This window comes from Melozone crissalis, unplaced genomic scaffold, assembly GCF_028551555.1.
Source record: "Melozone crissalis strain CALT ecotype California unplaced genomic scaffold, PUWL_Pcris_2 ptg000008l_1, whole genome shotgun sequence".
NCBI lineage: Eukaryota > Metazoa > Chordata > Aves > Passeriformes > Passerellidae > Melozone > Melozone crissalis.
This window is the reverse complement of record NW_026535786.1, coordinates 20,767,389-20,905,292: the sequence shown is the minus strand read 5'-3', so window position 1 is coordinate 20,905,292 and position 137,904 is coordinate 20,767,389.

The window sequence follows — 137,904 nt, the reverse complement described above, 5'->3', positions numbered from 1 at the left end:
GAAAGTTGTCCAAAACAGCTTGCAATCGAATGTTCATGTGAATAGAAAAGGCAGGAGAGTGGTCAGGTACTGTTTTCTCTCAGTTGGCAAGCTGCGCACACAATCGCAGTGTTGTACAGCTTGTTTCATCACCTTTGCGAAGTTGCCGCTCTCTCCAGCTCCCGGAGACGAAGAAGCTGCTTCTTCGCGCAAAGACGATTCTGCCGCTCACACTGCTCTGCAGTGTGTGTCTTCTGCCGAAAGAGGCCCGGGAGCTGTGCTTAGCTCTGCAGAGCACCGTACCTTCGTCTTTAGCCTCTCTTCTCGTCTACATCTTAGCAAAAAGCTTTTCCACTCTGTCTGGCAAGGAGAAACTGTGCCAGCACAGAAAACATCTCCCATCGTGTTCTAGAGGCTGCACGGATGTCTGCCGAGATTTTTGCAAGAAGAGAAAGAAAGTTGTCCAAAACAGCTTGCAATCGAATGTTCATGTGAATAGAAAAGGCAGGAGAGTGGTCAGGTACTGTTTTCTCTCAGTTGGCAAGCTGCGCACACAATCGCAGTGTTGTACAGCTTGTTTCATCACCTTTGCCAAGTTGCCGCTCTCTCCGGCTCCCGGAGACGAAGAAGCTGCTTCTTCGCGCAAAGACGATTCTGCTGCTCATAGTGCTCTGCAGTGTGTGTCTTCTGCCGAAAGAGGCCCGGGAGCTGTGCTTAGCTCTGCAGAGCACCGTACCTTCGTCTTTAGCCTCTCTTCTCGTCTACATCTTAGCAAAAAGCTTTTCCACTCTGTCTGGCAAGGAGAAACTGTGCCAGCACAAAAAAAATCTCCCATCGTGTTCTAGAGGCTGCACGGAGGTCTGCCGAGTGTTTTGCAAGAAGAGAAAGAAAGTTGTCCAAAACAGCTTGCAATCGAATGTTCATGTGAATAGAAAAGGCAGGAGAGTGGTCAGGTACTGTTTTCTCTCAGTTGGCAAGCTGCGCACACAATCGCAGTGTTGTACAGCTTGTTTCATCACCTTTGCGAAGTTGCCGCTCTCTCCGGCTCCCGGAGACGAAGAATCTGCTTCTTCGCGCAAAGAGGATTCTGCTGCTCATAGTGCTCTGCAGTGTGTGTCTTCTGCCGAAAGAGGCCCGGGAGCTGTGCTTAGGCTCTGCAGAGCACCGTAACTTCGTCTTTAGCCTCTCTTCTCGTCTACATCTTAGCAAAAAGCTTTTCCACTCTGTCTGGCAAGGAGAAACTGTGCCAGCACAAAAAAAATGTCCCATCGTGTTCTAGAGGCTGCACGGAGGTCTGCCGAGTGTTTTGCAAGAAGAGAAAGAAAGTTGTCCAAAACAGCTTGCAATCGAATGTTCATGTGAATAGAAAAGGCAGGAGAGTGGTCAGGTACTGTTTTCTCTCAGTTGGAAAGCTGCGCACACAATCGCAGTGTTGTACAGCTTGTTTCATCACCTTTGCGAAGTTGCCGCTCTCTCCGGCTCCCGGAGACGAAGAAGCTGCTTCTTCTCTGCGCAAAGACGATTCTGCCGCTCACAGTGCTCTGCGGTGTGCGGCTTCTGCCGAAAGAGGCCCGGGAGCTGTGCTTAGCTCTGCAGAGCACCGTACCTTCGTCTTTAGCCTCTCTTCTCGTCTACATCTTAGCAAAAAGCTTTTCCACTCTGTCTGGCAAGGAGAAACTGTGCCAGCACAAAAAACATCTCCCATCGTGTTCTAGAGGCTGCACGGAGGTCTGCCGAGTGTTTTGCAAGAAGAGAAAGAAAGTTGTCCAAAACAGCTTGCAATCGAATGTTCATGTGAATAGAAAAGGCAGGAGAGTGGTCAGGTACTGTTTTCTCTCAGTTGGCAAGCTGTGCAAACAATCGCAGTGTTGTACAGCTTGTTTCATCACCTTTGCCAAGCTGCCGCTCTCTCCGGCTCCCGGAGACGAAGAAGCTGCTTCTTCGCGCAAAGACGATTCTGCCGCTCACAGTGCTCTGCAGTGTGTGTCTTCTGCCGAAAGAGGCCCGGGAGCTGTGCTTAGCTCTGCAGAGCACCGTACCTTCGTCTTTAGCCTCTCTTCTGGTCTACATCTTAGCAAAAAGCTTTTCCACTCTTTCTGGCAAGGAGAAACTGTGCCAGCACAAAAAACATCTCCCATCGTGTTCTAGAGGCTGCACGGAGGTCTGCCGAGTGTTTTGCAAGAAGAGAAAGAAAGTTGTCCAAAACAGCTTGCAATCGAATATTCATGTGATTAGAAAAGGCAGGAGAGTGGTCAGGTACTGTTTTTTCTCAGTTGGCAAGCTGCGCACACAATCGCAGTGTTGTACAGCTTGTTTCATCACCTTTGCGAAGTTGCCGCTCTCTCCGGCTCCCGGAGACGAAGAAGCTGCTTCTTCTTTGCGCAAAGGCGATTCTGCCGCTCACAGTGCTCTGCAGTGTGTGTCTTCTGCCGAAAGAGGCTCGGGAGCTGTGCTTAGCTCTGCAGAGCACCGTACCTTCGTCTTTAGCCTCTCTTCTGGTCTACATCTTAGCAAAAAGCTTTTCCACTCTGTCTGGCAAGGAGAAACTGTGCCAGCACAAAAAACATCTCCCATCGTGTTCCAGAGGCTGCACGGAGGTCAGCCGAGTGTTTTGCAACAAGAGAAATAAAGTTGTCCAAAACAGCTTGCAATCGAATGTTCATGTGATTAGAAAAGGCAGGAGAGTGCTCAGGTACTGTTTTCTCTCAGTTGGCAAGCTGCGCACACAATCGCAGTGTTGTACAGCTTGTTTCATCACCTTTGCGAAGTTGCCGCTCTCTCCGGCTCCCGGAGACGAAGAAGCTGCTTCTTCTTTGCGCAAAGACGATTCTGCCGCTCACACTGCTCTGCAGTGTGTGTCTTCTGCCGAAAGAGCCCCGGGAGCGGTGCTTAGCTCTGCAGAGCACCGTACCTTCGTCTTTAGCCTCTCTTCTGGTCTACATCTTAGCAAAAAGCTTTTCCACTCTGTCTGGCAAGGAGAAACTTTGCCAGCACAAAAAACATCTCCCATCGTGTTCTAGAGGCTGCACGGAGGTCTGCCGAGTGTTTTGCAAGAAGAGAAAGAAAGTTGTCCAAAACAGCTTGCAATCGAATGTTCATGTGAATAGAAAAGGCAGGAGAGTGCTCAGGTACTGTTTTCTCTCAGTTGGCAAGCTGCGCACACAATCGCAGTGTTGTACAGCTTGTTTCATCACCTTTGCCAAGTTGCCGCTCTCTCCGGCTCCCGGAGACGAAGAAGCTGCTTCTTCTTTGCGCAAAGACGATTCTGCCGCTCACAGTGCTCTGCAGTGTGTGTCTTCTGCCGAAAGAGGCCCGGGAGCTGTGCTTAGCTCTGCAGAGCACCGTACCTTCGTCTTTAGCCTCTCTTCTCGTCTACATCTTAGCAAAAAGCTTTTCCACTCTGTCTGGCAAGGAGAAACTGTGCCAGCACAAAAAACATCTCCCATCGTGTTCTAGAGGCTGCACGGAAGTCCTCCGAGTGTTTTGCAAGAAGAGAAAGAAAGTTGTCCAAAACAGCTTGCAATCGAATGTTCATGTGAATAGAAAAGGCAGGAGAGTGGTCAGGTACTGTTTTCTCTCAGTTGGCAAGCTGCGCACACAATCGCAGTGTTGTACAGCTTGTTTCATCACCTTTGCGAAGTTGCCGCTCTCTCCGGCTCCCGGAGACGAAGAAGCTGCTTCTTCGCGCAAAGACGATTCTGCCTCTCACAGTGCTCTGCGGTGTGCGGCTTCTGCCGAAAGAGGCCCGGGAGCTGTGCTTAGCTCTGCAGAGCACCGTACCTTCGTCTTTAGCCTCTCTTCTCGTCTACATCTTAGCAAAAAGCTTTTCCACTCTGTCTGGCAAGGAGAAACTTTGCCAGCACAAAAAACATCTCCCATCGTGTTCTAGAAGCTGCACGGAGGTCTGCCGAGTGTTTTGCAAGAAGAGAAAGAAAGTTGTCCAAAACAGCTTGCAATCGAATGTTCATGTGAATAGAAAAGGCAGGAGAGTGGTCAGGTACTGTTTTCTCTCAGTTGGCAAGCTGCGCACACAATCGCAGTGTTGTACAGCTTGTTTCATCACCTTTGCGAAGTTGCCGCTCTCTCCAGCTCCCGGAGACGAAGAAGCTGCTTCTTATTTGCGCAAAGACGATTCTGCCGCTCACAGTGCTCTGCAGTGTGTGTCTTCTGCCGAAAGAGGCCCGGGAGCTGTGCTTAGCTCTGCAGAGCACCGTACCTTCGTCTTTAGCCTCTCTTCTCGTCTACATCTTAGCAAAAAGCTTTTCCACTCTGTCTGGCAAGGAGAAACTGTGCCAGCATAAAAAACATCTCCCATCGTGTTCTAGAGGCTGCACGGAGGTCTGCCGAGTGTTTTGCAAGAAGAGAAAGAAAGTTGTCCAAAACAGCTTGCAATCGAATGTTCATGTGAATAGAAAAGGCAGGAGAGTGCTCAGGTACTGTTTTCTCTCAGTTGGCAAGCTGTGCACACAATCGCAGTGTTGTACAGCTTGTTTCATCACCTTTGCGAAGTTGCCGCTCTCTCCAGCTCCCGGAGACGAAGAAGCTGCTTCTTCCCGCAAAGACGATTCTGCCGCTCACACTGCTCTGCAGTGTGTGTCTTCTGCCGAAAGAGGCCCGGGAGCTGTGCTTAGCTCTGCAGAGCACCGTACCTTCGTCTTTAGCCTCTCTTCTCGTCTACATCTTAGCAAAAAGCTTTTCCACTCTGTCTGGCAAGGAGAAACTGTGCCAGCACAAAAAACATCTCCCATCGTGTTCTAGAGGCTGCACGGAGGTCTGCCGAGTGTTTTGCAAGAAGAGAAAGAAAGTTGTCCAAAACAGCTTGCAATCGAATGTTCATGTGAATAGAAAAGGCAGGAGAGTGGTCAGGTACTGTTTTCTCTCAGTTGGCAAGCTGCGCAAACAATCGCAGTGTTGTACAGCTTGTTTCATCACCTTTGCCAAGCTGCCGCTCTCTCCGGCTCCCGGAGACGAAGAAGCTGCTTCGTCTTTGCGCAAAGACGATTCTGCCCCTCACAGTGCTCTGCAGTGTGTGTCTTCTGCCGAAAGAGGCCCGGGAGCTGTGCTTAGCTCTGCAGAGCACCGTACCTTCGTCTTTAGCCTCTCTTCTCGTCTACATCTTAGCAAAAAGCTTTTCCACTCTGTCTGGGAAGGAGAAACTGTGCCAGCACAAAAAACATCTCCCATCGTGTTCTAGAGGCTGCACGGAGGTCTGCCGAGTGTTTTGCAAGAAGAGAAAGAAAGTTGTCCAAAACAGCTTGCAATCGAATGTTCATGTGAATAGAAAAGGCAGGAGAGTGGTCAGGTACTGTTTTCTCTCAGTTGGCAAGCTGCGCACACAATCGCAGTGTTGTACAGATTGTTTCATCACCTTTGCGAAGTTGCCGCTCTCTCCGGCTCCCGGAGGCGAAGAAGCTGCTTCTTCTTTGCGCAAAGACGATTCTGCCGCTCACAGTGCTCTGCAGTGTGTGTCTTCTGCCGAAAGAGGCCCGGGAGCTGTGCTTAGCTCTGCAGAGCACCGTACCTTCGTCTTTAGCCTCTCTTCTGGTCTACATCTTAGCAAAAAGCTTTTCCACTCTGTCTGGCAAGGAGAAACTGTGCCAGCACAGAAAACATCTCCCATCGTGTTCTAGAGGCTGCACGGAGGTCTGCCGAGTGTTTTGCAAGAAGAGAAAGAAAGTTGTCCTAAAGAGCTTGCAATCGAATGTTCATGTGAATAGAAAAGGCAGGAGAGTGGTCAGGTACTGTTTTCTCTCAGTTGGCAAGCTGCGCACACAATCGCAGTGTTGTACAGCTTGTTTCATCACCTTTGCCAAGCTGCCGCTCTCTCCGGCTCCCGGAGACGAAGAAGCTGCTTCTTCGCGTAAAGACGATTCTGCCGCTCACAGTGCTCTGCAGTGTGTGTCTTCTGCCGAAAGAGGCCCGGGAGCAGTGCTTAGCTCTGCAGAGCACCGTACCTTCGTCTTTAGCCTCTCTTCTCGTCTACATCTTAGCAAAAAGCTTTTCCACTCTGTCTGGCAAGGAGAAACTGTGCCAGCACAGAATACATCTCCCATCGTGTTCTAGAGGCTGCACGGAGGTCTGCCGAGTGTTTTGCAAGAAGAGAAAGAAAGTTGTCCAAAACAGCTTGCAATCGAATGTTCATGTGAATAGAAAAGGCAGGAGAGTGCTCAGGTACTGTTTTCTCTCAGTTGGCAAGCTGCGCACACAATCGCAGTGTTGTACAGCTTGTTTCATCACCTTTGCGAAGTTGCCGCTCTCTCCGGCTCCCGGAGACGAAGAAACTGCTTCTTCGCGCAAAGAGGATTCTGCTGCTCACAGTGCTCTGCAGTGTGTGTCTTCTGCCGAAAGAGGCCCGGGAGCTGTGCTTAGCTCTGCAGAGCACCGTACCTTCGTCTTTAGCCTCTGTTCTCGTCTACATCTTAGCAAAAAGCTTTTCCACTCTGTCTGGCAAGGAGAAACTGTGCCAGCACAAAAAAAATCTCCCATCGTGTTCCAGAGCCTGCACGGAGGTCTGCCGAGTGTTTTGCAAGAAGAGAAAGAAAGTTGTCCAAAACAGCTTGCAATCGAATGTTCATGTGAATAGAAAAGGCAGGAGAGTGGTCAGGTACTGTTTTCTCTCAGTTGGCAAGCTGCGCACACAATCGCAGTGTTGTACAGCTTGTTTCATCACCTTTGCGAAGTTGCCGCTCTCTCCGGCTCCCGGAGACGAAGAAGCTGCTTCTTCGCGCAAAGAGGATTCTGCTGCTCATAGTGCTCTGCAGTGTGTGTCTTCTGCCGAAAGAGGCCCGGGAGCTGTGCTTAGCTCTGCAGAGCACCGTAACTTCGTCTTTAGCCTCTCTTCTCGTCTACATCTTAGCAAAAAGCTTTTCCACTCTGTCTGGCAAGGAGAAACTGTGCCAGCACAAAAAACATCTCCCATCGTGTTCTAGAGGCTGCACGGAGGTCTGCCGAGTGTTTTGCAAGAAGAGAAAGAAAGTTGTCCAAAACAGCTTGCAATCGAATGTTCATGTGAATAGAAAAGGCAGGAGAGTGGTCAGGTACTGTTTTCTCTCAGTTGGCAAGCTGCGCACACAATCGCAGTGTTGTACAGCTTGTTTCATCACCTTTGCGAAGTTGCCGCTCTCTCCGGCTCCCGGAGACGAAGAAGCTGCTTCTTCGCGCAAAGACGATTCTGCCGCTCACAGTGCTCTGCAGTGTGTGTCTTCTGCCGAAAGAGCCCCGGGAGCTGTGCTTAGCTCTGCAGAGCACCGTACCTTCGTCTTTAGCCTCTCTTCTCGTCTACATCTTAGCAAAAAGCTTTTCCACTCTGTCTGGCAAGGAGAAACTGTGCCAGCACAGAAAACATCTCCCATCGTGTTCTAGATGCTGCACGGAGGTCTGCCGAGTGTTTTGCAAGAAGAGAAAGAAAGTTGTCCAAAACAGCTTGCAATCGAATCTTCATGTGATTAGAAAAGGCAGGAGAGTGGTCAGGTACTGTTTTCTCTCAGTTGGCAAGCTGCGCACACAATCGCAGTGTTGTACAGCTTGTTTCATCACCTTTGCGAAGTTGTCGCTCTTTCCAGCTCCCGGAGACGAAGAAGCTGCTTCTTCTTTGCGCAAAGACGATTCTGCCGCTCACAGTGCTCTGCAGTGTGTGTCTTCTGCCGAAAGAGGCCCGGGAGCTGTGCTTAGCTCTGCAGAGCACCGTACCTTCGTCTTTAGCCTCTCTTCTCGTCTACATCTTAGCAAAAATCTTTTCTATTCTGTCTGGCAAGGAGAAACTGTGCCAGCACAGAAAACATCTCCCATCGTGTTCTAGAGGCTGCACGGAGGTCTGCCGAGTGTTTTGCAAGAAGAGAAAGAAAGTTGTCCAAAACAGCTTGCCATCGAATGTTCATGTGAATAGAAAAAGCAGGAGAGTGGTCAGGTACTGTTTTCTCTCAGTTGGCAAGCTGCGCACACAATCGCAGTGTTGTACAGCTTGTTTCATCACCTTTGCGAAGTTGCTGCTCTCTCCGGCTCCCGGAGACGAAGAAGCTGCTTCTTCGCGCAAAGACGATTCTGCCACTCACAGTGCTCTGCAGTGTGTGTCTTCTGCCGAAAGAGTCCCGGGAGCTGTGCTTAGATCTGCAGAGCACCGTACCTTCGTCTTTAGCCTCTCTTCTCGTCTACATCTAAGCAAAAAGCTTTTCCACTCTGTCTGGCAAGGAGAAACTGTGCCAGCACAGAAAACATCTCCCATCGTGTTCTAGAGGCTGCACGGAGGTCTGCCGAGTGTTTTGCAAGAAGAGAAAGAAAGTTGTCCAAAACAGCTTGCAATCGAATCTTCATGTGATTAGAAAAGGCAGGAGAGTGGTCAGGTACTGTTTTCTCTCAGTTGGCAAGCTGCGCACACAATCGCAGTGTTGTACAGCTTGTTTCATCACCTTTGCGAAGTTGTCGCTCTCTCCAGCTCCCGGAGACGAAGAAGCTGCTTCTTCTCTGCGCAAAGACGATTCTGCCGCTCACAGTGCTCTGCAGTGTGTGTCTTCTGCCGAAAGAGGCCCGGGAGCTGTGCTTAGCTCTGCAGAGCACCGTACCTTCGTCTTTAGCCTCTCTTCTCGTCTACATCTTAGCAAAAATCTTTTCTATTCTGTCTGGCAAGGAGAAAATGTGCCAGCACAGAAAACATCTCCCATCGTGTTCTAGAGGCTGCACGGAGGTCTGCCGAGTGTTTTGCAAGAAGAGAAAGAAAGTTGTCCAAAACAGCTTGCAATCGAATGTTCATGTGGATAGAAAAGGCAGGAGAGTGGTCAGGTACTGTTTTCTCTCAGTTGGCAAGCTGCGCACACAATCGCAGTGTTGTACAGCTTGTTTCATCACCTTTGCGAAGTTGCCGCTGTCTCCGGCTCCCGGAGACGAAGAAGCTGCTTCTTCGCGCAAAGAGGATTCTGCCGCTCACAGTGCTCTGCAGTGTGCGTCTTCTGCCGAAAGAGGCCTGGGAGCTGTGCTTAGCTCTGCAGAGCACCGTACCTTCGTCTTTAGCCTCTCTTCTCGTCTACATCTTAGCAAAAAGCTTTTCCACTCTGTCTGGCAAGGAGAAACTGTGCCAGCACAGAAAACATCTCCCATCGTGTTCTAGAGGCTGCACGGAGGTCTGCCGAGTGTTTTGCAAGAAGAGAAAGAAAGTTGTCCAAAACAGCTTGCCATCGAATGTTCATGTGAATAGAAAAAGCAGGAGAGTGGTCAGGTACTGTTTTCTCTCAGTTGGCAAGCTGCGCACACAATCGCAGTGTTGTACAGCTTGTTTCATCACCTTTGCCAAGTTGCCGCTCTCTCCGGCTCCCGGAGACGAAGAAGCTGCTTCTTCGCGCAAAGACGATTTCACGGCTCACAGTGCTCTGCAGTGTGTGTCTTCTGCCGAAAGAGGCCCGGGAGCTGTGCTTAGCTCTGCAGAGCACCGTACCTTCGTCTTTAGCCTCTCTTCTCGTCTACATCTTAGCAAAAAGCTTTTCCACTCTGTCTGGCAAGGAGAAACTGTGCCAGCACAGACAACATCTCCCATCGTGTTCTAGAGGCTGCACGGAGGTCTGCCGAGTGTTTTGCAAGAAGAGAAAGAAAGTTGTCCAAAACAGCTTGCAATCGAATCTTCATGTGATTAGAAAAGGCAGGAGAGTGGTCAGGTACTGTTTTCTCTCAGTTGGCAAGCTGCGCACACAATCGCAGTGTTGTACAGCTTGTTTCATCACCTTTGCGAAGTTGTCGCTCTCTCCAGCTCCCGGAGACGAAGAAGCTGCTTCTTCTTTGCGCAAAGACGATTCTGCCGCTCACAGTGCTCTGCAGTGTGTGTCTTCTGCCGAAAGAGGCCCGGGAGCTGTGCTTAGCTCTGCAGAGCACCGTACCTTCGTCTTTAGCCTCTCTTCTCGTCTACATCTTAGCAAAAATCTTTTCTATTCTGTCTGGCAAGGAGAAACTGTGCCAGCACAGAAAATATCTCCCATCGTGTTCTAGAGGCTGCACGGAGGTCTGCCGAGTGTTTTGCAAGAAGAGAAAGAAAGTTGTCCAAAACAGCTTGCAATCGAATGTTCATGTGAATAGAAAAGGCAGCAGAGTGGTCAGGTACTGTTTTCTCTCAGTTGGCAAGCTGCGCACACAATCGCAGTGTTGTACAGCTTGTTTCATCACCTTTGCGAAGTTGCCGCTCTCTCCGGCTCCCGGAGACGAAGAAGCTGCTTCTTCTTTGCGCAAAGACGATTCTGCCGCTCACAGTGCTCTGCAGTGTGTGTCTTCTGCTGAAAGAGGCCCGGGAGCTGTGCTTAGCTCTGCAGAGCACCGTACCTTCGTCTTTAGCCTCTCTTCTCGTCTACATCTTAGCAAAAAGCTTTTCCACTCTGTCTGGCAAGGAGAAACTGTGCCAGCACAGAAAACATCTCCCATCGTGTTCTAGAGGCTGCACGGAGGTCTGCCGAGTGTTTTGCAAGAAGAGAAAGAAAGTTGTCCAAAACAGCTTGCCATCGAATGTTCATGTGAATAGAAAAAGCAGGAGAGTGGTCAGGTACTGTTTTCTGTCAGTTGGCAAGCTGCGCACACAATCGCAGTGTTGTACAGCTTGTTTCATCACCTTTGCGAAGTTGCCGCTCTCTCCGGCTCCCGGAGACGAAGAAGCTGCTTCTTCGCGCAAAGACAATTTCACCGCTCACAGTGCTCTGCAGTGTGTGTCTTCTGCCGAAAGAGGCCCGGGAGCTGTGCTTAGCTCTGCAGAGCACCGTACCTTCGTCTTTAGCCTCTCTTCTCGTCTACATCTTAGCAAAAATCTTTTCCACTCTGTCTGGCAAGGAGAAACTGTGCCAGCACAGAAAACATCTCCCATCGTGTTCTAGAGGCTGCACGGAGGTCTGCCGAGTGTTTTGCAAGAAGAGAAAGAAAGTTGTCCAAAACAGCTTGCAATCGAATGTTCATGTGAATAGAAAAGGCAGGAGAGTGGTCAGGTACTGTTTTTTCTCAGTTGGCAAGCTGCGCACACAATCGCAGTGTTGTACAGCTTGTTTCATCACCTTTGCGAAGTTGCCGCTCTCTCCGGCTCCCGGAGACGAAGAAGCTGCTTCTTCTTCACGCAAAGACGATTCTGCCGCTCACAGTGCTCTGCAGTGTGTGTCTTCTGCCGAAAGAGGCCCGGGAGCTGTGCTTAGATCTGCAGAGCACCGTACCTTCGTCTTTAGCCTCTCTTCTCGTCTACATCTAAGCAAAAACTCTTCCACTCTGTCTGGCAAGGAGAAAATGTGCCAGCACAGAAAACATCTCCCATCGTGTTCTAGAGGCTGCACGGAGGTCTGCCGAGTGTTTTGCAAGAAGAGAAAGAAAGTTGTCCAAAACAGCTTGCAATCGAATGTTCATGTGAATAGAAAAGGCAGCAGAGTGGTCAGGTACTGTTTTCTCTCAGTTGGCAAGCTGCGCACACAATCGCAGTGTTGTACAGCTTGTTTCATCACCTTTGCCAAGTTGCCGCTCTCTCCGGCTCCCGGAGACGAAGAAGCTGCTTCTTCGCGCAAAGACGATTTCACGGCTCACAGTGCTCTGCAGTGTGTGTCTTCTGCCGAAAAAGGCTCGGGAGCTGTGCTTAGCTCTGCAGAGCACCGTACCTTCGTCTTTAGCCTCTCTTCTGGTCTACATCTTAGCAAAAACTTTTCCACCCTGTCTGGCAATGAGAAACTGTGCCAGCACAGAAAACATCTCCCATCGTGTTCTAGAGGCTGCACGGAGGTCTGCCGAGTGTTTTGCAAGAAGAGAAAGAAAGTTGTCCAAAACAGCTTGCAATCGAATGTTCATGTGGATAGAAAAGGCAGGAGAGTGGTCAGGTACTGTTTTCTCTCAGTTGGCAAGCTGCGCACACAATCGCAGTGTTGTACAGCTTGTTTCATCACCTTTGCGAAGTTGCCGCTCTCTCCGGCTCCCGGAGATTAAGAAGCTGCTTCTTCTTTGCGCAAAGGCGATTCTGCCGCTCACAGTGCTCTGCAGTGTGTGTCTTCTGCCGAAAGAGGCCCGGGAGCTGTGCTTAGCTCTGCAGAGCACCGTACCTTCGTCTTTAGCCTCTATTCTCGTCTACATCTTAGCAAAAAGCTTTTCCACTCTGTCTGGCAAGAAGAAACTGTGCCAGCACAAAAAACATCTCCCATCGTGTTCTAGAGGCTGCACGGAGGTCTGCCGAGTGTTTTGCAAGAAGAGAAAGAAAGTTGTCCAAAACAGCTTCCAATCGAATGTTCATGTCAATAAAAAAGGCAGGAGAGTGGTCAGGCACTGTTTTCTCTCCGTTGGCAAGCTGCGCACACAATCGCAGTGTTGTACAGCTTGTTTCATCACCTTTGCGAAGTTGCCGCTCTCTCCGGCTCCCGGAGACGAAGAAGCTGCTTCTTCTTTGCGCAAAAACGATTCTGCCGCTCACAGTGCTCTGCAGTGTGTGTCTTCTGCCGAAAGAGGCCCGGGAGCTGTGCTTAGCTCTGCAGAGCACCGTAACTTCGTCTTTAGCCTCTCTTCTCGTCTACATCTTAGCAAAAAGCTTTTCCACTCTGTCTGGCAAGGAGAAACTGTGCCAGCACAAAAAACATCTCCCATCGTGTTCTAGAGGCTGCACGGATGTCTGCCGAGTGTTTTGCAAGAAGAGAAAGAAAGTTGTCCAAAACAGCTTGCAATCGAATGTTCATGTGAATAGAAAAGACAGCAGAGTGGTCAGGTACTGTTTTCTCTCAGTTGGCAAGCTGCGCACACAATCGCAGTGTTGTACAGCTTGTTTCATCACCTTTGCGAAGTTGCCGCTCTCTCCGGCTCCCGGAGACGAAGAAGCTGCTTCTTCTTTGCGCAAAGGCGATTCTGCCGCTCACAGTGCTCTGCAGTGTGTGTCTTCTGCCGAAAGAGGCCCGGGAGCTGTGCTTAGCTCTGCAGAGCACCGTACCTTCGTCTTTAGCCTCTCTTCTCGTCTACATCTTAGCAAAAAGCTTTTCCACTCTGTCTGGCAAGGAGAAACTGTGCCAGCACAGACAACATCTCCCATCGTGTTCTAGAGGCTGCACGGAGGTCTGCCGAGTGTTTTGCAAGAAGAGAAAGAAAGTTGTCCAAAACAGCTTGCCATCGAATGTTCATGTGAATAGAAAAGGCAGGAGAGTGGTCAGGTACTGTTTTCTCTCAGTTGGCAAGCTGCGCACACAATCGCAGTGTTGTACAGCTTGTTTCATCACCTTTGCGAAGTTGCCGCTCTCTCCGGCTCCCGGAGACGAAGAAGCTGCTTCTTCGCGCAAAGACGATTTCACAACTCACAGTGCTCTGCAGTGTGTGTCTTCTGCCGAAAAAGGCTCGGGAGCTGTGCTTAGCTCTGCAGAGCACCGTACCTTCGTCTTTAGCCTCTCTTCTCGTCTACATCTTAGCAAAAAGCTTTTCCACTCTGTCTGGCAAGGAGAAACTGTGCCAGCACAGAAAACATCTCCCATCGTGTTCTAGAGGCTGCACGGAGGTCTGCCGAGTGTTTTGCAAGAAGAGAAAGAAAGTTGTCCAAAACAGCTTGCAATCGAATGTTCATGTCAATAGAAAAGGCAGGAGAGTGGTCAGGTACTGTTTTCTCACAGTTGGCAAGCTGCGCACACAATCGCAGTGTTGTACAGCTTGTTTCATCACCTTTGCGAAGTTGCCGCTCTCTCCGGCTCCCGGAGACGAAGAAGCTGCTTCTTCTTCGCGCAAAGAAAATTCTGCCGCTCACAGTGCTCTGCGGTGTGTGTCTTCTGCCGAAAGAGGCCCGGGAGCTGTGCTTAGCTCTGCAGAGCACCGTACCTTCGTCTTTAGCCTCTCTTCTCGTCTACATCTTAGCAAAAAGCTTTTCCACTCTGTCGGGCAAGGAGAAACTGTGCCAGCACAAAAAACATCTCCCATCGTGTTCTGGAGGCTGCACGGAGGTCTGCCGAGTGTTTTGCAAGAAGAGAAAGAAAGTTGTCCAAAACAGCTTGCAATCGAATGTTCATGTGAATAGAAAAGGCAGGAGAGTGGTCAGGTACTGTTTTCTCACAGTTGGCAACCTGCGCACACAATCGCAGTGTTGTACAGCTTGTTTCATCACCTTTGCGAAGTTGCCGCTGTCTCCGGCTCCCGGAGACGAAGAAGCTGCTTCTTCTTTGCGCAAAGACGATTCTGCCGCTCACAGTGCTCTGCAGTGTGTGTCTTCTGCCGAAAGAGGCCCGGGAGCTGTGCTTAGCTCTGCAGAGCACCGTACCTTCGTCTTTAGCCTCTCTTCTGGTCTACATCTTAGCAAAAAGCTTTTCCACTCTGTCTGGCAAGGAGAAAGTGTGCCAGCACAAAAAACATCTCCCACCGTGTTCTAGAGGCTGCACGGAGGTCTGCCGAGTGTTTTGCAAGAAGAGAAAGAAAGTTGTCCAAAAGAGCTTGCAATCGAATGTTCATGTGAATAGAAAAGGCAGGAGAGTGGTCAGGTACTGTTTTCTCTCAGTTGGCAAGCTGCGCACACAATCGCAGTGTTGTACAGCTTGTTTCATCACCTTTGCCAAGTTGCCGATCTCTCCGGCTCCCGGAGACGAAGAAGCTGCTTCTTCGCGCAAAGACGATTCTGCCGCTCACAGTGCTCTGCGGTGTGTGTCTTCTGCCGAAAGAGGCCCGGGAGCTGTGCTTAGCTCTGCAGAGCACCGTACCTTCGTCTTTAGCCTCTCTTCTCGTCTACATCTTAGCAAAAAGCTTTTCCACTCTGTCTGGCAAGGAGAAACTGTGCCAGCACAAAAAACATCTCCCATCGTGTTCTAGAGGCTGCACGGAGGTCTGCCGAGTGTTTTGCAAGAAGAGAAAGAAAGTTGTCCAAAACAGCTTGCAATCGAATGTTCATGTGAATAGAAAAGGCAGGAGAGTGGTCAGGTACTGTTTTCTGTCAGTTGGCAAGCTGCGCACACAATCGCAGTGTTGTACAGCTTGTTTCATCACCTTTGCGAAGTTGCCGCTCTCTCCGGCTCCCGGAGACGAAGAAGCTGCTTCTTCTTTGCGCAAAGACGATTCTGCCGCTCACAGTGCTCTGCAGAGTGTGTCTTCTGCCGAAAGAGGCCCGGGAGCTGTGCTTAGATCTGCAGAGCACCGTACCTTCGTCTTTAGCCTCTCTTCTCGTCTACATCTAAGCAAAAACTTTTCCACTCTGTCTGGCAAGGAGAAAATGTGCCAGCACAGAAAACATCTCCCATCGTGTTCTAGAGGCTGCACGGAGGTCTGCCGAGTGTTTTGCAAGAAGAGAAAGAAAGTTGTCCAAAACAGCTTGCAATCGAATGTTCATGTGAATAGAAAAGGCAGCAGAGTGGTCAGGTACTGTTTTCTCTCAGTTGGCAAGCTGCGCACACAATCGCAGTGTTGTACAGCTTGTTTCATCACCTTTGCCAAGTTGCCGCTCTCTCCGGCTCCCGGAGACGAAGAAGCTGCTTCTTCGCGCAAAGACGATTTCACGGCTCACAGTGCTCTGCAGTGTGTGTCTTCTGCCGAAAAAGGCTCGGGAGCTGTGCTTAGCTCTGCAGAGCACCGTACCTTCGTCTTTAGCCTCTCTTCTGGTCTACATCTTAGCAAAAACTTTTCCACCCTGTCTGGCAATGAGAAACTGTGCCAGCACAGAAAACATCTCCCATCGTGTTCTAGAGGCTGCACGGAGGTCTGCCGAGTGTTTTGCAAGAAGAGAAAGAAAGTTGTCCAAAACAGCTTGCAATCGAATGTTCATGTGGATAGAAAAGGCAGGAGAGTGGTCAGGTACTGTTTTCTCTCAGTTGGCAAGCTGCGCACACAATCGCAGTGTTGTACAGCTTGTTTCATCACCTTTGCGAAGTTGCCGCTCTCTCCGGCTCCCGGAGATTAAGAAGCTGCTTCTTCTTTGCGCAAAGGCGATTCTGCCGCTCACAGTGCTCTGCAGTGTGTGTCTTCTGCCGAAAGAGGCCCGGGAGCTGTGCTTAGCTCTGCAGAGCACCGTACCTTCGTCTTTAGCCTCTATTCTCGTCTACATCTTAGCAAAAAGCTTTTCCACTCTGTCTGGCAAGAAGAAACTGTGCCAGCACAAAAAACATCTCCCATCGTGTTCTAGAGGCTGCACGGAGGTCTGCCGAGTGTTTTGCAAGAAGAGAAAGAAAGTTGTCCAAAACAGCTTCCAATCGAATGTTCATGTCAATAAAAAAGGCAGGAGAGTGGTCAGGTACTGTTTTCTCTCAGGTGGCAAGCTGCGCACACAATCGCAGTGTTGTACAGCTTGTTTCATCACCTTTGCGAAGTTGCCGCTCTCTCCGGCTCCCGGAGACGAAGAAGCTGCTTCTTCTTTGCGCAAAAACGATTCTGCCGCTCACAGTGCTCTGCAGTGTGTGTCTTCTGCCGAAAGAGGCCCGGGAGCTGTGCTTAGCTCTGCAGAGCACCGTAACTTCGTCTTTAGCCTCTCTTCTCGTCTACATCTTAGCAAAAAGCTTTTCCACTCTGTCTGGCAAGGAGAAACTGTGCCAGCACAAAAAACATCTCCCATCGTGTTCTAGAGGCTGCACGGATGTCTGCCGAGTGTTTTGCAAGAAGAGAAAGAAAGTTGTCCAAAACAGCTTGCAATCGAATGTTCATGTGAATAGAAAAGACAGCAGAGTGGTCAGGTACTGTTTTCTCTCAGTTGGCAAGCTGCGCACACAATCGCAGTGTTGTACAGCTTGTTTCATCACCTTTGCGAAGTTGCCGCTCTCTCCGGCTCCCGGAGACGAAGAAGCTGCTTCTTCTTTGCGCAAAGGCGATTCTGCCGCTCACAGTGCTCTGCAGTGTGTGTCTTCTGCCGAAAGAGGCCCGGGAGCTGTGCTTAGCTCTGCAGAGCACCGTACCTTCGTCTTTAGCCTCTCTTCTCGTCTACATCTTAGCAAAAAGCTTTTCCACTCTGTCTGGCAAGGAGAAACTGTGCCAGCACAGACAACATCTCCCATCGTGTTCTAGAGGCTGCACGGAGGTCTGCCGAGTGTTTTGCAAGAAGAGAAAGAAAGTTGTCCAAAACAGCTTGCCATCGAATGTTCATGTGAATAGAAAAGGCAGGAGAGTGGTCAGGTACTGTTTTCTCTCAGTTGGCAAGCTGCGCACACAATCGCAGTGTTGTACAGCTTGTTTCATCACCTTTGCGAAGTTGCCGCTCTCTCCGGCTCCCGGAGACGAAGAAGCTGCTTCTTCGCGCAAAGACGATTTCACAACTCACAGTGCTCTGCAGTGTGTGTCTTCTGCCGAAAAAGGCTCGGGAGCTGTGCTTAGCTCTGCAGAGCACCGTACCTTCGTCTTTAGCCTCTCTTCTCGTCTACATCTTAGCAAAAAGCTTTTCCACTCTGTCTGGCAAGGAGAAACTGTGCCAGCACAGAAAACATCTCCCATCGTGTTCTAGAGGCTGCACGGAGGTCTGCCGAGTGTTTTGCAAGAAGAGAAAGAAAGTTGTCCAAAACAGCTTGCAATCGAATGTTCATGTCAATAGAAAAGGCAGGAGAGTGGTCAGGTACTGTTTTCTCACAGTTGGCAAGCTGCGCACACAATCGCAGTGTTGTACAGCTTGTTTCATCACCTTTGCGAAGTTGCCGCTCTCTCCGGCTCCCGGAGACGAAGAAGCTGCTTCTTCTTCGCGCAAAGAAAATTCTGCCGCTCACAGTGCTCTGCGGTGTGTGTCTTCTGCCGAAAGAGGCCCGGGAGCTGTGCTTAGCTCTGCAGAGCACCGTACCTTCGTCTTTAGCCTCTCTTCTCGTCTACATCTTAGCAAAAAGCTTTTCCACTCTGTCGGGCAAGGAGAAACTGTGCCAGCACAAAAAACATCTCCCATCGTGTTCTGGAGGCTGCACGGAGGTCTGCCGAGTGTTTTGCAAGAAGAGAAAGAAAGTTGTCCAAAACAGCTTGCAATCGAATGTTCATGTGAATAGAAAAGGCAGGAGAGTGGTCAGGTACTGTTTTCTCACAGTTGGCAACCTGCGCACACAATCGCAGTGTTGTACAGCTTGTTTCATCACCTTTGCGAAGTTGCCGCTGTCTCCGGCTCCCGGAGACGAAGAAGCTGCTTCTTCTTTGCGCAAAGACGATTCTGCCGCTCACAGTGCTCTGCAGTGTGTGTCTTCTGCCGAAAGAGGCCCGGGAGCTGTGCTTAGCTCTGCAGAGCACCGTACCTTCGTCTTTAGCCTCTCTTCTGGTCTACATCTTAGCAAAAAGCTTTTCCACTCTGTCTGGCAAGGAGAAAGTGTGCCAGCACAAAAAACATCTCCCACCGTGTTCTAGAGGCTGCACGGAGGTCTGCCGAGTGTTTTGCAAGAAGAGAAAGAAAGTTGTCCAAAAGAGCTTGCAATCGAATGTTCATGTGAATAGAAAAGGCAGGAGAGTGGTCAGGTACTGTTTTCTCTCAGTTGGCAAGCTGCGCACACAATCGCAGTGTTGTACAGCTTGTTTCATCACCTTTGCCAAGTTGCCGATCTCTCCGGCTCCCGGAGACGAAGAAGCTGCTTCTTCGCGCAAAGACGATTCTGCCGCTCACAGTGCTCTGTGGTGTGTGTCTTCTGCCGAAAGAGGCCCGGGAGCTGTGCTTAGCTCTGCAGAGCACCGTACCTTCGTCTTTAGCCTCTCTTCTCGTCTACATCTTAGCAAAAAGCTTTTCCACTCTGTCTGGCAAGGAGAAACTGTGCCAGCACAAAAAACATCTCCCATCGTGTTCTAGAGGCTGCACGGAGGTCTGCCGAGTGTTTTGCAAGAAGAGAAAGAAAGTTGTCCAAAACAGCTTGCAATCGAATGTTCATGTGAATAGAAAAGGCAGGAGAGTGGTCAGGTACTGTTTTCTGTCAGTTGGCAAGCTGCGCACACAATCGCAGTGTTGTACAGCTTGTTTCATCACCTTTGCGAAGTTGCCGCTCTCTCCGGCTCCCGGAGACGAAGAAGCTGCTTCTTCTTTGCGCAAAGACGATTCTGCCGCTCACAGTGCTCTGCAGAGTGTGTCTTCTGCCGAAAGAGGCCCGGGAGCTGTGCCTAGCTCTGCAGAGCACCGTACCTTCGTCTTTAGCCTCTCTTCTCGTCTACATCTTAGCAAAAAGCTTTTCCACTCTGTCTGGCAAGGAGAAACTGTGCCAGCACAGAAAACATCTCCCATCGTGTTCTAGAGGCTGCACGGAGGTCTGCCGAGTGTTTTGCAAGAAGAGAAAGAAAGTTGTCCAAAACAGCTTGCAATCGAATGTTCATGTGAATAGAAAAGGCAGGAGAGTGGTCAGGTACTGTTTTCTCTCAGTTGGCAAGCTGCGCACACAATCGCAGTGTTGTACAGCTTGTTTCATCACCTTTGCGAAGTTGCCACTCTCTCCGGCTCCCGGAGACGAAGAAGCTGCTTCTTCGCGCAAAGACGATTCTGCCGCTCACAGTGCTCTGCAGTGTGTGTCTTCTGCCGAAAGAGGCCCGGGAGCTGTGCTTAGCTCTGCAGAGCACCGTACCTTCGTCTTTAGCCTCTCTTCTCGTCTACATCTTAGCAAAAAGCTTTTCCACTCTGGCAAGGATAAACTTTGCCAGCACAAAAACATCTCCCATCGAGTTCTAGAGGCTGCACGGAGGTCTGCCGAGTGTTTTGCAAGAAGAGAAAGAAAGTTGTCCAAAACAGCTTGCAATCGAATGTTCATGTGAATAGAAAAGGCAGGAGAGTGGTCAGGTACTGTTTTCTCTCAGTTGGCAAGCTGCGCACACAATCGCAGTGTTGTACAGCTTGTTTCATCACCTTTGCGAAGTTGCCACTCTCTCCGGCTCCCGGAGACGAAGAAGCTGCTTCTTCGCGCAAAGACGATTCTGCCGCTCACAGTGCTCTGCGGTGTGTGTCTTCTGCCGAAAGAGGCCCGGGAGCGGTGCTTAGCTCTGCAGAGCACCGTACCTTCGTCTTTAGCCTCTCTTCTCGTCTACATCTTAGCAAAAAGCTTTTCCACTCTGTCTGGCAAGGAGAAACTGTGCCAGCACAGAAAACATCTCCCATCGTGTTCTAGAGGCTGCACGGAGGTCTGCCGAGTGTTTTGCAAGAAGAGAAAGAAAGTTGTCCAAAACAGCTTGCAATCGAATGTTCATGTGATTAGAAAAGGCAGGAGAGTGGTCAGGTACTGTTTTCTCTCAGTTGGCAAGCTGCGCACACAATCGCATTGTTGTACAGATTGTTTCATCACCTTTGCGAAGTTGCCGCTCTCTCCGGCTCCCGGAGACGAAGAAGCTGCTTCTTCTTCGCGCAAAGGCGATTCTGCCGCTCACAGTGCTCTGCGGTGTATGTCTTCTGCCGAAAGAGGCCCGGGAGCTGTGCTTAGCTCTGCAGAGCACCGTACCTTCGTCTTTAGCCTCTATTCTCGTCTACATCTTAGCAAAAAGCTTTTCCACTCTGTCTGGCAAGGAGAAACTGTGCCAGCACAAAAAACATCTCCCATCGTGTTCTAGAGGCTGCACGGAGGTCTGCCGAGTGTTTTGCAAGAAGAGAAAGAAAGTTGTCCAAAAGAGCTTGCAATCGAATGTTCATGTGAATAGAAAAGGCAGGAGAGTGGTCAGGTACTGTTTTTTCTCAGTTGGCAAGCTGCGCACACAATCGCAGTGTTGTACAGCTTGTTTCATCACCTTTGCGAAGTTGCCGCTCTCTCCGGCTCCCGGAGACGAAGAAGCTGCTTCTTCGCGCAAAGACGATTCTGCCGCTCACAGTGCTCTGCGGTGTGTGTCTTCTGCCGAAAGAGGCCCGGGAGCTGTGCTTAGCTCTGCAGAGCACCGTACCTTCGTCTTTAGCCTCTCTTCTCGTCTACATCTTAGCAAAAAGCTTTTCCACTCTGTCTGGCAAGGAGAAACTGTGCCAGAACAGAAAACATCTCCCATCGTGTTCTAGAGGCTGCACGCAGGTCTGCCGAGTGTTTTGCAAGAAGAGAAAGAAAGTTGTCCAAAACAGCTTGCAATCGAATGTTCATGTGATTAGAAAAGGCAGGAGAGTGGTCAGGTACTGTTTTCTCTCAGTTGGCAAGCTGCGCACACAATCGCAGTGTTGTACAGATTGTTTCATCACCTTTGCGAAGTTGCCGCTCTCTCCGGCTCCCGGAGACGAAGAAGCTGCTTCTTCTTTGCGCAAAGACAATTCTGCCGCTCACAGTGCTCTGCGGTGTGTGTCTTCTGCCGAAAGAGGCCCGGGAGCTGTGCTTAGCTCTGCAGAGCACCGTACCTTCGTCTTTAGCCTCTATTCTCGTCTACATCTTAGCAAAAAGCTTTTCCACTCCTTCTGGGAAGGAGAAACTGTGCCAGCACAAAAAACATCTCCCATCGCGTTCTAGAGGCTGCACGGAGGTCTGCCGAGTGTTTTGCAAGAAGAGAAAGAAAGTTGTCCAAAACAGCTTGCCATCGAATGTTCATGTGAATAGAAAAGGCAGCAGAGTGGTCAGGTACTGTTTTCTCTCAGTTGGCAAGCTGCGCACACAATCGCAGTGTTGTACAGCTTGTTTCATCACCTTTGCGAAGTTGCCGCTCTCTCCGGCTCCCGGAGACGAAGAAGCTGCTTCTTCGCGCAAAGACGATTTCACCGCTCACAGTGCTCTGCAGTGTGTGTCTTCTGCCGAAAAAGGCTCGGGAGCTGTGCTTAGCTCTGCAGAGCACCGTACCTTCGTCTTTAGCCTCTCTTCTCGTCTACATCTTAGCAAAAAGCTTTTCCACTCTGTCTGGCAAGGAGAAACTGTGCCAGCACAGACAACATCTCCCATCGTGTTCTAGAGGCTGCACGGAGGTCTGCCGAGTGTTTTGCAAGAAGAGAAAGAAAGTTGTCCAAAACAGCTTGCAATCGAATGTTCATGTGAATAGAAAAGGCAGGAGAGTGGTCAGGTACTGTTTTCTCTCAGTTGGCAAGCTGCGCACACAATCGCAGTGTTGTACAGCTTGTTTCATCACCTTTGCCAAGTTGCTGCTCTCTCCGGCTCCCGGAGACGAAGAATCTGCTTCTTCTTTGCGCAAAGACGATTCTGCCGCTCACAGTGCTCTGCAGTGTGTGTCTTCTGCCGAAAGAGGCCCGGGAGCTGTGCTTAGCTCTGCAGAGCACCGTACCTTCGTCTTTAGCCTCTCTTCTCGTCTACATCTTAGCAAAAAGCTTTTCCACTCTGTCTGGCAAGGAGAAACTGTGCCAGCACAAAAAACATCTCCCATCGTGTTCTAGAGGCTGCACGGAGGTCTGTCGAGTGTTTTGCAAGAAGAGAAAGAAAGTTGTCCAAAACAGCTTGCAATCGGATCTTCATGTGAATAGAAAAGGCAGGAGAGTGGTCAGGTACTGTTTTCTCTCAGTTGGCAAGCTGCGCACACAATCGCAGTGTTGTACAGCTTGTTTCATCACCTTTGCAAAGTTGCCGCTCTCTCCGGCTCCCGGAGACGAAGAAGCTGCTTCTTCGCGCAAAGACGATTCTGCCGCTCACAGTGCTCTGCGGTGTGTGTCTTCTGCCGAAAGAGGCCCGGGAGCTGTGCTTAGCTCTGCAGAGCACCGTACCTTCGTCTTTAGCCTCTATTCTCGTCTACATCTTAGCAAAAAGCTTTTCCACTCTGTCTGGCAAGAAGAAATTGTGCCAGCACAGAAAACATCTCCCATCGTGTTCTAGAGGCTGCACGGAGGTCTGCCGAGTGTTTTGCAAGAAGAGAAAGAAAGTTGTCCAAAACAGCTTGCAATCGAATGTTCATGTGAATAGAAAAGGCAGGAGAGTGGTCAGGTACTGTTTTCTCTCAGTTGGCAAGCTGCGCACACAATCGCAGTGTTGTACAGCTTGTTTCATCACCTTTGCGAAGCTGCCGCTCTCTCCGGCTCCCGGAGACGAAGAAGCTGCTTCTTCTTTGCGCAAAGACGATTCTGCCACTCACAGTGCTCTGCAGTGTGTGTCTTCTGCCGAAAGAGGCCCGGGAGCTGTGCTTAGCTCTGCAGAGCACCGTACCTTCGTCTTTAGCCTCTCTTCTGGTCTACATCTTAGCAAAATCTTTTCCACTCTGTCTGGCAAGGAGAAACTGTGCCAGCACAGAAAACATCTCCCATCGTGTTCTAGAGGCTGCACGGAGGTCTGCCGAGTGTTTTGCAAGAAGAGAAAGAAAGTTGTCCAAAACAGCTTGCAATCGAATGTTCATGTGATTAGAAAAGGCAGGAGAGTGGTCAGGTACTGTTTTCTCTCAGTTGGCAAGCTGCGCACACAATCGCAGTGTTGTACAGCTTGTTTCATCACCTTTGCGAAGTTGCCGCTCTCTCCGGCTCCCGGAGACGAAGAAGCTGCTTCTTCTTCACGCATAGACGATTCTGCCGCTCACAGTGCTCTGCAGTGTGTGTCTTCTGCCGAAAGAGGCCCGGGAGCTGTGCTTAGCTCTGCAGAGCACCGTACCTTCGTCTTTAGCCTCTCTTCTCGTCTACATCTTAGCAAAAAGCTTTTCCACTCTGGCAAGGATAAACTTTGCCAGCACAAAAAACATCTCCCATCGTGTTCTAGAGGCTGCACGGAGGTCTGCCGAGTGTTTTGCAAGAAGTGAAAGAAAGTTGTCCAAAACAGCTTGCAATCGAATGTTCATGTGAATAGAAAAGGCAGGAGAGTGGTCAGGTACTGTTTTCTCTCAGTTGGCAAGCTGCGCACACAATCGCAGTGTTGTACAGCTTGTTTCATCACCTTTGCCAAGTTGCCGCTCTCTCCGGCTCCCGGAGACGAAGAAGCTGCTTCTTCTTTGCGCAAAGGCGATTCTGCCGCTCACAGTGCTCTGCGGTGTGTTTCTTCTGCCGAAAGAGGCCCGGGAGCTGTGCTTAGCTCTGCAGAGCACCGTACCTTCGTCTTTAGCCTCTCTTCTCGTCTACATCTTAGCAAAAAGCTTTTCCACTCTGTCTGGCAAGGAGAAACTGTGCCAGCACAAAAAACATCTCCCATCGTGTTCTAGAGGCTGCACGGAGGTCTGCCGAGTGTTTTGCAAGAAGAGAAAGAAAGTTGTCCAAAACAGCTTGCAATCGAATTTTCATGTGAATAGAAAAGGCAGGAGAGTGGTCAGGTACTGTTTTCTCTCAGTTGGCAAGCTGCGCACACAATCGCAGTGTTGTACAGCTTGTTTCATCACCTTTGCGAAGTTGCCGCTCTCTCCGGCTCCCGGAGACGAAGAAGCTGCTTCTTCCTTGCGCAAAGACGATTCTGCCGCTCACAGTGCTCTGCAGTGTGTGTCTTCTGCCGAAAGAGGCCCGGGAGCTCTGCTTAGACAGCACAAAAAACATCTCCCATCGTGTTCTAGAGGCTGCACGGAGGTCTGCCTAGTGTTTTGCAAGAAGAGAAAGAAAGTTGTCCAAAACAGCTTGCAATCGAATGTTCATGTGAATAGAAAACGCAGGAGAGTGGTCAGGTACTGTTTTCTCTCAGTTGGCAAGCTGCGCACACAATCGCAGTGTTGTACAGCTTGTTTCATCACCTTTGCGAAGCTGCCGCTCTCTCCGGCTCCCGGAGACGAAGAAGCTGCTTCTTCACGCAAAGACGATTCTGCCGCTCACAGTGCTCTGCAGTGTGTGTCTTCTGCCGAAAGAGGCCCGGGAGCTGTGCTTAGCTCTGCAGAGCACCGTACCTTCGTCTTTAACCTCTCTTCTCGTCCACATCTTTGCAAAAATCTTTTCCACTCTGTCTGGCAAGAAGAAACTGTGCCAGAACAGAAAACATCTCCCATCGTGTTCTAGAGGCTGCACGGAGGTCTGCCGAGTGTTTTGCAAGAAGAGAAAGAAAGTTGTCCAAAACAGCTTGCAATCGAATGTTCATGTGAATAGAAAAGGCAGGAGAGTGCTCAGGTACTGTTTTCTCTCAGTTGGCAAGCTGCGCACACAATCGCAGTGTTGTACAGCTTGTTTCATCACCTTTGCGAAGCTGCCGCTCTCTCCGGCTCCCGGAGACGAAGAAGCTGCTTCTTCGCGCAAAGACGATTTCACGGCTCACAGTGCTCTGCGGTGTGTGTCTTCTGCCGAAAGAGGCCCGGGAGCTGTGCTTAGCTCTGCAGAGCACCGTACCTTCGTCTTTAGCCTCTCTTCTCGTCTACATCTTAGCAAAAAGCTTTTCCACTCTGTCTGGCAAGAAGAAACTGTGCCAGCACAGAAAACATCTCCCATCGTGTTCTAGAGGCTGCACGGAGGTCTGCCGAGTGTTTTGCAAGAAGAGAAAGAAAGTTATCCAAAACAGCTTGCAATCGAATGTTCATGTGAATAGAAAAGGCAGGAGAGTGCTCAGGTACTGTTTTCTCTCAGTTGGCAAGCTGCGCACACAATCGCAGTGTTGTACAGCTTGTTTCATCACCTTTGCGAAGTTGCCGCTCTCTCCGGCTCCCGGAGACGAAGAAGCTGCTTCTTCGCGCAAAGACGATTCTGCCGCTCACAGTGCTCTGCAGTGTGTGTCTTCTGCCGAAAGAGGCCCGGGAGCTGTGCTTAGCTCTGCAGAGCACCGTACCTTCGTCTTTAGCCTCTCTTCTCGTCTACATCTTAGCAAAAAGCTTTTCCACTCTGTCTGGCAAGGAGAAACTGTGCCAGCACAGAAAACATCTCCCATCGTGTTCTAGAGGCTGCACGCAGGTCTGCCGAGTGTTTTGCAAGAAGAGAAAGAAAGTTGTCCAAAACAGCTTGCAATCGAATGTTCATGTGATTAGAAAAGGCAGGAGAGTGGTCAGGTACTGTTTTCTCTCAGTTGGCAAGCTGCGCACACAATCGCAGTGTTGTACAGCTTGTTTCATCACCTTTGCGAAGTTGCCGCTCTCTCCGGCTCCCGGAGACGAAGAAGCTGCTTCTTCTTTGCGCAAGGCGATTCTGCCGCTCACAGTGCTCTGCCGTGTGTGTCTTCTGCCGAAAGAGGCCCGGGAGCTGTGCTTAGCTCTGCAGAGCACCGTACCTTCGTCTTTAGCCTCTATTCTCGTCTACATCTTAGCAAAAAGCTTTTCCACTCTGTCTGGCAAGGAGAAACTGTGCCAGCACAAAAAACATCTCCCATCGCGTTCTAGAGGCTGCACGGAGGTCTGCCGAGTGTTTTGCAAGAAGAGAAAGAAAGTTTTCCAAAACAGCTTGCAATCGAATGTTCATGTGAATAGAAAAGGCAGGAGAGTGGTCAGGTACTGTTTTCTCTCAGTTGGCAAGCTGCGCACACAATCGCAGTGTTGTACAGCTTGTTTCATCACCTTTGCCAAGTTGCCGCTCTCTCCGGCTCCCGGAGACGAAGAAGCTGCTTCTTCTTTGCGCAAAGACGATTCTGCCGCTCACAGTGCTCTGCAGTGTGTGTATTCTGCCGAAAGAGTCCCGGGAGCTGTGCTTAGCCAGCACAAAAAACATCTCCCATCGTGTTCTAGAGGCTGCACGGAGGTCTGCCGAGTGTTTTGCAAGAAGAGAAAGAAAGTTGTCCAAAACAGCTTGCAATCGAATGTTCATGTGAATAGAAAAGGCAGGAGAGTGGTCAGGTACTGTTTTCTCTCAGTTGGCAAGCTGCGCACACAATCGCAGTGTTGTACAGCTTGTTTCATCACCTTTGCGAAGTTGCCGCTCTCTCCGGCTCCCGGAGACGAAGAAGCTGCTTCTTCGCGCAAAGACGATTCTGCCGCTCACAGTGCTCTGCAGTGTGTGTCTTCTGCCGAAAGAGGCCCGGGAGCTGTGCTTAGCTCTGCAGAGCACCGTACCTTCGTCTTTAGCCTCTCTTCTCGTCTACATCTTAGCAAAAACCTTTTCCACTCTGTCTGGCAAGAAGAAACTGTGCCAGCACAGAAAACATCTCCCATCGTGTTCTAGAGGCTGCACGGAGGTCTGCCGAGTGTTTTGCAAGAAGAGAAAGAAAGTTGTCCAAAACAGCTTGCAATCGAATGTTCATGTGAATAGAAAAGGCAGGAGAGTGCTCAGGTACTGTTTTCTCTCAGTTGGCAAGCTGCGCACACAATCGCAGTGTTGTACAGCTTGTTTCATCACCTTTGCCAAGTTGCCGCTCTCTCCGGCTCCCGGAGACGAAGAAGCTGCTTCTTCTTTGCGCAAAGGCGATTCTGCCGCTCACAGAGCTCTGCGGTGTGTGTCTTCTGCCGAAAGAACCCCGGGAGCTGTGCTTAGCTCTGCAGAGCACCGTACCTTCGTCTTTAGCCTCTATTCTCGTCTACATATTAGCAAAAAGCTTTTCCAATCTGTCTGGAAAGGAGAAACTGTGCCAGCACAAAAAACATCTCCCATCGTGTTCTAGAGGCTGCACGGAGGTCTGCCGAGTGTTTTGCAAGAAGAGAAAGAAAGTTGTCCAAAACAGCTTGCCATCGAATGTTCATGTGAATAGAAAAGGCAGGAGAGTGGTCAGGTACTGTTTTCTCTCAGTTGGCAAGCTGCGCACACAATCGCAGTGTTGTACAGCTTGTTTCATCACCTTTGCCAAGTTGCCGCTCTCTCCGGCTCCGGAGACGAAGAAGCTGCTTCCTCGCGCAAAGACGATTTCACCGCTCACAGTGCTCTGCAGTGTGTGTCTTCTGCCGAAAAAGGCTCGGGAGCTGCGCTTAGCTCTGCAGAGCACCGTACCTTCGTCTTTAGCCTCTCTTCTCGTCTACATCTTAGCAAAAAGCTTTTCCACTCTGTCTGGCAAGGAGAAACTGTGCCAGCACAGAAAACATCTCCCATCGTATTCTAGAGGCTGCACGCAGGTCTGCCGAGTGTTTTGCAAGAAGAGAAAGAAAGTTGTCCAAAACAGCTTGCAATCGAATGTTCATGTGAATAGAAAAGGCAGGAGAGTGCTCAGGTACTGTTTTCTCTCAGTTGGCAAGCTGCACACAAAATCGCAGTGTTGTACAGATTGTTTCATCACCTTTGCGAAGTTGCCGCTCTCTCCGGCTCCCGGAGACGAAGAAGCTGCTTCTTCTTCGCGCAAAGACGATTCTGCCGCTCACAGTGCTCTGCAGTGTGTGTCTTCTGCCGAAAGAGGCCCGGGAGCTGTGCTTAGCTCTGCAGAGCACCGTACCTTCGTCTTTAGCCTCTCTTCTCGTCTACATCTTAGCAAAAAGCTTTTCCACTCTGTCTGGCAAGGAGAAACTTTGCCAGCACAGAAAACATCTCCCATCGTGTTCTAGAGGCTGCACGGAGGTCTGCCGAGTGTTTTGCAAGAAGAGAAAGAAAGTTGTCCAAAACAGCTTGCCATCGAATGTTCATGTGAATAGAAAAGGCAGGAGAGTGGTCAGGTACTGTTTTCTCTCAGTTGGCAAGCTGCGCACACAATCGCAGTGTTGTACAGCTTGTTTCATCACCTTTGCGAAGTTGCCGCTCTCTCCGGCTCCCGGAGACGAAGAAGCTGCTTCTTCTTTGCGCAAAGGCGATTCTGCCGCTCACAGTGCTCTGCGGTGTATGTCTTCTGCCGAAAGAGGTCCGGGAGCTGTGCTTAGCTCTGCAGAGCACCGTACCTTCGTCTTTAGCCTCTATTCTCGTCTACATCTTAGCAAAAAGCTTTTCCACTCTGTCTGGCAAGGAGAAACTCTGCCAGCACAAAAAACATCTCCCATCGTGTTCTAGAGGCTGCACGGAGGTCTGCCGAGTGTTTTGCAAGAAGAGAAAGAAAGTTGTCCAAAAGAGCTTGCAATCGAATGTTCATGTGAATAGAAAAGGCAGGAGAGTGGTCAGGTACTGTTTTCTCTCAGTTGGCAAGCTGCGCACACAATCGCAGTGTTGTACAGCTTGTTTCATCACCTTTGCGAAGTTTCCGCTCTCTCCGGCTCCCGGAGACGAAGAAGCTGCTTCTTCTTTGCGCAAAGACGATTCTGCCGCTCACAGTGCTCTGCAGTGTGTGTCTTCTGCCGAAAGAGGCCCGGGAGCTGTGCTTAGCCAGCACAAAAAACATCTCCCATCGTGTTCTAGAGGCTGCACGGAGGTCTGCCGAGTGTTTTGCAAGAAGAGAAAGAAAGTTGTCCAAAACAGCTTGCAATCGAATGTTCATGTGTATAGAAAAGGCAGGAGAGTGGTCAGGTACTGTTTTCTCTCAGTTGGCAAGCTGCGCACACAATCGCAGTGTTGTACAGCTTGTTTCATCACCTTTGCGAAGCTGCCGCTCTCTCCGGCTCCCGGAGACGAAGAAGCTGCTTCTTCGCGCAAAGACGATTCTGCCGCTCACAGTGCTCTGCAGTGTGTGTCTTCTGCCGAAAGAGGCCCGGGAGCTGTGCTTAGCTCTGCAGAGCACCGTACCTTCGTCTTTAGCCTCTCTTCTCGTCTACATCTTAGCAAAAAGCTTTTCCACTCTGTCTGGCAAGGAGAAACTGTGCCAGCACAGAAAACATCTCCCATCGTGTTCTAGAGGCTGCACGGAGGTCTGCCGAGTGTTTTGCAAGAAGAGAAAGAAAGTTGTCCAAAACAGCTTGCAATCGAATGTTCATGTGAATAGAAAAGGCAGGAGAGTGGTCAGGTACTGTTTTCTCTCAGTTGGCAAGCTGCGCACACAATCGCAGTGTTGTACAGCTTGTTTCATCACCTTTGCGAAGTTGCCGCTCTCTCCGGCTCCCGGAGACGAAGAAGCTGCTTCTTCTTTGCGCAAAGACGATTCTGCCGCTCACAGAGCTCTGCGGTGTGTGTCTTCTGCCGAAAGAGGCCCGGGAGCTGTGCTTAGCTCTGCAGAGCACCGTACCTTCGTCTTTAGCCTCTCTTCTCGTCTACATCTTAGCAAAAAGCTTTTCCACTCTGTCTGGCAAGAAGAAACTGTGCCAGCACAGAAAACATCTCCCATCGTGTTCTAGAGGCTGCACGGAGGTCTGCCGAGTGTTTTGCAAGAAGAGAAAGAAAGTTGTCCAAAAGAGCTTGCAATCGAATGTTCATGTGAATAGAAAAGGCAGGAGAGTGGTCAGGTACTGTTTTCTCTCAGTTGGCAAGCTGCGCACACAATCGCAGTGTTGTACAGCTTGTTTCATCACCTTTGCGAAGTTGCCGCTCTCTCCGGCTCCCGGAGACGAAGAAGCTGCTTCTTCTTTGCGCAAGGCGATTCTGCCGCTCACAGTGCTCTGCGGTGTGTGTCTTCTGCCGAAAGAGGCCCGGGAGCTGTGCTTAGCTCTGCAGAGCACCGTACCTTCGTCTTTAGCCTCTCTTCTCGTCTACATCTTAGCAAAAAGCTTTTCCACTCTGTCTGGCAAGGAGAAACTGTGCCAGCACAGAAAACATCTCCCATCGCGTTCTAGAGGCTGCACGGAGGTCTGCCGAGTGTTTTGCAAGAAGAGAAAGAAAGTTGTCCAAAACAGCTTGCCATCGAATGTTCATGTGAATAGAAAAGGCAGGAGAGTGGTCAGGTACTGTTTTCTCTCAGTTGGCAAGCTGCGCACACAATCGCAGTGTTGTACAGCTTGTTTCATCACCTTTGCGAAGTTGCCGCTCTCTGCGGCTCCCGGAGACGAAGAAGCTGCTTCTTCGCGCAAAGACGATTTCACCGCTCACAGTGCTCTGCAGTGTGTGTCTTCTGCCGAAAAAGAGCTCGGGAGCTGTGCTTAGCTCTGCAGAGCACCGTACCATCGTCTTTAGCCTCTCTTCTCGTCTACATCTTAGCAAAAAGCTTTTCCACTCTGTCTGGCAAGGAGAAACTGTGCCAGCACAAAAAACATCTCCCATCGTGTTCTAGAGGCTGCACGGAGGTCTGCCGAGTGTTTTGGAAGAAGAGAAAGAAAGTTGTCCAAAACAGCTTGCAATCGAATGTTCATGTGAATAGAAAAGGCAGGAGAGTGCTCAGGTACTGTTTTCCCTCAGTTGGTAAGCTGCGCACACAATCGCAGTGTTGTACAGCTTGTTTCATCACCTTTGCCAAGTTGCCGCTCTCTCCGGCTCCCAGAGACGAAGAAGCTGCTTCTTCTTCGCGCAAAGACGATTCTGTCGCTCACAGTGCTCTGCAGTGTGTGTCTTCTGCCGAAAGAGTTCCGGGAGCTGTGCTTAGCTCTGCAGAGCACCGTACCTTCGTCTTTAGCCTCTCTTCTCGTCTACATCTTCGCAAAAAGCTTTTCCACTCTGTCTGGCAATGAGAAACTGTGCCAGCACAGAAAACATCTCCCATCGTGTTCTAGAGGCTGCACGGAGGTCTGCCGAGTGTTTTGCAAGAAGAGAAAGAAAGTTGTCCAAAACAGCTTCCAATCGAATGTTCATGTGAATAGAAAAGGCAGGAGAGTGGTCAGGTACTGTTTTTTCTCTCAGTTGGCAAGCTGCGCACACAATCGCAGTGTTGTACAGCTTGTTTCATCACCTTTGCCAAGTTGCCACTCTCTCCGGCTCCCGGAGACGAAGAAGCTGCTTCTTCTTTGCGCAAAGACGATTCTGCCGCTCACAGTGCTCTGCAGTGTGTGTCTTCTGCCGAAAGAGGCCCGGGAGCTGTGCTTAGCTCTGCAGAGCACCGTACCTTCGTCTTTAGCCTCTCTTCTCGTCTACATCTTAGCAAAAAGCTTTTCCACTCTGTCTGGCAAGGAGAAACTGTGCCAGCACAAAAAACATCTCCCATCGTGTTCTAGAGGCTGCACGGAGGTCTGCCGAGTGTTTTGCAAGAAGAGAAAGAAAGTTGTCCAAAACAGCTTGCAATCGAATGTTCATGTGAATAGAAAAGGCAGGAGAGTGGTCAGGTACTGTTTTCTCTCAGTTGGCAAGATGCGCACACAATCGCAGTGTTGTACAGATTATGTCATCACCTTTGCGAAGTTGCCGCTCTCTCCGGCTCCCGGAGACGAAGAAGCTGCTTCTTCTTTGCGCAAAGACGATTCTGCCGCTCACAGTGCTCTGCAGTGTGTGTCTTCTGCCGAAAGAGGCCCGGGAGCTGTGCTTAGCTCTGCAGAGCACCGTACCTTCGTCTTTAGCCTCTCTTCTCGTCTACATCTTAGCAAAAAGCTTTTCCACTCTGTCTGGCAAGGAGAAACTGTGCCAGCACAGAAAACATCTCCCATCGTGTTCTAGAGGCTGCACGCAGGTCTGCCGAGTGTTTTGCAAGAAGAGAAAGAAAGTTGTCCAAAACAGCTTGCAATCGAATGTTCATGTGAATAGAAAAGGCAGGAGAGTGGTCAGGTACTGTTTTCTCTCAGTTGGCAAGCTGCGCACACAATCGCAGTGTTGTACAGCTTGTTTCATCACCTTTGCGAAGTTGCCGCTCTCTCCGGCTCCCGGAGACGAAGAAGCTGCTTCCTCGCGCAAAGACGATTTCACCGCTCACAGTGCTCTGCAGTGTGTGTCTTCTGCCGAAAAAGGCTCGGGAGCTGTGCTTAGCTCTGCAGAGCACCGTACCTTCGTCGTTAGCCTCTCTTCTCGTCTACATCTTAGCAAAAAGCTTTTCCACTCTGTCTGGCAAGGAGAAACTGTGCCAGCACAGAAAACATCTCCCATCGTGTTCTAGAGGCTGCACGGAGGTCTGCCGAGTGTTTTGCAAGAAGAGAAAGAAAGTTGTCCAAAACAGCTTGCAATCGAATGTTCATGTGAATAGAAAAGGCAGGAGAGTGGTCAGGTACTGTTTTTTCTCAGTTGGCAAGCTGCGCACACAATCGCAGTGTTGTACAGCTTGTTTCATCACCTTTGCGAAGTTGCCGCTCTCTCCGGCTCCCGGAGACGAAGAAGCTGCTTCTTCGCGCAAAGATGATTCTGCCGCTCACAGTGCTCTGCGGTGTGTGTCTTCTGCCGAAAGAGGCCCGGGAGCTGTGCTTAGCTCTGCAGAGCACCGTACCTTCGTCTTTAGCCTCTCTTCTCGTCTACATCTTAGCAAAAAGCTTTTCCACTCTGTCTGGCAAGGAGAAACTGTGCCAGCACAGAAAACATCTCCCATCGTGTTCTAGAGGCTGCACGCAGGTCTGCCGAGTGTTTTGCAAGAAGAGAAAGAAAGTTGTCCAAAACAGCTTGCAATCGAATGTTCATGTGATTAGAAAAGGCAGGAGAGTGTTCAGGTACTGTTTTCTCTCAGTTGGCAAGCTGCGCACACAATCGCAGTGTTGTACAGATTGTTTCATCACCTTTGCGAAGTTGCCGCTCTCTCCGGCTCCCGGAGACGAAGAAGCTGCTTCCTCGCGCAAAGAAGATTTCACCGCTCACAGTGCTCTGCAGTGTGTGTCTTCTGCCGAAAAAGGCTCAGGAGCTGTGCTTAGCTCTGCAGAGCACCGTACCTTCGTCTTTAGCCTCTCTTCTCGTCTACATCTTAGCAAAAAGCTTTTCAACTCTGTCTGGCAAGGAGAAACTGTGCCAGCACAAAAAACATCTCCCATCGTGTTCTAGAGGCTGCACGGAGGTCTGCCGAGTGTTTTGCAAGAAGAGAAAGAAAGTTGTCCAAAACACCTTGCAATCGAATGTTCATGTGATTAGAAAAGGCAGGAGAGTGGTCAGGTACTGTTTTCTCTCAGTTGGCAAGCTGCGCACACAATCGCAGTGTTGTACAGATTCTTTCATCACCTTTGCGAAGTTGCCGCTCTCTCCGGCTCCCGGAGACGAAGAAGCTGCTTCTTCTTTGCGCAAAGGCGATTCTGCCGCTCACAGTGCTCTGCGGTGTTTTTCTTCTGCCGAAAGAGGCCCGGGAGCTGTGCTTAGCTCTGCAGAGCACCGTACCTTCGTCTTTAGCCTCTATTCTCGTCTACATCTTAGCAAAAAGCTTTTCCACTCTGTCTGGCAAGGAGAAACTGTGCCAGCACAAAAAACATCTCCCATCGCGTTCTAGAGGCTGCACGGAGGTCTGCCGAGTGTTTTGCAAGAAGAGAAAGAAAGTTGTCCAAAACAGCTTGCCATCGAATGTTCATGTGAATAGAAAAGGCAGCAGAGTGGTCAGGTACTGTTTTCTCTCAGTTGGCAAGCTGCGCACACAATCGCAGTGTTGTACAGCTTGTTTCATCACCTTTGCGAAGTTGCCGCTCTCTCCGGCTCCCGGAGACGAAGAAGCTGCTTCCTCCCGCAAAGACGATTTCACCGCTCACAGTGCTCTGCAGTGTGTGTCTTCTGCCGAAAAAGGCTCAGGAGCTGTGCTTAGCTCTGCAGAGCACCGTACCTTCGTCTTTAGCCTCTCTTCTCGTCTACATCTTAGCAAAAAGCTTTTCCACTCTGTCTGGCAAGGAGAAACTGTGCCAGCACAAAAAACATCTCCCATCGTGTTCTAGAGGCTGCACGGAGGTCTGCCGAGTGTTTTGCAAGAAGAGAAAGAAAGTTGTCCAAAACAGCTTGCAATCGAATGTTCATGTGATTAGAAAAGGCAGGAGAGTGGTCAGGTACTGTTTTCTCTCAGTTGGCAAGCTGCGCACACAATCGCAGTGTTGTACAGCTTGTTTCATCACCTTTGCCAAGTTGCCGCTCTCTCCGGCTCCCGGAGACGAAGAAGCTGCTTCTTCTTTGCGCAAAGGCGATTCTGCCGCTCACAGTGCTCTGCGGTGTTTTTCTTCTGCCGAAAGAGGCCCGGGAGCTGTGCTTAGCTCTGCAGAGCACCGTACCTTCGTCTTTAGCCTCTATTCTCGTCTACATCTTAGCAAAAAGCTTTTCCACTCTGTCTGGCAAGGAGAAACTTTGCCAGCACAAAAAACATCTCCCATCGCGTTCTAGAGGCTGCACGGAGGTCTGCCGAGTGTTTTGCAAGAAGAGAAAGAAAGTTGTCCAAAACAGCTTGCCATCGAATGTTCATGTGAATAGAAAAGGCAGGAGAGTGGTCAGGTACTGTTTTCTCTCAGTTGGCAAGCTGCGCACACAATCGCAGTGTTGTACAGCTTGTTTCATCACCTTTGCGAAGTTGCCGCTCTCTCCGGCTCCCGGAGACGAAGAAGCTGCTTCCTCGCGCAAAGACGATTTCACCGCTCACAGTGCTCTGCAGTGTGTGTCTTCTGCCGAAAAAGGCTCGGGAGCTGTGCTTAGCTCTGCAGAGCACCGTACCTTCGTCTTTAGCCTCTCTTCTCGTCTACATCTTGCAAAAAGCTTTTCCACTCTGTCTGGCAAGGAGAAACTGTGCCAGCACAGAAAACATCTCCCATCGCGTTCTAGAGGCTGCACGGAGGTCTGCCGAGTGTTTTGCAAGAAGAGAAAGAAAGTTGTCCAAAACAGCTTGCAATCGAATGTTCATGTGAATAGAAAAGGCAGGAGAGTGGTCAGGTACTGTTTTTTCTCAGTTGGCAAGCTGCGCACACAATCGCAGTGTTGTACAGCTTGTTTCATCACCTTTGCGAACTGCCGCTCTCTCCGGCTCCCGGAGACGAAGAAGCTGCTTCTTCGCGCAAAGATGATTCTGCCGCTCACAGTGCTCTGCGGTGTGTGTCTTCTGCCGAAAGAGGCCCGGGAGCTGTGCTTAGCTCTGCAGAGCACCGTACCTTCGTCTTTAGCCTCTCTTCTCGTCTACATCTTAGCAAAAAGCTTTTCCACTCTGTCTGGCAAGGAGAAACTGTGCCAGCACAGAAAACATCTCCCATCGTGTTCTAGAGGCTGCACGCAGGTCTGCCGAGTGTTTTGCAAGAAGAGAAAGAAAGTTGTCCAAAACAGCTTGCAATCGAATGTTCATGTGATTAGAAAAGGCAGGAGAGTGGTCAGGTACTGTTTTCTCTCAGTTGGCAAGCTGCGCACACAATCGCAGTGTTGTACAGATTGTTTCATCACCTTTGCGAAGTTGCCGCTCTCTCCGGCTCCCGGAGACGAAGAAGCTGCTTCTTCTTTGCGCAAAGGCGATTCTGCCGCTCACAGTGCTCTGCGGTGTGCGCCTTCTGCCGAAAGAGGCCCGGGAGCTGTGCTTAGCTCTGCAGAGCACCGTACCTTCGTCTTTAGCCTCTATTCTCGTCTACATCTTAGCAAAAAGCTTTTCCACTCTGTCTGGCAAGGAGAAACTGTGCCAGCACAAAAAACATCTCCCATCGCGTTCTAGAGGCTGCACGGAGGTCTGCCGAGTGTTTTGCAAGAAGAGAAAGAAAGTTGTCCAAAACAGCTTGCCATCGAATGTTCATGTGAATAGAAAAGGCAGGAGAGTGGTCAGGTACTGTTTTCTCTCAGTTGGCAAGCTGCGCACACAATCGCAGTGTTGTACAGCTTGTTTCATCACCTTTGCCAAGTTGCCGCTCTCTCCGGCTCCCGGAGACGAAGAAGCTGCTTCTTCGCGCAAAGACGATTTCACCGCTCACAGTGCTCTGCAGTGTGTGTCTTCTGCCAAAAAAGGCTCGGGAGCTGTGCTTAGCTCTGCAGAGCACCGTACCTTCGTCTTTAGCCTCTCTTCTCGTCTACATCTTAGCAAAAAGCTTTTCCACTCTGTCTGGCAAGGAGAAACTGTGCCAGCACAGACAACATCTCCCATCGTGTTCTAGAGGCTGCACGGAGGTCTGCCGAGTGTTTTGCAAGAAGAGAAAGAAAGTTGTCCAAAACAGCTTGCAATCGAATGTTCATGTGAATAGAAAAGGCAGGAGAGTGCTCAGGTACTGTTTTCTCTCACTTGGCAAGCTGCGCACACAATCGCAGTGTTGTACAGCTTGTTTCATCACCTTTGCCAAGTTGCCGCTCTCTCCGGCTCCCGGAGACGAAGAAGCTGCTTCTTCTTCGCGCAAAGACGATTCTGTCGCTCACAGTGCTCTGCAGTGTGTGTCTTCTGCCGAAAGAGGTCCGGGAGCTGTGCTTAGCTCTGCAGAGCACCGTACCTTCGTCTTTAGCCTCTCTTCTCGTCTACATCTTAGCAAAAAGCTTTTCCACTCTGTCTGGCAAGGAGAAACTGTGCCAGCACAGAAAACATCTCCCATCGTGTTCTAGAGGCTGCACGGAGGTCTGCCGAGTGTTTTGCAAGAAGAGAAAGAAAGTTGTCCAAAACAGCTTGCAATCGAATGTTCATGTGAATAGAAAAGGCAGGAGAGTGGTCAGGTACTGTTTTCTCTCAGTTGGCAAGCTGCGCACACAATCGCAGTGTTGTACAGCTTGTTTCATCACCTTTGCCAAGTTGCCGCTCTCTCCGGCTCCCGGAGACGAAGAAGCTGCTTCTTCTTTGCGCAAAGACGATTCTGCCGCTCACAGTGCTCTGCAGTGTGTGTCTTCTGCCGAAAGAGGCCCGGGAGCTGTGCTTAGCTCTGCAGAACACCGTACCTTCGTCTTTAGCCTGTCTTCTCGTCTACATCTTAGCAAAAAGCTTTTCCACTCTGTCTGGCAAGGAGAAACTGTGCCAGCACAAAAAACATCTCCCATCGTGTTCTAGAGGCTGCACGGAGGTCTGCCGAGTGTTTTGCAAGAAGAGAAAGAAAGTTGTCCAAAACAGCTTGCAATCGAATGTTCATGTGATTAGAAAAGGCAGGAGAGTGGTCAGGTACTGTTTTCTCTCAGTTGGCAAGCTGCGCACACAATCGCAGTGTTGTACAGATTGTTTCATCACCTTTGCGAAGTTGCCGCTCTCTCCGGCTCCCGGAGACGAAGAAGCTGCTTCTTCGCGCAAAGACGATTCTGTTGCTCTCAGTGCTCTGCAGTGTGTGTCTTCTGCCGAAAGAGGCCCGGGAGCTGTGCTTAGCTCTGCAGAGCACCGTACCTTCGTCTTTAGCCTCTCTTCTCGTCTACATCTTAGCAAAAAGCTTTTCCACTCTGGCAAGGAGAAACTGTGCCAGCACAAAAAACATCTCCCATCGTGTTCTAGAGGCTGCACGGAGGTCTGCCGAGTGTTTTGCAAGAAGAGAAAGAAAGTTGTCCAAAACAGCTTGCAATCGAATGTTCATGTGAATAGAAAAGGCAGGAGAGTGGTCAGGTACTGTTTTCTCTCAGTTGGCAAGCTGCGCACACAATCGCAGTGTTGTACAGCTTGTTTCATCACCTTTGCCAAGTTGCCGCTCTCTCCGGCTCCCGGAGACGAAGAAGCTGCTTCTTCGCGCAAAGACGATTCTGCCGCTCACAGTGCTCTGCGGTGTGTGTCTTCTGCCGAAAGAGGCCCGGGAGCTGTGCTTAGCTCTGCAGAGCACCGTACCTTCGTCTTTAGCCTCTCTTCTCGTCTATATCTTAGCAAAAAGCTTTTCCACTCTGTCAGGCAAGAAGAAACTGTGCCAGCACAGAAAACATCTCCCATCGTGTTCTAGAGGCTGCACGGAGGTCTGCCGAGTGTTTTGCAAGAAGAGAAAGAAAGTTGTCCAAAACAGCTTGCAATCGAATGTTCATGTGAATAGAAAAGGCAGGAGAGTGGTCAGGTACTGTTTTCTCTCAGTTGGCAAGCTGCGCACACAATCGCAGTGTTGTACAGCTTGTTTCATCACCTTTGCCAAGTTGCCGCTTTCTCCGGCTCCCGGAGACGAAGAAGCTGCTTCTTCTTTGCGCAAAGACGATTCTGCCGCTCACAGTGCTCTGCAGTGTGTGTCTTCTGCCGAAAGAGGCCCGGGAGCTGTGCTTAGCTCTGCAGAGCATCGTACCTTCGTCTTTAGCCTCTCTTCTGGTCTACATCTTAGCAAAATCTTTTCCACTCTGTCTGGCAAGGAGAAACTGTGCCAGCACAGAAAACATCTCCCATCGTGTTCTAGAGGCTGCACGGAGGTCTGCCGAGTGTTTTGCAAGAAGAGAAAGAAAGTTGTCCAAAACAGCTTCCAATCGAATGTTCATGTGAATAGAAAAGGCAGGAGAGTGGTCAGGTACTGTTTTCTCTCAGTTGGCAAGCTGCGCACACAATCGCAGTGTTGTACAGCTTGTTTCATCACCTTTGCGAAGTTGCCGCTCTCTCCGGCTCCCGGAGACGAAGAAGCTGCTTCTTCGCGCAAAGACGATTCGGCCGCTCACAGTGCTCTGCAGTGTGTGTCTCTGCCGAAAGAGGCCCGGGAGCTGTGCTTAGCTCTGCAGAGCACCGTACCTTCGTCTTTAGCCTCTCTTCTCGTCTACATCTTAGCAAAAAGCTTTTCCACTCTGTCTGGCAAGGAGAAACTGTGCCAGCACAAAAAACATCTCCCATCGTGTTCTAGAGGCTGCACGGAGGTCAGCCGAGTGTTTTGCAAGAAGAGAAAGAAAGTTGTCCAAAAGAGCTTGCAATCGAATGTTCATGTGAATAGAAAAGGCAGGAGAGTGGTCAGGTACTGTTTTCTCTCAGTTGGCAAGCTGCGCACACAATTGCAGTGTTGTACAGCTTGTTTCATCACCTTTGCGAAGTTGCCGCTCTCTCCGGCTCCCGGAGACGAAGAAGCTGCTTCTTCGCGCAAAGACGATTCTGCCGCTCACAGTGCTCTGCAGTGTGTGTCTTCTGCCGAAAGAGGCCCGGGAGCTGTGCTTAGCTCTGCAGAGCACCGTACCTTCGTCTTTAGCCTCTCTTCTCGTCTACATCTTAGCAAAAAGCTTTTCCACTCTGTCTGGCAAGGAGAAACTGTGCCAGCACAAAAAACATCTCCCATCGTGTTCTAGAGGCTGCACGGAGGTCTGCCGAGTGTTTTGCAAGAAGAGAAAGAAAGTTGTCCAAAACAGCTTGCAATCGAATGTTCATCTGAATAGAAAAGGCAGGAGAGTGGTCAGGTACTGTTTTCTCTCAGTTGGCAAGCTGCGCACACAATCGCAGTGTTGTACAGCTTGTTTCATCACCTTTGCCAAGTTGCCGCTCTCTCCGGCTCCCGGAGACGAAGAAGCTGCTTCTTCTTTGCGCAAAGGCGATTCTGCCGCTCACAGTGCTCTGCAGTGTGTGTCTTCTGCCGAAAGAGGCCCGGGAGCTGTGCTTAGCTCTGCAGAGCACCGTACCTTCGTCTTTAGCCTCTCTTCTCGTCTACATCTTAGCAAAAAGCTTTTCTATTCTGTCTGGCAAGGAGAAAATGTGCCAGCACAGAAAACATCTCCCATCGTGTTCTAGACGCTGCACGGAGGTCTGCCGAGTGTTTTGCAAGAAGTGAAAGAAAGTTGTCCAAAACAGCTTGCAATCGAATGTTCATGTGAATAGAAAAGGCAGGAGAGTGCTCAGGTACTGTTTTCTCTCAGTTGGCAAGCTGCGCACACAATCGCAGTGTTGTACAGCTTGTTTCATCACCTTTGCCAAGTTGCCGCTCTCTCCGGCTCCCGGAGACGAAGAAGCTGCTTCTTCGCGCAAAGACGATTTCACCGCTCACAGTGCTCTGCAGTGTGTGTCTTCTGCCGAAAAAGGCTCGGGAACTGTGCTTAGCTCTGCAGAGCACCGTACCTTCGTCTTTAGCCTCTCTTCTCGTCTACATCTTAGCAAAAAGCTTTTCCACTCTGTCTGGCAAGGAGAAACTGTCCCAGCACAGAAAACATCTCCCATCGTGTTCTAGAGGCTGCACGGAGGTCTGCCGAGTGTTTTGCAAGAAGAGAAAGAAAGTTGTCCAAAACAGCTTGCAATCGAATGTTCATGTGAATAGAAAAGGCAGCAGAGTGGTCAGGTACTGTTTTCTCTCAGGTGGCAAGCTGCGCACACAATCGCAGTGTTGTACAGCTTGTTTCATCACCTTTGCGAAGTTGCCGCTCTCTCCGGCTCCCGGAGACGAAGAAGCTGCTTATTCGCGCAAAGACGATTCTGCCGCTCACAGTGCTCTGCGGTGTTCGCCTTCTGCCGAAAGAGGTCCGGGAGCGGTGCTTAGCTCAGCAGAGAACCGTACCATCGTCTTTAGCCTCTCTTCTCGTCTACATCTTAGCAAAAAGCTTTTCCACTCTGTCTGGCAAGGAGAAACTGTGCCAGCACAAAAAACATCTCCCATCGTGTTCTAGAGGCTGCACGGAGTTCTGCCGAGTGTTTTGCAAGAAGAGAAAGAAAGTTGTCCAAAACAGCTTGCAATCGAATGTTCATGTGAATAGAAAAGGCAGGAGAGTGGTCAGGTACTGTTTTCTCTCAGTTGGAGCGCTGCGCACACACTCGCAGTGTTGTACAGCTTGTTTCATCACCTTTGCCAAGTTGCCGCTCTCTCCGGCTCCCGGAGACGAAGAAGCTACTTCTTCTTCGCGCAAAGAAGATTCTGCCGCTCACAGTGCTCTGCAGTGTGTGTCTTCTGCCGAAAGAGGCCCGGGAGCTGTGCTTAGCTCTGCAGAGCACCGTACCTTCGTCTTTAGCCTCTCTTGTCGTCTACATCTTAGCAAAAAGCTTTTCCACTCTGTCTGGCAAGGAGAAACTGTGCCAGCACAGAAAACATCTCCCATCGTGTTCTAGAGGCTGCACGGAGGTCTGCCGAATGTTTTGCAAGAAGAGAAAGAAAGTTGTCCAAAACAGCTTGCAATCGAATGTTCATGTAATTAGAAAAGGCAGGAGAGTTTTCAGGTACTGTTTTCTCTCAGTTGGCAAGCTGCGCACACAATCGCAGTGTTGTACAGCTTGTTTCATCACCTTTGCCAAGTTGCCGCTCTCTCCGGCTCCCGGAGACGAAGAAGCTGCTTCTTCTTTGCGCAAAGACGATTCTGCCGCTCACAGTGCTCTGCAGTGTGTGTCTTCTGCCGAAAGAGGCCCGGGAGCTGTGCTTAGCTCTGCAGAGCACCGTACCTTCGTCTTTAGCCTCTCTTCTCGTCTACATCTTAGCAAAAAGCTTTTCCACTCTGTCTGGCAAGGAGAAACTGTGCCAGCACAGAAAACATCTCCCATCGTGTTCTAGAGGCTGCACGGAGGTCTGCCGAGTGTTTTGCAAGAAGAGAAAGAAAGTTGTCCAAAACAGCTTGCAATCGAAAGTTCATGTGAATTGAAAAGGCAGGAGAGTGGTCAGGTACTGTTTTCTCTCAGTTGGCAAGCTGCGCACACAATCGCAGTGTTGTACAGCTTGTTTCATCACCTTTGCGAAGTTGCCGCTCTCTCCGGCTCCCGGAGACGAAGAAGCTGCTTCTTCTTCGCGCAAAGACGATTCTGCCGCTCACAGTGCTCTGCAGTGTGTGTCTTCTGCCGAAAGAGGCCCGGGAGCTGTGCTTAGCTCTGCAGAGCACCGTACCTTCGTCTTTAGCCTCTCTTCTCGTCTACATCTTAGCAAAAAGCTTTTCCACTCTGTCTGGCAAGGAGAAACTGTGCCAGCACAGAAAACATCTCCCATCGTGTTCTAGAGGCTGCACGGAGGTCTGCCGAGTGTTTTGCAAGAAGAGAAAGAAAGTTGTCCAAAACAGCTTGCAATCGAATGTTCATGTGAATAGAAAAGGCAGGAGAGTGCTCAGGTACTGTTTTCTCTCAGTTGGCAAGCTGCGCACGCAATCGCAGTGTTGTACAGCTTGTTTCATCACCTTTGCGAAGTTGCCGCTCTCTCCGGCTCCGGAGACGAAGAAGCTGCTTCTTCGCGCAAAGACGATTCTGCCGCTCACAGTGCTCTGCGGTGCGCGCCTTCTGCCGAAGGAGGCCCGGGAGCAGTGCTTAGCTCTGCAGAGCACCGTACCTTCGTCTTTAGCCTCTCTTCTCGTCTACATCTTAGCAAAAAGCTTTTCCACTCTGTCTGGCAAGGAGAAACTGTGCCAGCACAGAAAACATATCCCATCGTGTTCTAGAGGCTGCACGGAGGTCTGCCGGGTGTTTTGCAAGAAGAGAAAGAAAGTTGTCCAAAACAGATTGCAATCAAATGTTCATGTGAATAGAAATGGCAGGAGAGTGGTCGGGTACTGTTTTCTCTCAGTTGGCAAGCTGCGCACACAATCGCAGTGTTGTACAGCTTGTTTCATCACCTTTGCCAAGTTGCCGCTCTCTCCGGCTCCCGGAGACGAAGAAGCTGCTTCTTCTTTGCGCAAAGACGATTCTGCCGCTCACAATGCTCTGCAGTGTGTGTCTTCTGCCGAAAGAGGCCCAGGAGCTGTGCTTAGCTCTGCAGAGCACCGTACCTTCGTCTTTAGCCTCTCTTCTCGTCTACATCTTAGCATAAAGCTTTTCCACTCTGTCTGGCAAGGAGAAACTGTGCCAGCACAGAAAACATCTCCCATCGTGTTCTAGAGGCTGCACGGAGGTCTGCCGAGTGTTTTGCAAGAAGAGAAAGAAAGTTGTCCAAAAGAGCTTGCAATCGAATGTTCATCTGAATAGAAAAGGCAGGAGAGTGGTCAGGTACTGTTTTCTCTCAGTTGGCAAGCTGTGCACACAATCGCAGTGTTGTACAGCTTGTTTCATCACCTTTGCCAAGTTGCCGCTCTCTCCGGCTCCCGGAGACGAAGAAGCTGCTTCTTCTTTGCGCAAAGGCGATTCTGCCGCTCACAGTGCTCTGCAGTGTGTGTCTTCTGCCGAAAGAGGCCCGGGAGCTGTGCTTAGCTCTGCAGAGCACCGTACCTTCGTCTTTAGCCTCTCTTCTCGTCTACATCTTAGCAAAAAGCTTTTCTATTCTGTCTGGCAAGGAGAAAATGTGCCAGCACAGAAAACATCTCCCATCGTGTTCTAGAGGCTGCACGGAGGTCTGCCGAGTGTTTTGCAAGAAGAGAAAGAAAGTTGTCCAAAACAGCTTGCAATCGAATGTTCATGTGAATAGAAAAGGCAGGAGAGTGGTCAGGTACTGTTTTCTCTCAGTTGGCAAGCTGCGCACACAATCGCAGTGTTGTACAGCTTGTTTCATCACCTTTGCCAAGTTGCCGCTCTCTCCGGCTCCCGGAGACGAAGAAGCTGCTTCTTCGCGCAAAGACGATTTCACTGCTCACAGTGCTCTGCAGTGTGTGTCTTCTGCCGAAAAAGGCTCGGGAACTGTGCTTAGCTCTGCAGAGCACCGTACCTTCGTCTTTAGCCTCTCTTCTCATCTACATCTTAGCAAAAAGCTTTTCCACTCTGTCTGGCAAGGAGAAACTGTGCCAGCACAGAAAACATCTCCCATCGTGTTCTAGAGGCTGCACGGAGGTCTGCCGAGTGTTTTGCAAGAAGAGAAAGAAAGTTGTCCAAAACAGCTTGCAATCGAATGTTCATGTGAATAGAAAAGGCAGCAGAGTGGTCAGGTACTGTTTTCTCTCAGTTGGCAAGCTGCGCACACAATCGCAGTGTTGTACAGCTTGTTTCATCACCTTTGCGAAGTTGCCGCTCTCTCCGGCTCCCGGAGACGAAGAAGCTGCTTATTCGCGCAAAGACGATTCTGCCGCTCACAGTGCTCTGCGGTGTTCGCCTTCTGCCGAAAGAGGCCCGGGAGCGGTGCTTAGCTCAGCAGAGAACCGTACCATCGTCTTTAGCCTCTCTTCTCGTCTGCATCTTAGCAAAAAGCTTTTCCACTCTGTCTGGCAAGGAGAAACTGTGCCAGCACAGAAAACATCTCCCATCGTGTTCTAGAGGCTGCACGGAGGTCTGCCGAGTGTTTTGCAAGAAGAGAAAGAAAGTTGTCAAAAACAGCTTGCAATCGAATGTTCATGTGAATAGAAAAGGCAGGAGAGTGGTCAGGTACTGTTTTCTCTCAGTTGGCAAGCTGCGCACACAATCGCAGTGTTGTACAGCTTGTTTCATCACCTTTGCCAAGCTGCCGCTCTCTCCGGCTCCCGGAGACGGAGAAGCTGCTTCATCTTCGCGCAAAGACGATTCTGCCGCTCACAGTGCTCTGCGGTGTGTGTCTTCTGCCGAAAGAGGCCCGGGAGCTGTGCTTAGCTCTGCAGAGCACCGTACCTTCGTCTTTAGCCTCTCTTCTCGTCTACATCTTAGCAAAAAGCTTTTCCACTCTGTCTGGCAAGGAGAAACTGTGCCAGCACAGAAAACATCTCCCATCGTGTTCTAGAGGCTGCACGGAGGTCTGCCGAGTGTTTTGCAAGAAGAGAAAGAAAGTTGTCCAAAACAGCTTGCAATCGAATGTTCATGTGAATAGAAAAGGCAGGAGAGTGGTCAGGTACTGTTTTCTCTCAGTTGGCAAGCTGCGCACACAATCGCAGTGTTGTACAGCTTGTTTCATCACCTTTGCCAAGTTGCCGCTCTCTCCGGCTCCCGGAGACGAAGAAGCTGCTTCTTCTTTGCGCAAAGACGATTCTGCCGCTCACAGTGCTCTGCAGTGTGTGTCTTTTGCCGAAAGAGGCCCGGGAGCTGTGCTTAGCTCTGCAGAGCACCGTACCTTCGTCTTTAGCCTCTCTTCTCGTCTACATCTTAGCAAAAAGCTTTTCCACTCTGTCTGGCAAGGAGAAACTGTGCCAGCACAGAAAACATCTCCCATCGTGTTCTAGAGGCTGCACGGTGGTCCTCCGAGTGTTTTGCAAGAAGAAAAATAAAGTTGTCCAAAATGAGCTTGCAATCGAATGTTCATGTGAATAGAAAAGGCAGGAGAGTGGTCAGGTACTGTTTTCTCTCAGTTGGCAAGCTGCGCACACAATCGCAGTGTTGTACAGCTTGTTTCATCACCTTTGCCAAGTTGCCGCTCTCTCCGGCTCCCGGAGACGAAGAAGCTGCTTCTTTGCGCAAAGACGATTCTGCCGCTCACAGTGCTCTGTGGTGTGCGGCTTCTGCCGAAAGAGGCCCGGGAGCTGTGCTTAGCTCTGCAGAGCACCGTACCTTCGTCTTTAGCCTCTCTTCTCGTCTACATCTTAGCAAAAAGCTTTTCCACTCTGTCTGGCAAGGAGAAACTTTGCCAGCACAAAAAACATCTCCCATCGTGTTCTAGTGTCTGCACGGAGGTCTGCCGAGTCTTTTGCAAGAAGAGAAAGAAAGTTGTCCAAAAGAGCTTGCAATCAAATGTTCATGTGAATAGAAAAGGCAGGAGAGTGGTCAGGTACTGTTTTCTCTCAGTTGGCAAGCTGCGCACACAATCGCAGTGTTGTACAGCTTGTTTCATCACCTTTGCCAAGTTGCCGCTCTCTCCGGCTCCCGGAGACGAAGAAGCTGCTTCTTCGCGCAAAGACGATTCTGCCGCTCACAGTGCTCTGCAGTGTGTGTCTTCTGCCGAAAGAGGCCCGGGAGCTGTGCTTAGCTCTGCAGAGCACCGTACCTTCGTCTTTAGCCTCTCTTCTCGTCTACATCTTAGCAAAAAGCTTCTCCACTCTGTCTGGCAAGGAGAAACTGTGCCAGCACAGAAAACATCTCCCATCGTGTTCTAGAGGCTGCACGGAGGTCTGCCGAGTGTTTTGCAAGAAGAGAAAGAAAGTTGTCCAAAACAGCTTGCAATCGAATGTTCATGTGAATAGAAAAGGCAGGAGAGTGCTCAGGTACTCTTTTCTCTCAGTTGGCAAGCTGCGCACACAATCGCAGTGGTGAACAGCTTGTTTCATCACCTTTGCGAAGTTGCCGCTCTCTCCGGCTCCCGGAGACGAAGAAGATGCTTCTTCTTCGCGCAAAGACGATTCTGCCGCTCACAGTGCTCTGCAGTGTGTGTCTTCTGCCGAAAGAGGCCCGGGAGCTGTGCTTAGCTCTGCAGAGCCCCGTACCTTCGTCTTTAGCCTCTCTTCTCGTCTACATCTTAGCAAAAAGCTTTTCCACTCTGTCTGGCAAGGAGAAACTGTGCCAGCACAAAAAACATCTCCCATCGTGTTCTAGAGGCTGCACGGAGGTCTGCCGAGTGTTTTGCAAGAAGAGAAAGAAAGTTGTCCAAAACAGCTTGCAATCGAATGTTCATGTGAATAGAAAAGGCAGGAGAGTGGTCAGGTACTGTTTTCTCTCAGTTGGCAAGCTGCGCACACAATCGCAGTGTTGTACAGCTTGTTTCATCACCTTTGCGAAGTTGCCTCTCTCTCTGGCTCCCGGAGACGAAGAAGCTGCTTCTTCTTTGCACAAAGACGATTCTGCCGCTCACACTGCTCTGCAGTGTGTGTCTTCTGCCGAAAGAGGCCCGGGAGCTGTGCTTAGCTCTGCAGAGCACCGTACCTTCGTCTTTAGCCTCTCTTCTGGTCTACGTCTTCGCAAAAAGCTTTTCCACTCTGTCTGGCAAGGAGAAACTGTGCCAGCACAAAAAACATCTCCCATCGTGTTCTAGAGGCTGCACGGAGGTCTGCCGAGTGTTTTGCAAGAAGAGAAAGAAAGTTGTCCAAAACAGCTTGCAATCGAATGTTCATGTGAATAGAAAAGGCAGGAGAGTGGTCAGGTACTGTTTTCTCTCAGTTGGCAAGCTGCGCACACAATCGCAGTGTTGTACAGCTTGTTTCATCACCTTTGCCAAGTTGCCGCTCTCTCCGGCTCCCGGAGACGAAGAAGCTGCTTCTTCTTTGCGCAAAGACGATTCTGCCGCTCACAGTGCTCTGCAGTGTGTGTCTTCTGCCGAAAGAGGCCCGGGAGCAGTGCTTAGCTCTGCAGAGCACCGTACCTTCGTCTTTAGCCTCTCTTCTCGTCTACATCTAAGCAAAAAGCTTTTCCACTCTGTCTGGCAAGGAGAAACTGTGCCAGCACAGAAAACATCTCCCATCGTGTTCTAGAGGCTGCACGGAGGTCTGCCGAGTGTTTTGCAAGAAGAGAAAGAAAGTTGTCCAAAACAGCTTGCAATCGAATGTTCATGTGAATAGAAAAGGCAGGAGAGTGGTCAGGTACTGTTTTCTCTCAGTTGGCAAGCTGCGCACACAATCGCAGTGTTGTACAGCTTGTTTCATCACCTTTGCCAAGTTGCCGCTCTCTCCGGCTCCCGGAGACGAAGAAGCTGCTTCTTCGCGCAAAGACGATTTCACCGCTCACAGTGCTCTGCAGTGTGTGTCTTCTGCCGAAAAAGGCTCGGGAGCTGTGCTTAGCTCTGCAGAGCACCGTACCTTCGTCTTTAGCCTCTCTTCTCGTCTACATCTTAGCAAAAAGCTTTTCCACTCTGTCTGGCAAGGAGAAACTGTGCCAGCACAGAAAACATCTCCCATCGTGTTCTAGAGGCTGCACGGATGTCTGCCGAGTGTTTTGCAAGAAGAGAAAGAAAGTTGTCGAAAACAGCTTGCAATCGAATGTTCATGTGAATAGAAAAGGCAGGAGAGTGGTCAGGTACTGTTTTCTCTCAGTTGGCAAGCTGCGCACACAATCGCAGTGTTGTACAGCTTGTTTCATCACCTTTGCCAAGTTGCCGCTCTCTCCGGCTCCCGGAGACGAAGAAGCTGCTTCTTCTTTGCGCAAAGACGATTCTGCCGCTCACAGTGCTCTGCAGTGTGTGTCTTCTGCCGAAAGATGCCCGGGAGCAGTGCTTAGCTCTGCAGAGCACCGTACCTTCGTCTTTAGCCTCTCTTCTGGTCTACATCTTAGCAAAAAGCTTTTCCACTCTGTCTGGCAAGGAGAAACTGTGCCAGCACAAAAAACATCTCCCATTGTGTTCTAGAGGCTGCATGGAGGTCTGCCGAGTGTTTTGCAAGAAGAGAAAGAAAGTTGTCCAAAACAGCTTGCAATCGAATGTTCATGTGAATAGAAAAGGCAGGAGAGTGGTCAGGTACTGTTTTCTCTCAGTTGGCAAGCTGCGCACACAATCGCAGTGTTGTACAGATTGTTTCATCACCTTTGCGAAGTTGCCGCTCTCTCCGGCTCCCGGAGACGAAGAAGCTGCTTCTTCTTCGCGCAAAGACGATTCTGCCGCTCACAGTGCTCTGCAGTGTGTGTCTTCTGCCGAAAGAGGCCCGGGAGCTGTGCTTAGCTCTGCAGAGCACCGTACCTTCGTCTTTAGCCTCTCTTCTCGTCTACATCTTAGCAAAAAGCTTCTCCACTCTGTCTGGCAAGGAGAAACTGTGCCAGCACAGAAAACATCTCCCATCGTGTTCTAGAGGCTGCACGGAGGTCTGCCGAGTGTTTTGCAAGAAGAGAAAGAAAGTTGTCCAAAACAGCTTGCAATCGAATGTTCATGTGAATAGAAAAGGCAGGAGAGTGCTCAGGTACTGTTTTCTCTCAGTTGGCAAGCTGCGCACACAATCGCAGTGGTGAACAGCTTGTTTCATCACCTTTGCGAAGTTGCCGCTCTCTCCGGCTCCCGGAGACGAAGAAGCTGCTTCTTCTTTGCGCGAAGACGATTCTGCCGCTCACAGTGCTCTGCAGTGTGTGTCTTCTGCCGAAAGAGGCCCGGGAGCTGTGCTTAGCTCTGCAGAGCACCGTACCTTCGTCTTTAGCCTCTCTTCTCGTCTACATCTTAGCAAAAAGCTTTTCCACTCTGTCTGGCAAGGAGAAACTGTGCCAGCACAAAAAACATCTCCCATCGTGTTCTAGAGGCTGCACGGATGTCTGCCGGGTGTTTTGCAAGAAGAGAAAGAAAGTTGTCCAAAACAGCTTGCAATCGAATGTTCATGTGAATAGAAAAGGCAGGAGAGTGGTCAGGTACTGTTTTCTCTCAGTTGGCAAGCTGCGCACACAATCGCAGTGTTGTACAGCTTGTTTCATCACCTTTGCGAAGTTGCCGCTCTCTCTGGCTCCCGGAGTCGAAGAAGCTGCTTCTTCTTTGCACAAAGACGATTCTGCCGCTCACACTGCTCTGCAGTGTGTGTCTTCTGCCGAAAGAGGCCCGGGAGCTGTGCTTAGCTCTGCAGAGCACCGTACCTTCGTCTTTAGCCTCTCTTCTCGTCTACATCTTAGCAAGAAGCTTTTCCACTCTGTCTGGCAAGGAGAAACTGTGCCAGCACAAAAAACATCTCCCATCGTGTTCTAGAGGCTGCACGGAGGTCTGCCGAGTGTTTTGCAAGAAGAGAAAGAAAGTTGTCCAAAACAGCTTGCAATCGAATGTTCATGTGAATAGAAAAGGCAGGAGAGTGGTCAGGTACTGTTTTCTCTCAGTTGGCAAGCTGCGCACACAATCGCAGTGTTGTACAGCTTGTTTCATCACCTTTGCCAAGTTGCCGCTCTCTCCGGCTCCCGGAGACGAAGAAGCTGCTTCTTCGCGCAAAGACGATTTCACCGCTCACAGTGCTCTGCAGTGTGTGTCTTCTGCCGAAAAAGGCTCGGGAGCTGTGCTTAGCTCTGCAGAGCACCGTACCTTCGTCTTTAGCCTCTCTTCTCGTCTACATCTTAGCAAAAAGCTTTTCCACTCTGTCTGGCAAGGAGAAACTGTGCCAGCAGAGAAAACATCTCCCATCGAGTTCTAGAGGCTGCACGGAGGTCTGCCGAGTGTTTTGCAAGAAGAGAAAGAAAGTTGTCGAAAACAGCTTGCAATCGAATGTTCATGTGAATAGAAAAGGCAGGAGAGTGGTCAGGTACTGTTTTCTCTCAGTTGGCAAGCTGCGCACACAATCGCAGTGTTGTACAGCTTGTTTCATCACCTTTGCCAAGTTGCCGCTCTCTCCGGCTCCCGGAGACGAAGAAGCTGCTTCTTCTTTGCGCAAAGACGATTCTGCCGCTCACAGTGCTCTGCAGTGTGTGTCTTCTGCCGAAAGATGCCCGGGAGCAGTGCTTAGCTCTGCAGAGCACCGTACCTTCGTCTTTAGCCTCTCTTCTGGTCTACATCTTAGCAAAAAGCTTTTCCAATCTGTCTGGCAAGGAGAAACTGTGCCAGCACAAAAAACATCTCCCATTGTGTTCTAGAGGCTGCATGGAGGTCTGCCGAGTGTTTTGCAAGAAGAGAAAGAAACTTGTCCAAAACAGCTTGCAATCGAATGTTCATGTGAATAGAAAAGGCAGGAGAGTGGTCAGGTACTGTTTTCTCTCAGTTGGCAAGCTGCGCACACAATCGCAGTGTTGTACAGATTGTTTCATCACCTTTGCGAAGTTGCCACTCTCTCCGGCTCCCGGAGACGAAGAAGCTGCTTCTTCTTCGCGCAAAGACGATTCTGCCGCTCACAGTGCTCTGCAGTGTGTGTCTTCTGCCGAAAGAGGCCCGGGAGCTGTGCTTAGCTCTGCAGAGCACCGTACCTTCGTCTTTAGCCTCTCTTCTCGTCTACATCTTAGCAAAAAGCTTTTCCACTCTGTCTGGCAAGGAGAAACTGTGCCAGCACAGAAAACATCTCCCATCGTGTTCTAGAGGCTGCACGGAGGTCTGCCGAGTGTGTTTTGCAAGAAGAGAAACAAAGTTTGTCCAAAGAGCTTGCAATCGAATGTTCATCTGAATATAAAAGGCAGGAGAGTGGTCAGGTACTGTTTTCTCTCAGTTGGCAAGCTGTGCACACAATCGCAGTGTTGTACAGCTTGTTTCATCACCCTTGCCAAGTTGCCGCTCTCTCCGGCTCCCGGAGACGAAGAAGCTGCTTCTTCGCGCAAAGACGATTTCACCGCTCACAGTGCTCTGCAGTGTGTGTCTTCTGCCGAAAAGGCTCGGGAACTGTGCTTAGCTCTGCAGAGCACCGTACCTTCGTCTTTAGCCTCTCTTCTCATCTACATCTTAGCAAAAAGCTTTTCCACTCTGTCTGGCAAGGAGAAACTGTGCCAGCACAGAAAACATCTCCCATCGTGTTTCTAGAGGCTGCACGGAGGTCTGCCGAGTGTTTTGCAAGAAGAGAAAGAAAGTTGTCCAAAACAGCTTGCAATCGAATGTTCATGTGAATAGAAAAGGCAGCAGAGTGGTCAGGTACTGTTTTCTCTCAGGTGGCAAGCTGCGCACACAATCGCAGTGTTGTACAGCTTGTTTCATCACCTTTGCGAAGTTGCCGCTCTCTCCGGCTCCCGGAGACGAAGAAGCTGCTTATTCGCGCAAAGACGATTCTGCCGCTCACAGTGCTCTGCGGTGTTCGCCTTCTGCCGAAAGAGGCCCGGAGCGGTGCTTAGCTCAGCAGAGAACCGTACCATCGTCTTTAGCCTCTCTTCTCGTCTGCATCTTAGCAAAAAGCTTTTCCACTCTGTCTGGCAAGGAGAAAACTGTGCCAGCACAGAAAACATCTCCCATCGTGTTCTAGAGGCTGCACGGAGGTCTGCCGAGTGTTTTGCAAGAAGAGAAAGAAAGTTGTCAAAAACAGCTTGCAATCGAATGTTCATGTGAATAGAAAAGGCAGGAGAGTGGTCAGGTACTGTTTTCTCTCAGTTGGCAAGCTGCGCACACAATCGCAGTGTTGTACAGCTTGTTTCATCACCTTTGCCAAGCTGCCGCTCTCTCCGGCTCCCGGAGACGGAGAAGCTGCTTCATCTTCGCGCAAAGACGATTCTGCCGCTCACAGTGCTCTGCGGTGTGTGTCTTCTGCCGAAAGAGGCCCGGGAGCAGTGCTTAGCTCTGCAGAGCACCGTACCTTCGTCTTTAGCCTCTCTTCTCGTCTACATCTTAGCAAAAAGCTTTTCCACTCTGTCTGGCAAGGAGAAACTGTGCCAGCACAGAAAACATCTCCCATCGTGTTCTAGAGGCTGCACGGAGGTCTGCCGAGTGTTTTGCAAGAAGAGAAAGAAAGTTGTCCAAAACAGCTTGCAATCGAATGTTCATGTGAATAGAAAAGGCAGGAGAGTGGTCAGGTACTGTTTTCTCTCAGTTGGCAAGCTGCGCACACAATCGCAGTGTTGTACAGCTTGTTTCATCACCTTTGCCAAGTTGCCGCTCTCTCCGGCTCCCGGAGACGAAGAAGCTGCTTCTTCTTTGCGCAAAGACGATTCTGCCGCTCACAGTGCTCTGCAGTGTGTGTCTTTTGCCGAAAGAGGCCCGGGAGCTGTGCTTAGCTCTGCAGAGCACCGTACCTTCGTCTTTAGCCTCTCTTCTGGTCTACATCTTAGCAAAAAGCTTTTCCACTCTGTCTGGCAAGGAGAAACTGTGCCAGCACAGAAAACATCTCCCATCGTGTTCTAGAGGCTGCACAGTGGTCCTCCGAGTGTTTTGCAAGAAGAAAAAGAAAGTTGTCCAAATGAGCTTGCAATCGAATGTTCATGTGAATAGAAAAGGCAGGAGAGTGGTCAGGTACTGTTTTCCTCTCAGTTGGCAAGCTGCGCACACAATCGCAGTGTTGTACAGCTTGTTTCATCACCTTTGCCAAGTTGCCGCTCTCTCCGGCTCCCGGAGACGAAGAAGCTGCTTCTTTGGCGCAAAGACGATTCTGCCGCTCACAGTGCTCTGTGGTGTGCGGCTTCTGCCGAAAGAGGCCCGGGAGCTGTGCTTAGCTCTGCAGAGCACCGTACCTTCGTCTTTAGCCTCTCTTCTCGTCTACATCTTAGCAAAAAGCTTTTCCACTCTGTCTGGCAAGGAGAAACTTTGCCAGCACAAAAAACATCTCCCATCGTGTTCTAGTGGCTGCACGGAGGTCTGCCGAGTGTTTTGCAAGAAGAGAAAGAAAGTTGTCCAAAAGAGCTTGCAATCGAATGTTCATGTGATTAGAAAAGGCAGGAGAGTGGTCAGTACTGTTTTCTCTCAGTTGGCAAGCTGCGCACACAATCGCAGTGTTGTACAGCTTGTTTCATCACCTTTGCGAAGTTGCCGCTCTCTCCGGCTCCCGGAGACGAAGAAGCTGCTTCTTCGCGCAAAGACGATTCTGCCGCTCACAGTGCTCTGCAGTGTGTGTCTTCTGCCGAAAGAGGCCCGGGAGCTGTGCTTAGCTCTGCAGAGCACCGTACCTTCGTCTTTAGCCTCTCTTCTCGTCTACATCTTAGCAAAAAGCTTTTCCACTCTGTCTGGCAAGGAGAAAACTGTGCCAGCACAGAAAACATCTCCCATCGTGTTCTAGAGGCTGCACGGAGGTCTGCCGAGTGTTTTGCAAGAAGAGAAAGAAAGTTGTCCAAAACAGCTTGCAATCGAATGTTCATGTGAATAGAAAAGGCAGGAGAGTGCTCAGGTACTCTTTTCTCTCAGTTGGCAAGCTGCGCACACAATCGCAGTGGTGAACAGCTTGTTTCATCACCTTTGCGAAGTTGCCGCTCTCTCCGGCTCCCGGAGACGAAGAAGCTGCTTCTTCTTCGCGCAAAGACGATTCTGCCGCTCACAGTGCTCTGCAGTGTGTGTCTTCTGCCGAAAGAGGCCCGGGAGCTGTGCTTAGCTCTGCAGAGCACCGTACCTTCGTCTTTAGCCTCTCTTCTCGTCTACATCTTAGCAAAAAGCTTTTCCACTCTGTCTGGCAAGGAGAAACTGTGCCAGCACAAAAAAACATCTCCAATCGTGTTCTAGAGGCTGCACGGAGGTCTGCCGAGTGTTTTGCAAGAAGAGAAAGAAAGTTGTCCAAAACAGCTTGCAATCGAATGTTCATGTGAATAGAAAAGGCAGGAGAGTGGTCAGGTACTGTTTTCTCTCAGTTGGCAAGCTGCGCACACAATCGCAGTGTTGTACAGCTTGTTTCATCACCTTTGCGAAGTTGCCGCTCTCTCTGGCTCCCGGAGTCGAAGAAGCTGCTTCTTCTTTGCACAAAGACGATTCTGCCGCTCACAGTGCTCTGCAGTGTGTGTCTTCTGCCGAAAGAGGCCCGGGAGCTGTGCTTAGCTCTGCAGAGCACCGTACCTTCGTCTTTAGCCTCTCTTCTGGTCTACGTCTTCGCAAAAAGCTTTTCCACTCTGTCTGGCAAGGAGAAACTGTGCCAGCACAAAAAACATCTCCCATCGTGTTCTAGAGGCTGCACGGAGGTCTGCCGAGTGTTTTGCAAGAAGAGAAAGAAAGTTGTCCAAAACAGCTTGCAATCGAATGTTCATGTGAATAGAAAAGGCAGGAGAGTGGTCAGGTACTGTTTTCTCTCAGTTGGCAAGCTGCGCACACAATCGCAGTGTTGTACAGCTTGTTTCATCACCTTTGCCAAGTTGCCGCTCTCTCCGGCTCCCGGAGACGAAGAAGCTGCTTCTTCTTTGCGCAAAGACGATTCTGCCGCTCACAGTGCTCTGCAGTGTGTGTCTTCTGCCGAAAGAGGCCCGGGAGCAGTGCTTAGCTCTGCAGAGCACCGTACCTTCGTCTTTAGCCTCTCTTCTCGTCTACATCTAAGCAAAAAGCTTTTCCACTCTGTCTGGCAAGGAGAAACTGTGCCAGCACAGAAAACATCTCCCATCGTGTTCTAGAGGCTGCACGGAGGTCTGCCGAGTGTTGTGCAAGAAGAGAAAGAAAGTTGTCCAAAACAGCTTGCAATCGAATGTTCATGTGAATAGAAAAGGCAGGAGAGTGGTCAGGTACTGTTTTCTCTCAGTTGGCAAGCTGCGCACACAATCGCAGTGTTGTACAGCTTGTTTCATCACCTTTGCCAAGTTGCCGCTCTCTCCGGCTCCCGGAGACGAAGAAGCTGCTTCTTCGCGCAAAGACGATTTCACCGCTCACAGTGCTCTGCAGTGTGTGTCTTCTGCCGAAAAAGGCTCGGGAGCTGTGCTTAGCTCTGCAGAGCACCGTACCTTCGTCTTTAGCCTCTCTTCTCGTCTACATCTTAGCAAAAAGCTTTTCCACTCTGTCTGGCAAGGAGAAACTGTGCCAGCACAGAAAACATCTCCCATCGTGTTCTAGAGGCTGCACGGAGGTCTGCCGAGTGTTTTGCAAGAAGAGAAAGAAAGTTGTCCAAAACAGCTTGCAATCGAATGTTCATGTGAATAGAAAAGGCAGGAGAGTGGTCAGGTACTGTTTTCTCTCAGTTGGCAAGGTGCGCACACAATCGCAGTGTTGTACAGCTTGTTTCATCACCTTTGCGAAGCTGCGGTTCTCTCCTGCTCCCGGAGACGAAGAAGCTGCTTCTTTGCGCAAAGACGATTCTGCCGCTCACAGTGCTCTGCGGTGTGCGGCTTCTGCCGAAAGAGGCCCGGGAGCTGTGCTTAGCTCTGCAGAGCACCGTACCTTCGTCTTTAGCCTCTCTTCTTGTCTACATCTTAGCAAAAAGCTTTTCCACTCTGTCTGGCAAGGAGAAAATTTGCCAGCATATAAAACAAATCCCATCGTGTTCTAGAGGCTGCACGGAGGTCTGCCGAGTGTTTTGCAAGAAGAGAAAGAAAGTTGTCCAAACAGCTTGCAATCGAATGTTCATGTGAATATAAAAGGCAGCAGAGTGGTCAGGTACTGTTTTCTCTCAGGTTGGCAAGCTGCGCACTCTATCGCTTGTTGTACAGCTTGTTTCATCACCTTTGCCAAGTTGCCGCTCTCTCCGGCTCCCGGAGACGAAGAAGCTGCTTCTTCTTTGCGCAAAGACGATTCTGCCGCTCACAGTGCTCTGCAGTGTGTGTCTTCTGCCGAAAGAGGCCCGGGAGCTGTGCTTAGCTCTGCAGAGCACCGTACCTTCGTCTTTAGCCTCTCTTCTCGTCTACATCTTAGCAAAAAGCTTTTCCACTCTGTCTGGCAAGGAGAAACTGTGCCAGCACAGAAAACATCTCCCATCGTGTTCTAGAGGCTGCACGGAGGTCTGCCGAGTGTTTTGCAAGAAGAGAAAGAAAGTTGTCCAAAACAGCTTGCAATCGAATGTTCATGTGAATAGAAAAGGCAGGAGAGTGGTCAGGTACTGTTTTCTCTCAGTTGGCAAGCTGCGCACACAATCGCAGTGTTGTACAGCTTGTTTCATCACCTTTGCGAAGTTGCCGCACTCTCCGGCTCCCGGAGACGAAGAAGCTGCTTCTTCTTTGCGCAAAGGCGATTCTGCCGCTCAGAGTGCTCTGCAGTGTGTGTCTTCTGCCGAAAGAGGCCCGGGAGCTGTGCTTAGCTCTGCAGAGCACCGTACCTTCGTCTTTAGCCTCTCTTCTCGTCTACATCTTAGCAAAAAGCTTTTCTATTCTGTCTGGCAAGGAGAAAATGTGCCAGCACAGAAAACATCTCCCATCGTGTTCTAGAGGCTGCACGGAGGTCTGCCGAGTGTTTTGCAAGAAGAGAAAGAAAGTTGTCCAAAACAGCTTGCAATCGAATGTTCATGTGAATAGAAAAGGCAGGAGAGTGGTCAGGTACTGTTTTCTCTCAGTTGGCAAGCTGCGCACACAATCGCAGTGTTGTACAGCTTGTTTCATCACCTTTGCGAAGTTGCCGCTCTCTCCGGCTCCCGGAGACGAAGAAGCTGCTTCTTCGCGCAAAGACGATTCTGCCGCTCACACTGCTCTGCAGTGTGTGTCTTCTGCCGAAAGAGGCCCGGGAGTTGTGCTTAGCTCTGCAGAGCACCGTACCTTCGTCTTTAGCCTCTCTTCTGGTCTACATCTTAGCAAAAAGCTTTTCCACTCTGTCTGGCAAGGAGAAACTGTGCCAGCACAAAAAACATCTCCCATCGTGTTCTAGAGGCTGCACGGAGGTCTGCCGAGTGGTTTGCAAGAAGAGAAAGAAAGTTGTCCAAAACAGCTTGCAATCGAATGTTCATGTGAATAGAAAAGGCAGGAGAGTGGTCAGGTACTGTTTTCTGTCAGTTGGCAAGCTGCGCACACAATCGCAGTGTTGTACAGCTTGTTTCATCACCTTTGCGAAGTTGCCGCTCTCTCCGGCTCCCGGAGACGAAGAAGCTGCTTCTTCGCGCAAAGACGATTTCACCGCTCACAGTGCTCTGCAGTGTGTGTCTTCTGCCGAAAAAGGCTCGGGAACTGTGCTTAGCCCTGCAGAGCACCGTACCTTCGTCTTTAGCCTCTCTTCTCGTCTACATCTTAGCAAAAAGCTTTTCCACTCTGTCTGGCAAGGAGAAACTGTGCCAGCACAGAAAACATCTCCCATCGTGTTCTAGAGGCTGCACGGAGGTCTGCCGAGTGTTTTGCAAGAAGAGAAAGAAAGTTGTCCAAAACAGCTTGCAATCGAATGTTCATGTGAATAGAAAAGGCAGGAGAGTGGTCAGGTACTGTTTTCTCTCAGTTGGCAAGCTGCGCACACAATCGCAGTGTTGTACAACTTGTTTCATCACCTTTGCCAAGCTGCCGCTCTCTCCGGCTCCCGGAGACGGAGAAGCTGCTTCATCTTCGCGCAAATACGATTCTGCCGCTCACAGTGCTCTGCGGTGTGTGTCTTCTGCCGAAAGAGGCCCGGGAGCTGTGCTTAGCTCTGCAGAGCACCGTACCTTCGTCTTTAGCCTCTCTTCTCGTCTACATCTTAGCAAAAAGCTTTTCCACTCTGTCTGGCAAGGAGAAACTGTGCCAGCACAGAAAACATCTCCCATCGTGTTCTAGAGGCTGCACGGAGGTCTGCCGAGTGTTTTGCAAGAAGAGAAAGAAAGTTGTCGAAAACAGCTTGCAATCGAATGTTCATGTGAATAGAAAAGGCAGGAGAGTGGTCAGGTACTGTTTTCTCTCAGTTGGCAAGCTGCGCACACAATCGCAGTGTTGTACAGCTTGTTTCATCACCTTTGCCAAGTTGCCGCTCTCTCCGGCTCCCGGAGACGAAGAAGCTGCTTCTTCTTTGCGCAAAGACGATTCTGCCGCTCACAGTGCTCTGCAGTGTGTGTCTTTTGCCGAAAGAGGCCCGGGAGCTGTGCTTAGCTCTGCAGAGCACCGTACCTTCGTCTTTAGCCTCTCTTCTCGTCTACATCTTAGCAAAAAGCTTTTCCACTCTGTCTGGCAAGGAGAAACTGTGCCAGCACAGAAAACATCTCCCATCGTGTTCTAGAGGGTGCACGGAGGTCCTCCGAGTGTTTTGCAAGAAGAGAAAGAAAGTTGTCCAAAATGAGCTTGCAATCGAATGTTCATGTGAATAGAAAAGGCAGGAGAGTGGTCAGGTACTGTTTTCTCTCAGTTGGCAAGCTGCGCACACAATCGCAGTGTTGTACAGCTTGTTTCATCACCTTTGCCAAGTTGCCGCTCTCTCCGGCTCCCGGAGACGAAGAAGCTGCTTCTTCTTCGCGCAAAGACGATTCTGCCGCTCACAGTGCTCTGCGGTGTGCGGCTTCTGCCGAAAGAGGCCCGGGAGCTGTGCTTAGCTCTGCAGAGCACCGTACCTTCGTCTTTAGCCTCTCTTCTCGTCTACATCTTAGCAAAAAGCTTTTCCACTCTGTCTGGCAAGGAGAAACTTTGCCAGCACAAAAAACATCTCCCATCGTGTTCTAGTGGCTGCACGGAGGTCTGCCGAGTGTTTTGCAAGAAGAGAAAGAAAGTTGTCCAAAAGAGCTTGCAATCGAATGTTCATGTGAATAGAAAAGGCAGGAGAGTGGTCAGGTACTGTTTTCTCTCAGTTGGCAAGCTGCGCACACAATCGCAGTGTTGTACAGCTTGTTTCATCACCTTTGCCAAGTTGCCGCTCTCTCCGGCTCCCGGAGACGAAGAAGCTGCTTCTTCTTCGCGCAAAGACGATTCTGCCGCTCACAGTGCTCTGCAGTGTGTGTCTTCCGCCGAAAGAGGCCCGGGAGCTGTGCTTAGCTCTGCAGAGCACCGTACCTTCGTCTTTAGCCTCTCTTCTCGTCTACATCTTAGCAAAAAGCTTTTCCACTCTGTCTGGCAAGGAGAAACTGTGCCAGCAGAGAAAACATCTCCCATCGTGTTCTAGAGGCTGCACGGAGGTCCTCCGAGTGTTTTGCAAGAAGAGAAAGAAAGTTGTCCAAAATGAGCTTGCAATCGAATGTTCATGTGAATAGAAAAGGCAGGAGAGTGGTCAGGTACTGTTTTCTCTCAGTTGGCAAGCTGCGCACACAATCGCAGTGTTGTACAGCTTGTTTCATCACCTTTGCCAAGTTGCCGCTCTCTCCGGCTCCCGGAGACGAAGAAGCTGCTTCTTTGCGCAAAGACGATTCTGCCGCTCACAGTGCTCTGCGGTGTGCGGCTTCTGCCGAAAGAGGCCCGGGAGCTGTGCTTAGCTCTGCAGAGCACCGTACCTTCGTCTTTAGCCTCTCTTCTCGTCTACATCTTAGCAAAAAGCTTTTCCACTCTGTCTGGCAAGGAGAAACTTTGCCAGCACAAAAAACATCTCCCATCGTGTTCTAGTGGCTGCACGGAGGTCTGCCGAGTGTTTTGCAAGAAGAGAAAGAAAGTTGTCCAAAAGAGCTTGCAATCGAATGTTCATGTGAATAGAAAAGGCAGGAGAGTGGTCAGGTACTGTTTTCTCTCAGTTGGCAAGCTGCGCACACAATCGCAGTGTTGTACAGCTTGTTTCATCACCTTTGCCAAGTTGCCGCTCTCTCCGGCTCCCGGAGACGAAGAAGCTGCTTCTTCGCGCAAAGACGATTCTGCCGCTCACAGTGCTCTGCAGTGTGTGTCTTCTGCCGAAAGAGGCCCGGGAGCTGGGCTTAGCTCTGCAGAGCACCGTACCTTCGTCTTTAGCCTCTCTTCTCGTCTACATCTTAGCAAAAAGCTTTTCCACTCTGTCTGGCAAGGAGAAACTGTGCCAGCACAGAAAACATCTCCCATCGTGTTCTAGAGGCTGCACGGAGGTCTGCCGAGTGTTTTGCAAGAAGAGAAAGAAAGTTGTCCAAAACAGCTTGCAATCGAATGTTCATGTGAATAGAAAAGGCAGGAGAGTGCTCAGGTACTCTTTTCTCTCAGTTGGCAAGCTGCGCACACAATCGCAGTGGTGAACAGCTTGTTTCATCACCTTTGCGAAGTTGCCGCTCTCTCCGGCTCCCGGAGACGAAGAAGCTGCTTCTTCTTTGCGCAAAGACGATTCTGCCGCTCACAGTGCTCCGCAGTGTGTGTCTTCTGCCGAAAGAGGCCCGGGAGCAGTGCTTAGCTCTGCAGAGCACCGTACCTTCGTCTTTAGCCTCTCTTCTCGTCTACATCTTAGCAAAAAGCTTTTCCACTCTGTCTGGCAAGGAGAAACTGTGCCAGCACAAAAAACATCTCCCATCATGTTCTAGAGGCTGCACGGAGGTCTGCCGAGTGTTTTGCAAGAAGAGAAAGAAAGTTGTCCAAAACAGCTTGCAATCGAATGTTCATGTGAATAGAAAAGGCAGGAGAGTGGTCAGGTACTGTTTTCTCTCAGTTGGCAAGCTGCGCACACAATCGCAGTGTTGTACAGCTTGTTTCAGCACCTTTGCCAAGTTGCCGCTCTCTCCGGCTCCCGGAGACGAAGAAGCTGCTTCTTCTTCGCGCAAAGACGATTCTGCCGCTCACAGTGCTCTGCAGTGTGTGTCTTCTGCCGAAAGAGGCCCGGGATCTGTGCTTAGCTCTGCAGAGCACCGTACCTTCGTCTTTAGCCTCTCTTCTCGTCTACATCTTAGCAAAAAGCTTTTCCACTCTGTCTGGCAAGGAGAAACTGTGCCAGCACAAAAAACATCTCCCATCGTGTTCTAGAGGCTGCACGGAGGTCTGCCGAGTGTTTTGCAAGAAGAGAAAGAAAGTTGTCCAAAACAGCTTGCAATCGAATGTTCATGTGAATAGAAAAGGCAGGAGAGTGGTCAGGTACTGATTTCTCTCAGTTGGCAAGCTGCGCACACAATCGCAGTGTTGTACAGCTTGTTTCATCACCTTTGCCAAGTTGCCGCTCTCTCTGGCTCCCGGAGACGAAGAAGCTGCTGCTTCTTTGCACAAAGACGATTCTGCCGCTCACAGTGCTCTGCAATGTGTGTCTTCTGCCGAAAGAGGCCCGGGAGCTGTGCTTAGCTCTGCAGAGCACCGTACCTTCGTCTTTAGCCTCTCTTCTCGTCTACATCTTAGCAAAAAGCTTTTCCACTCTGTCTGGCATGGAGAAACTGTGCCAGCACAAAAAACATCTCCCATCGTGTTCTAGTGGCTGCACGGAGGTCTGCCGAGTGTTTTGCAAGAAGAGAAAGAAAGTTGTCCAAAACAGCTTGCAATCGAATGTTCATGTGAATAGAAAAGGCAGGAGAGTGGTCAGGTACTGTTTTCTCTCAGTTGGCAAGCTGCGCACACAATCGCAGTGTTGTACAGCTTGTTTCATCACCTTTGCCAAGTTGCCGCTGTCTCCGGCTCCCGGAGACGAAGAAGCTGCTTCTTCGCGCAAAGACGATTTCACCGCTCACAGTGCTCTGCAGTGTGTGTCTTCTGCCGAAAAAGGCTCGGGAGCTGTGCTTAGCTCTGCAGAGCACCGTACCTTCGTCTTTAGCCTCTCTTCTCGTCTACATCTTAGCAAAAAGCTTTTCCACTCTGTCTGGCAAGGAGAAACTGTGCCAGCAGAGAAAACATCTCCCATCGTGTTCTAGAGGCTGCACGGAGGTCTGCCGAGTGTTTTGCAAGAAGAGAAAGAAAGTTGTCCAAAACAGCTTGCAATCGAATGTTCATGTGAATAGAAAAGGCAGGAGAGTGGTCAGGTACTGTTTTCTCTCAGTTGGCAAGCTGCGCACACAATCGCAGTGTTGTACAGCTTGTTTCATCACCTTTGCGAAGTTGCCACTCTCTCCGGCTCCCGGAGACGAAGAAGCTGCTTCTTCGCGCAAAGACGATTCTGCCGCTCACACTGCTCTGCAGTGTGTGTCTTCTGCCGAAAGAGGCCCGGGAGCTGTGCTTAGCTCTGCAGAGCACCGTACCTTCGTCTTTAGCCTCTCTTCTCGTCTACATCTTAGCAAAAAGCTTTTCCACTCTGTCTGGCAAGAAGAAACTGTGCCAGCACAAAAAGCATCTCCCATCGTTTTCTAGAGGCTGCACGGAGGTCTGCCGAGTGTTTTGCAAGAAGAGAAAGAAAGTTGTCCAAAACAGCTTGCAATCGAATGTTCATGTGAATAGAAAAGGCAGGAGAGTGCTCAGGTACTGTTTTCTCTCAGTTGGCAAGCTGCGCACACAATCGCAGTGTTGTACAGCTTGTTTCATCACCTTTGCCAAGTTGCCGCTCTCTCCGGCTCCCGGAGACGAAGAAGCTGCTTCTTCTTCGCGCAAAGACGATTCTGCCGCTCACAGTGCTCTGCGGTGTGTGTCTTCTGCCGAAAGAGGCCCGGGAGCTGTGCTTAGCTCTGCAGAGCACCGTACCTTCATCTTTAGCCTCTCTTCTCGTCTACATCTTAGCAAAAAGCTTTTCCACTCTGTCTGGCAAGGAGAAACTGTGCCAGCACAAAAAACATCTCCCATTGTGTTCTAGAGGCTGCACGGAGGTCTGCAGAGTGTTTTGCAAGAAGAGAAAGAAAGTTGTCCAAAACAGCTTGCAATCGAATGTTCATGTGAGTAGAAAAGGCAGGAGAGTGGTCAGGTACTGTTTTCTCTCAGTTGGCAAGCTGCGCACACAATCGCAGTGTTGTACAGCTTGTTTCATCACCTTTGCCAAGTTGCCGCTCTCTCCGGCTCCCGGAGACGAAGAAGCTGCTTTTTCGCGCAAAGACGATTCTGCCGCTCACAGTGCTCTGCGGTGTGTGTCTTCTGCCGAAAGAGGCCCGGGAGCTGTGCTTAGCTCTGCAGAGCACCGTACCTTCGTCTTTAGCCTCTCTTCTCGTCTACATCTTAGCAAAAAGCTTTTCCACTCTGTCTGGCAAGGAGAAACTGTGCCAGCACAAAAAACATCTCCCATCGTGTTCTAGAGGCTGCACGGAGATCTGCAGAGTGTTTTGCAAGAAGAGAAAGAAAGTTGTCCAAAACAGCTTGCAATCGAATGTTCATGTGAATAGAAAAGGCAGGAGAGTGGTCAGGCACTGTTTTCTCTCAGTTGGCAAGCTGCGCACACAATCGCAGTGTTGTACAGCTTGTTTCATCACCTTTGCGAAGTTGCCGCTCTCTCCGGCTCCCGGAGACGAAGAAGCTGCTTCTTCGCGCAAAGACCATTCTGCCGCTCACACTGCTCTGCGGTGTGCGGCTTCTGCCGAAAGAGGCCCGGGAGCTGTGCTTAGCTCTGCAGAGCACCGTACCTTCGTCTTTAGCCTCTCTTCTCGTCTACATCTTAGCAAAAAGCTTTTCCACTCTGTCTGGCAAGGAGAAACTTTGCCAGCACAAAAAACATCTCCCATCGTGTTCTAGAGGCTGCACGAAGGTCTGCCGAGTGTTTTGCAAGAAGAGAAAGAAAGTTGTCCAAAACAGCTTGCAATCGAATGTTCATGTGAATAGAAAAGGCAGGAGAGTGGTCAGGTACTGTTTTCTCTCAGTTGGCAAGCTGCGCACACAATCGCAGTGTTGTACAGCTTGTTTCATCACCTTTGCGAAGTTGCCGCTCTCTCCGAGTCCCGGAGACGAAGAAGCTGCTTCTTCTTCGCGCAAAGACGATTCTGCCGCTCACTGTGCTCTGCAGCGTGCGTCTTCTGCCGAAAGAGGCCCGGGAGCTGTGCTTAGCTCTGCAGAGCACCGTACCTTCGTCTTTAGCCTCTCTTCTCGTCTACATCTTAGCAAAAAGCTTTTCCACTCTGTCTGGCAAGGAGAAACTGTGCCAGCACAAAAAACATCTCCCATCGTGTTCTAGAGGCTGCACGGAGATCTGCCGAGTGTTTTGCAAGAAGAGAAAGAAAGTTGTCCGAAACAGCTTGCAATCGAATGTTCATGTGAATAGAAAAGGCAGGAGAGTGGTCAGGTACTGTTTTCTCTCAGTTGGCAAGCTGCGCACACAATCGCACTGTTGTACAGCTTGTTTCATCACCTTTGCGAAGTTGCCGCTCTCTCCGGCTCCCGGAGACGAAGAAGCTGCTTCTTCTTTGCGCAAAGACGATTGTGCCGCTCACCGTGCTCTGCAGTGTGTGTCTTCTGCCAAAAGAGGCCCGGGAGCTGTGCTTAGCACTGCAGAGCACCGTACATTCGTCTTTAGCCTCTCTTCTCGTCTACATCTTAGCAAAATCTTTTCCATTCTCTCTGGCAAGGAGAAACTGTGCCAGCACAGAAAACATCTCCCATCGTGTTCTAGAGGCTGCACGGAGGTCTGCCGAGTGTTTTGCAAGAAGAGAAAGAAAGTTGTCCAAAACAGCTTGCAATCGAATGTTCATGTGAATAGAAAAGGCAGGAGAGTGCTCAGGTACTGTTTTCTCTCAGTTGGCAAGCTGCGCACACAATCGCAGTGTTGTACAGCTTGTTTCATCACCTTTGCCAAGTTGCCGCTCTCTCCGGCTCCCGGAGACGAAGAAGCTGCTTCTTCGCGCAAAGACGATTCTGCCGCTCACAGTGCTCTGCAGTGTGTGTCTTCTGCCGAAAGAGGCCCGGGAGCTGTGCTTAGCTCTGCAGAGCCCCGTACCTTCGTCTTTAGCCTCTCTTCTCGTCTACATCTTAGCAAAAAGCTTTTCCACTCTGTCTGGCAAGGAGAAACTTTGCCAGCACAAAAAACATCTCCCATCGTGTTCTAGTGGCTGCATGGAAGTCTGCCGAGTGTTTTGCAAGAAGAGAAAGAAAGTTGTCCAAAACAGCTTGCAATCGAATGTTCATGTGAATACAAAAGGCAGGAGAGTGGTCAGGTACTGTTTTCTCTCAGTTGGCAAGCTGCGCACACAATCGCCGTGTTGTACAGCTTGTTTCAGCACCTTTGCCAAGTTGCCGCTCTCTCCGGCTCCCGGAGACGAAGAAGCTGCTTCTTCTTCGCGCAAAGACGATTCTGCCGCTCACAGTGCTCTGCAGTGTGTGTCTTCTGCCGAAAGAGGCCCGGGAGCTGTGCTTAGCTCTGCAGAGCACCGTACCTTCGTCTTTAGCCTCTCTTCTCGTCTACATCTTAGCAAAAAGCTTTTCCACTCTGTCTGGCAAGGAGAAACTGTGCCAGCACAAAAAACATCTCCCATCGTGTTCTAGAGGCTGCACGGAGGTCTGCCGAGTGTTTTGCAAGAAGAGAAAGAAAGTTGTCCAAAACAGCTTGCAATCGAATGTTCATGTGAATAGAAAAGGCAGGAGAGTGGTCAGGTACTGTTTTCTCTCAGTTGGCAAGCTGCGCACACAATCGCAGTGTTGTACAGCTTGTTTCATCACCTTTGCCAAGTTGCCGCTCTCTCTGGCTCCCGGAGACGAAGAAGCTGCTGCTTCTTTGCACAAAGACGATTCTGCCGCTCACAGTGCTCTGCAATGTGTGTCTTCTGCCGAAAGAGGCCCGGGAGCTGTGCTTAGCTCTGCAGAGCACCGTACCTTCGTCTTTAGCCTCTCTTCTCGTCTACATCTTCGCAAAAAGCTTTTCCACTCTGTCTGGCAAGGAGAAAATGTGCCAGCACAAAAAACATCTCCCATCGTGTTCTAGAGGCTGCACGGAGGTCTGCCGAGTGTTTTGCAAGAAGAGAAAGAAAGTTGTCCAAAACAGCTTGCAATCGAATGTTCATGTGAATAGAAAAGGCAGGAGAGTGGTCAGGTACTGTTTTCTCTCAGTTGGCAAGCTGCGCACACAATCGCAGTGTTGTACAGCTTGTTTCATCACCTTTGCCAAGTTGCCGCTCTCTCCGGCTCCCGGAGACGAAGAAGCTGCTTCTTCGCGCAAAGACGATTTCACCGCTCACAATGCTCTGCAGTGTGTGTCTTCTGCCGAAAAAGGCTCGGGAGCTGTGCTTAGCTCTGCAGAGCACCGTACCTTCGTCTTTAGCCTCTCTTCTCGTCTACATCTTAGCAAAAAGCTTTTCCACTCTGTCTGGCAAGGAGAAACTGTGCCAGCACAAAAAACATCTCCCATCGTGTTCTAGAGGCTGCACGGAGATCTGCAGAGTGTTTTGCAAGAAGAGAAAGAAAGTTGTCCAAAACAGCTTGCAATCGAATGTTCATGTGAATAGAAAAGGCAGGAGAGTGGTCAGGTACTGTTTTCTCTCAGTTGGCAAGCTGCGCACACAATCGCAGTGTTGTACAGCTTGTTTCATCACCTTTGCCAAGTTGCCGCTCTCTCCGGCTCCCGGAGACGAAGAAGCTGCTTCTTTGCGCAAAGACGATTCTGCCGCTCACAGTGCTCTGCAGTGTGTGTCTTCTGCCGAAAGAGGCCCGGGAGCTGTGCTTAGCTCTGCAGAGCACCGTACCTTCGTCTTTAGCCTCTCTTCTCGTCTACATCTTAGCAAAAAGCTTTTCCACTCTGTCTGGCAAGGAGAAACTTTGCCAGCACAAAAAACATCTCCCATCGTGTTCTAGTGGCTGCATGGAAGTCTGCCGAGTGTTTTGCAAGAAGAGGAAGAAAGTTGTCCAAAACAGCTTGCAATCGAATGTTCATGTGAATAGAAAAGGCAGGAGAGTGGTCAGGTACTGTTTTCTCTCAGTTGGCAAGCTGCGCACACAATGGCAGTGTTGTACAGCTTGTTTCATCACCTTTGCGAAGTTGCCGCTCTCTCCGGCTCCCGGAGACGAAGAAGCTGCTTTTTCGCGCAAAGACGATTCTGCCGCTCACAGTGCTCTGCGGTGTGTGTGTTCTGCCGAAAGAGGCCCGGGAGCTGTGCTTAGCTCTGCAGAGCACCGTACCTTCGTCTTTAGCCTCTCTTCTCGTCTACATCTTAGCAAAAAGCTTTTCCACTCTGTCTGGCAAGGAGAAACTGTGCCAGCACAAAAAACATCTCCCATCGTGTTCTAGAGGCTGCACGGAGATCTGCAGAGTGTTTTGCAAGAAGAGAAAGAAAGTTGTCCAAAACAGCTTGCAATCGAATGTTCATGTGAATAGAAAAGGCAGGAGAGTGGTCAGGTACTGTTTTCTCTCAGTTGGCAAGCTGCGCACACAATCGCAGTGTTGTACAGCTTGTTTCATCACCTTTGCGAAGTTGCCGCTCTCTCCGGCTCCCGGAGACGATGAAGATGCTTCTTCGCGCAAAGACGATTCTGCCGCTCACACTGCTCTGCGGTGTGCGGCTTCTGCCGAAAGAGGCCCGGGAGCTGTGCTTAGCTCTGCAGAGCACCGTACCTTCGTCTTTAGCCTCTCTTCTCGTCTACATCTTAGCAAAAAGCTTTTCCACTCTGTCTGGCAAGGAGAAACTTTGCCAGCACAAAAAACATCTCCCATCGTGTTCTAGAGGCTGCACGAAGGTCTGCCGAGTATTTTGCAAGAAGAGAAAGAAAGTTGTCCAAAACAGCTTGCAATCGAATGTTCATGTGAATAGAAAAGGCAGGAGAGTGGTCAGGTACTGTTTTCTCTCAGTTGGCAAGCTGCGCACACAATCGCAGTGTTGTACAGCTTGTTTCATCACCTTTGCGAAGTTGCCGCTCTCTCCGAGTCCCGGAGACGAAGAAGCTGCTTCTTCTTCGCGCAAAGACGATTCTGCCGCTCACTGTGCTCTGCAGCGTGCGTCTTCTGCCGAAAGAGGCCCGGGAGCTGTGCTTAGCTCTGCAGAGCACCGTACCTTCGTCTTTAGCCTCTCTTCTCGTCTACATCTTAGCAAAAAGCTTTTCCACTCTGTCTGGCAAGGAGAAACACTGCCAGCACAAAAAACATCTCCCATCGTGTTCTAGAGGCTGCACGGAGGTCTGCCGAGTGTTTTGCAAGAAGAGAAAGAAAGTTGTCCGAAACAGCTTGCAATCGAATGTTCATGTGAATAGAAAAGGCAGGAGAGTGGTCAGGTACTGTTTTCTCTCAGTTGGCAAGCTGCGCACACAATCGCAGTGTTGTACAGCTTGTTTCATCACCTTTGCGAAGTTGCCGCTCTCTCCGGCTCCCGGAGACGAAGAAGCTGCTTCTTCTTCGCGCAAAGACGATTCTGCCGCTCACCGTGGTCTGCAGTGTGTGTCTTCTGCCAAAAGAGGCCCGGGAGCTGTGCTTAGCACTGCAGAGCACCGTACCTTCGTCTTTAGCCTCTCTTCTCGTCTACATCTTAGCAAAAAGCTTTTCCACTCTGTCTGGCAAGGAGAAACTGTGCCAGCACAGAAAACATCTCCCATCGTGTTCTAGAGGCTGCACGGAGGTCTGCCGAGTGTTTTGCAAGAAGAGAAAGAAAGTTGTCCAAAACAGCTTGCAATCGAATGTTCATGTGAATAGAAAAGGCAGGAGAGTGGTCAGGTACTGTTTTCTCTCAGTTGGCAAGCTGCGCACACAATCGCAGTGTTGTACAGCTTGTTTCATCACCTTTGCCAAGTTGCCGCTCTCTCCGGCTCCCGGAGACGAAGAAGCTGCTTCTTCGCGCAAAGACGATTCTGCCGCTCACAGTGCTCTGCAGTGTGTGTCTTCTGCCGAAAGAGGCCCGGGAGCTGTGCTTAGCTCTGCAGAGCACCGTACCTTCGTCTTTAGCCTCTCTTCTCGTCTACATCTTAGCAAAAAGCTTTTCCACTCTGTCTGGCAAGGAGAAACTGTGCCAGCACAGAAAACATCTCCCATCGTGTTCTAGAGGCTGCACGGAGGTCTGCCGAGTGTTTTGCAAGAAGAGAAAGAAAGTTGTCCAAAACAGCTTGCAATCGAATGTTCATGTGAATAGAAAAGGCAGGAGAGTGCTCAGGTACTCTTTTCTCTCAGTTGGCAAGCTGCGCACACAATCGCAGTGGTGAACAGCTTGTTTCATCACCTTTGCGAAGTTGCCGCTCTCTCCTGCTCCCGGAGACGAAGAAGCTGCTTCTTCTTCGCGCAAAGACGATTCTGCCGCTCACAGTGCTCCGCAGTGTGTGTCTTCTGCCGAAAGAGGCCCGGGAGCGGTGCTTAGCTCTGCAGAGCACCGTACCTTCGTCTTTAGCCTCTCTTCTCGTCTACATCTTAGCAAAAAGCTTTTCCACTCTGTCTGGCAAGGAGAAACTGTGCCAGCACAAAAAACATCTCCCATCATGTTCTAGAGGCTGCACGGAGGTCTGCCGAGTGTTTTGCAAGAAGAGAAAGAAAGTTGTCCAAAACAGCTTGCAATCGAATGTTCATGTGAATAGAAAAGGCAGGAGAGTGGTCAGGTACTGTTTTCTCTCAGTTGGCAAGCTGCGCACACAATCGCAGTGTTGTACAGCTTGTTTCATCACCTTTGCCAAGTTGCCGCTCTCTCCGGCTCCCGGAGTCGAAGAAGCTGCTTCTTCTTCGCGCAAAGACGATTCTGCCGCTCACAGTGCTCTGCAGTGTGTGTCTTCTGCCGAAAGAGGCCCGGGAGCTGTGCTTAGCTCTGCAGAGCACCGTACCTTCGTCTTTAGCCTCTCTTCTCGTCTACATCTTAGCAAAAAGCTTTTCCACTCTGTCTGGCAAGGAGAAACTGTGCCAGCACAGAAAACATCTCCCATCGTGTTCTAGAGGCTGCACGGAGGTCCTCCAAGTGTTTTGCAAGAAGAGAAAGAAAGTTGTCCAAAATGAGCTTGCAATCGAATGTTCATGTGAATAGAAAAGGCAGGAGAGTGGTCAGGTACTGTTTTCTCTCAGTTGGCAAGCTGCGCACACAATCGCAGTGTTGTACAGCTTGTTTCATCACCTTTGCCAAGTTGCCGCTCTCTCCGGCTCCCGGAGACGAAGAAGCTGCTTCTTTGCGCAAAGACGATTCTGCCGCTCACAGTGCTCTGCGGTGTGCGGCTTCTGCCGAAAGAGGCCCGGGAGCTGTGCTTAGCTCTGCAGAGCACCGTACCTTCGTCTTTAGCCTCTCTTCTGGTCTACATCTTAGCAAAAAGCTTTTCCACTCTGTCTGGCAAGGAGAAACTTTGCCAGCACAAAAAACATCTCCCATCGTGTTCTAGTGGCTGCACGGAGGTCTGCCGAGTGTTTTGCAAGAAGAGAAAGAAAGTTGTCCAAAAGAGCTTCCAATCGAATGTTCATGTGAATAGAAAAGGCAGGAGAGTGGTCAGGTACTGTTTTCTCTCAGTTGGCAAGCTGCGCACACAATCGCAGTGTTGTACAGCTTGTTTCATCACCTTTGCCAAGTTGCCGCTCTCTCCGGCTCCCGGAGACGAAGAAGCTGCTTCTTCGCGCAAAGACGATTCTGCCGCTCACACTGCTCTGCGGTGTGTGTCTTCTGCCGAAAGAGGCCCGGGAGCTGTGCTTAGCTCTGCAGAGCACCGTACCTTCGTCTTTAGCCTCTCTTCTCGTCTACATCTTAGCAAAAAGCTTTTCCACTCTGTCTGGCATGGAGAAACTGTGCCAGCACAGAAAACATCTCCCATCGTGTTCTAGAGGCTGCACGGAGGTCTGCCGAGTGTTTTGCAAGAAGAGAAATAAAGTTGTCCAAAACAGCTTGCAATCGAATGTTCATGTGAATAGAAAAGGCAGGAGAGTGCTCAGGTACTCTTTTCTCTCAGTTGGCAAGCTGCGCACACAATCGCAGTGGTGAACAGCTTGTTTCATCACCTTTGCGAAGTTGCCGCTCTCTCCGGCTCCCGGAGACGAAGAAGCTGCTTCTTCTTTGCGAAAAGACGATTCTGCCGCTCACAGTGCTCCGCAGTGTGTGTCTTCTGCCGAAAGAGGCCCGGGAGCAGTGCTTAGCTCTGCAGAGCACCGTACCTTCGTCTTTAGCCTCTCTTCTCGTCTACATCTTAGCAAAAAGCTTTTCCACTCTGTCTGGCAAGGAGAAACTGTGCCAGCACAAAAAACATCTCCCATCATGTTCTAGAGGCTGCACGGAGGTCTGCCGAGTGTTTTGCAAGAAGAGAAAGAAAGTTGTCCAAAACAGCTTGCAATCGAATGTTCATGTGAATAGAAAAGGCAGGAGAGTGGTCAGGTACTGTTTTCTCTCAGTTGGCAAGCTGCGCACACAATCGCAGTGTTGTACAGCTTGTTTCATCACCTTTGCGAAGTTGCCGCTCTCTCCGGCTCCCGGAGACGAACAAGCTGCTTCTTCTTTGCGCAAAGACGATTCTGCCGCTCACAGTGCTCTGCAGTGTGTGTCTTCTGCCGAAAGAGGCCCGGGAGCTGTGCTTAGCTCTGCAGAGCACCGTACCTTCGTCTTTAGCCTCTCTTCTCGTCTACATCTAAGCAAAAAGCTTTTCCACTCTGTCTGGCAAGGAGAAACTGTGCCAGCACAGAAAACATCTCCCATCGTGTTCTAGAGGCTGCACGGAGGTCTGCCGAGTGTTTTGCAAGAAGAGAAAGAAAGTTGTCCAAAACAGCTTGCAATCGAATGTTCATGTGAATAGAAAAGGCAGGAGAGTGGTCAGGTACTGTTTTCTCTCAGTTGGCAAGCTGCGCACACAATCGCAGTGTTGTACAGCTTGTTTCATCACCTTTGCCAAGTTGCCGCTCTCTCCGGCTCCCGGAGACGAAGAAGCTGCTTCTTCGCGCAAAGACGATTCTGCCGGTCACCGTGCTCTGCAGTGTGTGTCTTCTGCCGAAAGAGGCCCGGGAGCTGTGCTTAGCTCTGCAGAGCACCGTACCTTCGTCTTTAGCCTCTCTTCTCGTCTACATCTTAGCAAAAAGCTTTTCCACTCTGGCAAGGAGAAACTTTGCCAGCACAAAAACATCTCCCATCGTGTTCTAGAGGCTGCACGGAGGTCTGCCGAGTGTTTTGCAAGAAGAGAAAGAAAGTTGTCCAAAACAGCTTCCAATCGAATGTTCATGTGAATAGAAAAGGCAGGAGAGTGGTCAGGTACTGTTTTCTCTCAGTTGGCAAGCTGCGCACACAATCGCAGTGTTGTACAGCTTGTTTCATCACCTTTGCCAAGTTGCCGCTCTCTCCGGCTCCCGGAGACGAAGAAGCTGCTTCTTCGCGCAAAGACGATTCTGCCGCTCACAGTGCTCTGCAGTGTGTTTCTTCTGCCGAAAGAGGCTGGGGAGCTGTTCTTAGCTCTGCAGAGCACCGTACCTTCGTCTTTAGCCTCTCTTCTCGTCTACATCTTAGCAAAAAGCTTTTCCACTCTGTCTGGCAAGAAGAAACTGTGCCAGCACAAAAAACATCTCCCATCGTGTTCTAGAGGCTGCACGGAGGTCTGCCGAGTGTTTTGCAAGAAGAGAAAGAAAGTTGTCCAAAAGAGCTTGCAATCGAATGTTCATGTGAATAGAAAAGGCAGGAGAGTGCTCAGGTACTGTTTTCTCTCAGTTGGCAAGCTGCGCACACAATCGCAGTGTTGTACAGCTTGTTTCATCACCTTTGCCAAGTTGCCGCTCTCTCCGGCTCCCGGAGACGAAGAAGCTGCTTCTTCGCGCAAAGACAATTTCACCGCTCACAGTGCTCTGCAGTGTGTGTCTTCTGCCGAAAAAGGCTCGGGAGCTGTGCTTAGCTCTGCAGAGCACCGTACCTTCGTCTTTAGCCTCTCTTCTCGTCTACATCTTAGCAAAAAGCTTTTCCACTCTGTCTGGCAAGGAGAAACTGTGCCAGCAGAGAAAACATCTCCCATCGTGTTCTAGAGGCTGCACGGAGGTCTGCCGAGTGTTTTGCAAGAAGAGAAAGAAAGTTGTCCAAAACAGCTTGCAATCGAATGTTCATGTGATTAGAAAAGGCAGGAGAGTGGTCAGGTACTGTTTTCTCTCAGTTGGCAAGCTGCGCACACAATCGCAGTGTTGTACAGCTTGTTTCATCACCTTTGCGAAGTTGCCGCTCTCTCCGAGTCCCGGAGACGAAGAAGCTGCTTCTTCGCGCAAAGACGATTCTGCCGCTCACCGTGCTCTGCAGTGTGTGTCTTCTGCCGAAAGAGGCCCGGGAGCTGTGCTTAGCTCTGCAGAGCACCGTACCTTCGTCTTTAGCCTCTCTTCTCGTCTACATCTTAGCAAAAATCTTTTCCACTCTGGCAAGGAGAAACTTTGCCAGCACAAAAACATCTCCCATCGTGTTCTAGAGGCTGCACGGAGGTCTGCCGAGTGTTTTGCAAGAAGAGAAAGAAAGTTGTCCAAAACAGCTTGCAATCGAATGTTCATGTGAATAGAAAAGGCAGGAGAGTGGTCAGGTACTGTTTTCTCTCAGTTGGCAAGCTGCGCACACAATCGCAGTGTTGTACAGCTTGTTTCATCACCTTTGCCAAGTTGCCGCTCTCTCCGGCTCCCGGAGACGAAGAAGCTGCTTCTTCTTCGCGCAAAGACGATTCTGCCGCTCACAGTGCTCTGCGGTGTGTGTCTTCTGCCGAAAGAGGCCCGGGAGCTGTGCTTAGCTCTGCAGAGCACCGTACCTTCGTCTTTAGCCTCTCTTCTCGTCTAAATCTTAGCAAAAAGCTTTTCCACTCTGTCTGGCAAGGAGAAACTGTGCCAGCACAAAAAACATCTCCCATCGTGTTCTAGAGGCTGCACGGAGATCTGCAGAGTGTTTTGCAAGAAGAGAAAGAAAGTTGTCCAAAACAGCTTGCAATCGAATGTTCATGTGAATAGAAAAGGCAGGAGAGTGGTCAGGTACTGTTTTCTCTCAGTTGGCAAGCTGCGCACACAATCGCAGTGTTGTACAGCTTATTTCATCACCTTTGCGAAGTTGCCGCTCTCTCCGGCTCCCGGAGACGATGAACCTGCTTCTTCGCGCAAAGACGATTCTGCCGCTCACACTGCTCTGCGGTGTGCGGCTTCTGCCGAAAGAGGCCCGGGAGCTGTGCTTAGCTCTGCAGAGCACCGTACCTTCGTCTTTAGCCTCTCTTCTCGTCTACATCTTAGCAAAAAGCTTTTCCACTCTGTCTGGCAAGGAGAAACTTTGCCAGCACAAAAAACATCTCCCATCGTGTTCTAGAGGCTGCACGAAGGTCTGCCGAGTGTTTTGCAAGAAGAGAAAGAAAGTTGTCCAAAACAGCTTGCAATCGAATGTTCATGTGAATAGAAAAGGCAGGAGAGTGGTCAGGTACTGTTTTCTCTCAGTTGGCAAGCTGCGCACACAATCGCAGTGTTGTACAGCTTGTTTCATCACCTTTGCGAAGTTGCCGCTCTCTCCGAGTCCCGGAGACGAAGAAGCTGCTTCTTCTTCGCGCAAACACGATTCTGCCGCTCACTGTGCTCTGCAGTGTGCGTCTTCTGCCGAAAGAGGCCCGGGAGCTGTGCTTAGCTCTGCAGAGCACCGTACCTTCGTCTTTAGCCTCTCTTCTCGTCTACATCTTAGCAAAAAGCTTTTCCACTCTGTCTGGCAAGGAGAAACTGTGCCAGCACAAAAAACATCTCCCATCGTGTTCTAGAGGCTGCACGGAGGTCTGCCGAGTGTTTTGCAAGAAGAGAAAAAAGTTGTCCGAAACAGCTTGCAATCGAATGTTCATGTGAATAGAAAAGGCAGGAGAGTGGTCAGGTACTGTTTTCTCTCAGTTGGCAAGCTGCGCACACAATCGCAGTGTTGTACAGCTTGTTTCATCACCTTTGCCAAGTTGCCGCTCTCTCCGGCTCCCGGAGACGAAGAAGCTGCTTCTTCGCGCAAAGACGATTCTGCCGCTCACAGTGCTCTGCAGTGTGTGTCTTCTGCCGAAAGAGGCCCGGGAGCTGTGCTTAGCTCTGCAGAGCACCGTACCTTCGTCTTTAGCCTCTCTTCTCGTCTACATCTTAGCAAAAAGCTTTTCCACTCTGTCTGGCAAGGAGAAAATTTGCCAGCACAAAAAACATCTCCCATCGTGTTCTAGTGGCTGCATGGAGGTCTGCCGAGTGTTTTGCAGGAAGAGAAAGAAAGTTGTCCAAAAGAGCTTGCAATCGAATGTTCATGTGAATAGAAAAGGCAGGAGAGTGGTCAGGTACTGTTTTCTCTCAGTTGGCAAGCTGCGCACACAATCGCAGTGTTGTACAGCTTGTTTCATCACCTTTGCGAAGTTGCCGCTCTCTCCGGCTCCCGGAGACGAAGAAGCTGCTTCTTCGCGCAAAGACGATTCTGCCGCTCACCGTGCTCTGCAGTGTGTGTCTTCTGCCGAAAGAGGCCCGGGAGCTGTGCTTAGCTCTGCAGAGCACCGTACCTTCGTCTTTAGCCTCTCTTCTCGTCTACATCTTAGCAAAAAGCTTTTCCACTCTGTCTGGCAAGGAGAAACTGTGCCAGCACAGAAAACATCTCCCATCGTGTTCTAGAGGCTGCACGGAGGTCTGCCGAGTGTTTTGCAAGAAGAGAAAGAAAGTTGTCCAAAACAGCTTGCAATCGAATGTTCATGTGAATAGAAAAGGCAGGAGAGTGGTCAGGTACTGTTTTCTCTCAGTTGGCAAGCTGCGCACACAATCGCAGTGTTGTACAGCTTGTTTCATCACCTTTGCCAAGTTGCCGCTCTCTCTGGCTCCCGGAGACGAAGAAGCTGCTTCATCTTTGCACAAAGACGATTCTACCGCTCACAGTGCTCTGCAATGTGTGTCTTCTGCCGAAAGGGGCCCGGGAGATGTGCTTAGCTCTGCAGAGCACCGTACCTTCGTCTTTAGCCTCTCTTCTGGTCTACATCTTCGCAAAAAGCTTTTCCACTCTGTCTGGCAAGGAGAAACTGTGCCAGCACAAAAAACATCTCCCATCGTGTTCTAGAGGCTGCACGGAGGTCTGCCGAGTGTTTTGCAAGAAGAGAAAGAAAGTTGTCGAAAACAGCTTGCAATCGAATGTTCATGTGAATAGAAAAGGCAGGAGAGTGGTCAGGTACTGTTTTCTCTCAGTTGGCAAGCTGCGCACACAATCGCAGTGTTGTACAGCTTGTTTCATCACCTTTGCGAAGTTGCCGCTCTCTCCGGCTCCCGGAGACGAACAAGCTGCTTCTTCTTTGCGCAAAGACGATTCTGCCGCTCACAGTGCTCTGCAGTGTGTGTCTTCTGCCGAAAGAGGCCCGGGAGCAGTGCTTAGCTCTGCAGAGCACCGTACCTTCGTCTTTAGCCTCTCTTCTCGTCTACATCTAAGCAAAAATCTTTTCCACTCTGTCTGGCAAGGAGAAACTGTGCCAGCACAGAAAACATCTCCCATCGTGTTCTAGAGGCTGCACGGAGGTCTGCCGAGTGTTTTGCAAGAAGAGAAAGAAAGTTGTCCAAAACAGCTTGCAATCGAATGTTCATGTGAATAGAAAAGGCAGGAGAGTGGTCAGGTACTGTTTTCTCTCAGTTGGCAAGCTGCGCACACAATCGCAGTGTTGTACAGCTTGTTTCATCACCTTTGCGAAGTTGCCGCTCTCTCCGGCTCCCGGAGACGAAGAAGCTGCTTCTTCGCGCAAAGACGATTCTGCCGCTCACCGTGCTCTGCAGTGTGTGTCTTCTGCCGAAAGAGGCCCGGGAGCTGTGCTTAGCTCTGCAGAGCACCGTACCTTCGTCTTTAGCCTCTCTTCTCGTCTACATCTTAGCAAAAAGCTTTTCCACTCTGGCAAGGAGAAACTTTGCCAGCACAAAAACATCTCCCATCGTGTTCTAGAGGCTGCACGGAGGTCTGCCGAGTGTTTTGCAAGAAGAGAAAGAAAGTTGTCCAAAACAGCTTGCAATCGAATGTTCATGTGAATAGAAAAGGCAGGAGAGTGGTCAGGTACTGTTTTCTCTCAGTTGGCAAGCTGCGCACACAATCGCAGTGTTGTACAGCTTGTTTCATCACCTTTGCCAAGTTGCCGCTCTCTCCGGCTCCCGGAGACGAAGAAGCTGCTTCTTCGCGCAAAGACGATTCTGCCGCTCACAGTGCTCTGCAGTGTGTTTCTTCTGCCGAAAGAGGCTGTGGAGCTGTGCTTAGCTCTGCAGAGCACCGTACCTTCGTCTTTAGCCTCTCTTCTCGTCTACATCTTAGCAAAAAGCTTTTCCACTCTGTCTGGCAAGAAGAAACTGTGCCAGCACAAAAAACATCTCCCATCGTGTTCTAGAGGCTGCACGGAGGTCTGCCGAGTGTTTTGCAAGAAGAGAAAGAAAGTTGTCCAAAAGAGCTTGCAATCGAATGTTCATGTGAATAGAAAAGGCAGGAGAGTGCTCAGGTACTGTTTTCTCTCAGTTGGCAAGCTGCGCACACAATCGCAGTGTTGTACAGCTTGTTTCATCACCTTTGCCAAGTTGCCGCTCTCTCCGGCTCCCGGAGACGAAGAAGCTGCTTCTTCTTCGCGCAAAGACGATTCTGCCGCTCACAGTGCTCTGCGGTGTGTGTCTTCTGCCGAAAGAGGCCCGGGAGCTGTACTTAGCTCTGCAGAGCACCGTACCTTCATCTTTAGCCTCTCTTCTCGTCTACATCTTAGTAAAAAGCTTTTCCACTCTGTCTGGCAAGGAGAAACTGTGCCAGCACAAAAAACATCTCCCTTTGTGTTCTAGAGGCTGCACGGAGGTCTGCAGAGTGTTTTGCAAGAAGAGAAAGAAAGTTGTCCAAAACAGCTTGCAATCGAATGTTCATGTGAATAGAAAAGGCAGGAGAGTGGTCAGGTACTGTTTTCTCTCAGTTGGCAAGCTGCGCACACAATGGCAGTGTTGTACAGCTTGTTTCATCACCTTTGCCAAGTTGCCGCTCTCTCCGGCTCCCGGAGACGAAGAAGCTGCTTTTTCGCGCAAAGACGATTCTGCCGCTCACAGTGCTCTGCGGTGTGTGTCTTCTGCCGAAAGAGGCCCGGGAGCTGTGCTTAGCTCTGCAGAGCACCGTACCTTCGTCTTTAGCCTCTCTTCTCGTCTACATCTTAGCAAAAAGCTTTTCCACTCTGTCTGGCAAGGAGAAACTGTGCCAGCACAAAAAACATCTCCCATCGTGTTCTAGAGGCTGCACGGAGATCTGCAGAGTGTTTTGCAAGAAGAGAAAGAAAGTTGTCCAAAACAGCTTGCAATCGAATGTTCATGTGAATAGAAAAGGCAGGAGAGTGGTCAGGTACTGTTTTCTCTCAGTTGGCAAGCTGCGCACACAATCGCAGTGTTGTACAGCTTGTTTCATCACCTTTGCGAAGTTGCCGCTCTCTCCGGCTCCCGGAGACGATGAAGCTGCTTCTTCGCGCAAAGACGATTCTGCCGCTCACACTGCTCTGCGGTGTGCGGCTTCTGCCGAAAGAGGCCCGGGAGCTGTGCTTAGCTCTGCAGAGCACCGTACCTTCGTCTTTAGCCTCTCTTCTCGTCTACATCTTAGCAAAAAGCTTTTCCACTCTGTCTGGCAAGGAGAAACTTTGCCAGCACAAAAAACATCTCCCATCGTGTTCTAGAGGCTGCACGAAGGTCTGCCGAGTGTTTTGCAAGAAGAGAAAGAAAGTTGTCCAAAAGAGCTTGCAATCGAATGTTCATGTGAATAGAAAAGGCAGGAGAGTGGTCAGGTACTGTTTTCTCTCAGTTGGCAAGCTGCGCACACAATCGCAGTGTTGTACAGCTTGTTTCATCACCTTTGCCAAGTTGCCGCTCTCTCCGAGTCCCGGAGACGAAGAAGCTGCTTCTTCTTCGCGCAAAGACGATTCTGCCGCTCACTGTGCTCTGCAGTGTGCGTCTTCTGCCGAAAGAGGCCCGGGAGCTGTGCTTAGCTCTGCAGAGCACCGTACCTTCGTCTTTAGCCTCTCTTCTCGTCTACATCTTAGCAAAAAGCTTTTCCACTCTGTCTGGCAAGGAGAAACTGTGCCAGCACAAAAAACATCTCCCATCGTGTTCTAGAGGCTGCACGGAGGTCTGCCGAGTGTTTTGCAAGAAGAGAAAGAAAGTTGTCCGAAACAGCTTGCAATCGAATGTTCATGTGAATAGAAAAGGCAGGAGAGTGGTCAGGTACTGTTTTCTCTCAGTTGGCAAGCTGCGCACACAATCGCAGTGTTGTACAGCTTGTTTCATCACCTTTGCCAAGTTGCCGCTCTCTCCGGCTCCCGGAGACGAAGAAGCTGCTTCTTCGCGCAAAGACGATTCTGCCGCTCACAGTGCTCTGCAGTGTGTGTCTTCTGCCGAAAGAGGCCCGGGAGCTGTGCTTAGCTCTGCAGAGCACCGTACCTTCGTCTTTAGCCTCTCTTCTCGTCTACATCTTAGCAAAAAGCTTTTCCACTCTGTCTGGCAAGGAGAAACTTTGCCAGCACAAAAAACAACTCCCATCGTGTTCTAGTGGCTGCATGGAGGTCTGCCGAGTGTTTTGCAGGAAGAGAAAGAAAGTTGTCCAAAAGAGCTTGCAATCGAATGTTCATGTGAATAGAAAAGGCAGGAGAGTGGTCAGGTACTGTTTTCTCTCAGTTGGCAAGCTGCGCACACAATCGCAGTGTTGTACAGCTTGTTTCATCACCTTTGCCAAGTTGCCGCTCTCTCCGGCTCCCGGAGACGAAGAAGCTGCTTCTTCTTTGCGCAAAGACGATTCTGCCACTCACAGTGCTCTGCAGTGTGTGTCTTCTGCCGAAAGAGGCCCGGGAGCTGTGCTTAGCTCTGCAGAGCACCGTACCTTCGTCTTTTGCCTCTCTTCTGGTCTACATCTTAGCAAAAAGCTTTTCCACTCTGTCTGGCAAGGAGAAACTGTGCCAGCACAGAAAACATCTCCCATCGTGTTCTAGAGGCTGCACGGAGGTCTGCCGAGTGTTTTGCAAGAAGAGAAAGAAAGTTGTCCAAAACAGCTTGCAATCGAATGTTCATGTGAATACAAAAGGCAGGAGAGTGGTCAGGTACTGTTTTTTCTCAGTTGGCAAGCTGCGCACACAATCGCAGTGTTGTACAGCTTGTTTCATCACCTTTGCGAAGTTGCCGCTCTCTCCGGCTCCCGGAGACGAAGAAGCTGCTTCTTCTTCGCGCAAAGACGATTCTGCCGCTCACACTGCTCTGCAGTGTGTGTCTTCTGCCGAAAGAGGCCCGGGAGCTGTGCTTAGCTCTGCAGAGCACCGTACCTTCGTCTTTAGCCTCTCTTCTCGTCTACATCTTAGCAAAAAGCTTTTCCACTCTGTCTGGCAAGGAGAAACTGTGCCAGCACAGAAAACATCTCCCATCGTGTTCTAGAGGCTGCACGGATGTCTGCCGAGTGTTTTGCAAGAAGAGAAAGAAAGTTGTCCAAAACAGCTTGCAATCGAATGTTCATGTGAATAGAAAAGGCAGGAGAGTGGTCAGGTACTGTTTTCTCTCAGTTGGCAAGCTGCGCACACAATCGCAGTGTTGTACAGCTTGTTTCATCACCTTTGCCAAGTTGCCGCTCTCTCCGGCTCCCGGAGACGAAGAAGCTGCTTCTTCGCGCAAAGACGATTTCACCGCTCACAGTGCTCTGCAGTGTGTGTCTTCTGCCGAAAAAGGCTCGGGAGCTGTGCTTAGCTCTGCAGAGCACCGTACCTTCGTCTTTAGCCTCTCTTCTCGTCTACATCTTAGCAAAAAGCTTTTCCACTCTGTCTGGCAAGGAGAAACTGTGCCAGCACAGAAAACATCTCCCATCGTGTTCTAGAGACTGCACGGAGGTCTGCCGAGTGTTTTGCAAGAAGAGAAAGAAAGTTGTCCAAAACAGCTTGCAATCGAATGTTCATGTGATTGGAAAAGGCAGGAGAGTGGTCAGGTACTGTTTTCTCTCAGTTGCCAAGCTGCGCACACAATCGCAGTGTTGTACAGCTTGTTTCATCACCTTTGCGAAGTTGCCGCTCTCTCCGGCTCCCGGAGACGAAGAAGCTGCTTCTTCGCGCAAAGACGATTCTGCCGCTCACAGTGCTCTGCGGTGTGCGGCTTCTGCCGAAAGAGGCCTGGGAGCTGTGCTTAGCTCTGCAGAGCACCGTACCTTCGTCTTTAGCCTCTCTTCTCGTCTACATCTTAGCAAAAAGCTTTTCCACTCTGTCTGGCAAGGAGAAACTGTGCCAGCACAAAAAACATCTCCCATCGTGTTCTAGAGGCTGCACGGAGGTCCTCCGAGTGTTTTGCAAGAAGAGAAAGAAAGTTGTCCAAAACAGCTTGCAATCGAATGTTCATGTGAATAGAAAAGGCAGGAGAGTGGTCAGGTACTGTTTTCTCTCAGTTGGCAAGCTGCGCACACAATCGCAGTGTTGTACAGCTTGTTTCATCACCTTTGCCAAGTTGCCGCTCTCTCCGGCTCCCGGAGACGAAGAAGCTGCTTCTTCGCGCAAAGACGATTCTCCCTCACACAGTGCTCTGCAGTGTGCGGCTTCTGCCGAAAGAGGCCCGGGAGCTGTGCTTAGCTCTGCAGAGCACCGTACCTTCGTCTTTAGCCTCTCTTCTGGTCTACATCTTAGCAAAAAGCTTTTCCACTCTGTCTGGCAAGGAGAAACTTTGCCAGCACAAAAAACATCTCCCATCGTGTTCTAGAGGCTGCACGGAGGTCTGCCGAGTGTTTTGCAAGAAGAGAAGAAAGTTGTCCAAAACAGCTTGCAATCGAATGTTCATGTGAATAGAAAAGGCAGGAGAGTGGTCAGGTACTGTTTTCTCTCAGTTGGCAAGCTGCGCACACAATCGCAGTGTTGTACAGCTTGTTTCATCACCTTTGCCAAGTTGCCGCTCTCTCCGGCTCCCGGAGACGAAGAAGCTGCTTCTTCTTCGCGCAAAGACGATTCTGCCGCTCACACTGCTCTGCAGTGTGTGTCTTCTGCCAAAAGAGCCCCGGGAGCTGTGCTTAGCTCTGCAGAGCACCGTACCTTCGTCTTTAGCCTCTCTTCTCGTCTACATCTTAGCAAAAAGCTTTTCCACTCTGTCTGGCAAGGAGAAACTGTGCCAGCACAGAAAACATCTCCCATCGTGTTCTAGAGGCTGCACGGATGTCTGCCGAGTGTTTTGCAAGAAGAGAAAGAAAGTTGTCCAAAACAGCTTGCAATCGAATGTTCATGTGAATAGAAAAGGCAGGAGAGTGGTCAGGTACTGTTTTCTCTCAGTTGGCAAGCTGCGCACACAATCGCAGTGTTGTACAGCTTGTTTCATCACCTTTGCCAAGTTGCCGCTCTCTCCGGCTCCCGGAGACGAAGAAGCTGCTTCTTCGCGCAAAGACGATTTCACCGCTCACAGTGCTCTGCAGTGTGTGTCTTCTGCCGAAAAAGGCTCGGGAGCTGTGCTTAGCTCTGCAGAGCACCGTACCTTCGTCTTTAGCCTCTCTTCTCGTCTACATCTTAGCAAAAAGCTTTTCCACTCTGTCTGGCAAGGAGAAACTGTGCCAGCACAGAAAACATCTCCCATCGTGTTCTAGAGACTGCACGGAGGTCTGCCGAGTGTTTTGCAAGAAGAGAAAGAAAGTTGTCCAAAACAGCTTGCAATCGAATGTTCATGTGATTGGAAAAGGCAGGAGAGTGGTCAGGTACTGTTTTCTCTCAGTTGCCAAGCTGCGCACACAATCGCAGTGTTGTACAGCTTGTTTCATCACCTTTGCGAAGTTGCCGCTCTCTCCGGCTCCCGGAGACGAAGAAGCTGCTTCTTCGCGCAAAGACGATTCTGCCGCTCACAGTGCTCTGCGGTGTGCGGCTTCTGCCGAAAGAGGCCTGGGAGCTGTGCTTAGCTCTGCAGAGCACCGTACCTTCGTCTTTAGCCTCTCTTCTCGTCTACATCTTAGCAAAAAGCTTTTCCACTCTGTCTGGCAAGGAGAAACTGTGCCAGCACAAAAAACATCTCCCATCGTGTTCTAGAGGCTGCACGGAGGTCCTCCGAGTGTTTTGCAAGAAGAGAAAGAAAGTTGTCCAAAACAGCTTGCAATCGAATGTTCATGTGAATAGAAAAGGCAGGAGAGTGGTCAGGTACTGTTTTCTCTCAGTTGGCAAGCTGCGCACACAATCGCAGTGTTGTACAGCTTGTTTCATCACCTTTGCCAAGTTGCCGCTCTCTCCGGCTCCCGGAGACGAAGAAGCTGCTTCTTCGCGCAAAGACGATTCTCCCTCACACAGTGCTCTGCAGTGTGCGGCTTCTGCCGAAAGAGGCCCGGGAGCTGTGCTTAGCTCTGCAGAGCACCGTACCTTCGTCTTTAGCCTCTCTTCTCGTCTACATCTTAGCAAAAAGCTTTTCCACTCTGTCTGGCAAGGAGAAACTTTGCCAGCACAAAAAACATCTCCCATCGTGTTCTAGAGGCTGCACGGAGGTCTGCCGAGTGTTTTGCAAGAAGAGAAGAAAGTTGTCCAAAACAGCTTGCAATCGAATGTTCATGTGAATAGAAAAGGCAGGAGAGTGGTCAGGTACTGTTTTCTCTCAGTTGGCAAGCTGCGCACACAATCGCAGTGTTGTACAGCTTGTTTCATCACCTTTGCCAAGTTGCCGCTCTCTCCGGCTCCCGGAGACGAAGAAGCTGCTTCTTCTTCGCGCAAAGACGATTCTGCCGCTCACACTGCTCTGCAGTGTGTGTCTTCTGCCAAAAGAGCCCCGGGAGCTGTGCTTAGCTCTGCAGAGCACCGTACCTTCGTCTTTAGCCTCTCTTCTCGTCTACATCTTAGCAAAAAGCTTTTCCACTCTGTCTGGCAAGGAGAAACTGTGCCAGCACAGAAAACATCTCCCATCGTGTTCTAGAGGCTGCACGGATGTCTGCCGAGATTTTTGCAAGAAGAGAAAGAAAGTTGTCCAAAACAGCTTGCAATCGAATGTTCATGTGAATAGAAAAGGCAGGAGAGTGGTCAGGTACTGTTTTCTCTCAGTTGGCAAGCTGCGCACACAATCGCAGTGTTGTACAGCTTGTTTCATCACCTTTGCCAAGTTGCCGCTCTCTCCGGCTCCCGGAGACGAAGAAGCTGCTTCTTCGCGCAAAGACGATTTCACCGCTCACAGTGCTCTGCAGTGTGTGTCTTCTGCCGAAAAAGGCTCGGGAGCTGTGCTTAGCTCTGCAGAGCACCGTACCTTCGTCTTTAGCCTCTCTTCTCGTCTACATCTTAGCAAAAAGCTTTTCCCACTCTGTCTGGCAAGGAGAAACTGTGCCAGCACAGAAAACATCTCCCATCGTGTTCTAGAGACTGCACGGAGGTCTGCCGAGTGTTTTGCAAGAAGAGAAAGAAAGTTGTCCAAAACAGCTTGCAATCGAATGTTCATGTGATTGGAAAAGGCAGGAGAGTGGTCAGGTACTGTTTTCTCTCAGTTGCCAAGCTGCGCACACAATCGCAGTGTTGTACAGCTTGTTTCATCACCTTTGCGAAGTTGCCGCTCTCTCCGGCTCCCGGAGACGAAGAAGCTGCTTCTTCGCGCAAAGACGATTCTGCCGCTCACAGTGCTCTGCGGTGTGCGGCTTCTGCCGAAAGAGGCCCGGGAGCTGTGCTTAGCTCTGCAGAGCACCGTACCTTCGTCTTTAGCCTCTCTTCTCGTCTACATCTTAGCAAAAAGCTTTTCCACTCTGTCTGGCAAGGAGAAACTGTGCCAGCACAAAAAACATCTCCCATCGTGTTCTAGAGGCTGCACGGATGTCCTCCGAGTGTTTTGCAAGAAGAGAAAGAAAGTTGTCCAAAACAGCTTGCAATCGAATGTTCATGTGAATAGAAAAGGCAGGAGAGTGGTCAGGTACTGTTTTCTCTCAGTTGGCAAGCTGCGCACACAATCGCAGTGTTGTACAGCTTGTTTCATCACCTTTGCGAAGTTGCCGCTCTCTCCGGCTCCCGGAGACGAAGAAGCTGCTTCTTCGCGCAAAGACGATTCTCCCTCACACAGTGCTCTGCAGTGTGCGGCTTCTGCCGAAAGAGGCCCGGGAGCTGTGCTTAGCTCTGCAGAGCACCGTACCTTCGTCTTTAGCCTCTCTTCTCGTCTACATCTTAGCAAAAAGCTTTTCCACTCTGTCTGGCAAGGAGAAACTTTGCCAGCACAAAAAACATCTCCCATCGTGTTCTAGAGGCTGCACGAAGGTCTGCCGAGTGTTTTGCAAGAAGAGAAAGAAAGTTGTCCAAAACAGCTTGCAATCGAATGTTCATGTGAATAGAAAAGGCAGGAGAGTGGTCAGGTACTGTTTTCTCTCAGGTGGCAAGCTGCGCACACAATCGCAGTGTTGTACAGCTTGTTTCATCACCTTTGCCAAGTTGCCGCTCTCTCCGGCTCCCGGAGACGAAGAAGCTGCTTCTTCTTTGCGCAAAGACGATTCTGCCGCTCACAGTGCTCTGCGGTGTGCGGCTTCTGCCAAAAGAGCCCCGGGAGCTGTGCTTAGCTCTGCAGAGCACCGGACCTTCGTCTTTAGCCTCTCTTCTCGTCTACATCTTAGCAAAAAGCTTTTCCACTCTGTCTGGCAAGGAGAAACTGTGCCAGCACAGAAAACATCTCCCATCGTGTTCTAGAGGCTGCACGGAGGTCTGCCGAGTGTTTTGCAAGAAGAGAAAGAAAGTTGTCCAAAACAGCTTGCAATCGAATGTTCATGTGAATAGAAAAGGCAGGAGAGTGGTCAGGTACTGTTTTCTCTCAGTTGGCAAGCTGCGCACACAATCGCAGTGTTGTACAGCTTGTTTCATCACCTTTGCCAAGTTGCCGCTCTCTCCGGCTCCCGGAGACGAAGAAGCTGCTTCGTCTTTGCGCAAAGACGATTCTGCCGCTCACAGTGCTCTGCAGTGTGTGTCTTCTGCCGAAAGAGGCCCGGGAGCTGTGCTTAGCTCTGCAGAGCACCGTACCTTCGTCTTTAGCCTCTCTTCTCGTCTACATCTTAGCAAAAAGCTTTTCCACTCTGTCTGGCAAGGAGAAACTGTGCCAGCACAAAAAACATCTCCCATCGTGTTCTAGAGGCTGCACGGAGGTCTGCCGAGTGTTTTGCAAGAAGAGAAAGAAAGTTGTCCAAAACAGCTTGCAATCGAATGTTCATGTGAATAGAAAAGGCAGGAGAGTGCTCAGGTACTGTTTTCTCTCAGTTGGCAAGCTGCGCACACAATCGCAGTGTTGTACAGCTTGTTTCATCACCTTTGCGAAGTTGCCGCTCTCTCCGGCTCCCGGAGACGAAGAAGCTGCTTCTTCGCGCAAAGACGATTCTGCCGCTCACAGTGCTCTGCAGTGTGTGTCTTCTGCCGAAAGAGGCCCGGGAGCTGTGCTTAGCTCTGCAGAGCACCGTACCTTCGTCTTTAGCCTCTCTTCTCGTCTACATCTTAGCAAAAAGCTTTTCCACTCTGTCTGGCAAGGAGAAACTGTGCCAGCACAGAAAACATCTCCCATCGTGTTCTAGAGGCTGCACGGAGGTCTGCCGAGTGTTTTGCAAGAAGAGAAAGAAAGTTGTCCAAAACAGCTTCCAATCGAATGTTCATGTGAATGGAAAAGGCAGCAGAGTGGTCAGGTACTGTTTTCTCTCAGTTGGCAAGCTGCGCACACAATCGCAGTGTTGTACAGCTTGTTTCATCACCTTTGCGAAGTTGCCGCTCTCTCCGGCTCCCGGAGACGAAGAAGCTGCTTCGTCTTTTCGCAAAGACGATTCTGCCGCTCACAGTGCTCTGCAGTGTGTGTCTTCTGCCGAAAGAGGCCCGGGAGCTGTGCTTAGCTCTGCAGAGCACCGTACCTTCGTCTTTAGCCTCTCTTCTCGTCTACATCTTAGCAAAAAGCTTTTCCACTCTGTCTGGCAAGGAGAAACTGTGCCAGCACAAAAAACATCTCCCATCGTGTTCTAGAGGCTGCACGGAGGTCTGCCGAGTGTTTTGCAAGAAGAGAAAGAAAGTTGTCCAAAACAGCTTGCAATCGAATGTTCATGTGAATAGAAAAGGCAGGAGAGTGGTCAGGTACTGTTTTCTCTCAGTTGGCAAGCTGCGCACACAATCGCAGTGTTGTACAGTTTGTTTCATCACCTTTGCGAAGTTGCCGCTCTCTCCGGCTCCCGGAGACGAAGAAGCTGCTTCTTCGCGCAAAGACGATTCTGCCGCTAACAGTGCTCTGCAGTGTGTGTCTTCTGCCGAAAGAGGCCCGGGAGCTGTGCTTAGCTCTGCAGAGCACCGTACCTTCGTCTTTAGCCTCTCTTCTGGTCTACATCTTAGCAAAAAGCTTTTCCACTCTGTCTGGCAAGGAGAAACTGTGCCAGCACAGAAAACATCTCCCATCGTGTTCTAGAGGCTGCACGGATATCTGCCGAGTGTTTTGCAAGAAGAGAAAGAAAGTTGTCCAAAACAGCTTGCAATCGAATGTTCATGTGAATAGAAAATGCAGGAGAGTGGTCAGGTACTGTTTTCTCTCAGTTGACAAGCTGAGCACACAATCGCAGTGTTGTACAGCTTGTTTCATCACCTTTGCGAAGCTGCCGCTCTCTCCGGCTCCCGGAGACGAAGAAGCTGCTTCTTCGCGCAAAGACGATTCTGCCGCTCACAGTGCTCTGCGGTGTGCGCCTTCTGCCGAAAGAGGTCCGGGAGCGGTGCTTAGCTCTGCAGAGCACCGTACCTTCGTCTTTAGCCTCTCTTCTCGTCTACATCTTAGCAAAAAGCTTTTCCACTCTGTCTGGCAAGGAGAAACTTTGCCAGCACAGAAAACATCTCCCATCGTGTTCTAGAGGCTGCACGGAGGTCTGCCGAGTGTTTTGCAAGAAGAGAAAGAAAGTTGTCCAAAACAGCTTGCAATCGAATGTTCATGTGAATAGAAAAGGCAGCAGAGTGGTCAGGTACTGTTTTCTCTCAGTTGGCAAGCTGCGCACACAATCGCAGTGTTGTACAGATTGTTTCATCACCTTTGCGAAGGTGCCGCTCTCTCCGGCTCCCGGAGACGAAGAAGCTGCTTCTTTGCGCAAAGACGATTCTGCCGCTCACAGTGCTCTGCAGTGTGTGTCTTCTGCCGAAAGAGGCCCGGGAGCTGTGCTTAGCTCTGCAGAGCACCGTACCTTCGTCTTTAGCCTCTCTTCTGGTCTACATCTTAGCAAAAAGCTTTTCCACTCTGTCTGGCAAGGAGAAACTGTGCCAGCACAGAAAACATCTCCCATCGTGTTCTAGAGGCTGCACGGAGGTCTGCCGAGTGTTTTGCAAGAAGAGAAAGAAAGTTGTCCAAAACAGCTTCCAATCGAATGTTCATGTGAATGGAAAAGGCAGCAGAGTGTTCAGGTACTGTTTTCTCTCAGTTGGCAAGCTGCGCACACAATCGCAGTGTTGTACAGATTGTTTCATCACCTTTGCGAAGGTGCCGCTCTCTCCGGCTCCCGGAGACGAAGAAGCTGCTTCTTTGCGCAAAGACAATTCTGCCGCTCACAGTGCTCTGCAGTGTGTGTCTTCTGCCGAAAGAGGCCCGGGAGCTGTGCTTAGCTCTGCAGAGCACCGTACCTTCGTCTTTAGCCTCTCTTCTGGTCTACATCTTAGCAAAAAGCTTTTCCACTCTGTCTGGCAAGGAGAAACTGTGCCAGCACAGAAAACATCTCCCATCGTGTTCTAGAGGCTGCACGGAGGTCTGCCGAGTGTTTTGCAAGAAGAGAAAGAAAGTTGTCCAAAACAGCTTCCAATCGAATGTTCATGTGAATGGAAAAGGCAGCAGAGTGTTCAGGTACTGTTTTCTCTCAGTTGGCAAGCTGCGCACACAATCGCAGTGTTGTACAGCTTGTTTCATCACCTTTGCGAAGTTGCCGCTCTCTCCGGCTCCCGGAGACGAAGAAGCTGCTTCGTCTTTGCGCAAAGACGATTCTGCCGCTCACAGTGCTCTGCAGTGTGTGTCTTCTGCCGAAAGAGGCCCGGGAGCTGTGCTTAGCTCTGCAGAGCACCGTACCTTCGTCTTTAGCCTCTCTTCTCGTCTACATCTTAGCAAAAAGCTTTTCCACTCTGTCTGGCAAGGAGAAAATGTGCCAGCACAAAAAACATCTCCCATCGTGTTCTAGAGGCTGCACGGAGGTCTGCCGAGTGTTTTGCAAGAAGAGAAAGAAAGTTGTCCAAAACAGCTTGCAATCGAATGTTCATGTGAATGGAAAAGGCAGCAGAGTGGTCAGGTACTGTTTTCTCTCAGTTGGCAAGCTGCGCACACAATCGCAGTGTTGTACAGCTTGTTTCATCACCTTTGCCAAGCAGCCGCTCTCTCCGGCTCCCGGAGACGAAGAAGCTGCTTCTTCGCGCAAAGACGATTCTGCCGCTCACAGTGCTCTGCGGTGTGCGCCTTCTGCCGAAAGAGGTCCGGGAGCGGTGCTTAGCCCTGCACAGCACCATACCTTCGTCTTTAGCCTCTCTTCTCGTCTACATCTTAGCAAAAAGCTTTTCCACTCTGTCTGGCAAGGAGAAACTGTGCCAGCACAAAAAACATCTCCCATCGTGTTCTAGAGGCTGCACGGAGGTCTGCCGAGTGTTTTGCAAGAAGAGAAAGAAAGTTGTCCAAAACAGCTTGCAATCGAATGTTCATGTGAATAGAAAATGCAGGAGAATGGTCAGGTACTGTTTTCTCTCAGTTGACAAGCTGAGCACACAATCGCAGTGTTGTACAGCTTGTTTCATCACCTTTGCGAAGCTGCCGCTCTCTCCGGCTCCCGGAGACGAAGAAGCTGCTTCTTCGCGCAAAGACGATTCTGCCGCTCACAGTGCTCTGCGGTGTGCGCCTTCTGCCGAAAGAGGTCCGGGAGCGGTGCTTAGCTCTGCAGAGCACCGTACCTTCGTCTTTAGCCTCTCTTCTCGTCTACATCTTAGCAAAAAGCTTTTCCACTCTGTCTGGCAAGGAGAAACTTTGCCAGCACAGAAAACATCTCCCATCGTGTTCTAGAGGCTGCACGGAGGTCTGCCGAGTGTTTTGCAAGAAGAGAAAGAAAGTTGTCCAAAACAGCTTGCAATCGAATGTTCATGTGAAGAGAAAAGGCAGCAGAGTGGTCAGGTACTGTTTTCTCTCAGTTGGCAAGCTGCGCACACAATCGCAGTGTTGTACAGATTGTTTCATCACCTTTGCGAAGGTGCCGCTCTCTCCGGCTCCCGGAGACGAAGAAGCTGCTTCTTTGCTCAAAGACGATTCTGCCGCTCACTGTGCTCTGCAGTGTGCGTCTTCTGCCGAAAGAGGCCCGGGAGCTGTGCTTAGCTCTGCAGAGCACCGTACCTTCGTCTTTAGCCTCTCTTCTCGTCTACATCTTAGCAAAAAGCTTTTCCACTCTGTCTGGCAAGGAGAAACTGTGCCAGCACAAAAAACATCTCCCATCGTGTTCTAGAGGCTGCACGGAGGTCTGCCGAGTGTTTTGCAAGAAGAGAAAGAAAGTTGTCCGAAACAGCTTGCAATCGAATGTTCATGTGAATAGAAAAGGCAGGAGAGTGGTCAGGTACTGTTTTCTCTCAGTTGGCAAGCTGCGCACACAATCGCAGTGTTGTACAGCTTGTTTCATCACCTTTGCCAAGTTGCCGCTCTCTCCGGCTCCCGGAGACGAAGAAGCTGCTTCTTCGCGCAAAGACGATTCTGCCGCTCACAGTGCTCTGCAGTGTGTGTCTTCTGCCGAAAGAGGCCCGGGAGCTGTGCTTAGCTCTGCAGAGCACCGTACCTTCGTCTTTAGCCTCTCTTCTCGTCTACATCTTAGCAAAAAGCTTTTCCACTCTGTCTGGCAAGGAGAAACTTTGCCAGCACAAAAAACATCTCCCATCGTGTTCTAGTGGCTGCATGGAGGTCTGCCGAGTGTTTTGCAGGAAGAGAAAGAAAGTTGTCCAAAAGAGCTTGCAATCGAATGTTCATGTGAATAGAAAACGCAGGAGAGTGGTCAGGTACTGTTTTCTCTCAGTTGGCAAGCTGCGCACACAATCGCAGTGTTGTACAGCTTGTTTCATCACCTTTGCCAAGTTGCCGCTCTCTCCGGCTCCCGGAGACGAAGAAGCTGCTTCTTCTTTGCGCAAAGACGATTCTGCCACTCACAGTGCTCTGCAGTGTGTGTCTTCTGCCGAAAGAGGCCCGGGAGCTCTGCTTAGCTCTGCAGAGCACCGTACCTTCGTCTTTAGCCTCTCTTCTGGTCTACATCTTAGCAAAAAGCTTTTCCACTCTGTCTGGCAAGGAGAAACTGTGCCAGCACAGAAAACATCTCCCATCGTGTTCTAGAGGCTGCACGGAGGTCTGCCGAGTGTTTTGCAAGAAGAGAAAGAAAGTTGTCCAAAACAGCTTGCAATCGAATGTTCATGTGAATACAAAAGGCAGGAGAGTGGTCAGGTACTGTTTTTTCTCAGTTGGCAAGCTGCGCACACAATCGCAGTGTTGTACAGCTTGTTTCATCACCTTTGCGAAGTTGCCGCTCTCTCCGGCTCCCGGAGACGAAGAAGCTGCTTCTTCTTCGCGCAAAGACGATTCTGCCGCTCACACTGCTCTGCAGTGTGTGTCTTCTGCCGAAAGAGGCCCGGGAGCTGTGCTTAGCTCTGCAGAGCACCGTACCTTCGTCTTTAGCCTCTCTTCTCGTCTACATCTTAGCAAAAAGCTTTTCCACTCTGTCTGGCAAGGAGAAACTGTGCCAGCACAGAAAACATCTCCCATCGTGTTCTAGAGGCTGCACGGATGTCTGCCGAGTGTTTTGCAAGAAGAGAAAGAAAGTTGTCCAAAACAGCTTGCAATCGAATGTTCATGTGAATAGAAAAGGCAGGAGAGTGGTCAGGTACTGTTTTCTCTCAGTTGGCAAGCTGCGCACACAATCGCAGTGTTGTACAGCTTGTTTCATCACCTTTGCCAAGTTGCCGCTCTCTCCGGCTCCCGGAGACGAAGAAGCTGCTTCTTCTTTGCGCAAAGACGATTCTGCCGCTCACAGTGCTCTGCAGTGTGTGTCTTCTGCCGAAAAAGGCTCGGGAGCTGTGCTTAGCTCTGCAGAGCACCGTACCTTCGTCTTTAGCCTCTCTTCTCGTCTACATCTTAGCAAAAAGCTTTTCCACTCTGTCTGGCAAGGAGAAACTGTGCCAGCACAGAAAACATCTCCCATCGTGTTCTAGAGACTGCACGGAGGTCTGCCGAGTGTTTTGCAAGAAGAGAAAGAAAGTTGTCCAAAACAGCTTGCAATCGAATGTTCATGTGATTGGAAAAGGCAGGAGAGTGGTCAGGTACTGTTTTCTCTCAGTTGCCAAGCTGCGCACACAATCGCAGTGTTGTACAGCTTGTTTCATCACCTTTGCGAAGTTGCCGCTCTCTCCGGCTCCCGGAGACGAAGAAGCTGCTTCTTCGCGCAAAGACGATTCTGCCGCTCACAGTGCTCTGCGGTGTGCGGCTTCTGCCGAAAGAGGCCCGGGAGCTGTGCTTAGCTCTGCAGAGCACCGTACCTTCGTCTTTAGCCTCTCTTCTCGTCTACATCTTAGCAAAAAGCTTTTCCACTCTGTCTGGCAAGGAGAAACTGTGCCAGCACAAAAAACATCTCCCATCGTGTTCTAGAGGCTGCACGGAGGTCCTCCGAGTGTTTTGCAAGAAGAGAAAGAAAGTTGTCCAAAACAGCTTGCAATCGAATGTTCATGTGAATAGAAAAGGCAGGAGAGTGGTCAGGTACTGTTTTCTCTCAGTTGGCAAGCTGCGCACACAATCGCAGTGTTGTACAGCTTGTTTCATCACCTTTGCGAAGTTGCCGCTCTCTCCGGCTCCCGGAGACGAAGAAGCTGCTTCTTCGCGCAAAGACGATTCTCCCTCACACAGTGCTCTGCAGTGTGCGGCTTCTGCCGAAAGAGGCCCGGGAGCTGTGCTTAGCTCTGCAGAGCACCGTACCTTCGTCTTTAGCCTCTCTTCTCGTCTACATCTTAGCAAAAAGCTTTTCCACTCTGTCTGGCAAGGAGAAACTTTGCCAGCACAAAAAACATCTCCCATCGTGTTCTAGAGGCTGCACGGAGGTCTGCCGAGTGTTTTGCAAGAAGAGAAGAAAGTTGTCCAAAACAGCTTGCAATCGAATGTTCATGTGAATAGAAAAGGCAGGAGAGTGGTCAGGTACTGTTTTCTCTCAGTTGGCAAGCTGCGCACACAATCGCAGTGTTGTACAGCTTGTTTCATCACCTTTGCCAAGTTGCCGCTCTCTCCGGCTCCCGGAGACGAAGAAGCTGCTTCTTCTTCGCGCAAAGACGATTCTGCCGCTCACACTGCTCTGCAGTGTGTGTCTTCTGCCAAAAGAGCCCCGGGAGCTGTGCTTAGCTCTGCAGAGCACCGTACCTTCGTCTTTAGCCTCTCTTCTCGTCTACATCTTAGCAAAAAGTTTTTCCACTCTGTCTGGCAAGGAGAAACTGTGCCAGCACAGAAAACATCTCCCATCGTGTTCTAGAGGCTGCACGGATGTCTGCCGAGGGTTTTGCAAGAAGAGAAAGAAAGTTGTCCAAAACAGCTTGCAATCGAATGTTCATGTGAATAGAAAAGGCAGGAGAGTGGTCAGGTACTGTTTTCTCTCAGTTGGCAAGCTGCGCACACAATCGCAGTGTTGTACAGCTTGTTTCATCACCTTTGCCAAGTTGCCGCTCTCTCCGGCTCCCGGAGACGAAGAAGCTGCTTCTTCGCGCAAAGACGATTTCACCGCTCACAGTGCTCTGCAGTGTGTGTCTTCTGCCGAAAAAGGCTCGGGAGCTGTGCTTAGCTCTGCAGAGCACCGTACCTTCGTCTTTAGCCTCTCTTCTCGTCTACATCTTAGCAAAAAGCTTTTCCACTCTGTCTGGCAAGGAGAAACTGTGCCAGCACAGAAAACATCTCCCATCGTGTTCTAGAGACTGCACGGAGGTCTGCCGAGTGTTTTGCAAGAAGAGAAAGAAAGTTGTCCAAAACAGCTTGCAATCGAATGTTCATGTGATTGGAAAAGGCAGGAGAGTGGTCAGGTATTGTTTTCTCTCAGTTGCCAAGCTGCGCACACAATCGCAGTGTTGTACAGCTTGTTTCATCACCTTTGCGAAGTTGCCGCTCTCTCCGGCTCCCGGAGACGAAGAAGCTGCTTCTTCGCGCAAAGACGATTCTGCCGCTCACAGTGCTCTGCGGTGTGCGGCTTCTGCCGAAAGAGGTCCGGGAGCTGTGCTTAGCTCTGCAGAGCACCGTACCTTCGTCTTTAGCCTCTCTTCTCGTCTACATCTTAGCAAAAAGCTTTTCCATTCTGTCTGGCAAGGAGAAACTGTGCCAGCACAAAAAACATCTCCCATCGTGTTCTAGAGGCTGCACGGAGGTCCTCCGAGTGTTTTGCAAGAAGAGAAAGAAAGTTGTCCAAAACAGCTTGCAATCGAATGTTCATGTGAATAGAAAAGGCAGGAGAGTGGTCAGGTACTGTTTTCTCTCACTTGGCAAGCTGCGCACACAATCGCAGTGTTGTACAGCTTGTTTCATCACCTTTGCGAAGTTGCCGCTCTCTCCGGCTCCCGGAGACGAAGAAGCTGCTTCTTCGCGCAAAGACGATTCTCCCTCACACAGTGCTCTGCAGTGTGCGGCTTCTGCCGAAAGAGGCCCGGGAGCTGTGCTTAGCTCTGCAGAGCACCGTACCTTCGTCTTTAGCCTCTCTTCTCGTCTACATCTTAGCAAAAAGCTTTTCCACTCTGTCTGGCAAGGAGAAACTTTGCCAGCACAAAAAACATCTCCCATCGTGTTCTAGAGGCTGCACGAAGGTCTGCCGAGTGTTTTGCAAGAAGAGAAAGAAAGTTGTCCAAAACAGCTTGCAATCGAATGTTCATGTGAATAGAAAAGGCAGGAGAGTGGTCAGGTACTGTTTTCTCTCAGTTGGCAAGCTGCGCACACAATCGCAGTGTTGTACAGCTTGTTTCATCACCTTTGCCAAGTTGCCGCTCTCTCCGGCACCCGGAGACGAAGAAGCTGCTTCTTCTTTGCGCAAAGACGATTCTGCCGCTCACAGTGCTCTGCGGTGTGCGGCTTCTGCCAAAAGAGCCCCGGGAGCTGTGCTTAGCTCTGCAGAGCACCGGACCTTCGTCTTTAGCCTCTCTTCTCGTCTACATCTTAGCAAAAAGCTTTTCCACTCTGTCTGGCAAGGAGAAACTGTGCCAGCACAGAAAACATCTCCCATCGTGTTCTAGAGGCTGCACGGAGGTCTGCCGAGTGTTTTGCAAGAAGAGAAAGAAAGTTGTCCAAAACAGCTTGCAATCGAATGTTCATGTGAATAGAAAAGGCAGGAGAGTGGTCAGGTACTGTTTTCTCTCAGTTGGCAAGCTGCGCACACAATCGCAGTGTTGTACAGCTTGTTTCATCACCTTTGCCAAGTTGCCGCTCTCTCCGGCTCCCGGAGACGAAGAAGCTGCTTCGTCTTTGCGCAAAGACGATTCTGCCGCTCACAGTGCTCTGCAGTGTGTGTCTTCTGCCGAAAGAGGCCCGGGAGCTGTGCTTAGCTCTGCAGAGCACCGTACCTTCGTCTTTAGCCTCTCTTCTCGTCTACATCTTAGCAAAAAGCTTTTCCACTCTGTCTGGCAAGGAGAAACTGTGCCAGCACAAAAAACATCTCCCATCGTGTTCTAGAGGCTGCACGGAGGTCTGCCGAGTGTTTTGCAAGAAGAGAAAGAAAGTTGTCCAAAACAGCTTGCAATCGAATGTTCATGTGAATAGAAAAGGCAGGAGAGTGCTCAGGTACTGTTTTCTCTCAGTTGGCAAGCTGCGCACACAATCGCAGTGTTGTACAGCTTGTTTCATCACCTTTGCGAAGTTGCCGCTCTCTCCGGCTCCCGGAGACGAAGAAGCTGCTTCTTCGCGCAAAGACGATTCTGCCGCTCACAGTGCTCTGCAGTGTGTGTCTTCTGCCGAAAGAGGCCCGGGAGCTGTGCTTAGCTCTGCAGAGCACCGTACCTTCGTCTTTAGCCTCTCTTCTCGTCTACATCTTAGCAAAAAGCTTTTCCACTCTGTCTGGCAAGGAGAAACTGTGCCAGCACAGAAAACATCTCCCATCGTGTTCTAGAGGCTGCACGGAGGTCTGCCGAGTGTTTTGCAAGAAGAGAAAGAAAGTTGTCCAAAACAGCTTCCAATCGAATGTTCATGTGAATGGAAAAGGCAGGAGAGTGGTCAGGTACTGTTTTCTCTCAGTTGGCAAGCTGCGCACACAATCGCAGTGTTGTACAGCTTGTTTCATCACCTTTGCGAAGTTGCCGCTCTCTCCGGCTCCCGGAGACGAAGAAGCTGCTTCGTCTTTGCGCAAAGACGATTCTGCCGCTCACAGTGCTCTGCAGTGTGTGTCTTCTGCCGAAAGAGGCCCGGGAGCTGTGCTTAGCTCTGCAGAGCACCGTACCTTCGTCTTTAGCCTCTCTTCTCGTCTACATCTTAGCAAAAAGCTTTTCCACTCTGTCTGGCAAGGAGAAACTGTGCCAGCACAAAAAACATCTCCCATCGTGTTCTAGAGGCTGCACGGAGGTCTGCCGAGTGTTTTGCAAGAAGAGAAAGAAAGTTGTCCAAAACAGCTTGCAATCGAATGTTCATGTGAATAGAAAAGGCAGGAGAGTGGTCAGGTACTGTTTTCTCTCAGTTGGCAAGCTGCGCACACAATCGCAGTGTTGTACAGTTTGTTTCATCACCTTTGCGAAGTTGCCGCTCTCTCCGGCTCCCGGAGACGAAGAAGCTGCTTCTTCGCGCAAAGACGATTCTGCCGCTAACAGTGCTCTGCAGTGTGTGTCTTCTGCCGAAAGAGGCCCGGGAGCTGTGCTTAGCTCTGCAGAGCACCGTACCTTCGTCTTTAGCCTCTCTTCTGGTCTACATCTTAGCAAAAAGCTTTTCCACTCTGTCTGGCAAGGAGAAACTGTGCCAGCACAGAAAACATCTCCCATCGTGTTCTAGAGGCTGCACGGAGGTCTGCCGAGTGTTTTGCAAGAAGAGAAAGAAAGTTGTCCAAAACAGCTTGCAATCGAATGCTCATGTGAATGGAAAAGTCAGGAGAGTGGTCAGGTACTGTTTTCTCTCAGTTGGCAAGCTGCGCACACAATCGCAGTGTTGTACAGCTTGTTTCATCACCTTTGCCAAGCAGCCGCTCTCTCCGGCTCCCGGAGACGAAGAAGCTGCTTCTTCGCGCAAAGACGATTCTGCCGCTCACAGTGCTCTGTGGTGTGCGCCTTCTGCCGAAAGAGGTCCGGGAGCGGTGCTTAGCCCTGCAGAGCACAGTACCTTCGTCTTTAGCCTCTCTTCTGGTCTACATCTTAGCAAAAAGCTTTTCCACTCTGTCTGGCAAGGAGAAACTGTGCCAGCACAAAAAACATCTCCCATCGTGTTCTAGAGGCTGCACGGAGGTCTGCCGAGTGTTTTGCAAGAAGAGAAAGAAAGTTGTCCAAAACAGATTGCAATCGAATGTTCATGTGAATAGAAAATGCAGGAGAGTGGTCAGGTACTGTTTTCTCTCAGTTGACAAGCTGAGCACACAATCGCAGTGTTGTACAGCTTGTTTCATCACCTTTGCGAAGCTGCCGCTCTCTCCGGCTCCCGGAGACGAAGAAGCTGCTTCTTCGCGCAAAGACGATTCTGCCGCTCACAGTGCTCTGCGGTGTGCGCCTTCTGCCGAAAGAGGTCCGGGAGCGGTGCTTAGCTCTGCAGAGCACCGTACCTTCGTCTTTAGCCTCTCTTCTGGTCTACATCTTAGCAAAAAGCTTTTCCACTCTGTCTGGCAAGGAGAAACTGTGCCAGCACAGAAAACATCTCCCATCGTGTTCTAGAGGCTGCACGGAGGTCTGCCGAGTGTTTTGCAAGAAGAGAAAGAAAGTTGTCCAAAACAGCTTGCAATCGAATGTTCATGTGAATAGAAAAGGCAGCAGAGTGGTCAGGTACTGTTTTCTCTCAGTTGGCAAGCTGCGCACACAATCGCAGTGTTGTACAGATTGTTTCATCACCTTTGCGAAGGTGCCGCTCTCTCCGGCTCCCGGAGACGAAGAAGCTGCTTCTTTGCGCAAAGACGATTCTGCCGCTCACAGTGCTCTGCAGTGTGTGTCTTCTGCCGAAAGAGGCCCGGGAGCTGTGCTTAGCTCTGCAGAGCACCGTACCTTCGTCTTTAGCCTCTCTTCTGGTCTACATCTTAGCAAAAAGCTTTTCCACTCTGTCTGGCAAGGAGAAACTGTGCCAGCACAGAAAACATCTCCCATCGTGTTCTAGAGGCTGCACGGAGGTCTGCCGAGTGTTTTGCAAGAAGAGAAAGAAAGTTGTCCAAAACAGCTTCCAATCGAATGTTCATGTGAATGGAAAAGGCAGCAGAGTGTTCAGGTACTGTTTTCTCTCAGTTGGCAAGCTGCGCACACAATCGCAGTGTTGTACAGCTTGTTTCATCACCTTTGCGAAGTTGCCGCTCTCTCCGGCTCCCGGAGACGAAGAAGCTGCTTCGTCTTTGCGCAAAGACGATTCTGCCGCTCACAGTGCTCTGCAGTGTGTGTCTTCTGCCGAAAGAGGCCCGGGAGCTGTGCTTAGCTCTGCAGAGCACCGTACCTTCGTCTTTAGCCTCTCTTCTCGTCTACATCTTAGCAAAAAGCTTTTCCACTCTGTCTGGCAAGGAGAAACTGTGCCAGCACAAAAAACATCTCCCATCGTGTTCTAGAGGCTGCACGGAGGTCTGCCGAGTGTTTTGCAAGAAGAGAAAGAAAGTTGTCCAAAACAGCTTGCAATCGAATGTTCATGTGAATGGAAAATGCAGCAGAGTGGTCAGGTACTGTTTTCTCTCAGTTGGCAAGCTGCGCACACAATCGCAGTGTTGTACAGCTTGTTTCATCACCTTTGCCAAGCAGCCGCTCTCTCCGGCTCCCGGAGACGAAGAAGCTGCTTCTTCGCGCAAAGACGATTCTGCCGCTCACAGTGCTCTGCGGTGTGCGCCTTCTGCCGAAAGAGGTCCGGGAGCGGTGCTTAGCCCTGCACAGCACCATACCTTCGTCTTTAGCCTCTCTTCTCGTCTACATCTTAGCAAAATGCTTTTCCACTCTGTCTGGCAAGGAGAAACTGTGCCAGCACAAAAAACATCTCCCATCGTGTTCTAGAGGCTGCACGGAGGTCTGCCGAGTGTTTTGCAAGAAGAGAAAGAAAGTTGTCCAAAACAGCTTGCAATCGAATGTTCATGTGAATAGAAAATGCAGGAGAATGGTCAGGTACTGTTTTCTCTCAGTTGACAAGCTGAGCACACAATCGCAGTGTTGTACAGCTTGTTTCATCACCTTTGCGAAGCTGCCGCTCTCTCCGGCTCCCGGAGACGAAGAAGCTGCTTCTTCGCGCAAAGACGATTCTGCCGCTCACAGTGCTCTGCGGTGTGCGCCTTCTGCCGAAAGAGGTCCGGGAGCGGTGCTTAGCTCTGCAGAGCACCGTACCTTCGTCTTTAGCCTCTCTTCTCGTCTACATCTTAGCAAAAAGCTTTTCCACTCTGTCTGGCAAGGAGAAACTTTGCCAGCACAGAAAACATCTCCCATCGTGTTCTAGAGGCTGCACGGAGGTCTGCCGAGTGTTTTGCAAGAAGAGAAAGAAAGTTGTCCAAAACAGCTAGCAATCGAATGTTCATGTGAAGAGAAAAGGCAGCAGAGTGGTCAGGTACTGTTTTCTCTCAGTTGGCAAGCTGCGCACACAATCGCAGTGTTGTACAGATTGTTTCATCACCTTTGCGAAGGTGCCGCTCTCTCCGGCTCCCGGAGACGAAGAAGCTGCTTCGTCTTTGCGCAAAGACGATTCCGCCGCTCACAGTGCTCTGCAGTGTGTGTCTTCTGCCGAAAGAGGCCCGGGAGCTGTGCTTAGCTCTGCAGAGCACCGTACCTTCGTCTTTAGCCTCTCTTCTCGTCTACATCTTAGCAAAAAGCTTTTCCACTCTGTCTGGCAAGGAGAAACTGTGGCAGCACAAAAAACATCTCCCATCGTGTTCTAGAGGCTGCACGGAGGTCTGCCGAGTGTTTTGCAAGAAGAGAAAGAAAGTTGTCCAAAACAGCTTGCAATCGAATGTTCATGTGAATAGAAAAGGCAGGAGAGTGGTCAGGTACTGTTTTCTCTCAGTTGGCAAGCTGCGCACACAATCGCAGTGTTGTACAGCTTGTTTCATCACCTTTGCCAAGCTGCCGCTCTCTCCGGCTCCCGGAGACGAAGAAGCTGCTTCTTCGCGCAAAGACGATTCTGCCGCTCACAGTGCTCTGCGGTGTGCGCCTTCTGCCGAAAGACGTCCGGGAGCGGTGCTTAGCCCTGCACAGCACCATACCTTCGTCTTTAGCCTCTCTTCTCGTCTACATCTTAGCAAAAAGCTTTTCCACTCTGTCTGGCAAGGAGAAACTGTGCCAGCACAGAAAACATCTCCCATCGTGTTCTAGAGGCTGCACGGAGGTCCTCCGAGTGTTTTGCAAGAAGAGAAAGAAAGTTGTCCAAAACAGCTTGCAATCGAATGTTCATGTGAATAGAAAAGGCAGGAGAGTGGTCAGGTACTGTTTTCTCTCAGTTGGCAAGCTGCGCACACAATCGCAGTGTTGTACAGCTTGTTTCATCACCTTTGCGAAGTTGCCGCTCTCTCCGGCTCCCGGAGACGAAGAAGCTGCTTCTTCGCGCAAAGACGATTCTGCCGCTCACAGTGCTCTGCGGTGTGCGGCTTCTGCCAAAAGAGCCCCGGGAGCTGTGCTTAGCTCTGCAGAGCACCGTACCTTCGTCTTTAGCCTCTCTTCTCGTCTACATCTTAGCAAAAAGCTTTTCCACTCTGTCTGGCAAGGAGAAACTGTGCCAGCACAGAAAACATCTCCCATCGTGTTCTAGAGGCTGCACGGAGGTCTGCCGAGTGTTTTGCAAGAAGAGAAAGAAAGTTGTCCAAAACAGCTTGCAATCGAATGTTCATGTGAATAGAAAAGGCAGCAGAGTGGTCAGGTACTGTTTTCTCTCAGTTGGCAAGCTGCGCACACAATCGCAGTTTTGTACAGCTTGTTTCATCACCTTTGCGAAGTTGCCGCTCTCTCCGGCTCCCGGAGACGAAGAAGCTGCTTCGTCTTTGCGCAAAGACGATTCTGCCGCTCACAGTGCTCTGCAGTGTGTGTCTTCTGCCGAAAGAGGCCCGGGAGCTGTGCTTAGCTCTGCAGAGCACCGTACCTTCGTCTTTAGCCTCTCTTCTCGTCTACATCTTAGCAAAAAGCTTTTCCACTCTGTCTGGCAAGGAGAAACTGTGCCATCACAAAAAACATCTCCCATCGTGTTCTAGAGGCTGCACGGAGGTCTGCCGAGTGTTTTGCAAGAAGAGAAAGAAAGTTGTCCAAAACAGCTTGCAATCGAATGTTCATGTGAATAGAAAAGGCAGGAGAGTGCTCAGGTACTGTTTTCTCTCAGTTGGCAAGCTGCGCACTCAATCGCAGTGTTGTAGAGTTTGTTTCATCACCTTTGCGAAGTTGCCGCTCTCTCCGGCTCCCGGAGACGAAGAAGCTGCTTCTTCGCGCAAAGACGATTCTGCCGCTCACAGTGCTCTGCAGTGTGTGTCTTCTGCCGAAAGAGGCCCGGGAGCTGTGCTTAGCTCTGCAGAGCACCGTACCTTCGTCTTTAGCCTCTCTTCTCGTCTACATCTTAGCAAAAAGCTTTTCCACTCTGTCTGGCAAGGAGAAACTGTGCCAGCACAGAAAACATCTCCCATCGTGTTCTAGAGGCTGCACGGAGGTCTGCCGAGTGTTTTGCAAGAAGAGAAAGAAAGTTGTCCAAAACAGCTTCCAATCGAATGTTCATGTGAATGGAAAAGGCAGCAGAGTGGTCAGGTACTGTTTTCTCTCAGTTGGCAAGCTGCGCACACAATCGCAGTGTTGTACAGCTTGTTTCATCACCTTTGCGAAGTTGCCGCTCTCTCCGGCTCCCGGAGACGAAGAAGCTGCTTCGTCTTTGCGCAAAGACGATTCTGCCGCTCACAGTGCTCTGCAGTGTGTGTCTTCTGCCGAAAGAGGCCCGGGAGCTGTGCTTAGCTCTGCAGAGCACCGTACCTTCGTCTTTAGCCTCTCTTCTCGTCTACATCTTAGCAAAAAGCTTTTCCACTCTGTCTGGCAAGGAGAAACTGTGCCAGCACAAAAAACATCTCCCATCGTGTTCTAGAGGCTGCACGGAGGTCTGCCGAGTGTTTTGCAAGAAGAGAAAGAAAGTTGTCCAAAACAGCTTGCAATCGAATGTTCATGTGAATAGAAAAGGCAGGAGAGTGGTCAGGTACTGTTTTCTCTCAGTTGGCAAGCTGCGCACACAATCGCAGTGTTGTACAGTTTGTTTCATCACCTTTGCGAAGTTGCCGCTCTCTCCGGCTCCCGGAGATGAAGAAGCTGCTTCTTCGCGCAAAGACGATTCTGCCGCTCACAGTGCTCTGCAGTGTGTGTCTTCTGCCGAAAGAGGCCCGGGAGCTGTGCTTAGCTCTGCAGAGCACCGTACCTTCGTCTTTAGCCTCTCTTCTGGTCTACATCTTAGCAAAAAGCTTTTCCACTCTGTCTGGCAAGGAGAAACTGTGCCAGCACAGAAAACATCTCCCATCGTGTTCTAGAGGCTGCACGGAGGTCTGCCGAGTGTTTTGCAAGAAGAGAAAGAAAGTTGTCCAAAACAGCTTGCAATCGAATGTTCATGTGAATGGAAAAGTCAGGAGAGTGGTCAGGTACTGTTTTCTCTCAGTTGGCAAGCTGCGCACACAATCGCAGTGTTGTACAGCTTGTTTCATCACCTTTGCCAAGCAGCCGCTCTCTCCGGCTCCCGGAGACGAAGAAGCTGCTTCTTCGCGCAAAGACGATTCTGCCGCTCACAGTGCTCTGCGGTGTGCGCCTTCTGCCGAAAGAGGTCCGGGAGCGGTGCTTAGCCCTGCACAGCACCATACCTTCGTCTTTAGCCTCTCTTCTCGTCTACATCTTAGCAAAAAGCTTTTCCACTCTGTCTGGCAAGGAGAAACTGTGCCAGCACAAAAAACATCTCCCATCGTGTTCTAGAGGCTGCACGGAGGTCTGCCGAGTGTTTTGCAAGAAGAGAAAGAAAGTTGTCCAAAACAGCTTGCAATCGAATGTTCATGTGAATAGAAAAGGCAGGAGAGTGGTCAGGTACTGTTTTCTCTCAGTTGGCAAGCTGCGCACACAATCGCAGTGTTGTACAGCTTGTTTCATCACCTTTGCGAAGCTGCCGCTCTCTCCGGCTCCCGGAGACGAAGAAGCTGCTTCTTCGCGCAAAGACGATTCTGCCGCTCACAGTGCTCTGCGGTGTGCGCCTTCTGCCGAAAGAGGTCCGGGAGCGGTGCTTAGCTCTGCAGAGCACCGTACCTTCGTCTTTAGCCTCTCTTCTCGTCTACATCTTAGCAAAAAGCTTTTCCACTCTGTCTGGCAAGGAGAAACTTTGCCAGCACAGAAAACATCTCCCATCGTGTTCTAGAGGCTGCACGGAGGTCTGCCGAGTGTTTTGCAAGAAGAGAAAGAAAGTTGTCCAAAACAGCTTGCAATCGAATGTTCATGTGAATAGAAAAGGCAGCAGAGTGGTCAGGTACTGTTTTCTCTCAGTTGGCAAGCTGCGCACAAAATCGCAGTGTTGTACAGATTGTTTCATCACCTTTGCGAAGGTGCCGCTCTCTCCGGCTCCCGGAGACGAAGAAGCTGCTTCTTTGCGCAAAGACGATTCTGCCGCTCACAGTGCTCTGCAGTGTGTGTCTTCTGCTGAAAGAGGCCCGGGAGCTGTGCTTAGCTCTGCAGAGCACCGTACCTTCGTCTTTAGCCTCTCTTCTCGTCTACATCTTAGCAAAAAGCTTTTCCACTCTGTCTGGCAAGGAGAAACTGTGCCAGCACAGAAAACATCTCCCATCGTGTTCTAGAGGCTGCACGGAGGTCTGCCGAGTGTTTTGCAAGAAGAGAAAGAAAGTTGTCCAAAACAGCTTCCAATCGAATGTTCATGTGAATGGAAAAGGCAGCAGAGTGGTCAGGTACTGTTTTCTCTCAGTTGGCAAGCTGCGCACACAATCGCAGTGTTGTACAGCTTGTTTCATCACCTTTGCGAAGTTGCCGCTCTCTCCGGCTCCCGGAGACGAAGAAGCTGCTTCGTCTTTGCGCAAAGACGATTCTGCCGCTCACAGTGCTCTGCAGTGTGTGTCTTCTGCCGAAAGAGGCCCGGGAGCTGTGCTTAGCTCTGCAGAGCACCGTACCTTCGTCTTTAGCCTCTCTTCTCGTCTACATCTTAGCAAAAAGCTTTTCCACTCTGTCTGGCAAGGAGAAACTGTGCCAGCACAGAAAACATCTCCCATCGTGTTCTAGAGGCTGCACGGAGGTCTGCCGAGTGTTTTGCAAGAAGAGAAAGAAAGTTGTCCAAAACAGCTTGCAATCGAATGTTCATGTGAATGGAAAAGTCAGGAGAGTGGTCAGGTACTGTTTTCTCTCAGTTGGCAAGCTGCGCACACAATCGCAGTGTTGTACAGCTTGTTTCATCACCTTTGCCAAGCAGCAGCTCTCTCCGGCTCCCGGAGACGAAGAAGCTGCTTCTTTGCGCAAAGACGATTCTGCCGCTCACAGTGCTCTGCGGTGTGCGCCTTCTGCCGAAAGAGGTCCGGGAGCGGTGCTTAGCCCTGCACAGCACCATACCTTCGTCTTTAGCCTCTCTTCTCGTCTACATCTTAGCAAAAAGCTTTTCCACTCTGTCTGGCAAGGAGAAACTGTGCCAGCACAAAAAACATCTCCCATCGTGTTCTAGAGGCTGCACGGAGGTCTGCCGAGTGTTTTGCAAGAAGAGAAAGAAAGTTGTCCAAAACAGCTTGCAATCGAATGTTCATGTGAATAGAAAATGCAGGAGAGTGGTCAGGTACTGTTTTCTCTCAGTTGACAAGCTGAGCACACAATCGCAGTGTTGTACAGCTTGTTTCATCACCTTTGCGAAGCTGCCGCTCTCTCCGGCTCCCGGAGACGAAGAAGCTGCTTCTTCGCGCAAAGACGATTCTGCCGCTCACAGTGCTCTGCGGTGTGCGCCTTCTGCCGAAAGAGGTCCGGGAGCGGTGCTTAGCTCTGCAGAGCACCGTACCTTCGTCTTTAGCCTCTCTTCTCGTCTACAACTTAGCAAAAAGCTTTTCCACTCTGTCTGGCAAGGAGAAACTTTGCCAGCACAGAAAACATCTCCCATCGTGTTCTAGAGGCTGCACGGAGGTCTGCCGAGTGTTTTGCAAGAAGAGAAAGAAAGTTGTCCAAAACAGCTTGCAATCGAATGTTCATGTGAATAGAAAAGGCAGCAGAGTGGTCAGGTACTGTTTTCTCTCAGTTGGCAAGCTGCGCACACAATCGCAGTGTTGTACAGATTGTTTCATCACCTTTGCGAAGGTGCCGCTCTCTCCGGCTCCCGGAGACGAAGAAGCTGCTTCTTTGCGCAAAGACGATTCTGCCGCTCACAGTGCTCTGCAGTGTGTGTCTTCTGCCGAAAGAGGCCCGGGAGCTGTGCTTAGCTCTGCAGAGCACCGTACCTTCGTCTTTAGCCTCTCTTCTGGTCTACATCTTAGCAAAAAGCTTTTCCACTCTGTCTGGCAAGGAGAAACTGTGCCAGCACAGAAAACATCTCCCATCGTGTTCTAGAGGCTGCACGGAGGTCTGCCGAGTGTTTTGCAAGAAGAGAAAGAAAGTTGTCCAAAACAGCTTCCAATCGAATGTTCATGTGAATGGAAAAGGCAGCAGAGTGGTCAGGTACTGTTTTCTCTCAGTTGGCAAGCTGCGCACACAATCGCAGTGTTGTACAGCTTGTTTCATCACCTTTGCGAAGTTGCCGCTCTCTCCGGCTCCCGGAGACGAAGAAGCTGCTTCGTCTTTGCGCAAAGACGATTCTGCCGCTCACAGTGCTCTGCAGTGTGTGTCTTCTGCCGAAAGAGGCCCGGGAGCTGTGCTTAGCTCTGCAGAGCACCGTACCTTCGTCTTTAGCCTCTCTTCTCGTCTACATCTTAGCAAAAAGCTTTTCCACTCTGTCTGGCAAGGAGAAACTGTGCCAGCACAAAAAACATCTCCCATCGTGTTCTAGAGGCTGCACGGAGGTCTGCCGAGTGTTTTGCAAGAAGAGAAAGAAAGTTGTCCAAAACAGCTTGCAATCGAATGTTCATGTGAATAGAAAAGGCAGGAGAGTGGTCAGGTACTGTTTTCTCTCACTTGGCAAGCTGCGCACACAATCGCAGTGTTGTACAGTTTGTTTCATCACCTTTGCGAAGTTGCCGCTCTCTCCGGCTCCCGGAGACGAAGAAGCTGCTTCTTCGCGCAAAGACGATTCTGCCGCTCACAGTGCTCTGCAGTGTGTGTCTTCTGCCGAAAGAGGCCCGGGAGCTGTGCTTAGCTCTGCAGAGCACCGTACCTTCGTCTTTAGCCTCTCTTCTGGTCTACATCTTAGCAAAAAGCTTTTCCACTCTGTCTGGCAAGGAGAAACTGTGCCAGCACAGAAAACATCTCCCATCGTGTTCTAGAGGCTGCACGGAGGTCTGCCGAGTGTTTTGCAAGAAGAGAAAGAAAGTTGTCCAAAACAGCTTGCAATCGAATGTTCATGTGAATGGAAAAGGCAGCAGAGTGGTCAGGTACTGTTTTCTCTCAGTTGGCAAGCTGCGCACACAATCGCAGTGTTGTACAGCTTGTTTCATCACCTTTGCCAAGCTGCCGCTCTCTCCGGCTCCCGGAGACGAAGAAGCTGCTTCTTCGCGCAAAGACGATTCTGCCGCTCACAGTGCTCTGCGGTGTGCGCCTTCTGCCGAAAGAGGTCCAGGAGCGGTGCTTAGCCCTGCACAGCACCATACCTTCGTCTTTAGCCTCTCTTCTCGTCTACATCTTAGCAAAAAGCTTTTCCACACTGTCTGGCAAGGAGAAACACTGCCAGCACAAAAAACATCTCCCATCGTGTTCTAGAGGCTGCACGGAGGTCTGCCGAGTGTTTTGCAAGAAGAGAAAGAAAGTTGTCCAAAACAGCTTGCAATCGAATGTTCATGTGAATAGAAAAGGCAGGAGAGTGGTCAGGTACTGTTTTCTCTCAGTTGGCAAGCTGCGCACACAATCGCAGTGTTGTACAGTTTGTTTCATCACCTTTGCGAAGTTGCCGCTCTCTCCGGCTCCCGGAGATGAAGAAGCTGCTTCTTCGCGCAAAGACGATTCTGCCGCTCACAGTGCTCTGCAGTGTGTGGCTTCTGCCGAAAGAGGCCCGGGAGCTGTGCTTAGCTCTGCAGAGCACCGTACCTTCGTCTTTAGCCTCTCTTCTGGTCTACATCTTAGCAAAAAGCTTTTCCACTCTGTCTGGCAAGGAGAAACTGTGCCAGCACAGAAAACATCTCCCATCGTGTTCTAGAGGCTGCACGGAGGTCTGCCGAGTGTTTTGCAAGAAGAGAAAGAAAGTTGTCCAAAACAGCTTGCAATCGAATGTTCATGTGAATGGAAAAGTCAGGAGAGTGGTCAGGTACTGTTTTCTCTCAGTTGGCAAGCTGCGCACACAATCGCAGTGTTGTACAGCTTGTTTCATCACCTTTGCCAAGCAGCCGCTCTCTCCGGCTCCCGGAGACGAAGAAGCTGCTTCTTCGCGCAAAGACGATTCTGCCGCTCACAGTGCTCTGCGGTGTGCGCCTTCTGCCGAAAGAGGTCCGGGAGCGGTGCTTAGCCCTGCACAGCACCATACCTTCGTCTTTAGCCTCTCTTCTCGTCTACATCTTAGCAAAAAGCTTTTCCACTCTGTCTGGCAAGGAGAAACTGTGCCAGCACAAAAAACATCTCCCATCGTGTTCTAGAGGCTGCACGGAGGTCTGCCGAGTGTTTTGCAAGAAGAGAAAGAAAGTTGTCCAAAACAGCTTGCAATCGAATGTTCATGTGAATAGAAAAGGCAGGAGAGTGGTCAGGTACTGTTTTCTCTCAGTTGGCAAGCTGCGCACACAATCGCAGTGTTGTACAGCTTGTTTCATCACCTTTGCGAAGCTGCCGCTCTCTCCGGCTCCCGGAGACGAAGAAGCTGCTTCTTCGCGCAAAGACGATTCTGCCGCTCACAGTGCTCTGCGGTGTGCGCCTTCTGCCGAAAGAGGTCCGGGAGCGGTGCTTAGCTCTGCAGAGCACCGTACCTTCGTCTTTAGCCTCTCTTCTCGTCTACATCTTAGCAAAAAGCTTTTCCACTCTGTCTGGCAAGGAGAAACTTTGCCAGCACAGAAAACATCTCCCATCGTGTTCTAGAGGCTGCACGGAGGTCTGCCGAGTGTTTTGCAAGAAGAGAAAGAAAGTTGTCCAAAACAGCTTGCAATCGAATGTTCATGTGAAGAGAAAAGGCAGCAGAGTGGTCAGGTACTGTTTTCTCTCAGTTGGCAAGCTGCGCACACAATCGCAGTGTTGTACAGATTGTTTCATCACCTTTGCGAAGGTGCCGCTCTCTCCGGCTCCCGGAGACGAAGAAGCTGCTTCTTTGCGCAAAGACGATTCTGCCGCTCAGAGTGCTCTGCAGTGTGTGTCTTCTGCCGAAAGAGGCCCGGGAGCTGTGCTTAGCTCTGCAGAGCACCGTACCTTCGTCTTTAGCCTCTCTTCTCGTCTACATCTTAGCAAAAAGCTTTTCCACTCTGTCTGGCAAGGAGAAAATGTGCCAGCACAGAAAACATCTCCCATCGTGTTCTAGAGGCTGCACGGAGGTCTGCCGAGTGTTTTGCAAGAAGAGAAAGAAAGTTGTCCAAAACAGCTTCCAATCGAATGTTCATGTGAATAGAAAAGGCAGCAGAGTGGTCAGGTACTGTTTTCTCTCAGTTGGCAAGCTGCGCACACAATCGCAGTGTTGTACAGCTTGTTTCATCACCTTTGCGAAGCTGCCGCTCTCTCCGGCTCCCGGAGACGAAGAAGCTGCTTCGTCTTTGCGCAAAGAAGATTCTGCCGCTCACAGTGCTCTGCAGTGTGTGTCTTCTGCCGAAAGAGGCCCGGGAGCTGTGCTTAGCTCTGCAGAGCACCGTACCTTCGTCTTTAGCCTCTCTTCTGGTCTACATTTAGCAAAAAGCTTTTCCACTCTGTCTGGCAAGGAGAAACTGTGCCAGCACAAAAAACATCTCCCATCGTGTTCTAGAGGCTGCACGGAGGTCTGCCGAGTGTTTTGCAAGAAGAGAAAGAAAGTTGTCCAAAACAGCTTGCAATCGAATGTTCATGTGAATAGAAAATGCAGGAGAGTGGTCAGGTACTGTTTTCTCTCAGTTGGCAAGCTGCGCACACAATCGCAGTGTTGTACAGTTTGTTTCATCACCTTTGCGAAGTTGCCGCTCTCTCCGGCTCCCGGAGATGAAGAAGCTGCTTCTTCGCGCAAAGACGATTCTGCCGCTCACAGTGCTCTGCAGTGTGCGGCTTCTGCCGAAAGAGGCCCGGGAGCTGTGCTTAGCTCTGCAGAGCACCGTACCTTCGTCTTTAGCCTCTCTTCTCGTCTACATCTTAGCAAAAAGCTTTTCCACTCTCTCTGGCAAGGAGAAACTGTGCCAGCACAGAAAACATCTCCCATCGTGTTCTAGAGGCTGCACGGAGGTCTGCCGAGTGTTTTGCTAGAAGAGAAAGAAAGTTGTCCAAAACAGCTTGCAATCGAATGTTCATGTGAATGGAAAAGTCAGGAGAGTGGTCAGGTACTGTTTTCTCTCAGTTGGCAAGCTGCGCACACAATCGCAGTGTTGTACAGCTTGTTTCATCACCTTTGCCAAGCAGCCGCTCTCTCCGGCTCCCGGAGACGAAGAAGCTGCTTCTTCGCGCAAAGACGATTCTGCCGCTCACAGTGCTCTGCGGTGTGCGCCTTCTGCCGAAAGAGGTCCGGGAGCGGTGCTTAGCCCTGCACAGCACCATACCTTCGTCTTTAGCCTCTCTTCTCATCTACATCTTAGCAAAAAGCTTTTCCACTCTGTCTGGCAAGGAGAAACTGTGCCAGCACAAAAAACATCTCCCATCGTGTTCTAGAGGCTGCACGGAGGTCTGCCGAGTGTTTTGCAAGAAGAGAAAGAAAGTTGTCCAAAACAGCTTGCAATCGAATGTTCATGTGAATAGAAAAGGCAGGAGAGTGGTCAGGTACTGTTTTCTCTCAGTTGGCAAGCTGCGCACACAATCGCAGTGTTGTACAGCTTGTTTCATCACCTTTGCGAAGCTGCCGCTCTCTCCGGCTCCCGGAGACGAAGAAGCTGCTTCTTCGCGCAAAGACGATTCTGCCGCTCACAGTGCTCTGCGGTGTGCGCCTTCTGCCGAAAGAGGTCCGGGAGCGGTGCTTAGCTCTGCAGAGCACCGTACCTTCGTCTTTAGCCTCTCTTCTCGTCTACATCTTAGCAAAAAGCTTTTCCACTCTGTCTGGCAAGGAGAAACTTTGCCAGCACAGAAAACATCTCCCATCGTGTTCTAGAGGCTGCACGGAGGTCTGCCGAGTGTTTTGCAAGAAGAGAAAGAAAGTTGTCCAAAACAGCTTGCAATCGAATGTTCATGTGAAGAGAAAAGGCAGCAGAGTGGTCAGGTACTGTTTTCTCTCAGTTGGCAAGCTGCGCACACAATCGCAGTGTTGTACAGCTTGTTTCATCACCTTTGCGAAGGTGCCGCTCTCTCCGGCTCCCGGAGACGAAGAAGCTGCTTCGTCTTTGCGCAAAGACGATTCTGCCGCTCACAGTGATCTGCAGTGTGTGTCTTCTGCCGAAAGAGGCCCGGGAGCTGTGCTTAGCTCTGCAGAGCACCGTACCTTCGTCTTTAGCCTCTCTTCTCGTCTACATCTTAGCAAAAAGCTTTTCCACTCTGTCTGGCAAGGAGAAACTGTGCCAGCACAAAAAACATCTCCCATCGTGTTCTAGAGGCTGCACGGAGGTCTGCCGAGTGTTTTGCAAGAAGAGAAAGAAAGTTGTCCAAAACAGCTTGCAATCGAATGTTCATGTGAATGGAAAAGTCAGGAGAGTGGTCAGGTACTGTTTTCTCTCAGTTGGCAAGCTGCGCACACAATCGCAGTGTTGTACAGCTTGTTTCATCACCTTTGCCAAGCAGCCGCTCTCTCCGGCTCCCGGAGACGAAGAAGCTGCTTCTTCGCGCAAAGACGATTCTGCCGCTCACAGTGCTCTGCGGTGTGCGCCTTCTGCCGAAAGAGGTCCGGGAGCGGTGCTTAGCTCTGCAGAGCACCGTACCTTCGTCTTTAGCCTCTCTTCTCGTCTACATCTTACCAAAAAGCTTTTCCACTCTGTCTGGCAAGGAGAAACTTTGCCAGCACAGAAAACATCTCCCATCGTGTTCTAGAGGCTGCACGGAGGTCTGCCGAGTGTTTTGCAAGAAGAGAAAGAAAGTTGTCCAAAACAGCTTGCAATCGAATGTTCATGTGAAGAGAAAAGGCAGCAGAGTGGTCAGGTACTGTTTTCTCTCAGTTGGCAAGCTGCGCACACAATCGCAGTGTTGTACAGTTTGTTTCATCACCTTTGCGAAGGTGCCGCTCTCTCCGGCTCCCGGAGACGAAGAAGCTGCTTCTTTGCGCAAAGACGATTCTGCCGCTCACAGTGCTCTGCAGTGTGTGTCTTCTGCCGAAAGAGGCCCGGGAGCTGTGCTTAGCTCTGCAGAGCACCGTACCTTCGTCTTTAGCCTCTCTTCTGGTCTACATCTTAGCAAAAAGCTTTTCCACTCTGTCTGGCAAGGAGAAACTGTGCCAGCACAGAAAACATCTCCCATCGTGTTCTAGAGGCTGCACGGAGGTCTGCCGAGTGTTTTGCAAGAAGAGAAAGAAAGTTGTCCAAAACAGCTTCCAATCGAATGTTCATGTGAATGGAAAAGGCAGCAGAGTGGTCAGGAACTGTTTTCTCACAGTTGGCAAGCTGCGCACACAATCGCAGTGTTGTACAGCTTGTTTCATCACCTTTGCGAAGTTGCCGCTCTCTCCGGCTCCCGGAGACGAAGAAGCTGCTTCGTCTTTGCGCAAAGACGATTCTGCCGCTCACAGTGCTCTGCAGTGTGTGTCTTCTGCCGAAAGAGGCCCGGGAGCTGTGCTTAGCTCTGCAGAGCACCGTACCTTCGTCTTTAGCCTCTCTTCTCGTCTACATCTTAGCAAAAAGCTTTTCCACTCTGTCTGGCAAGGAGAAACTGTGCCAGCACAAAAAACATCTCCCATCGTGTTCTAGAGGCTGCACGGAGGTCTGCCGAGTGTTTTGCAAGAAGAGAAAGAAAGTTGTCCAAAACAGCTTGCAATCGAATGTTCATGTGAATAGAAAAGGCAGGAGAGTGGTCAGGTACTGTTTTCTCTCAGTTGGCAAGCTGCGCACACAATCGCAGTGTTGTACAGTTTGTTTCATCACCTTTGCGAAGTTGCCGCTCTCTCCGGCTCCCGGAGACGAAGAAGCTGCTTCTTCGCGCAAAGACGATTCTGCCGCTCACAGTGCTCTGCAGTGTGTGTCTTCTGCCGAAAGAGGCCCGGGAGCTGTGCTTAGCTCTGCAGAGCACCGTACCTTCGTCTTTAGCCTCTCTTCTGGTCTACATCTTAGCAAAAAGCTTTTCCACTCTGTCTGGCAAGGAGAAACTGTGCCAGCACAGAAAACATCTCCCATCGTGTTCTAGAGGCTGCACGGAGGTCTGCCGAGTGTTTTGCAAGAAGAGAAAGAAAGTTGTCCAAAACAGCTTCCAATCGAATGTTCATGTGAATAGAAAAGGCAGGAGAGTGGTCAGGTACTGTTTTCTCTCAGTTGGCAAGCTGCGCACACAATCGCAGTGTTGTACAGCTTGTTTCATCACCTTTGCGAAGTTGCCGCTCTCTCCGGCTCCCGGAGACGAAGAAGCTGCTTCTTCCCGCAAAGACGATTCTGCCGCTCACAGTGCTCTGCGGTGTGCGCCTTCTGCCGAAAGAGGTCCGGGAGCTATGCTTAGCTCTGCAGAGCACCGTACCTTCGTCTTTAGCCTCTCTTCTCGTCTACATCTTAGCAAAAAGCTTTTCCACTCTGTCTGGCAAGGAGAAACTTTGCCAGCACAGAAAACATCTCCCATCGTGTTCTAGAGGCTGCACGGAGGTCTGCCGAGTGTTTTGCAAGAAGAGAAAGAAAGTTGTCCAAAACAGCTTGCAATCGAATGTTCATGTGAATAGAAAAGGCAGGAGAGTGGTCAGGTACTGTTTTCTCTCACTTGGCAAGCTGCGCACACAATCGCAGTGTTGTACAGCTTGTTTCATCACCTTTGCCAAGCTGCCGCTCTCTCCGGCTCCCGGAGACGAAGAAGCTGCTTCTTCGCGCAAAGACGATTCTGCCGCTCACAGTGCTCTCCGGTGTGCGCCTTCTGCCGAAAGAGGCCCGGGAGCGGTGCTTAGCTCTGCAGAGCACCGTACCTTCGTCTTTAGCCTCTCTTCTCGTCTACATCTTAGCAAAAATCTTTTCCACTCTGTCTGGCAAGGAGAAACTGTGCCAGCACAAAAAACATCTCCCATCGTGTTCTAGAGGCTGCACGGAGGTCTGCCGAGTGTTTTGCAAGAAGAGAAAGAAAGTTGTCCAAAACAGCTTGCAATCGAATGTTCATGTGAATAGAAAAGACAGCAGAGTGGTCAGGTACTTTTTTCTCTCAGTTGGCAAGCTGCGCACACAATCGCCTTGGTGTACAGCTTGTTTCATCACCTTTGCGAAGCTGCCGCTCTCTCCGGCTCCCGGAGACGAAGAAGCTGCTTCTTCGCGCAAAGACGATTCTGCCGCTCACAGTGCTCTGCGGTGTGCGCCTTCTGCCGAAAGAGGCCCGGGAGCTGTGCTTAGCTCTGCAGAGCACCGTACCTTCGTCTTTAGCCTCTCTTCTCGTCTACATCTTAGGAAAATGCTTTTCCACTCTGTCTGGCAAGGAGAAACTGTGCCAGCACAGAAAACATCTCCCATCGTGTTCTAGAGGCTGCACGGAGGTCTGCCGAGTGTTTTGCAAGAAGAGAAAGAAAGTTGTCCAAAACAGCTTCCAATCGAATGTTCATGTGAATAGAAAAGGCAGCAGAGTGGTCAGGTACTGTTTTCTCTCAGTTGGCAAGCTGCGCACACAATCGCAGTGTTGTACAGCTTGTTTCATCACCTTTGCGAAGCTGCCGCTCTCTCCGGCTCCCGGAGACGAAGAAGCTGCTTCTTCGCGCAAAGACGATTCTGCCGCTCACAGTGCTCTGCGATGTGCGCCTTCTGCCGAAAGAGGTCCGGGAGCTGTGCTTACCTCTGCAGAGCACCGCACCTTCGTCTTTAGCCTCTCTTCTCGTCTACATCCTTGCAAAAAGCTTTTCCACTCTGTCTGGCAAGGAGAAACTGTGCCAGCACAAAAAACATCTCCCATCGTGTTCTAGAGGCTGCACGGAGGTCTGCAGAGTGTTTTGCAAGAAGAGAAAGAAAGTTGTCCAAAACAGCTTCCAATCGAATGTTCATGTGAATAGAAAAGGCAGGAGAGTGGTCAGGTACTGTTTTCTCTCACTTGGCAAGCTGCGCACACAATCGCAGTGTTGTACAGCTTGTTTCATCACCTTTGCCAAGCTGCCGCTCTCTCCGGCTCCCGGAGACGAAGAAGCTGCTTCTTCGCGCAAAGACGATTCTGCCGCTCACAGTGCTCTGCAGCGTGCGTCTTCTGCCGAAAGAGGCCCGGGAGCTGTGCTTAGCTCTGCAGAGCACCGTACGTTCGTCTTTAGCCTCTCTTCTCGTCTACATCTTAGCAAAAAGCTTTTCCACTTTGTCTGGCAAGGAGAAACTGTGCCAGCACAGAAAACATCTCCCATCGTGTTCTAGAGGCTGCACGGAGGTCTGCCGAGTGTTTTGCAAGAAGAGAAAGAAAGTTGTCCAAAACAGCTTGCACTCGAATGTTCATGTGAATAGAAAAGGCAGGAGTGTGGTCAGGTACTGTTTTCTCTCACTTGGCAAGCTGCGCACACAATCGCAGTGTTGTACAGCTTGTTTCATCACCTTTGCCAAGCTGCCGCTCTCTCCGGCTCCCGGAGACGAAGAAGCTGCTTCTTCGCGCAAAGACGATTCTGCCGCTCACAGTGCTCTGCAGCGTGCGTCTTCTGCCGAAAGAGGCCCGGGATCTGTGCTTAGCTCTGCAGAGCACCGTACCTTCGTCTTTAGCCTCTCTTCTCGTCTACATCTTAGCAAAAAGCTTTTCCACTCTGTCTGGCAAGGAGAAACTGTGCCAGCACAGAAAACATCTCCCATCATGTTCTAGAGGCTGCACGGAGGTCTGCCGAGTGTTTTGCAAGAAGAGAAAGAAAGTTGTCCAAAACAGCTTGCAATCGACTGTTCATGTGAATAGAAAAGGCAGGAGAGTGGTCAGGCACTGTTTTCTCTCAGTTGGCAAGCTGCGCACACAATCGCAGTGTTGTACAGCTTGTTTCATCACCTTTGCGAAGTTGCCGCTCTCTCCGGCTCCCGGAGACGAAGAAGCTGCTTCTTCTCTGCGCAAAGACGATTCTGCCGCTCACAGTGCTCTGCGGTGTGCGCCTTCTGCCGAAAGAGGTCCGGGAGCGGTGCTTAGCTCTGCAGAGCACCGTACCTTCGTCTTTAGCCTCTCTTCTCGTCTACATCTTAGCAAAAAGCTTTTCCACTCTGTCTGGCAAGGAGAAACTGTGCCAGCACAAAATACATCTCCCATCGTGTTCTAGAGGCTGCACGGAGGTCTGCCGAGTGTTTTGCAAGAAGAGAAAGAAAGTTGTCCAAAACAGCTTGCAATCGAATGTTCATGTGAATAGAAAAGGCAGGAGAGTGGTCAGGTACTGTTTTCTCTCAGTTGGCAAGCTGCGCACACAATCGCAGTGTTGTACAGCTTGTTTCATCACCTTTGCGAAGCTGCCGCTCTCTCCGGCTCCCGGAGACGAAGAAGCTGCTTCTTCGCGCAAAGACGATTCTGCCGCTCACAGTGCTCTGCGGTGTGCGCCTTCTGCCGAAAGAGGTCCGGGAGCGGTGCTTAGCTCTGCAGAGCACCGTACCTTCGTCTTTAGCCTCTCTTCTAGTCTACATCTTAGCAAAAAGCTTTTCCACTCTGTCTGGCAAGGAGAAACTTTCCCAGCACCGAAAACATCTCCCATCGTGTTCTAGAGGCTGCACGGAGGTCTGCAGAGTGTTTTGCAAGAAGAGAAAGAAAGTTGTCCAAAACAGCTTGCAATCGAATGTTCCTGTGAATAGAAAAGGCAGGAGAGTGGTCAGGTACTGTTTTCTCTCAGTTGACAAGCTGCGCACACAATCGCAGTGTTGTACAGCTTGTTTCATCACCTTTGCGAAGCTGCCGCTCTCTCCGGCTCCCGGAGACGAAGAAGCTGCTTCTTCGCGCAAAGACGATTCTGCCGCTCACAGTGCTCTGCGGTGTGCGCCTTCTGTCGAAAGACGCCCGGGAGCGGTGCTTAGCTCTGCAGAGCACCGTACCTTCGTCTTTAGCCTCTCTTCTCGTCTACATCTTAGCAAAAAGCTTTTCCACTCTGTCTGGCAAGGAGAAACTGTGCCAGCACAGAAAACATCTCCCATCGTGTTCTAGAGGCTGCACGCAGGTCTGCCGAGTGTTTTGGAAGAAGAGAAAGAAAGTTGTCCAAAACAGCTTGCAATCGAATGTTCATGTGAATAGAAAAGGCAGGAGAGTGGTCAGGTACTGTTTTCTCTCAGTTGGCAAGCTGCGCACACAATCGCAGTGTTGTACAGCTTGTTTCATCACCTTTGCGAAGCTGCCGCTCTCTCCGGCTCCCGGAGACGAAGAAGCTGCTTCTTCGCGCAAAGACGATTCTGCCGCTCACAGTGCTCTGCGGTGTGCGCCTTCTGCCGAAAGAGGTCCGGGAGCGGTGCTTAGCTCTGCAGAGCACCGTACTTTCGTCTTTAGCCTCTCTTCTCGTCTACATCTTAGCAAAAAGCTTTTCCACTCTGTCTGGCAAGGAGAAACTGTGCCAGCACAAAAAACATCTCCCATCGTGTTCTAGAGGCTGCACGGAGGTCTGCCGAGTGTTTTGCAAGAAGAGAAAGAAAGTTGTCCAAAACAGCTTGCAATCGAATGTTCATGTGAATAGAAAAGGCAGGAGAGTGCTCAGGTACTGTTTTCTCTCAGTTGGCAAGCTGCACACACAATCGCAGTGTTGTACAGCTTGTTTCAGCACCTTTGCCAAGCTGCCGCTCTCTCCGGCTCCCGGAGACGAAGAAGCTGCTTCTTCGCGCAAAGACGATTCTGCCGCTCACAGTGCTCTGCGGTGTGCGCCTTCTGCCGAAAGAGGCCCGGGAGCGGTGCTTAGCTCTGCAGAGCACCGTACCTTCGTCTTTAGCCTCTCTTCTCGTCTACATCTTAGCAAAAAGCTTTTCCACTCTGTCTGGCAACGAGAAACTGTGCCAGCACAGAAAACATCTCCCATCGTGTTCTAGAGGCTGCACGGAGGTCTGCCGAGTGTTTTGCAAGAAGAGAAAGAAAGTGGTCCAAAACAGCTTCCAATCGAATGTTCATGTGAATAGAAAAGGCAGGAGAGTGGTCAGGTACTGTTTTCTCTCACTTGGCAAGCTGCGCACACAATCGCAGTGTTGTACAGCTTGTTTCATCACCTTTGCCAAGCTGCCGCTCTCTCCGGCTCCCGGAGACGAAGAAGCTGCTTCTTCGCGCAAAGACGATTCTGCCGCTCACAGTGCTCTGCGGTGTGCGCCTTCTGCCGAAAGAGGTCCGGGAGCGGTGCTTAGCTCTGCAGAGCACCGTACCTTCGTCTTTAGCCTCTCTTCTCGTCTACATCTTAGCAAAAAGCTTTTCCACTCTGTCTGGCAAGGAGAAACTTTCCCAGCACAGAAAACATCTCCCATCGTGTTCTAGAGGCTGCACGGAGGTCTGCAGAGTGTTTTGCAAGAAGAGAAAGAAAGTTGTCCAAAACAGCTTCCAATCGAATGTTCATGTGAATAGAAAAGGCAGGAGAGTGGTCAGGTACTGTTTTCTCTCAGTTGGCAAGCTGCGCACACAATCGCAGTGTTGTACAGCTTGTTTCATCACCTTTGCGAAGCTGCCGCTCTCTCCGGCTCCCGGAGACGAAGAAGCTGCTTCTTCGCGCAAAGACGATTCTGCCGCTCACAGTGCTCTGCGGTGTGCGCCTTCTGCCGAAAGAGGTCCGGGAGCGGTGCTTAGCTCTGCAGAGCACCGTACTTTCGTCTTTAGCCTCTCTTCTCGTCTACATCTTAGCAAAAAGCTTTTCCACTCTGTCTGGCAAGGAGAAACTGTGCCAGCACAAAAAACATCTCCCATCGTGTTCTAGAGGCTGCACGGAGGTCTGCCGAGTGTTTTGCAAGAAGAGAAAGAAAGTTGTCCAAAACAGCTTGCAATCGAATGTTCATGTGAATAGAAAAGGCAGGAGAGTGCTCAGGTACTGTTTTCTCTCAGTTGGCAAGCTGCGCACACAATCGCAGTGTTGTACAGCTTGTTTCATCACCTTTGCGAAGCTGCCGCTCTCTCCGGCTCCCGGAGATGAAGAAGCTGCTTCTTCGCGCAAAGACGATTCTGCCGCTCACAGTGCTCTGCGGTGTGCGCCTTCTGCCGAAAGAGGCCCGGGAGCTGTGCTTAGCTCTGCAGAGCACCGTACCTTCGTCTTTAGCCTCTCTTCTCGTCTACATCTTAGCAAAAAGCTTTTCCACTCTGTCTGGCAAGGAGAAACTGTGCCAGCACAGAAAACATCTCCCATCGTGTTCTAGAGGCTGCACGGAGGTCTGCCGAGTGTTTTGCAAGAAGAGAAACAAAGTTGTCCAAAACAGCTTCCAATCGAATGTTCATGTGAATAGAAAAGGCAGGAGAGTGGTCAGGTACTGTTTTCTCTCACTTGGCAAGCTGCGCACACAATCGCAGTGTTGTACAGCTTGTTTCATCACCTTTGCGAAGCTGCCGCTCTCTCCGGCTCCCGGAGACGAAGAAGCTGCTTCTTCACGCAAAGACGATTCTGCCGCTCACTGTGCTCTGCGGTGTGCGCCTTCTGCCGAAAGAGGTCAGGGAGCGGTGCTTAGCTCTGCAGAGCACCGTACCTTCGTCTTTAGCCTCTCTTCTCGTCTACATCTTAGCAAAAAGCTTTTCCACTCTGTCTGGCAAGGAGAAACTTTGCCAGCACAGAAAACATCTCCCATCGTGTTCTAGAGGCTGCACGGAGGTCTGCCGAGTGTTTTGCAAGAAGAGAAAGAAAGTTGTCCAAAACAGCTTCCAATCGAATGTTCATGTGAATAGAAAAGGCAGCAGAGTGGTCAGGTACTGTTTTCTCTCAGTTGGCAAGCTGCGCACACAATCGCAGTGTTGTACAGCTTGTTTCATCACCTTTGCGAAGCTGCCGCTCTCTCCGGCTCCCGGAGACGAAGAAGCTGCTTCTTCGCGCAAAGACGATTCTGCCGCTCACAGTGCTCTGCGGTGTGCGCCTTCTGCCGAAAGAGGTCCGGGAGCGATGCTTAGCTCTGCAGAGCACCGTACCTTCGTCTTTAGCCTCTCTTCTCGTCTACATCTTAGCAAAAAGCTTTTCCACTCTCTCTGGCAAGGAGAAACTGTGCCAGCACAGAAAACATCTCCCATCGTGTTCTAGAGGCTGCACGGAGGTCTGCCGAGTGTTTTGCAAGAAGAGAAAGAAAGTTGTCCAAAACAGCTTGCAATCGAATGTTCATGTGAATAGAAAGGCAGGAGAGTGGTCAGGTACTGTTTTCTCTCAGTTGGCAAGCTGCGCACACAATCGCAGTGTTGTACAGCTTGTTTCATCACCTTTGCCAAGCTGCCGCTCTCTCCGGCTCCCGGAGACGAAGAAGCTGCTTCTTCGCGCAATAACGATTCTGCCGCTCACAGTGCTCTGCGGTGTGCGCCTTCTGCCGAAAGAGGCCCGGGAGCTGTGCTTAGCTCTGCAGAGCACCGTACCTTCGTCTTTAGCCTCTCTTCTCGTCTACATCTTAGCAAAAAGCTTTTCCACTCTGTCTGGCAAGGAGAAACTGTGCCAGCACAGAAAACATCTCCCATCGTGTTCTAGAGGCTGCACGGAGGTCTGCCGAGTGTTTTGCAAGAAGAGAAAGAAAGTTGTCCAAAACAGCTTCCAATCGAATGTTCATGTGAATAGAAAAGGCAGGAGAGTGGTCAGGTACTGTTTTCTCTCACTTGGCAAGCTGCGCACACAATCGCAGTGTTGTACAGCTTGTTTCATCACCTTTGCGAAGCTGCCGCTCTCTCCGGCTCCCGGAGACGAAGAAGCTGCTTCTTCACGCAAAGACGATTCTGCCGCTCACTGTGCTCTGCGGTGTGCGCCTTCTGCCGAAAGAGGTCAGGGAGCGGTGCTTAGCTCTGCAGAGCACCGTACCTTCGTCTTTAGCCTCTCTTCTCGTCTACATCTTAGCAAAAAGCTTTTCCACTCTGTCTGGCAAGGAGAAACTTTGCCAGCACAGAAAACATCTCCCATCGTGTTCTAGAGGCTGCACGGAGGTCTGCCGAGTGTTTTGCAAGAAGAGAAAGAAAGTTGTCCAAAACAGCTTCCAATCGAATGTTCATGTGAATTGAAAAGGCAGCAGAGTGGTCAGGTACTGTTTTCTCTCAGTTGGCAAGCTGCGCACACAATCGCAGTGTTGTACAGCTTGTTTCATCACCTTTGCGAAGCTGCCGCTCTCTCCGGCTCCCGGAGACGAAGAAGCTGCTTCTTCGCGCAAAGACGATTCTGCCGCTCACAGTGCTCTGCGGTGTGCGCCTTCTGCCGAAAGAGGTCCGGGAGCGATGCTTAGCTCTGCAGAGCACCGTACCTTCGTCTTTAGCCTCTCTTCTCGTCTACATCTTAGCAAAAAGCTTTTCCACTCTGTCTGGCAAGGAGAAACTGTGCCAACACAAAAAACATCTCCCATCGTGTTCTAGAGGCTGCACGGAGGTCTGCCGAGTGTTTTGCAAGAAGAGAAAGAAAGTTGTCCAAAACAGCTTGCAATCGAATGTTCATGTGAATAGAAAAGGCAGGAGAGTGGTCAGGTACTGTTTTCTCTCAGTTGGCAAGCTGCGCACACAATCGCAGTGTTGTACAGCTTGTTTCATCACCTTTGCCAAGCTGCCGCTCTCTCCGGCTCCCGGAGACGAAGAAGCTGCTTCTTCGCGCAAAGACGATTCTGCCGCTCACAGTGCTCTGCGGTGTGCGCCTTCTGCCGAAAGAGGTCCGGGAGCGGTGCTTAGCCCTACAGAGCACCGTACCTTCGTCTTTAGCCTCTCTTCTCGTCTACATCTTAGCAAAAAGCTTTTCCACTCTGTCTGGCAAGGAGAAACTTTGCCAGCACAGAAAACCTCTCCCATCGTGTTCTAGAGGCTGCACGGAGGTCTGCCGAGTGTTTTGCAAGAAGAGAAAGAAAGTTGTCCAAAACAGCTTGCAATCGAATGTTCATGTGAATAGAAAAGGCAGGAGAGTGGTCAGGTACTGTTTTCTCTCAGTTGGCAAGCTGCGCACACAATCGCAGTGTTGTACAGCTTGTTTCATCACCTTTGCGAAGCTGCCGCTCTCTCCGGCTCCCGGAGACGAAGAAGCTGCTTCTTCGCGCAAAGACGATTCTGCCGCTCACAGTGCTCTGCGGTGTGCGCCTTCTGCCGAAAGAGGTCCGGGAGCGGTGCTTAGCTCTGCAGAGCACCGTAGCTTCGTCTTTAGCCTCTCTTCTAGTCTACATCTTAGCAAAAAGCTTTTCCACTCTGTCTGGCAAGGAGAAACTGTGCCAGCACAGAAAACATATCCCATCGTGTTCTAGAGGCTGCACGGAGGTCTGCCGGGTGTTTTGCAAGAAGAGAAAGAAAGTTGTCCAAAAGAGCTTGCAATCGAATGTTCATGTGAATAGAAAAGGCAGGAGAGTGGTCAGGTACTGTTTTCTCTCAGTTGGCAAGCTGCGCACACAATTGCAGTGTTGTACAGCTTGTTTCATCACCTTTGCCAAGCTGCCGCTCTCTCCGGCTCCCGGAGACGAAGAAGCTGCTTCTTCGCGCAAAGACGATTCTGCCGCTCACAGTGCTCTGCGGTGTGCGCCTTCTGCCGAATGAGGTCAGGCAGCTGTGCTTAGCTCTGCAGAGCACCGTACCTTCGTCTTTAGCCTCTCTTCTCGTCTACATCTTAGCAAAAAGCTTTTCCACTCTGTCTGGCAAGGAGAAACTGTGCCAGCACAAAAAACATCTCCCATCGTGTTCTAGAGGCTGCACGGAGGTCTGCCGAGTGTTTTGCAAGAAGAGAAAGAAAGTTGTCCAAAACAGCTTGCAATCGAATGTTCATGTGAATAGAAAAGGCAGGAGAGTGGTCAGGTACTGTTTTCTCTCAGTTGGCAAGCTGCGCACACAATCGCAGTGTTGTACAGCTTGTTTCATCACCTTTGCCAAGCTGCCGCTCTCTCCGGCTCCCGGAGACGAAGAAGCTGCTTCTTCGCGCAAAGACGATTCTGCCGCTCACAGTGCTCTGCGGTGTGCGCCTTCTGCCGAATGAGGTCAGGGAGCTGTGCTTAGCTCTGCAGAGCACCGTACTTTCGTCTTTAGCCTCTCTTCTCGTCTACATCTTAGCAAAAAGCTTTTCCACTCTGTCTGGAAAGGAGAAACTGTGCCAGCACAAAAAACATCTCCCATCGTGTTCTAGAGGCTGCACGGAGGTCTGCCGAGTGTTTTGCAAGAAGAGAAAGAAAGTTGTCCAAAACAGCTTGCAATCGAATGTTCATGTGAATAGAAAAGGCAGGAGAGTGGTCAGGTACTGTTTTCTCTCAGTTGGCAAGCTGCGCACACAATCGCAGTGTTGTACATCTTGTTTCATCACCTTTGCGAAGCTGCCGCTCTCTCCGGCTCCCGGAGACGAAGAAGCTGCTTCTTCGCGCAAAGACGATTCTGCCGCTCACAGTGCTCTGCGGTGTGCGCCTTCTGCCGAAAGAGGCCCGGGAGCGGTGCTTAGCTCTGCAGAGCACCGTACCTTCGTCTTTAGCCTCTCTTCTCGTCTACATCTTTGCAAAAAGCTTTTCCACTCTGCCTGGCAAGGAGATACTGTGCCAGCACAAAAAACATCTCCCATCGTGTTCTAGAGGCTGCACGGAGTTCTGCCGAGTGTTTTGCAAGAAGAGAAAGAAAGTTGTCCAAAACAGCTTGCAATCGAATGTTCACGTGAATAGAAAATGCAGGAGAGTGGTCAGGTACTGTTTTCTCTCAGTTGGCAAGCTGCGCACACAATCGCAGTGTTGTACAGCTTGTTTCATCACCTTTGCCAAGCTGCCGCTCTCTCCGGCTCCCGGAGATGAAGAAGCTGCTTCTTCGCGCAAAGACGATTCTGCCGCTCACAGTGCTCTGCGGTGTGCGCCTTCTGCCGAAAGAGGTCCGGGAGCGGTGCTTATTTCTGCAGAGCACCGTACCTTCGTCTTTAGCCTCTCTTGTCGTCTACATCTTAGCAAAAAGCTTTTCCACTCTGTCTGGCAAGGAGAAACTGTGCCAGCACAGAAAACATCTCCCATCGTGTTCTAGAGGCTGCACGGAGGTCTGCCGAGTGTTTTGCAAGAAGAGAAAGAAAGTTGTCCAAAACAGCTTGCAATCGAATGTTCACGTGAATAGAAAAGGCAGCAGAGTGGTCAGGTACTGTTTTCTCTCAGTTGGCAAGCTGCGCACACAATCGCAGTGTTGTACAGCTTGTTTCATCACCTTTGCCAAGCTGCCGCTCTCTCCGGCTCCCGGAGACGAAGAAGCTGCTTCTTGTCTCAAAGACGATTCTGCCGCTCACAGTGCTCTGCGGTGTGCGCCTTCTGCCGAAAGAGGTCCGGGAGCGGTGCTTAGCTCTGCAGAGCACCGTACCTTCGTCTTTAGCCTCTCTTCTCGTCTACATCTTAGCAAAAAGCTTTTCCACTCTGTCTGGCAAGGAGAAACTGTGCCAGCACAGAAAACATCTCCCATCGTGTTCTAGAGGCTGCACGGAGGTCTGCCGAGTGTTTTGCAAGAAGAGAAAGAAAGTTGTCCAAAACAGCTTGCAATCGAATGTTCATGTGAAGAGAAAAGGCAGCAGGGTGGTCAGGTACTGTTTTCTCTCAGTTGGCAAGCTGCGCACACAATCGCAGTGTTGTACAGCTTGTTTCATCACCTTTGCGAAGCTGCCGCTCTATCCGGCTCCCGGAGACGAAGAAGCTGCTTCTTCGCGCAAAGACGATTCTGCCGCTCACAGTGCTCTGCGGTGTGCGCCTTCTGCCGAAAGACGTCCGGGAGCGGTGCTTAGCTCTGCAGAGCACCGTACCTTCGTCTTTAGCCTCTCTTCTCGTCTACATCTTGGCAAAAAGATTTTCCACTCTGTCTGGCAAGGAGAAACTGTGCCAGCACAGAAAACATCTCCCATCGTGTTCTAGAGGCTGCACGGAGGTCTGCCGAGTGTTTTGCAAGAAGAGAAAGAAAGTTGTCCAAAACAGCTTGCAATCGAATGTTCCTGTGAATAGAAAAGGCAGGAGAGTGGTCAGGTACTGTTTTCTCTCAGTTGGCAAGCTGCGCACACAATCGCAGTGTTGTACAGCTTGTTTCATCACCTTTGCGAAGCTGCCGCTCTCTCCGGCTCCCGGAGACGAAGAAGCTGCTTCTTCGCGCAAAGACGATTCTGCCGCTCACAGTGCTCTGCGGTGTGCGCCTTCTGCCGAATGAGGTCCGGGAGCGGTGCTTAGCTCTGCAGAGCACCGTACCTTCGTCTTTAGCCTCTCTTCTGGTCTACATCTTAGCAAAAAGCTTTTCCACTCTGTCTGGCAAGGAGAAACTGTGCCAGCACAAAAAACATCTCCCATCGTGTTTTAGAATCTGCACGGAGGTCTGCCGAGTGTTTTGCAAGAAGAGAAAGAAAGTTGTCCACAACAGCTTGCAATCGAATGTTCATGTGAATAGAAAAGGCAGGAGAGTGGTCAGGTACTGTTTTCTCTCAGTTGACAAGCTGCGCACACAATCGCAGTGTTGTACAGCTTGTTTCATCACCTTTGCCAAGCTGCCGCTCTCTCCGGCTCCCGGAGACGAAGAAGCTGCTTCTTCGCGCAAAGACGATTCTGCCGCTCACAGTGCTCTGTGGTGTGCGCCTTCTGCCGAAAGAGGTCAGGGAGCGGTGCTTAGCTCTGCAGAGCACCGTACCTTCGTCTTTAGCCTCTCTTCTCGTCTACATCTTAGCAAAAATCTTTTCCACTCTGTCTGGCAAGGAGAAACTGTGCCAGCACAGAAAACATCTCCCATCGTGTTCTAGAGGCTGCACGGAGGTCTGCCGAGTGTTTTGCAAGAAGAGAAAGAAAGTTGTCCAAAACAGCTTCCAATCGAATGTTCATGTGAATAGAAAAGGCAGGAGAGTGGTCAGGTACTGTTTTCTCTCCGTTGGCAAGCTGCGCACACAATCGCAGTGTTGTACAGCTTATTTCATCACCTTTGCCAAGCTGCCGCTCTCTCCGGCTCCCGGAGACGAAGAAGCTGCTTCTTTGCGCAAAGACGATTCTGCCGCTCACAGTGCTCTCCGGTGTGCGCCTTCTGCCGAAAGAGGTCCGGGAGCGGTGCTTAGCTCTGCAGAGCACCGTACCTTCGTCTTTAGCCTCTCTTCTCGTCTACATCTTAGCAAAAAGCTTTTCCACTCTGTCTGGCAAGGAGAAACTGTGCCAGCACAGAAAACATCTCCCATCGTGTTCTAGAGGCTGCACGGAGGTCTGCCGGGTGTTTTGCAAGAAGAGAAAGAAAGTTGTCCAAAAGAGCTTGCAATCGAATGTTCATGTGAATAGAAAAGGCAGGAGAGTGGTCAGGTACTGTTTTATATCAGTTGGCAAGCTGCGCACACAATCGCAGTGTTGTACAGCTTGTTTCATCACCTTTGCGAAGCTGCCGCTCTCTCCGGCTCCCGGAGACGAAGAAGCTGCTTCTTTGCGCAAAGACGATTCTGCCGCTCACAGTGCTCTGCGGCGTGCGCCTTCTGCCGAAAGAGGTCCGGGAGCGGTGCTTAGCTCTGCAGAGCACCGTACCTTCGTCTTTAGCCTCTCTTCTCGTCTACATCTTAGCAAAAAGCTTTTCCACTCTGTCTGGCAAGGAGAAACTGTGCCAGCACAAAAAACATCTCCCATCGTGTTCTAGAGGCTGCACGGAGGTCTGCCGAGTGTTTTGCAAGAAGAGAAAGAAAGTTGTCCAAAACAGCTTGCAATCGAATGTTCATGTGAATAGAAAAGGCAGGAGAGTGGTCAGGTACTGTTTTCTCTCAGTTGGCAAGCTGCGCACACAATCGCAGTGTTGTACAGCTTGTTTCATCACCTTTGCCAAGCTGCCGCTCTCTCCGGCTCCCGGAGACGAAGAAGCTGCTTCTTCGCGCAAAGACGATTCTGCCGCTCACACTGCTCTGCGGTGTGCGCCTTCTGCCGAATGAGGTCAGGGAGCTGTGCTTAGCTCTGCAGAGCACCGTACCTTCGTCTTTAGCCTCTCTTCTCGTCTACATCTTAGCAAAAAGCTTTTCCACTCTGTCTGGAAAGGAGAAACTGTGCCAGCACAAAAAACATCTCCCATCGTGTTCTAGAGGCTGCACGGAGGTCTGCCGAGTGTTTTGCAAGAAGAGAAAGAAAGTTGTCCAAAACAGCTTGCAATCTAATGTTCATGTGAATAGAAAAGGCAGGAGAGTGGTCAGGTTCTGTTTTCTCTCACTTGGCAAGCTGCGCACACAATCGCAGTGTTGTACAGCTTGTTTCATCACCTTTGCGAAGTTGCCGCTCTCTCCGGCTCCCGGAGACGAAGAAGCTGCTTCTTCGCGCAAAGACGATTCTGCCGCTCACAGTGCTCTGCAGCGTGCGTCTTCTGCCGAAAGAGGACCGGGAGCGGTGCTTAGCTCTGCAGAGCACCGTACCTTCGTCTTTAGCCTCTCTTCTCGTCTACATCTTAGCAAAAAGCTTTTCCACTCCTTCTGGCAAGGAGTAACTGTGCCAGCACAGAAAACATCTCCCATCGTGTTCTAGAGGCTGCACGGAGGTCTGCCGAGTGTTTTGCAAGAAGAGAAAGAAAGTTGTCCAAAACAGCTTGCAATCGAATGTTCATGAGAATAGAAAAGGCAGGAGAGCGGTCAGGTACTGTTTTCTCTCAGTTGGCAAGCTGCGCACACCATCGCAGTGTTGTACAGCTTGTTTCATCACCTTTGCGAAGCTGCCGCTCTCTCCGGCTCCCGGAGACGAAGAAGCTGCTTCTTCGCGCAAAGACGATTCTGCCGCTCACAGTGCTCTGCGGCGTGCGCCTTCTGCCGAAAGAGGCCCGGGAGCGGTGCTTAGCTCTGCAGAGCACCGTACCTTCGTCTTTAGCCTCTCTTCTCGTCTACATCTTAGCAAAAATCTTTTCCACTCTGTCTGGCAAGGAGAAATTGTGCCAGCACAGAAAACATCTCCCATCGTGTTCTAGAGGCTGCACGGAGGTCTGCCGAGTGTTTTGCAAGAAGAGAAAGAAAGTTGTCCAAAACAGCTTGCAATCGAATGTTCATGTGAATAGAAAAGGCAGGAGAGTGGTCAGGTACTGTTTTCTCTCCGTTGGCAAGCTGCGCACACAATCGCAGTGTTGTACAGCTTGTTTCATCACCTTTGCGAAGCTGCCGCTCTCTCCGGCTCCCAGAGACGAAGAAGCTGCTTCTTGGCACAAAGACGATTCTGCCGCTCACAGTGATCTGCGGTGTGCGCCTTCTGCCGAAAGAGGCCCGGGAGCGGTGCTTAGCTCTGCAGAGCACCGTACCTTCGTCTTTAGCCTCTCTTCTCGTCTACATCTTAGCAAAAAGCTTTTCCACTCTGCCTGGCAAGGAGATACTGTGCCAGCACAGAAAACATCTCCCATCGTGTTCTAGAGGCTGCACGGAGGTCTGCCGAGTGTTTTGCAAGAAGAGAAAGAAAGTTGTCCAAAACAGCTTGCAATCGAATGTTCACGTGAATAGAAAAGGCAGGAGAGTGGTCAGGTACTGTTTTCTCTCAGTTGGCAAGCTGCGCACACAATCGCAGTGTTGTACAGCTTGTTTCATCACCTTTGCGAAGGTGCCGCTCTCTCCGGCTCCCGGAGACGAAGAAGCTGCTTCTTCGCGCAAAGACGATTCTGCCGCTCACAGTGCTCTGCGGTGTGCGCCTTCTGCCGAAAGAGGTCAGGGAGCGGTGCTTAGCTCTGCAGAGCACCGTACCTTCGTCTTTAGCCTCTCTTCTCGTCTACATCTTACCAAAAAGCTTTTCCACTCTGTCTGGCAAGGAGAAACTGTGCCAGCACAAAAAACATATCCCATCGTGTTCTAGAGGCTGCACGGAGGTCTGCCGAGTGTTTTGCAAGAAGAGAAAGAAAGTTGTCCAAAACAGCTTGCAATCGAATGTTCATGTGAATAGAAAAGGCAGGAGAGTGGTCAGGTACTGTTTTCTCTCAGTTGACAAGCTGCTCACACAATCGCAGTGTTGTACAGCTTGTTTCATCACCTTTGCGAAGCTGCCGCTCTCTCCGGCTCCCGGAGACGAAGAAGCTGCTTCTTCGCGCAAAGACGATTCTGCCGCTCACACTGCTCTGCGGTGTGCGCCTTCTGCCGAAAGAGGTCAGGGAGCGGTGCTTAGCTCTGCAGAGAACCGTACCTTCGTCTTTAGCCTCTCTTCTCGTCTACATCTTAGCAAAAAGCTTTTCCACTCTGTCTGGCAAGGAGAAACTGTGCCAGCACAGAAAACATCTCCCATCGTGTTCTAGAGGCTGCACGGAGGTCTGCCGAGTGTTTTGCAAGAAGAGAAAGAAAGTTGTCCAAAACAGCTTGCAATCGAATCTTCATGTGAATAGAAAAGGCAGGAGAGTGGTCAGGTACTGTTTTCTCTCACTTGGCAAGCTGCGCACACAATCGCAGTGTTGTACAGCTTGTTTCATCACCTTTGCGAAGTTGCCGCTCTCTCCGGCTCCCGGAGACGAAGAAGCTGCTTCTTCGCGCAAAGACGATTCTGCCGCTCACAGTGCTCTCCGGTGTGCGCCTTCTGCCGAAAGAGGTCCAGGAGCGGTGCTTAGCTCTGCAGAGCACCGTACCTTAGTCTTTAGCCTCTCTTGTCGTCTACATCTTAGCAAAAAGCTTTTCCACTCTGTCTGGCAAGGAGAAACTTTGCCAGCACAGAAAACATCTCCCATCATGTTCTAGAGGCTGCACGGAGGTCTGCCGAGTGTTTTGCAAGAAGAGAAAGAAAGTTGTCCAAAACAGCTTGCAATCGAATGTTCCTGTGAATAGAAAAGGCAGCAGAGTGGTCAGGTACTGTTTTCTCTCAGTTGGCAAGCTGCGCACACAATCGCAGTGTTGTACAGCTTGTTTCATCACCTTTGCCAAGCTGCCGCTCTCTCCGGCTCCCGGAGACGAAGAAGCTGCTTCTTTGCGCAAAGACGATTCTGCCGCTCACAGTGCTCTGCGGTGTGCGCCTTCTGCCGAAAGAGGTCCGGGAGCGGTGCTTAGCTCTGCAGAGCACCGTACCTTCGTCTTTAGCCTCTCTTCTCGTCTACATCTTAGCAAAAAGCTTTTCCACTCTGTCTGGCAAGGAGAAACTGTGCCAGCACAGAAAACATCTCCCATCGCGTTCTAGAGGCTGAACGGAGGTCTGCCGAGTGTTTTGCAAGAAGAGAAAGAAAGTTGTCCAAAACAGCTTGCAATCGAATCTTCATGTGAATAGAAAAGGCAGGAGAGTGGTCAGGTACTGTTTTCTCTCACTTGGCAAGCTGCGCACACAATCGCAGTGTTGTACAGCTTGTTTCATCACCTTTGCGAAGTTGCCGCTCTCTCCGGCTCCCGGAGACGAAGAAGCTGCTTCTTCGCGCAAAGACGATTCTGCCGCTCACAGTGCTCTCCGGTGTGCGCCTTCTGCCGAAAGAGGTCCAGGAGCGGTGCTTAGCTCTGCAGAGCACCGTACCTTCGTCTTTAGCCTCTCTTGTCGTCTACATCTTAGCAAAAAGCTTTTCCACTCTGTCTGGCAAGGAGAAACTTTGCCAGCACAGAAAACATCTCCCATCGAGTTCTAGAGGCTGCACGGAGGTCTGCCGAGTGTTTTGCAAGAAGAGAAAGAAAGTTGTCCAAAACAGCTTGCAATCGAATGTTCCTGTGAATAGAAAAGGCAGGAGAGTGGTCAGGTACTGTTTTATATCAGTTGGCAAGCTGCGCACACAATCGCAGTGTTGTACAGCTTGTTTCATCACCTTTGCCAAGCTGCCGCTCTCTCCGGCTCCCGGAGACGAAGAAGCTGCTTCTTTGCGCAAAGACGATTCTGCCGCTCACAGTGCTCTGCGGCGTGCGCCTTCTGCCGAAAGAGGTCCGGGAGCGGTGCTTAGCTCTGCAGAGCACCGTACCTTCGTCTTTAGCCTCTCTTCTCGTCTACATCTTAGCAAAAAGCTTTTCCACTCTGTCTGGCAAGGAGAAACTGTGCCAGCACAGAAAACATCTCCCATCGTGTTCTAGAGGCTGCACGGAGGTCTGCCGAGTGTTTTGCAAGAAGAGAAAGAAAGTTGTCCACAACAGCTTGCAATCGAATGTTCATGTGAATAGAAAAGGCAGGAGAGTGGTCAGGTACTGTTTTCTCTCAGTTGACAAGCTGCGCACACAATCGCAGTGTTGTACAGCTTGTTTCATCACCTTTGCGAAGCTGCCGCTCTCTCCGGCTCCCGGAGACGAAGAAGCTGCTTCTTCGCGCAAAGACGATTCTGCCGCTCACAGTGCTCTGCGGTTTGCGCCTTCTGCCGAAAGAGGTCAGGGAGCGGTGCTGAGCTCTGCAGAGCACCGTACCTTCGTCTTTAGCCTCTCTTCTCGTCTACATCTTAGCAAAAAGCTTTTCCACTCTGTCTGGCAAGGAGAAACTGTGCCAGCACAGAAAACATCTCCCATCGTGTTCTAGAGGCTGCACGGAGGTCTGCAGAGTGTTTTGCAAGAAGAGAAAGAAGGTTGTCCAAAACAGCTTCCAATCGAATCTTCATGTGAATAGAAAAGGCAGGAGAGTGGTCAGGTACTGTTTTCTCTCAGTTGGCAAGCTGCGCACACAATCGCAGTGTTGTACAGCTTGTTTCATCACCTTTGCGAAGCTGCCGCTCTCTCCGGCTCCCGGAGACGAAGAAGCTGCTTCTTCGCGCAAAGACGATTCTGCCGCTCACAGTGCTCTGCGGTGTGCGCCTTCTGCCGAAAGACGTCCGGGAGCGGTGCTTAGCTCTGCAGAGCACCGTACCTTCGTCTTTAGCCTCTCTTCTCGTCTACATCTTGGCAAAAAGCTTTTCCACTCTGTCTGGCAAGGAGAAACTGTGCCAGCACAGAAAACATCTCCCATCGTGTTCTAGAGGCTGCACGGAGGTCTGCCGAGTGTTTTGCAAGAAGAGAAAGAAAGTTGTCCAAAACAGCTTGCAATCGAATGTTCCTGTGAATAGAAAAGGCAGCAGAGTGGTCAGGTACTGTTTTCTCTCAGTTGGCAAGCTGCGCACACAATCGCAGTGTTGTACAGCTTGTTTCATCACCTTTGCGAAGGTGCCGCTCTCTCCGGCTCCCGGAGACGAAGAAGCTGCTTCTTCGCGCAAAGACGATTCTGCCGCTCACCGTGCTCTGCGGTGTGCGCCTTCTGCCGAAAGAGGCCCGGGAGCGGTGCTTAGCTCTGCAGAGCACCGTACCTTCGTCTTTAGCCTCTCTTCTGGTCTACATCTTAGCAAAAAGCTTTTCCACTCTGTCTGGCAAGGAGAAACTGTGCCAGCACAAAAAACATCTCCCATCGTGTTTTAGAAGCTGCACGGAGGTCTGCCGAGTGTTTTGCAAGAAGAGAAAGAAAGTTGTCCACAACAGCTTGCAATCGAATGTTCATGTGAATAGAAAAGGCAGGAGAGTGGTCAGGTACTGTTTTCTCTCAGTTGGCAAGCTGCGCACACAATCGCAGTGTTGTACAGCTTGTTTCATCACCTTTGCGAAGCTGCCGCTCTCTCCGGCTCCCGGAGACGAAGAAGCTGCTTCTTCGCGCAAAGACGATTCTGCCGCTCACAGTGCTCTGCGGTGTGCGCCTTCTGCCGAAAGAGGTCAGGGAGCGGTGCTTAGCTCTGCAGAGCACCGTACCTTCGTCTTTAGCCTCTCTTCTCGTCTACATCTTAGCAAAAAGCTTTTCCACTCTGTCTGGCAAGGAGAAACTGTGCCAGCACAGAAAACATCTCCCATCGTGTTCTAGAGGCTGCACGGAGGTCTGCCGAGTGTTTTGCAAGAAGAGAAAGAAAGTTGTCCAAAACAGCTTGCAATCGAATGTTCATGTGAATAGAAAAGGCAGGAGAGTGGTCAGGTACTGTTTTCTCTCCGTTGGCAAGCTGCGCACACAATCGCAGTGTTGTACAGCTTATTTCATCACCTTTGCCAAGCTGCCGCTCTCTCCGGCTCCCGGAGACGAAGAAGCTGCTTCTTTGCGCAAAGACGATTCTGCCGCTCACAGTGCTCTCCGGTGTGCGCCTTCTGCCGAAAGAGGTCCGGGAGCGGTGCTTAGCTCTGCAGAGCACCGTACCTTCGTCTTTAGCCTCTCTTCTCGTCTACATCTTAGCAAAAAGCTTTTCCACTCTGTCTGGCAAGGAGAAACTGTGCCAGCACAGAAAACATCTCCCATCGTGTTCTAGAGGCTGCACGGAGGTCTGCCGGGTGTTTTGCAAGAAGAGAAAGAAAGTTGTCCAAAACAGCTTGCAATCGAATGTTCCTGTGAATAGAAAAGGCAGCAGAGTGGTCAGGTACTGTTTTATATCAGTTGGCAAGCTGCGCACACAATCGCAGTGTTGTACAGCTTGTTTCATCACCTTTGCCAAGCTGCCGCTCTCTCCGGCTCCCGGAGACGAAGAAGCTGCTTCTTTGCGCAAAGACGATTCTGCCGCTCACAGTGCTCTGCGGCGTGCGCCTTCTGCCGAAAGAGGTCCGGGAGCGGTGCTTAGCTCTGCAGAGCACCGTACCTTCGTCTTTAGCCTCTCTTCTCGTCTACATCTTAGCAAAAAGCTTTTCCACTCTGTCTGGCAAGGAGAAACTGTGCCAGCACAGAAAACATCTCCCATCGTGTTCTAGAGGCTGCACGGAGGTCTGCCGAGTGTTTTGCAAGAAGAGAAAGAAAGTTGTCCACAACAGCTTGCAATCGAATGTTCATGTGAATAGAAAAGGCAGGAGAGTGGTCAGGTACTGTTTTCTCTCAGTTGACAAGCTGCGCACACAATCGCAGTGTTGTACAGCTTGTTTCATCACCTTTGCGAAGCTGCCGCTCTCTCCGGCTCCCGGAGACGAAGAAGCTGCTTCTTCGCGCAAAGACGATTCTCCCGCTCACAGTGCTCTGCGGTGTGCGCCTTCTGCCGAAAGAGGTCAGGGAGCGGTGCTTAGCTCTGCAGCGCACCGTGCCTTCGTCTTTAGCCTCTCTTCTCGTCTACATCTTAGCAAAAAGCTTTTCCACTCTGTCTGGCAAGGAGAAACTGTGCCAGCACAGAAAACATCTCCCATCGCGTTCTAGAGGCTGCACGGAGGTCTGCCGAGTGTTTTGCAAGAAGAGAAAGAAAGTTGTCCAAAACAGCTTGCAATCGAATCTTCATGTGAATAGAAAAGGCAGGAGAGTGGTCAGGTACTGTTTTCTCTCACTTGGCAAGCTGCGCACACAATCGCAGTGTTGTACAGCTTGTTTCATCACCTTTGCGAAGTTGCCGCTCTCTCCGGCTCCCGGAGACGAAGAAGCTGCTTCTTCGCGCAAAGACGATTCTGCCGCTCACAGTGCTCTCCGGTGTGCGCCTTCTGCCGAAAGAGGTCCAGGAGCGGTGCTTAGCTCTGCAGAGCACCGTACCTTCGTCTTTAGCCTCTCTTCTCGTCTACATCTTAGCAAAAAGCTTTTCCACTCTGTCTGGCAAGGAGAAACTTTGCCAGCACAGAAAACATCTCCCATCGAGTTCTAGAGGCTGCACGGAGGTCTGCCGAGTGTTTTGCAAGAAGAGAAAGAAAGTTGTCCAAAACAGCTTGCAATCGAATGTTCCTGTGAATAGAAAAGGCAGGAGAGTGGTCAGGTACTGTTTTATATCAGTTGGCAAGCTGCGCACACAATCGCAGTGTTGTACAGCTTGTTTCATCACCTTTGCCAAGCTGCCGCTCTCTCCGGCTCCCGGAGACGAAGAAGCTGCTTCTTTGCGCAAAGACGATTCTGCCGCTCACAGTGCTCTGCGGCGTGCGCCTTCTGCCGAAAGAGGTCCGGGAGCGGTGCTTAGCTCTGCAGAGCACCGTACCTTCGTCTTTAGCCTCTCTTCTCGTCTACATCTTAGCAAAAAGCTTTTCCACTCTGTCTGGCAAGGAGAAACTGTGCCAGCACAGAAAACATCTCCCATCGTGTTCTAGAGGCTGCACGGAGGTCTGCCGAGTGTTTTGCAAGAAGAGAAAGAAAGTTGTCCACAACAGCTTGCAATCGAATGTTCATGTGAATAGAAAAGGCAGGAGAGTGGTCAGGTACTGTTTTCTCTCAGTTGACAAGCTGCGCACACAATCGCAGTGTTGTACAGCTTGTTTCATCACCTTTGCGAAGCTGCCGCTCTCTCCGGCTCCCGGAGACGAAGAAGCTGCTTCTTCGCGCAAAGACGATTCTGCCGCTCACAGTGCTCTGCGGTTTGCGCCTTCTGCCGAAAGAGGTCAGGGAGCGGTGCTGAGCTCTGCAGAGCACCGTACCTTCGTCTTTAGCCTCTCTTCTCGTCTACATCTTAGCAAAAAGCTTTTCCACTCTGTCTGGCAAGGAGAAACTGTGCCAGCACAGAAAACATCTCCCATCGTGTTCTAGAGGCTGCACGGAGGTCTGCCGAGTGTTTTGCAAGAAGAGAAAGAAGGTTGTCCAAAACAGCTTCCAATCGAATCTTCATGTGAATAGAAAAGGCAGGAGAGTGGTCAGGTACTGTTTTCTCTCAGTTGGCAAGCTGCGCACACAATCGCAGTGTTGTACAGCTTGTTTCATCACCTTTGCCAAGCTGCCGCTCTCTCCGGCTCCCGGAGACGAAGAAGCTGCTTCTTCGCGCAAAGACGATTCTGCCGCTCACAGTGCTCTGCGGTGTGCGCCTTCTGCCGAAAGACGTCCGGGAGCGGTGCTTAGCTCTGCAGAGCACCGTACCTTCGTCTTTAGCCTCTCTTCTCGTCTACATCTTGGCAAAAAGCTTTTCCACTCTGTCTGGCAAGGAGAAACTGTGCCAGCACAGAAAACATCTCCCATCGTGTTCTAGAGGCTGCACGGAGGTCTGCCGAGTGTTTTGCAAGAAGAGAAAGAAAGTTGTCCAAAACAGCTTGCAATCGAATGTTCCTGTGAATAGAAAAGGCAGCAGAGTGGTCAGGTACTGTTTTCTCTCAGTTGGCAAGCTGCGCACACAATCGCAGTGTTGTACAGCTTGTTTCATCACCTTTGCGAAGGTGCCGCTCTCTCCGGCTCCCGGAGACGAAGAAGCTGCTTCTTCGCGCAAAGACGATTCTGCCGCTCACCGTGCTCTGCGGTGTGCGCCTTCTGCCGAAAGAGGCCCGGGAGCGGTGCTTAGCTCTGCAGAGCACCGTACCTTCGTCTTTAGCCTCTCTTCTGGTCTACATCTTAGCAAAAAGCTTTTCCACTCTGTCTGGCAAGGAGAAACTGTGCCAGCACAAAAAACATCTCCCATCGTGTTTTAGAAGCTGCACGGAGGTCTGCCGAGTGTTTTGCAAGAAGAGAAAGAAAGTTGTCCACAACAGCTTGCAATCGAATGTTCATGTGAATAGAAAAGGCAGGAGAGTGGTCAGGTACTGTTTTCTCTCAGTTGACAAGCTGCGCACACAATCGCAGTGTTGTACAGCTTGTTTCATCACCTTTGCGAAGCTGCCGCTCTCTCCGGCTCCCGGAGACGAAGAAGCTGCTTCTTCGCGCAAAGACGATTCTGCCGCTCACAGTGCTCTGCGGTGTGCGCCTTCTGCCGAAAGAGGTCAGGGAGCGGTGCTTAGCTCTGCAGAGCACCGTACCTTCGTCTTTAGCCTCTCTTCTCGTCTACATCTTAGCAAAAAGCTTTTCCACTCTGTCTGGCAAGGAGAAACTGTGCCAGCACAGAAAACATCTCCCATCGTGTTCTAGAGGCTGCACGGAGATCTGCAGAGTGTTTTGCAAGAAGAGAAAGAAAGTTGTCCAAAACAGCTTGCAATCGAATGTTCATGTGAATAGAAAAGGCAGGAGAGTGGTCAGGTACTGTTTTCTCTCCGTTGGCAAGCTGCGCACACAATCGCAGTGTTGTACAGCTTATTTCATCACCTTTGCGAAGCTGCCGCTCTCTCCGGCTCCCGGAGACGAAGAAGCTGCTTCTTCGCGCAAAGACGATTCTGCCGCTCACAGTGCTCTGCGGTGTGCGCCTTCTGCCGAAAGAGGTCAGGGAGCGGTGCTTAGCTCTGCAGAGCACCGTACCTTCGTCTTTAGCCTCTCTTCTCGTCTACATCTTACCAAAAAGCTTTTCCACTCTGTCTGGCAAGGAGAAACTGTGCCAGCACAGAAAACATCTCCCATCGTGTTCTAGAGGCTGCACGGAGGTCTGCCGAGTGTTTTGCAAGAAGAGAAAGAAAGTTGTCCAAAACAGCTTGCAATCGAATATTCATGTGAATACAAAAGGCAGGAGAGTGGTCAGGTACTGTTTTCTCTCAGTTGGCAAGCTGCGCACACAATCGCAGTGTTGTACAGCTTGTTTCATCACCTTTGCCAAGCTGCCGCTCTCTCCGGCTCCCGGAGACGAAGAAGCTGCTTCTTCGCGCAAAGACGATTCTGCCGCTCACAGTGCTCTGCGGTGTGCGCCTTCTGCCGAAAGAGGTCAGGGAGCGGTGCTTAGCTCTGCAGAGCACCGTACCTTCGTCTTTAGCCTCTCTTCTCGTCTACATCTTAGCAAAAAGCTTTTCCACTCTGTCTGGCAAGGAGAAACTGTGCCAGGACAGAAAACATCTCCCATCGTGTTCTAGAGGCTGCACGGAGGTCTGCCGAGTGTTTTGCAAGAAGAGAAAGAAAGTTGTCCAAAACAGCTTGCAATCGAATGTTCATGTGAATAGAAAAGGCAGGAGAGTGCTCAGGTACTGTTTTCTCTCACTTGGCAAGCTGCGCACACAATCGCAGTGTTGTACAGCTTGTTTCATCACCTTTGCGAAGGTGCCGCTCTCTCCGGCTCCCGGAGACGAAGAAGCTGCTTCTTCGCGCAAAGACGATTCTGCCGCTCACAGTGCTCTGCGGTGTGCGCCTTCTGCCGAAAGACGTCCGGGAGCGGTGCTTAGCTCTGCAGAGCACCGTACCTTCGTCTTTAGCCTCTCTTCTCGTCTACATCTTGGCAAAAAGCTTTTCCACTCTGTCTGGCAAGGAGAAACTGTGCCAGCACAGAAAACATCTCCCATCGTGTTCTAGAGGCTGCACGGAGGTCTGCCGAGTGTTTTGCAAGAAGAGAAAGAAAGTTGTCCAAAACAGCTTGCAATCGAATGTTCCTGTGAATAGAAAAGGCAGCAGAGTGGTCAGGTACTGTTTTCTCTCAGTTGGCAAGCTGCGCACACAATCGCAGTGTTGTACAGCTTGTTTCATCACCTTTGCGAAGGTGCCGCTCTCTCCGGCTCCCGGAGACGAAGAAGCTGCTTCTTCGCGCAAAGACGATTCTGCCGCTCACCGTGCTCTGCGGTGTGCGCCTTCTGCCGAAAGAGGCCCGGGAGCGGTGCTTAGCTCTGCAGAGCACCGTACCTTCGTCTTTAGCCTCTCTTCTGGTCTACATCTTAGCAAAAAGCTTTTCCACTCTGTCTGGCAAGGAGAAACTGTGCCAGCACAAAAAACATCTCCCATCGTGTTTTAGAAGCTGCACGGAGGTCTGCCGAGTGTTTTGCAAGAAGAGAAAGAAAGTTGTCCACAACAGCTTGCAATCGAATGTTCATGTGAATAGAAAAGGCAGGAGAGTGGTCAGGTACTGTTTTCTCTCAGTTGACAAGCTGCGCACACAATCGCAGTGTTGTACAGCTTGTTTCATCACCTTTGCGAAGCTGCCGCTCTCTCCGGCTCCCGGAGACGAAGAAGCTGCTTCTTCGCGCAAAGACGATTCTGCCGCTCACAGTGCTCTGCGGTGTGCGCCTTCTGCCGAAAGAGGTCAGGGAGCGGTGCTTAGCTCTGCAGAGCACCGTACCTTCGTCTTTAGCCTCTCTTCTCGTCTACATCTTAGCAAAAAGCTTTTCCACTCTGTCTGGCAAGGAGAAACTGTGCCAGCACAGAAAACATCTCCCATCGTGTTCTAGAGGCTGCACGGAGATCTGCAGAGTGTTTTGCAAGAAGAGAAAGAAAGTTGTCCAAAACAGCTTGCAATCGAATGTTCATGTGAATAGAAAAGGCAGGAGAGTGGTCAGGTACTGTTTTCTCTCCGTTGGCAAGCTGCGCACACAATCGCAGTGTTGTACAGCTTATTTCATCACCTTTGCGAAGCTGCCGCTCTCTCCGGCTCCCGGAGACGAAGAAGCTGCTTCTTCGCGCAAAGACGATTCTGCCGCTCACAGTGCTCTGCGGTGTGCGCCTTCTGCCGAAAGAGGTCAGGGAGCGGTGCTTAGCTCTGCAGAGCACCGTACCTTCGTCTTTAGCCTCTCTTCTCGTCTACATCTTACCAAAAAGCTTTTCCACTCTGTCTGGCAAGGAGAAACTGTGCCAGCACAGAAAACATCTCCCATCGTGTTCTAGAGGCTGCACGGAGGTCTGCCGAGTGTTTTGCAAGAAGAGAAAGAAAGTTGTCCAAAACAGCTTGCAATCGAATCTTCATGTGAATACAAAAGGCAGGAGAGTGGTCAGGTACTGTTTTCTCTCAGTTGGCAAGCTGCGCACACAATCGCAGTGTTGTACAGCTTGTTTCATCACCTTTGCCAAGCTGCCGCTCTCTCCGGCTCCCG